The 133,252-nt window shown below is 42.1% G+C and overlaps 2 protein-coding genes across 6 annotated transcripts; one reads left to right on the top strand and one right to left on the bottom strand.

Annotated features, from left to right (window-relative positions):
* The first annotated feature begins 12,423 nt into the window (after nucleotides 1–12,423).
* Nucleotides 12,424–23,072, top strand: LOC111152072 (interferon regulatory factor 5). Of its 3 annotated transcripts, none has more exons than XM_022510365.1 (9): nucleotides 12,424–12,492; nucleotides 16,761–16,966; nucleotides 18,934–19,123; nucleotides 19,526–19,638; nucleotides 20,086–20,119; nucleotides 20,303–20,575; nucleotides 20,816–21,208; nucleotides 21,294–21,412; nucleotides 21,713–23,072. In XM_022510365.1, the coding sequence occupies exons 2-9, from the start codon at nucleotides 16,772–16,774 to the stop codon at nucleotides 21,959–21,961; spliced, it is 1,566 nt and encodes a 521-aa protein (XP_022366073.1). In that variant the 5' UTR covers nucleotides 12,424–12,492; nucleotides 16,761–16,771; the 3' UTR covers nucleotides 21,962–23,072. The 3 variants fall into 3 exon arrangements, with proteins under 3 accessions (XP_022366073.1, XP_022366075.1, XP_022366074.1); XM_022510367.1 differs by lacking the exon at nucleotides 12,424–12,492 and adding an exon at nucleotides 13,082–13,150; XM_022510366.1 differs by lacking the exon at nucleotides 12,424–12,492 and having other exon boundaries at nucleotides 16,711–16,966.
* Nucleotides 23,073–24,681: 1,609 nt separating this feature from the next.
* LOC111152071 (transportin 3) lies at nucleotides 24,682–111,899 on the bottom strand. Of its 3 annotated transcripts, XM_022510364.1 has the most exons (24): nucleotides 111,435–111,484; nucleotides 99,408–99,568; nucleotides 82,870–83,070; nucleotides 81,830–81,903; nucleotides 80,202–80,358; nucleotides 69,742–69,885; nucleotides 66,535–66,710; nucleotides 65,925–66,063; nucleotides 64,160–64,306; nucleotides 61,432–61,539; nucleotides 59,629–59,720; nucleotides 57,299–57,438; nucleotides 54,325–54,516; nucleotides 50,899–50,990; nucleotides 49,939–50,015; nucleotides 48,391–48,451; nucleotides 46,444–46,584; nucleotides 42,518–42,634; nucleotides 41,142–41,236; nucleotides 39,830–39,986; nucleotides 38,057–38,224; nucleotides 33,528–33,640; nucleotides 26,269–26,360; nucleotides 24,682–24,710 (listed from the first exon to the last, which is right to left on the bottom strand). In XM_022510364.1, exons 3-23 carry the CDS (start codon nucleotides 82,990–82,992, stop codon nucleotides 26,300–26,302), a joined length of 2,574 nt encoding a protein of 857 aa, XP_022366072.1. In that variant the 5' UTR covers nucleotides 82,993–83,070; nucleotides 99,408–99,568; nucleotides 111,435–111,484; the 3' UTR covers nucleotides 24,682–24,710; nucleotides 26,269–26,299. The 3 variants fall into 3 exon arrangements, with proteins under 3 accessions (XP_022366072.1, XP_022366069.1, XP_022366070.1); XM_022510361.1 differs by lacking the exon at nucleotides 99,408–99,568 and having other exon boundaries at nucleotides 111,435–111,899; XM_022510362.1 differs by lacking the exons at nucleotides 54,325–54,516; nucleotides 99,408–99,568 and having other exon boundaries at nucleotides 111,435–111,796.
* Between the last annotated feature and the right edge of the window lie 21,353 nt (nucleotides 111,900–133,252).

Below are 133,252 nucleotides of genomic sequence, written 5' to 3'. Positions count from 1 at the left end.
TGATGACACATATATTAGAAATCCACTAGTTAATTTAAATTCACATTTATTATCTATATTAAACATAAATTCAATTTTGTTCTCTACACATTAAAAAAAATGGATAGGATCTGATATTAGTATAGCTTCTCCAGTTTCCTTATGGTCGCTGTTTGCATGACATATCTTTTCCTATCCTTTTACTTTACATCTATTTGCACATCATTAAATCTAAAATGTGTCTCCTATAGACAGCATATTGTTGGATCTTGTTTTTTATTTTTATTTTTTTAAAGATTTTACTTATTTATTTATTTGACAGACGGAGATCACAAGCAGGCAGAGAAGCAGGCAGAGAGAGAGGAGGAAGCAGGCTCCCCGCTGAGCAGAGAGCCCAATGCAGGGCTCGATCCCAGGACCCCCGGATCATGACCCGAGCTGAAGGCAGAGGCTTTAACCCACTGAGCCACCCAGGTGCCCCTGGATCTTGTTTTTTAATTTGGTCTGGTGATCTCTGCCTTTTGATTGGATTGTTTAATCCATTCATATTATTATTATAGTTGTATTTGCCATTTTACTAGTGTTCTAATTATCTCATGTCTTTTTTGTTCCTCTATTTCTCCCAGACTGCTTTCTTTTACATTGTGAATATTTTCTTTTTTAATTTTTTTTAAAGATTTTATTTATTTATTTGACAGAGAGAGAGATCACAAGTAGGCAGAGAAGCAGGCAGAGAGAGAGAGAGGAAAGCAGGCTCCCTGCTGAGCAGAGAGTCCGATGTGGGGCTCGATCCCAGGACTCTGGGATCATGACCTGAGCCGAAGGCAGAGGCTTTAACCCACTGAGCCACCCAGGCGCCCCTACATTGTGAATATTATCTAGTATAAAATTTAAATACCTCCTTGAATGATTTTTTTAAATTGTTTTTTAAAAAGATTTTAATTATTTATTTTTAGAAAGAGAGAGAGAGAGAGAGACCAAGCAGGGGGAGGGGCAAAGAGAGAAAGGGAAAGGCAGAGGGATGAAGAGGGACAAACAGACTCCCCACTGAGCAGGGAGCCAGACATGGGGCTTGGTCCCAGGACCCTGAGATCTTGACCTGAGCTGAAGTCAGATACTTAACTGACTGAGCCACCCAGGCGCCCCTTACTATTTTTAAGTTATTTTCTTAGTGGTTGCTCTAGGCTAAGCTGTAGACAGCTTACTATACTGTCCTCCTGTTCCATCCAGGTAAGCTGGATGGTCCTGGGCAGCGTGTGTGGGCAGGAAAGTTACTAGGGAAGGATGGCCTTGGACAAGGGATGCCGCCTGCAGGAGGACTGAGGCACTGAGATGGCCACACGGTGGCCCTAGTGAGCAATATGGAGGCTGCAGCTTTGACAGAGCACTTGGTGGGGGCTGCACAGGCCTCGGGATCAACTCCGATTTTATGAGTCAGATGTTCAGGACCAGGAAACACGTGTCCTAGGGTCTGGGCGCAGCCCATTGGTAGCCCTGTGGTCAGGCTCCCCTGGCAACTGCCCTCGCTGCTCCTTCTTGCACCTTGAATACACCCCAGTCTAACCCTTGAGCTAGTCCACATTCCCTTCTATCCTCAGGAACGAACAGGCTGTGAGGGCAGGGCTCAGTGGAAATGGTAGCTATCCTCTGCCCTTTCCCTAGAGTATCCTAAAATTCAAAGCCTGAGCAGAGCCAGGCTGGAGAGCAGACCCTGGGAGGACGCCTGGAGTGGGGGATCTGACTGCAAGGAAGTGTGAGCAGCGGACAGCGCCTGAAGGCTGCTGCCTTTCTGGTTCAACCAGCAGCCTGCTAAGAGAGCAAAGAGTACCTGTCAGCACATCTGGAAATCTCTGGGAATAGACTTGGGATCAGAGAGCATGTGGAACGCAGGACAAGGTGAAAACCAGGGTCACCCTCACACCAGGGATCGGCTCACTCACTGGGGCTAGGGCTCCCCGCCCCTACTCACACATCTGTGGGGACCCAGACCTAGGGCTTTGGAGGTGAGAATTCAGCTCCTGTCTGGGGCAGGGCAAAGCTGAAGCATAATGAGGAGTGTTCTGCCCTCGAACCCCCATCCCAGGCCCCCCATCCCTCATCCCAGGTGACTCCCAGTATCAGGATTCGCTGCCTTTCCAGCTCCATTCCAAGGTAGAAGTGGGAGACATAATGTCTGAGGACCCCAGGAGAGACTTCTCAGAAGGGGTCCTGCCGTAGGCCCCCCTGCAGTTCCCCCTAACCCTCACCCCCCACCCCAGCACTGGTTCTTGGACCCCAGAGACTGAACCCTCATGAGGTCATCCCTATGAGATTTGGGGCTCCCCACCTCTCTGCCTCTGCACCCTTGGACCCACACAATAGCCTTCACCAAATGCCCACCCAAGTGAAGGAGGCGTAGGGTGTGTGTCTAGGACACAGAATGCACACATACAAGTGTGTGCCTGCCCAGCACAGGGCCAGGCCCCTCCAGAAGGGAGAGCCTCCCTCACCACATCAGTGGCCTCCAGCCCTACCTCCCAGGGTACTCAGAGAACATTCGAGGTCCCAAGGCCAAGCTCGGCTCCTCCCACCAGGAGGCTTGCACTGGGGAGCATGGTAGCTGCTGTGCAGGGGTGCATACTGCAGTAATCAGGGTGACAGGTCCTTCGGTCTCCACCCTGCGGTCCCTGCCCTCCCCTGCAGCAGCCACACCTAACTGAGCCCTGAAGCCAGCCCTGAGGGACCCAGATGGAGGAGATGAAAGTTTGGGGGTAGGGGTGGGGAGTTGAGGGGTAAGGGAGGTAGTGGGTGGGGGTTGGGGGTAGGGGCTGGGCAGCCCCATGAGTGTGTTTCCAGTGAGAGGGAAAAGCCAAGCCTCACCAGCAGGACGCTGTAGGCTCCTTCATGCCTAATGGCACCTGTGACCTTGCCATGGCCTCTGTTTCTCTAGCTCAGGGTCCTTTCTAGGCCTCGAAGTGGCTCCTTAGGAAACATTCCTTCAAGGTCTAGATGGTGAAATCTAGGTGAAATCCTGGGGGAAATGATCTACCTTGTTCTCAGTGGCCAGTAGGAATCAGCCTCTTCCCATTCTACTGTCATTCTTCCGTTCTCAAATTCGTCATTCATTCATTGACTCACCCGTTCATTCAGGAGCTCCCATCCCAGAGAGGAGCTGGGATGCCTGCCTTTCGCCAGGGGGAGAAGCCTGGGGTGACTGTGGGCGCCAGGGTGTGCCCCTGTTCCCCCATCGGATCCCTCTCTTCTGGGTTTCTCTCCGCTTGCCACCCCTCCCCTTCCAACCTCCGCTTTCCTCCCTGCTGCAAAGAGGCTCACTTTCTCAACCTGCGTACCCCCGGCACCCTTGGCCTCTGGATTCTGGGGGGATTTGGCTAATGAGAGGCATGGACAAGAGACGGGGGCAGGGATAGGGAACAGACTGCGCCCCTCACCTTGCAATGGTCACAGGTCCCGGAGGGTGTCCCTCAGAGGCTGATAATTGCTCCCCCTTGATGCTAGGCCTTGGGTGCCTGGACACTCCCGCCCTGGCTTTTGTGATCCTGTTCACGCCTCTGTGAACTTGCCTGCATTTGATGGTGCCTGTGTCCTGCCAGGACCCTGAAGTGTACACCTGTCACCTGGAGCCACTCGTGGAGTGGGGAGGGCAGGGACAGTCAGGAAGCTTGATAGAAGTCAGAAAATGACCAGCCTCCTGAGAGCTGAGAGGAGGTCCGGAGAGGGGCAGCAGGGCCCCCAAGGCGGTGGGCTGGAGGGAGGGAGAAACAGAGAGCATGGGGGCAGGGGCCGCCCTGCCTGTCTGTGAAGGATGTGTTCTTTCTCTTTGCTTTGCTTTTTGTAGTTACTTATAATTTTTTTTATAATTTTTTATTTTTTTATTAACATATAAGTATTATTAGCCCCAGGGGTACAGGTCTGTGAATTGCCAGGTTTACACACTTCACAGCACTCACCATAGCACATACCCTCCCCATAACCCACCACCCTCTCCCTACCCCCTGCCCCCTGTTACTTAGAATTTTGTTAGATTTATTTAACAAGTTTTCTAAGACCTATTTATCAGACATAGGTCTTTTGCTTGCCTAAAAAAGAAATTAAAAACTCAATAAATATGTTAAGCTATCCCGCAAACTTCTTGACATTTAGTATTTGGCTCTTATGAATCACTTTTAAAATTTTTATTTGTCATTTCCATGCAATAAAACTCACTCTTTTTAGTGTACCCCCCACTGTTCATCTTCCCACCAGTACAAGCTGCTCCTTTGTGGTCAGCCCCTCCCTGCCCCTACCCCCTGGTCTGTTCTCTGATTCTACAGTTGTTGTTGTTGTTTTTAAGATTTTATTTATTTATTTGACAGAGAGAGACACAGTGAGAAAGGAAACACAAGCAGGGGGAGTGGGAGAGGGAAAGCAGGCTTCCTAGCAGAGCAGGGAGCCCAATGAGGGGCTCAATCCCAGGACGCTGGGATCATGACCTGAGCTGAAGGCAGACACTTAACGACTGAGCCACCCAGGCACCCTGATCCTATAGTTTTAAAGATTCATTTATGTATTTGAGAGAGAGAAAGAGTAGAAGCAGGGTTGCAAAGGGAGAGAGAGAACCTCAAGCAGGCTCTATGCTGAGCGGGGAGCCTAAAGCCGGTCTCGATCTTATGACCCTGAGATTGCGACCTGAGCCGAAACCAGAAGTCTGAATGCACTCAACCAACTGCACCACCCAAGCACCCCTGATCCTACAGTTTCTCAGGGACTGTCCCTGAGGGAGAGGGTGAGGCAGCTGGAGAGTGGGCAGCCTCTCTCAGAGGCACCTTTTCTACACAGACAACAAACACCCTGAGGCCTGAGCACCAGGAAGGAGGCCCCCAGCTGCGACTCCTTCTATCTTCCCCCTCACTTCGCATCTGGCACAGCGGAGGGAAGGACTTGGGGGCAGGTGAGGGCGGTGTGGCCTAGGATGGGGGCAGCCCCAGGGAGCTCTGGGCGGCCCAGGGTAGAGGGATCTGAGTGCCTCCCCTGCTCTGCCAGCCCCCACCCACCCCGGGACTCCGAGAGGACAGGTGGTTACAGTGGAACAGCCACCTGGAACCGGCAAACCGAGGACATGCTCCATGGAGTCACTGCAGGGTACGCTTCTATGATGATCGTTTCTTCGGCTGTGCATTAGTCTCTGGGCTAGACCTCATCCTCACCCCAAACAACAGTGTTTTGTTGCTGCCAGGTTAGTACTGACCCTGTTTTATCAGCGAGGACACAGAGAGTCGGAGAGGCTGCTCCCCAGGTCACATCGCCAGGACCTGGACCCAGGTCTGTCCCACTCCAGAGTGATGAGGTGTCACTCACGGTTTAGTCTAGTGGCTGTGTGCCTTCGGGTGAACTACCCAGCCTTTCTGAATTTTAGGGTCTTCATCTATAAAACAAAGGCAACGTATACTCCTGCCTTCTAGGGCTGTCGTGAAAGTCAATAGTGACCCCGGCATTTGGCACAGAGTAGGTTACGCATTAAATATCGTTAGAGGTTGAGTTGTGTTCCCTCAAATTCATATGTTGAAGTCCTAACCCCCAGTACCTCAGAATGTTGCCTTATTTGGACATAGGATCATGGCAGATGTAATTCTTTTTTTTTTTTTTAAGACTTTATTTATTTATTTGACAGAGAGAGACAGAGAGAGAGAGGGAACACAAGCAGGGGGAGTGGGAAAGGGAGAAGCAGGTGCAGGCTTCCCACCGAGCGGGTTGCCTGATGCAGGGCTTGATCCCAGGATTCCAGGATCGTAACCTGATCCAAAGGCAGATGGTTAACCAGGTGCCCCTGGGTGACTTTAAGTTAAGTCAAAGTCATTTGTGTGGGCTCTAGTCCAATATGACCGATGTCCTCACAAAAAAGAGGAAATCTGGGCACAGAGATACAGCGCAGGGAAAGTCCCATGTGAGGACCAAGGCAGAGATCAGGGTGGTGCTTGTACAAGCCAAGGATAACAGCAAGACTACAGAGAAGTAAGCAGAGTAACTTGTTCAAGTTCACCAAGTTAGCAAGTTCCTCAGCGTGCTTCTTTGTAAAGGGGGATACTGATAGCATCCACTTCGTGTTCGCTGATCGAGGCAATTAAATACAGTAACATATGAAAAGTGCTTAGTAGTGTCTAGTAGGTGTTAAGGACTCATTAGTATTATCTGGTTGTCTTTGCTCCTCAAGTCAGCCCAGTCTGGGGCCTGCCCCCTCCCCAGCACATCCATTTCCATCATGGCCTTGAATCAGCACACCCCCTTGGCCGTGAGTTGCCTCTGGTCTGGGCCTGTGGTGACCACTCCTGGCTCTTATCCATAGCTCAGGATAGGCCGTCCTCTGCAAGGCACTGTCCTCTCTCCCTCCCCTGAAACCCGGGCCCCGATTGAACACACTTGCTCCCCAGATGGCCAGTTCCGGGGGGGACTCATGATCCCTGGGCTCACTGTCCTCTTGCCCAGTTCTGGGCACTCTGTGACCTGCTACTGCAAAGCAAAGCCTTTTTGGTGAGTTGGGGTGGGGGGTTGGCCCCCTGTGAGCCCCCCCCTGCCTGAACAGGTACCTCTTGTCTTCCTGTTCTCATGATGGGCCTCGGATCAGCTGTGAAGCCATGTCAGCCCCTCTGCAGCTTTCGAAGGGCTGCCCCCAGAAAGAGGGAGGAGGACAGGCTGAGAGAAACAGGATATACGTGGCCTGAGCTGACCCAGATCTGTGGAGACACCTGGATCCTGCAAGCCCACCAGCACCCCTATGGCTCTAGTTGGCCCAGCATGGGACTTGGGTGGCCATTGGAGTTCCCTCTGGCTCCTGGCTTGGAGGGCTGTGAACCAGTGGGGTTCTACAGCACTGGCCTGGTAAGAACCAGCCCCCAGACTCCCCTCCAGAGAGGCCTAGCAGCCAGCCTCCTCCTCTCCAGAGCAGAGTGGGCTCCCCAGGGCCCTTCAGGCACTAGAGCAATCTTGCTTTCTTGACTTTCCACCCCTGGCATCAGAAGCTACCAGAGCAGTAGAGCAGCCTGAGGGACACCCCACCTAGGGTCCCCCAGAGGCCTCACCCCCCATCCCCCGGAATTGTAGCCCAGGAGGACCTGGCTGGCAGGAACTCAGCACCAGTTCCCACAGCTCTGTTTGGCTTCCAAGAGCACGCACTCCTCCCTCCACCCTCCACCGTAAGCAGGAAATGCTCAGCCCGCAACCACAACCCCCACCCAGCCTGCCCCTGAGAAGGCCGAAGAAAAGACAGCCGCCTTCCACGCCTTCCACGGTGAAGTGTTGAGAGGCCGTGTAAGGGGAAGGTCTTGCCCCTGTGCCCCTCCCAGGACCTCCTGCTTCAGCCAGCCGCTCTAGGCCAGAGAGCCCCTCTTCTGAATTCCCAGAGCCAATCCTGCACCCTCTGTCATCTGCCCACCACCCTGAGGTCCTGATGTGAACTGAGGAGAGCCCCCTATGCTTCTGGGCTGACCCTGACCTCCTGGACAGAACTGACTCCTCCCTCGTGTCTCCTCCCAAAGGACATCAGTCCTGCCCCAGGCAGGATCCCAAGCCCTGGCTTCAAGGGCCAGGGGCTTCAGATGGATCTGGCTGGTAAGCCCACTGGAGCCTGACTGTCAGGCCTCTTGCACCCCAGCCAATGATAGGTGGGCCTCGTGCTCCTGGATGGGAACCCTGTCCCCAGTAGGGACACCTACAGACTCTGGGCATCAACCAGGTTTGTCTGGGACAAGAGAGGACACTAAGGTCCACAACTCAGTCCTGCGGGGCCGAGTGGCCTCTGTCCCCATAAGGCAGCTGTTCACAGTGCAGGAGCCTAGAAGGCTTGAGTTGCCTCCTCTTTCTTTTCCTTCTTATCCAGGTGCCTCGTGCTCTTCAGACAGGCAGGAAGAATGGGAGTCCTCATCCCCTCTCTGACAGGGCCCAGTTGTGGGGACGGAAGTGGTTTGAGTGAAACGCTGAGTTCAGCAGATTTTCTGAGCGCTTGAATCACAGCAGGCAGGGTGGGGGGGTGGTATCAGGATGTCTGGGCGAGGCATCCTGGCAGTCTAGAAGGAAGATGTGAATGGGGGAGGGGTCAGCAGAAGGACCAAGGATGAGGGCACGGAGAGGCAGGGCAGCTCCGATGGCGAGGTGGGATGGGTGGGGGTGGGGGGCTGGGGAGTGGCAGGGGACAACACTAAGGCACTGAGCTGAGCTAGGAGAGTCTCCACCACCTTTATTTGAAGAACTGATGAGAGGAGCGTCTAGGCGGCTCAGTCGGTTAAGCGTCTGATTCTTGATCTGGGCTCAGGTCATGATCTCAGGGTTGTGAGATGGAGCCCCGAGTCAGGCTGGCATGGAGCCTGCTTAAGAGTCTCTCTTGTTAGGGAGCCTGGGTGGCTCAGTGGGTTAAAGCCTCTGCCTTCGGCTTGGGTCGTGATCCCAGGGTCCTGGGATCGAGGCCCACATGGGGCTCTCTGCTCAGCGGGGAGCCTGCTTCCTCTTCTCTCTCTCTCTCTGCCTACCTACCTCTCTGCCTGCTTGTGATCCCTATCTGTCAAATAAAAAAAAAAAATAAAATCTAAAAAAAAAAGAGTCTCTTTTGTCAGCTCCCTCTGCCCCTCCCCTCTCTCGCCCTCTCTTAAAATAAATAAATAATGAGTGAGCAGTTGAGAAATCCAGACAATAGGGCTACCCTGGGATCTGAGAGTTCATTCAAGAAAGAGATGTGGAAACTGGAGTTTCTGAGCTCTTCCTGGGAGCTCCAGAGCCTACTTGCACCGTAGGACCGAGGTCCAGAGCAGCGTCCATGGAAGAGGGGCAGAAGCCAGGTTGCCAGGGGTCGGGGCGAGGGAAAGTGCTGAGCACGAAGGAAAAGGGAAGTAGCCTCTGTTCTTAGAAGGGCCAAGGGAGCAGAGAGCCAGGACCTGGGATGGAGACAGCACAGCTCCTGGGACCTCAGGCCGTGGGAGGAGGTGAAGGGAGCAGCAGATTGCGGGGGTATGTGGGGACGTGAGGTCTAGGGGTGTGCGTGTGACAGTGCTAGCCCAGTGGGGGACTTGCAGGCCATGCCCTGGAAAGCTCTGAGGGGGTGACAGTTGGTAAGAAATGGGGAGGCCTCCCCAGGATGGCCTTCCTGGGAATCACTCATAGTAAGGCTACCATGTGCATGTTTACAGGAGCCGAGAGTGGTTCAGCCTGAACAGTGACCCACAGGGACCCCTCATTTTGTGATGTAAGCACTTTCGCTCTCTCTCCACAGAATGGAAGCTCCAGGAGGGCAGGAGGCTTGTCCACTGTTTCGTGCTGGCCTGTGGAAGTTGCTCACTGGGCACTCACTGAATTCAGGCCTCGAAGCCAACCTGTGACAGAGATGTTATCCTCATTTCACAGCTGGGAAATGGGGGCTCCAAGAGAGTCTGTGGTTAGCTGCAGGTCACATAATGCCTCCGTGGCTGAACCAGGAACTGCCTCAGGCCTATTCGACTCCAGGGCCTGACTTCTAGTCAACATGTTTCCAGAAACAGGGGATACCCGGGAGACAGGTGAGCCTGGGGGAATTCTAGGGGCTGAGGCTGAGGGGGTGGGTCTCTTGGAGGGGAGGTAAAGGCAGCCATCCTTCGCATAGTCCTGCCCTGAAAGGGGCAGGTCCAGAGTTGGCGGGGGGCGGGGGGGGGGTTCTTGTCCCACTGCGCCTTGCACCTCTGTCCTCTGTCCCTACCACTCACACTAGGCTTCTTTCAGTTCCCTTTGGTAACATGGCTCCCCCCACCCACACACCCATGCTCCCTGGCCTCTACCGGAATCGGGTAGATTCCGCACCCTCAATCTGCCACCCCATTCAGGGGAAGTGGGGGCAGGGGCTGGCTCACCGTTGGGAGTGAGGGGCCTGGACACATATCTAGGGCTGTGGAGGCAAAGTCTCCCTGTTCCCATGTGGCCAGGGCCTGCTGGGGGTGTGGGGGTGGGGCTGGGGGGCCAGGAGTGATTGTGTGGTCTTGGGGTAGCCTCACTTCTCTTTTGCTTTTGCTTCACCACAGACAGCATGGGGAGGCAAGGGGACCCTTCTGTTTTGGAAGAACCTGAAGGATGAGCTCTGCCCCTGCCCCTTCCTCCCTAGGCTGTGTCTCTGGCCCAGAGTGGTTCTTGGTTGAGGTTCCCTTGGTCCCAAGGCAAGACTCCAGGGGAGCAGAGCTCCTGCATAACCCCTGTCACTGGGGCCTCATACCAATGCTGTGAGTTCAGTAACCTCTTCTCCCCTTCACAGACAGAGAATGAGACTCACAGGACCTGCCTGAGGTCACTTAGCACCAGAGATGGATGCCTGCTCAAGTGTGGTGAGCTTCCTCAACCACAGCCCCTGCACACTTCTTAACGAAGTTTAGAGTCTCTAAGAGTAGGGACCTCCCCTGAGCAAAAGGGACAGTACATAGTGGGCAGGGGGCAGCATCCTAGAATTTCATGGTCCCTCAGACTGTGTGTGGGACATCTGACAATAAAAGAAGTCTCTTGGTGGCTATTACTCCAGATATATTTTCTGGATTGACATATAATATTTTTTCTATCGAGCGTAACTGATCTCCGGTGGAAAAGGGTTCCCATTTTGTGGCCACTTTCTATTTAATGGCAGTTTCATTTTTACAGAAGAAAAATATAAAACAATCTACCTATCCACGTTTTTCCCATCCACACTTTAAATTTTCAAAAATACGAGAGAGCAAAATACTCAGCAGATACAAATAATAAAATACTTATACATAATCATATTTCCAATTTATGTTAGGGCTTGGGGTTGGGGGAGAGGGAGAGAGATGCAGAAAAGATGAAAAAAAGACACCACACAGTAAGTAATGATACAGATTTGAAGATACAGAAGATTTGAAGATTTGAAGATACAGATTTGAAGAACAACACAGGCATTCCTAGAGGGAAAAAGAGAGGAGGGAAAGGTCAAAGTTTTGATTCATTAGCTAATACTGGATTTGGGGAAAACATAGGAACCTCTGAACTTTAAGGGCAAATAATACTATCAAAAATGTATATATTTTGGGGCACCTGGGTGGCTCAGTGGGTTAAAGCCTCTGCCTTCGGCTCAGGTCATGATCCCAGGGTCCTGGGATCGAGCCCCGCATCGGGCTCCCTGCTCGGCAGGGAGTCTGCTTCCTCCTCTCTCTCTGCCTGACTCTCTGCCTACTTGTAATCTCTGTCTGTCAAATAAATAAATAAATCTTTTTTAAAAAGGTATATATTTTAGTTGCTATCTAAAATTTAATCAATTAACTGGGAAATTTTCTTCATTTAAAAATATTTTTATTAAAAATTACTATAGGGGCACCTAGGTGGGCTCAGTCAGTTAAGCATCTGCCCTCCGCTCAGGTCATGATCCCAGGGTCCTGGGATCGAGCCCCACATCCGGCTCCCTGCTCAGCGGGAAGCCCTCTTCTCCCTCTCACTGCCTACTGCTCTGCCTTCTTGTGCTCTCTGTCAAATAAATCTTTTTGAAAAATAAAAATTACTATAGAAAACAATGAAAAGACAAAAATAGTCCCTGAATAAGCTGATTCCAATAGGGATCAGACATTAAAATAAAAATTTCATAAGTGAAGCCAGTGAGGATGAGCTTGGGAGCTGAGAAACCCGACCAAGGATCCCAAGTCGAGGTAGGCTTTCCAGAAATGATGCTGAAACAAAATTCCGAGAGCAGTCGTTATCAAGCAAAGAAGGCTTTCCGGAGGAAGAACAGGACATATGAAGGTTCAGTTGGTGAGACCCATTTATGGAACCGAAAAACGTTCAGGACAGCAGGTAGACAGTCAAAGTAGGGCTAAGTGTGACCCTCAGGACAAGAGAGCAGGCACTCACCCCGAGAGGTCCCTAGGGCGACCAGAGAGGGAGAGCTGGGGCAGGCAGGTGCGAAGGTTGAGACTTAGAAATGGACAGAGTGGCTTGAGGAGCCCTGTCTGCAAGCACGTGGAGGAGGAAGTGTCCGAAACCGGAGGCCCGTGGCTTGGCCCGGGAGAGACCCCCGAAGGAGCGCGGGCGGGGCGAGGTCCCGCGATCTGTCAGTCGGCCCTGCGGCGCGCTCCTTTGCACTCTGTTGACGGTCTGTGTCTGCCCGGATCTTGAGCTCCCGAAGGGCGAAGGGCGCGGGCTGGGGAAGTTCCCGAGCCCCGCGGTGCACTTGGGCATCATGAGGAGGGGGTCTGGGGTTGGTAAATGACTGTCTCGCAGTTCCCGATTGCGGAAGGAGCCCAGTAGTCTGCCTGGCGTCTCCTTGGGGAGGCCTTGGGTGGCAGGGGAGTCCGGCCGAGCCCGATGCTCAGGGGCCCTCCGTCCCGCGTCAGCGTGGTGGGGGGCGGGGGCAGGGTGGTCCCGAGGGGCAGGGCGGGGCGCTGCGGGCGCTCCCAGGCTAGGCGGCCGCGGCCCAGGGGCGGGGGCGGTTGATGCGGAAGTGCCAGGCGGGCGCAGCTCGGGGAGAGCGCAGCTCGGCCCCGCCGCCCGGCCCGTGGTCCCGGGCGCAGCCACGCGGGCGCACGTAGACAGGTAGGTCCCGACCGCCCGCGCTCCTCTCCGCGCCCTCCCGGCATCTGCCGGCGGCGGGCGGCGGACTGGGGCAGGGCGGGAGCGCGGGAGGGGTCGGCGTCCGGCTCCGCCAGGTGGTGGAGCTCCGGAAGGGTGTTGGGGTGGGGGTGGGGGTTGCGCCTACTGCAGGGCGCGCCCCTCGGGTCTGGCGGCATCCAAGGTGCTTCCTACGTCCGGATCAGCGCGGGATGCGCCGCACCCGCAGCCTCCGTCCCGCAGGCGCCGGGAGAGCCCGGAGGCCGGGACGGCGGTGGGGTCACCAATGCAGGGGCATCAGCGCCGCTCTTCTGTCCTTCCCTCCGCAAGGATGGAGAGCGCCGGGGCGCCCCACGGCGGTCTGGCTTGGGTCTTAGAGGGGCGAGCCCCTAGTCCCCCTTTAGGCGCGCTTTGCAGCCACCCTGTCGGTTAAGAGGATGAGGCTTCAGGGACTCGTCTTCCCAGGACCTCAAGGGCAATGGCAGGAACTCGGGCAGAGTGTGTAGGAAGATGGTGTCGGGTAGGGGCGCCGTCTTTTGACTCGCGACGGACAAGAGGCTCTGACTCTCCTAGCGGAGAAGCCTGGGAAGAATTCGTGGACGAGTTTCTTTACGCCCTTCCCTCGAACGTAGGAACAAAACACGTAAGGGTCTGAAAGTAGAGGGAAAGTGAGATGGCTGGGGCCGCGACGCGGGTAGAAGGTGTTCCCCACCTCTTCCCCGCAATGCGTAGGGGTCTCTAGGCAGTCGGGGGAGGGGGCACGAAAGGGTGGAGAAGAGACTGGGGGCGCCGTGGGCTGGAAGAGGGCTCCCGAGGCAGAACCCGACCCCGAGCCCGCGCCCAGAGCGAGGATAAGTGACCGGGACCTGCCAGGACGCAGGCGGGACCGACGGAGGAGGCTAGAGGTGCAGCGGGGGCCAGAGGTAGAGTCCCCGCCCTCCCTGGAGCTATCCGGTCGGGCGCGGAGACTCCTGTAAAGTCTACGGAGGCACCGGGAATCCACTCTTTTGTACCTAAAGGCCTTGCTTTGGGGTTTCCCCCTGCACGTCGGCCTTCCCCTGCAGGAAGCCGAGAGAGGCATCTGCTGCCTCAGAGCCTCGGCTTGGCTCGGGATGTGTCAACCCACCCAGAGGGTGTGTGGTTAGGGTCATACCAGGTGCAGCGAACCCTTTGCCTTCTCCCGAGTTCAGTGTGGGGTCAGCGGGGAGACAGTGTGATTCAGACAAACTCCACAGGTGGCAAGGGCTTGAAGCTCTTCCCACGAGGGGGCTGCCCAGCTTCCTCCCAGGTCCCAGGCCCTGGTCCCCACGATGTTGCAGATTCCTCAGGTGGTTGGCTCCTGGAATTTAGGGCTCTGGGGTGAATTGTGGGGCTTCCCCACCTCAGCAGAAGTTCCTGAGCTGCTCCTCTAGACGCTTCACTTTTATACAATTCACCCATGAGGGCTTCCTCAGGTCCTCAGAAACCTCAACTCTTTTCTTCATTTTTTTTTAAAGACTTTGTTTATTTATCTGACAGAGAGAGAGCGCGAGCACACATACAAGCAGGGGGAGGGGCAGGCAGAGGGAGAGGGAGAAGCAGGCTCCCCACTGAGCAGAGAGCCCCATATGGGGCTCAATCCCAGGACTCCGGAATTAATGATCTGAGCAGCAGGCAGACCCTCAACCCAAACGCTCAGCGACTGAACCACCCAGGCGCCCCTCCTTTCCTCATTTCCATGGAAACTGATGCCGGTTTTTCTGGCTTTCCTCACTTTCCAGGGCTCAAGCCCTAGGTCTGGGGGCTGCAGAAATGTCACCCCAAGTCTCCAGACCTCTGAGAAGGCAGAACTGGCTGGGCCTGCCGTCTTTTGAAAAGTCAAGTCCTCACAGCAAGGGGAGGGGGGGTGAAACATGGGCCTTCTGAGGTGGTGCCTTATCTTCCAAGGTCCCCCGGGAGTGTAGGTGACTGTTTCTACCTGGAGGCAACACAGGGATGGGGCACAAAAGGGTCGAAATTTAGAACTCTTGGCCTTAGGATAGTCTGAGATCTAAGTCCACCTCTAGGCAGGAGGCAGCCTGTTTGGGAAATACTGAGCCTGATCCTGGTGCACCTGAGGCTGAAGACCTTTCTTTGGCCTGCCCGACACCCTCCCTTGGCCCTGGCCGGACTTGTTACGACAACCTCTTCTCCATACCCCGCTCCTTAGCTGCCCAGAGCGATTGTACCCTACTGACATGAGTAATTTCAAAATCTTTGTCTTGAACAGCCCCACAGGGCCAGGCTAGGCGGCAGAACTCACCCTGACTTCCTCCTTGCCCTGGGCAGAGGAGGAGGCCCTCTCTGGTCTCCCAGTTCCCACCACCCCAGGCACAGCTGTGGGCCTGGCCATGTGGAGGGCTGGCCGTCAGGGTAGCTTACCTTCTCCTTTGTGTCGAGAGAGCTTTCCTCTGTCCACCCTCACGGAGCCACAATTGGCAGCTACCAATGACTGTCACTCGTCTGTTCTAGGACCAAGGCCTCTGGGCAGAGGGCACAGGTGGGGTCTATAAATAGCATTGCGTGGGCGAGGCTCTAACCCAGGGCTGTGAACTGCACCAAACCTATAATGACCCTCAGCAAGGCTTGGGGATTGGGGAATGAGCTACAGGGTAAGGGATTGAGAATTTGGTCTTGGGGACCCAAATGTCAATTTTTCCATGTATCTTCCCTCCCCCAGTTCACAGTGAGTCAGATTTCCGTGTTTTCTTGTCTGGCCACTTTCATTTCCCCTGGGACTGGGTGGAGGTTGGTTCAGAAAGGGGAACTGAGCCACCAGTCTTATGAGGCCTGGGGACAGGGCTGGGGGCTCTCCCACTCTCCCTGTCCTAGCCCAGAGCTGGGCACTGCTCTGAGGAGAGGTCTGCGGATGGAGACGTCTTCGCAGCGGGAAGGTAGCACTTAGCGACTCCAGCCCCAAAAGGTACTGGGCAGGGAATTTCTGGGGAACTGAGCTCCAAGCAAGCCTGGAATGATAGGGTCCACACCTGAGAGATCGTCTTGTTCCAATCTCCCACCTAAAGTGGGCCAGGAAGTCCCCTGGGCTTGAGTACCCCCAGAAACCAGTTGCTCCCAGGCCTACCCTAGTAGTTCCATGGTTTTAGCTGTTATAAAGTTCTTTTTCGATCTGAGTCTAGTCTGCCCCAGTGGAGGCTGTCCAGATGTTGACTCAAACCCTAGTCCTTTTGTCCCATGCTGGTACCACAAATGTTACAGAGAGCTCTGGTCCCTATCCACCAATCCAGAGGCCCCATTTCCTTCAGCCATTCCTTCCATGATAGGCCCAACCCACCGTAGATCCCTGCCTGTGTCATAGCCCCAGCGGCCTTCCTCTGACCTCTGGTCTCACCCTACTCTGAGTCAGAGGAGGATCCCAGAGACAGCAGGGCTGGTGGTGGGGAGAAACAGCTGGAGGACAGAATCTTCCAGCATCTGGGGTATATCAGTTAGCTGGTATTTCTCAAGTCCCACTTAAGGCTCCTATCCTGGTGACCAGGAGGTAGACCGAGGGGGCCGATGGAATTTCTCTCAAGACGTCCAGATGTGGGGAAGCTTCAGTCCTGAGGGAAACTGAGGAGGAAAGGAAGCTCTGAGGAACGGGTGTGGGAACCCTCTCTTCATTCCCACACTATGACTTGCTCTTTGGTCAGGTTTCCTAGAAGGTGACAGAGCAAGGGAATTCTCGGGACAAAGAGAGGAAGGGCAGAAGGGAAGGGAGGGAGGCAGGGTGGGCAGGAGGAAAGCTGAGGAAAGAGGTGGAATGGGCTGCACTGGTTTGCTCCACCCGAAGCAAGGGGGCTGGCTTTCTGTCCCTGCGTGTCAGTCATTCGTCAGCTGTGGGCAGCCTAGCCCTGGAGCAGCTCCGTACCTTTGTGGCCTTCCAGCCTCACAGCAGCTGGGGAGTCGATGCCCCACCTGGTACAGCATGTCTGGGGTGGGGGGAGCACGCACAGCATCCCCTCTCTCTGTAACCCCCTTCTTCTCCCTTCCCACCCTCAAACACAAAGCACAGACACAGTGACCCTATGACAAAGAGGTTGATGGTTGGAAAAAGGAATTGGCTGGGAGCATCCGGGCAGATGGGAGACACTCCAGCCCCCAGTGCTGGGAGAAAAAGAAAAGCCATACTATCCCTGGCTTGGACCCCCATGTACTCCAGCCCCCCATCTTCCTGCTGCAGGGAGCGTCTATCTGCAAATCTTCTGATGACTAATGACCCCCTCTTTCTCCCACAGACCCCTTTGCCATGAACCAGCCTGCCTCCAGGGCCCCCCCTCCGCCCCGCCGCGTGCGACTGAAGCCCTGGCTGGTGGCCCAGGTGAACAGCTGCCAGTACCCAGGGCTGCAGTGGGTCAATGGGGAAAGGAAATTCTTCTGCATCCCGTGGCGCCACGCCACGCGGCACGGCCCCAGCCAGGACGGAGACAATACCATCTTCAAGGTAAGCTCCGGGTGGGGGTGACTGCCTGGACTTCCGGGGCACCCTTGCCCTCAAAGAGGATCCCCATACATCTCACACTGACACCTCTCCTGGCCGCCTGGCCGTAGGTGACCCCAGGCTCGGACCCGGGGATGTGTCTTTTTTTTTTTTTTTTTTTTTAAGATTTTTTCTTTTTTTGGTCAGAGAGAGAGAGAGAGCTCGAGAGAGCACAGGCAGAGTGGCGGGCAGAGGCAGAGGGAGAAGCAGGCTCCCCACCAAGCAAGGAGCCCGATGTGGGACTGGGATGTGTCTTTTTTAACCTACCCCCAGCTCTGTCTTTTTTAAGCTCTTGCCCAGAGCAACATGGGCATGGAAAGGCCCCCCCCGGGAGACCTTCCTCCTCTTCCCTTTTCTTGTCTCATTCTTACCACCCGAGAGTACGGGTGCAGCGTGCGTGTTTGGTGTTGGATCTAAATGGAAACCACAGATTGCCCCCGTGATGGGAACACAAGGAGCTAACGGCATTTGCACTTTTCTATATGTGCGTCGATAAAATTAAAACATGAAATCGTTGTTTTGCATCCTGCATTTTCCAACCAACATCAGAACCAGCTTTCCTCTGCCACGAAGGCCACGTCACTTTCAGCGACTGCTGGAGGGGTCAGCAGTTTAGTTATCCAAACCCTGCCTTTGGACCCTTCCCGTTCCTTCTAGCGTCCCAGTGTTGAAGACCTTATTACCCTGTACCCTCCTCTAAACCCTTGTCCATTGTGGATCTCATGTGATTTTCTTTGGGGGTAGTTTTTGGAATTCAACATTGCTAGGTCAAAGAGAATCCTTATTATTATTATTATTATTATTATAAGATTTCGATATGCTCTCCTTTGTCTTGGCAGGTTGATATTTAACCCTTTGAAGTTTCTTTTCAAATCTCTTATTTTTGAATAGGTACCACAATTCAAAATTTAAAAAGTGTAATATGGTTTGCAGCAAAAAAAAAAATCTCCCTCCCACCCCAAAAAAGTCTCCAGCCACCCCCTCCCTCCCCAGAGGCAATTAGTATTGTCATTTTCTAGTTCATCCTTCCTGAGAGATTTTTGTGCATACACACAAATAGGTACCTATCTTCCCCCCTGCCACCGCTTTTCACAAAATCATAGATGTAGATGTACCTTTCTGCATCTCCCGTTTCTTGAAGATTATAACATGTCAAGATATCGAAAATGTCTTCCTTTTTTTTTTTTTTCTTGCTGCCCAGTATTCCATTCTAAGGATTGGCTGTAATTTAACCAGTTCCCAGGGATGGACATTTGTTCGGGGTCCTCTGTTTTTACAAATAGTGCTGCAGTGAGAAACCTCGTAGGTGCTGAATTTTGTGTGGCTGCTTCTGTATCCCGACGATAAATTCCTAGAGGTCGAATTGCTAGGTTAAGGGGAAGAAATATTTGTAATCCTGCTATCAGCCAACTTACCCCCCAAAATAATACCAACAGCTAAGGTGTATGGAGCCCATCCAAAATGCAGGCACAGTTCTGGAAGCTCTGTGGGCCCTGGAGTCTTCACTGCCACCCTGTGAGGTGGGCACTGTGATGGGGATGTTATAGCAAAAAGAGGCAAAGTGACATGCCCCTGGCACACAGCTGGTGGTTGGCTGTTTCCAGATTCAAATCCAACCCCACTGCAGATCCCATGCTCTTATCCACCATGTGACACCATCCTCCTTAGAGACTATCTATATGTACCCTGGCAGGAGCAGTGAAGGAAATGCCTTTCAAAGCCCTTAGGTACTTCCTTTCCTTCGTCGGAGTCCTGAGGGCGGGGAAGGACTGGAGTCCTATCTCCCACCTGGCAGAGGGAGACTCAGGTCAGGCTCCATGTGTCCCTGAAGTTCTCACTGCTCAGCAGTGACTCCCATGAGCCAGGAGGGGCTGGGGCTTTGGCGAGGACCGAGGTTCTCTGTGGTTGCCTATCTTTTCTTCCTGCCTCAGGCCTGGGCCAAGGAGACAGGCAAGTACACGGAGGGGGTGGACGAGGCGGACCCGGCTAAGTGGAAGGCCAACCTGCGCTGTGCCCTTAACAAGAGCCGTGACTTCCGCCTCATCTACGACGGACCCCGGGACATGCCACCTCAGCCCTACAAGATCTACGAGGTCTGCTCTAATGGCTCTGCTCCCGCAGGTATCAGGCCTGGCCCTGTGCGGGCTCCCTAGGAGGCTGTTAAGGAAGGCCCAGGGCTCCTCCAGGATGCAGTGGCGAGGGACATGCTTCGAAGTCGTGACACCCCAGGTTCCTGGGAGTGGCCCGCGATGGACCCTGTGCTGGGGCCCTGAATGACTTGGCACAGACTGGGCTTTGTGTCTGTCTTCCTCAGCTTGTCCCTGTTCTCGGCTCTTGGTTCCAGGGCGTGTAGGTCTAGTGACCTGAGGAGCTTAGTGCCATGGGGTCAGGGAGGCCCCTAGCGATTTCTGGTGGCTGTGTGGCCTTTCACCTCACTGCTGGAGCTGTCCTACGGAGCCCTGGTGACCTTCCTTCTCCTCCCCTACTGACTCCCTTGCTTTGTGTCCTCTCCCTGCCCTGCAGAGTCACAGCCCAGTGAGGACTACACTTTTGGTGCAGGGGAGGAGGAGGAGGTGGAGGAAGAGGAAAACGCGAGCTCAGGACCTTTCTTGGCGGCATCCGCCTGTGCAGATGTGGTAGGTCTTGTTAGGGCCTTTCTGCTGTCCTGCTCTGCTTTTGGGTTAAGCGGTCCCTTTCCTCCAGGGCCCTGCTGCCCTTTTTATAGCTCTTCCTTTGGGTTTGTTCTTGGGGTTCTGAGGCTAGCCTAGACCTTCTTGGGGCTTCGTTGGTAACAGAACATGCCCACATGTTGTCTGGCACACCCTCCTGGGGCTGAATAGGCACTACTACCTGTAGAAGGTCCATGAGGACACCACGACACTGAGAGTTCACAGAGCTGCCTGGGGGTGCAGAGCTGGGACCAAAGGCAGGGTCCGTCCGGCCTTGCAGAGCTGAATACCGGGGAATTGCCTGTGTGGTTCTCATGGGTTATTTCTTTAGCATCTGATCAACTCATTAACCTGTCCTCCCTTCTCTCTTTCTCTGGCCTATTCCCTCCTCCTTTGCCTGGGTCTTCCCTTCAGCTCCAGAGGATGTTACCAAGCCTGAGCATCACAGGTGGGGCCGGGAGGGGGGTGTGGTTGGGGGCCTAGTATAAGGAGAAGCTTTAGGTCCCCTCAGTTTCTGGGAGGGGGCTGAAGGGAGGCTGCAGGCTGGGTGCCCAGGGTTGAGAGTAGGTGGGCCTGGGAGGAACGTTCTCAGAAGTGGCATTAAAATTCTGCCTGCCTCCACCCTCTGTAGAAGCCGTGCAACCTGGCCCCCCCATGGCACCCTATTCTTTACCCAAAGAGGAGGTCAAGTGGCCACCTGCTCTCCAGCCACCTGTGGTGCTGGGCCCTCCTGCACCGGACCCCAGCCTCCTGGGCCCCGCCCCTGGCAACCCTGCTGGCTTTGGGGAACTTCTCCCTGAGGTCCTGCCAAGCCTGCAGCCTGGGCCCCTTGCTGCTGGCCTGCCCCCCACGGGTGAACAACAGCTTCTGCCTGACCTGCTGATCAGCCCCCACATGCTGCCTCGTAAGGACCCTCAGGAGGGCTGGGCCGGGTAAAGTGGGCCTGGCGGGTTGGTTTGCAAGAAGGGTAGTGAAGGGTGAAGATGCTCAAGCCAGGCCCTCCCTGGGTGGTCGGGGGGAAGGAAGTGGGAGAGCCGACTAGATGGGCTGGCTGCTGCTGAGCAGAGGACAGAGCAAGTCAGGGGCTGCAGAACAAGGGGGCGTGGGGCTCACAGACTGGCCGGGCCTGCCCTCTGCCCTACAGTGACTGACCTGGAGATCAAGTTCCAGTACCGGGGGCGACCACCCCGGGCCCTCACCATCAGCAACCCACAGGGCTGCCGGCTCTTCTACAGTCAGCTGGAAGCCACCCAGGAGCAGGTAGAGCTCTTCGGCCCCGTGAGCCTGGAGCAAGTACGCTTCCCCAGCCCTGAGGACATCCCCAGCGACAAGCAGCGCTTCTACACAAACCAGCTGCTGGACGTCCTCGACCGCGGGCTCATACTCCAGCTGCAAGGCCAAGATCTGTATGCCATCCGCCTGTGCCAGTGCAAGGTGTTCTGGAGCGGGCCCTGTGCCTCGGCCCACAGCTCGCACCCCAACCCCATCCAGCGGGAGGTCAAAACCAAGCTCTTCAGCCTGGAGCATTTTCTCAATGGTGAGGGACTTGTGTCGTATTCCTCCTGGCTTTCTCTTGTGCAGGTGCATGGTTCTAGCCTCTAAGGCTCTTGATCTTGCTGCAGAGCTCATCCTGTTCCAAAAGGGCCAGACTAACACCCCACCGCCCTTCGAGATCTTCTTCTGCTTTGGGGAGGAGTGGCCTGACCGCAAACCCCGGGAGAAGAAGCTCATCACCGTACAGGTAGACCACCATCTCCTCTCTCAAGCCCCTGCTCTGCTTTGGCTTGAATACTGGGGGAATCCTGGGGCTCAGCCCTTGCCCTAGGGTGGAGGCTTAGGGCTCTCTGAGCAGTCTGGACTTGGCAGACAGAGATAATCAAAGCCTGGAGCTGCCCACACATACACAGCCTTTATTATGAAGTAGAAATTGGTGCCCCTTCTTCCTGGTGGATGAAGTCCACCTGCTCCGTGGTGGATGCCTTGGGAACAACTGGATTTGACAGTACGGCCAAGGTTCTCCCTGTCCCTCTTTGCCCCCCAGGTGGTGCCTGTAGCAGCCCGGCTGTTGCTGGAGATGTTCTCAGGGGAGCTTTCTTGGTCAGCTGATAGTATCCGGCTACAGATCTCAAACCCAGACCTCAAAGACCGCATGGTGGAGCAGTTCAAGGAGCTCCATCACATCTGGCTGTCCCAGCAGCAGCTGCAGCCGGTGGCCCAGGCCTCTCCCGTGGCAGGCCTCAGTGCTGGCCAGGGGGCCTGGCCCATGCACCCAGCTGGCATGCAGCAATGAGACTGCAGACAGGGACTGGTGCAGGCTTCCCAGGTGGCTGTGTGGGCTCATGTGAAGGTATGATGGCCCCTGTGGGCACGTGACCGGCTGCAGGGCCCTCTACCTGGGTCTCCTGGAAAGGGATTTGCACCAAGGAGAGGGAAGAGAGGTCCAAGCTCCAGGCTTTCTCTCATAGCACCTGAGGGAAGCTGGAAGCCAGTTTTGCTTTGAGGGCTATCTTCCTCTATGTGCCTCTCCTCTGCTCCCCCTGGAGGAACTGAGCTATTAGCCCCAGTGAGCAGAGAAGTTAACTCCACCAACCCTGGGGGCCTAGTTGAGAGGGAACTGTCCCATAGTGGCCCACTCTTGAGGTTACCCCAATTCCTCAGGCAAAAAGAGACAAGTACAGTGGACCACGCCCCCTCACCAGGACATGGGTCTAATCCGATGTTGGGGTCCCCTAGTTTGAGCCTCACTTCCTCACATCTTTCTCCCTCCGAGATAGACAGGCACTTGGGTATCATACCAGATCCTTAAGGCCAGCAGCTACCTCCTCCTTGAGAGTCTAAGAACACAGGCAGAAGTAGAATTTTATGTATTTTTCAATTAATAAATATGAGAAACAGATTCAGCTATTTACTTTTTCCAGTACCAGTTGCTTCCATGCTGTTCTACCAGACCTTATTTCTGATATTCGATGGCCCTGTTTCCCCTAGTACCTACCCTCCAACTCCAGGGCCACAACAGGAGGAGGGCCTGCCTTTTCAGGCTGATGAGTCAGTGGGGCTCCATAAGCACTCAGTTGGCCGGCTTTGCTTTCTAGGAGGAAGCTAGCTGAAGTAAGGGCGTGGGTCTTTAATTGTGTGCAGTCTAAAATCCTGTCCAGATCAAATTCTGAGTACAACTGATGTTATGCAGAAAGGTTTGTTTAATTGATTCCAAATACTATACAGAGCTCCGCAGTCAAGCTTATTGGCTCAAAACCCAATACTGTAGCATACTGTGTGACCCTATTTATATAAAACTAAAGAAAATGCAGACTAATCTACAGTGACAGAAAGCAGATCAGTGGCTACTAGAGGATGGTAGGAGGCATGAGGAAACTTTTGGGAGTAAAGGTATGTTCACTATCTTGATTGTGTTCATGGTTTCATGGGTGTATCCTATGTCAAAGCTTATCAACTACAGAACTGAAATCCGTGCAGCTTATTCTATGTCAATGATACTGCAATACAGGTTTCCTTTTTCGAAGACCAAATTCTGCACTCAGTGGGTTACCAATCAGTCTAGCTGGGCGGCTGTTGAGAAAGAATACATATAGCACGTTTCTGTTTAACATGCTCAGGGACCCATGGAAGCTATATGGAAGGATAAAATGTAGCATGAGGAGTTTTAGGGTGAACTAAAATAAAAGATGCAGAAAGAGCCGCTCCCCCGAAATATGAAGGGCCCGTGGCATCAAGGGCAGGGCCCGCCGTCTAAACTCCATCTGCAGCTGTCTCCCAGGTAAGGGCTGAGACTGCTCGCTCACGTTGTCTAGCCATCATTTCAGAGCTCTGAGGCAGTGAAAGGAAGGAGAAACAAACACTGATTAAATTTTAAAAATTTATTGTTTTCTTTTCTTTCCTTTTTTTTTTTGTTGTTGCTGTTGATTTGTTCTTGAGATGGCTACAACACCAGACAGAACAGTGCCCTCAAATCTAATGCCTGTGCAGGGCTGCAACTCCATTAAAACAGTACGATCTGGTTTGGGCTTCCCTCTCCCGCCTCACTCCCCCAACGAAGTCAAATAATTTCCACATTTTTTTTTTTAGTAAAATACAGTTAGCCCTGTAAACACTTTCCCCCATAATCCCACCCTCTTTTTTGTCTTCTCTCATGTCTGTGGGTGAAAAATTAACTAAAAAACACAAAAATCTTTAAAAAAAAAACCCTAAAACTTAGAATATACATTTATATCCCACTCACCCTAATTTTGGCTCTTCTCTCCAAGGCTGATGATAACCCAATGTGGATTGGAAATGGACTGAGAGACTGGATAGGGTCAGGGCTGGGAATATACATGAATTTTGGCCCTGGCAGGTCCCAGTATCACTGATGTGACCATGATATAAAACGAACAGGTTCCTCCTTGTCAGAACAACTCTAGAGGTGGGAAGAAATGCTGGGACAGTGGGAGAAATTTCTACTCATTTTTGTGAAAAGAGGAGGGGAAAGGGAAGAAGGGAGGGTGGGAGAGAAAAAGAGGAAAAAATAACAGAAAACCTTAAGAGATGATCCTGACCCTTTTCTTCCAATTGCAGTTATTTCATCTGAATTCCCATTTTCCCTAAGTAAACGGTTTCGGTTTCACAAAAATTCGTACTTTTATTTCGTGTGCACATGCATGTTAGCATGTGTGGGTACGTGTGTGTGTGTGCGTGTCACTGCTACCAAGTGAACGTTTCAGTTCTGGTTTTAGTTTAGTTTTCCTTTTTTTCCTTTTATTTCTTTAAAATTATTTTTCCTTTGAAACAAGTTCACCAGGAAACCAGCTCCCCTCCCACCACGCCGGACAGGCCGCAGCCATGTCTTTTTTAAACCGCGCTGATTTTCCCTCACACCCCCAAACAGGAACTCCTCAGGATGGCCTCGAAAGGCTGGAGTCTCTCCCTGTCTGGCGGGACGCTGTGGTGGCGGTGAAGGCCCCTCTGCCACAGTGGAGGTTTCTGATTGTGGGACACAGTCTGGTTTTTGTTTTCTTCCTGTCTTCTAATTAAAAAAGACATTCCTGATAAAAGAGAGAGGACAGTCAATAACTATGCTTCAGAAGATAGTAAACTTCAAAGTCAAGGTAGAAGTTTTCCTGTTTGCTCAGGTACCTCATTCAGGCCTCTGCTGTGAGAACTCAGCAAAAAAAAAAGTTGGAGTATTTACTTGTGAATCAAGAGCGCTACGGCTCTAATGATATTGTCTGAAGTCCTTCTCTGAGTGTGCTGTGAAACTAGGGTAATATGTTGGGGGTTAAGAGTACGCCAGCAGGTCTGGGCTGCCCACCCCAAACCAACCAGAAAATCTCTATTTTAGTCCGTTTAAATACTGGGGTTTCAGGCAAGTTTTCTGAAGGAAGACTTTGCCTATCATCTAAAGTTTAAAAATCACTGATTTAGTCTATATGAAAGGGTACTACATGAAAGCATGAAGTAGAGTAGTTAAAAGAACGGACTCTGGCACCAGAATACCTGTGTGTGAATTGTGGCCTATCAATTACTGACTGTACATCAAGCAAATCGTTTAACATCCTGAAACCTCTATTCCCCTATACAATGGAACTAATAATGGTAATAGTCCAGAGAACCACCTGAGGATTATCTTAGTTAATACAGGCAAGTACTTAGAACAGTACCTGACACAGTTAGGGCTCCATAAATGTTAGCTATGAGCGTCCATAGCTGTCCACCAATAAGCCTATGTGTACCAATGATACCTATTACCGATGCTGCAAAATTCAAGAATCCCAAATGGTATCACTATTCACTAAAGAAGAAAATTTAGAAATAATTTCTGGTGTGAGTGACGCACTGCTGAAGAGGGGCCTTCATCCACTACCACATTAAATGACAGAAACTACCAGTGAGGAGCTACACATTGAGAACTGCCTCGTGGGAGAATAAATTCCGCCTAAGACCTCTAAAGGGGGTGTGGGTGCTTAAGAAAGCTGCCTTTCTTCTCTCAGTCAAGAAACTGGCACCCACATCCTACTACCCAGTTCTTCCTGTCCTCAGCTAAGATTCCTGCTTTGCTGCAGAACCAGGAGTCAGGAAGCACATGGAGAAAAACTGGTGATCAGGAGCCTTTCCTCTACCTCCTGCCTTGGGTAGAACCTGGCATTTCAGTGTTCTGATAGTCAAAGTGTTCAGAATAATCATCTTTGCTCATTAAATCTGAAAGGTCAGTTTTAGAACGGTGTTACTGTAATCTCGGTCTGCTTTAGGTCAGCATTGTTTTCACCAAAGTAGCCAGGTTAAAAAATACTTGTTTATTAACATACACACTTACCATCCTAAAGTGTAAGTAAGGGGATACGAGGAGGAATTTTTTTTTGAGATCTCCTACAATAATAACTTCTACGGGGGTGAAGATGGTATCCAGACGCAGCTAACAATCATCTGGCTGCCTGGGCCCAAGCAAACCAGGGTCCTGCATTTCTTAATCTGAACAGCACTGTTTAACTGTTAAGTCTTTCCCAAACTAGTTATAGTACAAGTCCCACGATGGGCATTAAAACCTATGTCATCCCCAAGCGCTCCGAACAGCCAGGGAAAAAGCCGGGAACTGTGACCACTCACCTGGGTGACAGGCACAGTGCAGGAGTGTGAGCTATCGAAACAACCTGGTGAAGTCTCTCAAGGCCCAGCAAACTTGTTTACATTCCTCAGCACTAGAAAAAAAAAGGTAGGTTGGCCCCTGATGAGAAAGATACAATACGGTGAAAACAATCACAACACTGAGGTCCACTGAGAATTATCCTAGCTCTGCTTGAAGCTCTCTCCATTGTCTCGACTGTTTCTGATCTTTCTGTAACTAAAAGGCAAATATTAACTACTGCATGTGAGAATAATTATAAGCTGTATGGTCTCTAAAGAGTAGCTGTGGAGAAAAGCTGCTTGGGTTTGAATCTTGGCTCTACCACTCTTGGGCAAGTTACCAACCTGCTTTTGTTGCCGCATCTGTTTACCTACCTTACAGTGTTTGGAAGATTAAGTCAGTTCAACACTTCATTGGGAGTCCCTGACACAAACAAAAGAAAGCCAGAAGGCCCAAATAAAAAAAGCAAGCATATTCTACCTAAGGCTGATAACTTTAACTCTATGAGCTGAGCTAACTTAGGTACCCTGGTTCCTCATTCTCTTCCAAAGGGAGATTTTGTTGACCAACCCCATTTCGGCAACTAAGTTTCTATCCGTCACTGATATTCTTGTTGGAAAGGCTGCCCAGGGTTTCCTCCTGTGGGAGGTGAATGGAGAGGAGGGAGGAAAGGGTTAAGGCCTGTAGAAAGGGGGGAGGAAGCAGGACTTGGTCCTCAGGCAAGCACTGAAATGGGATTTAAATAGCCCAATATTCACCTGACCCTATTTTTTCAAAAGCCTCCTTTGTCCGAAACTGTCACCGAGAAACCAGATGATGCCCACTTCGTTCTTTTGTGTCAGTCTTCAGAGCAGGTTTTGGTAACTGAACATGAAGCTAAGCTAAAAACAGTAGAAGAGGAAGAACTTCCGAATATGCCCATTCTTCTGTGGCCCTCTCTCTGGCTCAGAAAAATTTAGGGACCAGAGTCTATTACCTAAGATTCAATGTTAGAAGAAAGAGCTTTCTCCTTCTCATAATGTTAAACACCAGGGGAGGAACTGCCAACACTGGTTCCACAGAAAAGTAGGTGAAAGGAGAGCTCTCTCCTTAGTGCCTACATCTAGATTCCCCTACCTATTACAAGGTCTGGAAAAATCATTAAGAACCTTGAATCAGACCCCAGGATTTGATTCAACAGAGTATTCCAGAAACTTTCTCTCCAGTCTCTCTCCATCCTAAAAATGTAATAAAAATGATAAAGTCTGGTTTTATTGAAATTCTGCCATTTCTGAATTTAACATGCTTCAATACAACCAATACCTTCCCTCGGTCTATTTCCAAATCAATACTATTAAGGAGGCAGTTGGGGGGGCGAGCACAGATCACTCATGCTTCCAATGTCACAAGGGAAGAAGATATATTATCCAAGAGAAGCCACCATGTGGCATGTTATCATAAGGAACTACAACAGTAAGAAACAGTTAAACGTGAGGTAACAATGAAGACTTAAGATTTTACCCATGGTTTAATCCAAAGAGAAATGATAACTCCCTTCTTCATCTCTCTTGTGACACAGGAGAAAAAGTGCCGAAATCGAATGCAGGTAGAGAGAACTGTTCGAGCCAGGGTGAAAGAGCGGCAGGCTGGCATCCTGAGTCAGCTCAGCTCTGTTCCAGTCCTGTCGGCAACTGCTCTGGTGTCCAGAGCCTCAGCCAAATGTTTAATGTGTCCTTGACTAGGCCCAAAGAAATGGATTTAAAAAAACCCCAAAACTTGGGCGCCTGGGTGGCTCAGTGGGTTAAGCCGCTGCCTTCGGCTCAGGTCATGATCTCAGGGTCCTGGGATCGGGTCCCGCATCGGGCTCTCTGCTCAGCAGGGAGCCTGCTTCCCTCTCTCTCTCTCTGCCTGCCTCTCTACTTGTGATCTCTCTCTGTCAAATAAATAAATAAAAAATCTAAAAAAAAAAAAAAAATAAAAAAAAAAATAAAAAATAAAAAAACCCAAAAACCAAACTTATAAGCTACAACTATTTTCTGTTTTCTGCCTCAGTCCTTCTGGCATTTATTTCCCATTTCATCTCACTGCATTCGCTGGGGAGCATGGGTGGCTCAGTTGGTTGGGCGTCTCTGCCTTTGGCTCAGGTCATGAATCCAGAGTCCTGGGATGGAGCCCCTCATCGGGATCCCTGCTCAGCAGGGAGTCTGTTTCTCGCTCTCTCCCCTGCTCGCACTCTATTTCTTGCAATCTCTCTCAAATAAATAAAATCTTAAAAAAAAAAAAAAAGTTCTAAAAAAAAAGAAAAATAAGATGGCCACTATTTTTCTAGATTCTATTTTCTGGCTTCTAGTCCCACAACCCTGATCCTTTTGCCATACTTCTGAATACATTTATGGTGACCATCTCGAGCCTCATAATCCTAGTGGTGTGCTGAGAAATACAGCCCTTCTCACCTCATGTTCATGGATAATGCAGAATAACCAAGCTCTAACTAACGACATGAGCAAGAAGACACCCCATCCTGGCTTCTAACTCTAGAGTCAGTGCTTCCTTTACTCAACATCTTCTGACCTTGAGATTCTCATGCCGGTGTTAAGAATCCGAGAATAAACATCAACACAGAGAAATGGGAAATGATGGTAGGATTTCTTCTAGTCATAATTAGTAGTGTTTGGAGAGCAAGAATGATGTTTCAGAATGAAAAACCTCAGCTTTCTTCAAGGTGACCAACGAAAAATGTTAGGGAATTAATTACCATCACCATTTGAAAAACAGGCTTGGACTTGCTGAAATGAAACTGAACCAGTTTGCCCTCCCTGTTAGAATGGCAAACAAAGCAGCACGTTGAGACAGGAATTACAGGACCTTACATCCAAAAGGGAGACTGAGTCATGCATGGAACAGAAGGTTCAAGAGCAAAACTCGTACTAGAGAAAGAGAATTACTACAAGGAGGTGAGCAATCTCAAAGCTTTTCTCTAGTACCTCGACATTACCTCTTCTGTTCATTTCCCAGCACCGTGTCATCACAGCCTACTATAGGAGGAGCTGCAAAACTTGTTCCGCAGTGGGAGATCAAGGAGGCCAGGCTGCCGGTGCACCTTATTTCCCAATATCACAGGGCAAAGATCACAGGTATTTTTGTTTGTAGCCTTGCGTTATTTAGGTTCCTTTCTGTGCCACTTAATTTTCCTTAAATGGGGGAATATCCATGACTTTTCAGACTTATTCTACAGTTCTACCTATCATAGACTAGTTCAGATAAGGGAATACAGGTTTGGTGGATACTTATTCTAGAATGTGTGGGTGGTTGCCTTAGAGCTGGCAGGAGACATGCTCCAGCTAGCTTTGCAAATGCATTAACAACATTCCATCAGGTTCTTTTCCAAGGAGAAAGTTAACATTCACTGATCACCTACTACATACCAAATCTTTAGATTTCCACTTGATATCTCATAATAACCCCTTATGAGTAAGAGAGGTAGTACTAACCCTATTTTACAGATGAACAGGCCAAGGTTCAGCAAGTAGCAAGATTCATGCCAGTATCCCTGACGCTAAACCTAGTTCTTTGAGGCTTCTCTCCAGGCTTCCATTTGCTTTAAGGAAATTACAACCAATATGATCCTGCCCAATACTAGATGGAAAAGAACAAAACAGAAGCAGAAAGAAGCTACTATACTCTTTTCCCTGAGACTGCTTAGAGGTGGAATACTACTACTGGGAAGATTCACCGTAAAAAAAAGTAAAATAATTTTGTAAAGTCATCCCAGTCAATATACAGCTACCTAGAGAAGGGGAAATTCCCTTCTAGCAAAATATATCATGAAAGTAGTCACATGCCATTTTTTTGGTCATGCATGTCACTTGATCTATGGCCAAAAATCAGTTACTTCTGGGACATGAAGTTAAGCCACTTTTAGTAAGCTATAAAATGACAGCACTCATAGGTTTGGAATTTTAACAAATTCTTTAGCAAAATTATTGAAGAGACTCTGGGAGATGAGAAAATAAGCCATTTTGGAAAGTAAGATTAAGAAATTAAGTCTCAGAAAAGATGATCAGTTATTGAACCACCACCTACAATTTATCCCCCCCTTTTGCCCTTTTATTTTTTTAAAGATTTTATTTATTTGAGAGAGAGGGCATGTGCGAGAGAGAAAAAGAGAAAGAGCACACACGTGCACAACCAGGGGGAGGGGCTGAGGACAAGGGACAAGCAGTCTCCCCACTGAGCATGAAGCTGAGGAGACTGAGAGATCATGACCTGAGCTGAAGTCAGATGCTTAATGGACTGAGCCACTCAGGCGTCTCTCTCCTCTTTTTAAAAACTAGGTCTGGTTTTAATTATAAATGTATACCACATGCTTAGAAAAAAATGAAAATATTATAGAAAGTTATGAAATAAAAACTGAAAGTCCCATCCTGGTCTCAGTTGTCTTCAGAAATTTACTATGCATATATATAACATATATAATAAAACAGCTTTTATTTATTTATTTATTTTTATAACAAGTGCTCTCCTTTTTTTTTTTTTTTTTAAAAGATTGTACTTATTTATTTGACAGACAGAGATCACAAGTAGGCAGAGAGAGAGGAGGAAGCAGGCTCCCTGCCGAGCAGAGAGCCCGATGTGGTGCTCGATCCCAGGACCCTGGGATCATGACCTGAGCCGAAGGCAGAGGCTTTAACCCACTGAGCCACCCAGGCGCCCCATAAAACAGCTTTTAAAAGTGCAAGCTGGTTCATTTACAACAGCATCAAAAAGAACGTAACATTTAAACTACAAAATGATGCTGAAAGAAATTAAAGACACCAAAAAAACACAAAGACCTCTCCTGTTCATGGACTGGAAGACTTAATTTTGTTAGGACATCAATACTACTCAAAGTGATCTATAGATTCAATGTAATTGCTTTCAAAAATCCTGACATTTTTTTGTGAAAATAGGAAAATATATCCTAAAATTCATATGGAATTTCAAAAGACCCCAAATACTCCAAATAACCTTAGACAAGGAACAAGCTGGGGGTCTCACATTTCCCAATTTCAAAATTATTACAAAGCCATAGTAATCAAAACAGTATGTACCATGGTACTGACATAAAGACAGACATGGAGATCAATGGAATAGAACAAAGGGCCCCAAAATAAATCCCTCACATATATGGTAAAATGATTTTTTTTAAAAAAGATTTTATTTATTTGACACAGAGAGAGAGAGGTCACAAGTAAGCAGAGAGGCAGGCAGAGCAAGAGGGGGAAGCAGGCTCCCCGCTGAGCAGAGAGCCCGATGCAGGCCTCGATCACAGGACCCCGAGATCATGATCTGAGCCGAAGGCAGAGGCCTAACCCACTGAGCCACCCAGGGGCCCAGTAAAATGATTTTTAATAAGGGTGCCAAGACCATTCAGTGGGGAAAAGAACACTACTGGGAATTCTTTTCAATCCAAAGGAACTGAAAACAAGGTCCTTTTTTTTTTAAAGGTGGGGAGGGGCAGAGAGGAGAGAATCTTAAGGAGGCTCCATGCCCAGCAGAGCCAGCCCAATGCCAGGCTTGATCTCACAACCCCGAGATCATGACCTGAGTAGAAATCAAACATTGGGACACCTGACTGAGCCACATAGGCACCTTAAATGCAGGGTCCTGAAGAGATATTTGTATACCCATGTTCACAGCAGCATTACTTACAACAGTCAAGAGGTAGAAGCAATCCAAATGTCCACCAATAGATGAATGAATAAATAAAGTATGGTACATAAAGTGGAATGTTATTCAGCCTTAAAAAGGAAAAGAAATTCTGACACACGCTACAGCACAGATGAACCTTAAGAACATTACAGAGAGTCACAAAAGGATAAACACTGTATGATTTCACTCATGAACAGAAAGTAGAGTATGACTGCTGGGGAATGGGAGAAGGGGGAGTTGCTGTCGTATGGGTATAGTTTTAGTTTTATAAGATGAAAAAAATTCTGGAAATTGCACAACAGTGTGAATATACTTAACACTACTGAAGAGTATACTTGAGAATAGTTAAAATGATAAATTCTATGTGTATTTTATCACAGTAATAAAGTTAAAAAAATTATCAGGACAAGTTGGGTTATATGATACTGTTATTTTTTCCATTTATAATATACCTTACATATATTTCTGTATCATGACACTTATATTCTTGCTCCTTCTCTTCCGGTGCCTACTCATTTAGTTATACTCTATTAATTATTTAACTGTTTTCTATTAATGAGCAATTAGAGTATTTCCAGTGTTTTTCACTATTACCAAACCTTACTCAACATTCATTCTTGGACCTGTAAGTCATTCCACTACTATATGAATATAAGCCAATGCCTAAAATTTAGGCAAAATTCTAGAGATTCTAGATATATATAAAGGTATATGAGGGCAAGGTAGCACACAGTTACAAAACACACTTTAACTTGCTACCATTAACACTTATTAGCCATAAAAATCTCATAACCTTTGAGTCAGTGATTGCATTTTAAGGAAAATAGTCAAAAGAAGGAAAAGGCTAGAGTTTTAATATTACCCATAATACTAAAAAAATAACTGAAATGTCTACTAATAGAGGCACTGTATGGAAATTAAGCAACACCTTTTTGGCTATAAAGCAGTAATTAGGAAGACTATGTAGCTACACTTAAAATGGTAACTATGTTCACAATAAAAAATATACTAATGTATACTTAACATTTTAACTAAGCTGTAAACAAGCAGCTCATGGACTCAATGCATCTCAGAGAGATATTTTGTTTGGCCTGCAAGAAATTAAACTTCACTATCTTTAGGCACGGTGAAAATTTTCCAATTCACTGCAGTTTACATCATCTATGTTTTACAACTAATGCTTCAACTATTCACATCTGCGTTCCTGACCCCTGACTTCAGAAAGATAAAGACAGATCCCGCGAAGGGTAGCGGGCTGATGAATGCATTTTTCTTTTGGAAGAAATAACGCTTCCACTTACCCATTAAGACCTTATACCAGTTAATAAATTTGCACAGTAAAACTGATGTACACCTAAACAATATGGTGGTATTTCCCCTCAGATTGGTTTCTAATGTCAATTTTTGCAATTCAATGCTAAACAGACAAACTGTGAATTAATGAAGGCACACAAGAAACATACTCCTGGGTAAATGTGGTATAAGAAACGAAGATATATTTTTTCTGCTCACTCATTTCTGTTTATATTAAAAAAAAGCAACAAAACCAGAAAAGTCCCCCATCACTCACCTAGTGACTTGTTTGTGGAAATCGGTAAGTTGTTTGTGTGTCACTGTGACTGCTCCCACGGTTGTCTCCTTTGGCAAACCTTTCAAGGAGTTCTCTAACCATCGACAGAAAGTCTGTGCAGAGAGACAGTAAGAGTTTTGAGAGGAGGCAGGACTTACTCAACTGGACCCTACAAGTAATAACAAAACCTGCAGGCTTTTCTTAGCACCATCAATTCTTCCAGACTTGGAAGTGAGTAAAGGAATTAACAAAAGCACTTCTATCTTTAGGCCTTCCAACCCTCTGGGGTTTGGAACAGTCTACAAAGGTAAACCTAGACTTCCCATCAAAGGTGTGGCGGGCATCATTTCAGCAAGCCCTTCTCTACCTTAGAAGTGAAGTCTCTTCTGGATGAGACTATTGCTCTGTTTCTGTCATTAAACTTCTGTAATACTTCAAAAATTAAACAGCTGCCAGAAAACTCTAGAGTGTACAGATCACAGGCAACCTACAGCAAAGGTTCAGTACCACAGAGTAAGAACAAAAATTATAGTTAAGTAAACTTGTCAAAGAACATATATATAGTATGAATCAAGAGTCAAAGGATTTTAAGGTCAACTCTCAGTAGAATATTCATATCCAGACAGCTCCTTTGTGATGCCTGCCTGTTCTCTGGGTCAGAAAATTTTGTTGCTCACTCTGGTTAGCTATTTAATAAAATACTATTGGGGCGCCTGGGTGGCTCAGTGGGTTCAGCTGCTGCCTTCGGCTGGGGTCATGATCTCACGGTCCTGGGATCAAGCCCCACATTGGGCTCTCTGCTCACTGTTTCTCTCTCTTATGCTCCCTCTGTGCTCTCCCACTCTCTCTCAAAAAAATAAATTTTAAAAATCTTAAAAATAAATAAATAAAAGAATACTATTGGGGCGCCTGGATGGCTCAGTGGGTTGAGCATCCCAGTCTTGGTTTCAGTTCAGTTCATGATCTGATGGGTTGAGGGATCCAATGCTCAACAGGGTGTCTGCTTGGGATTCTCTTTTTCTCCCTGTGCCCCTCCCCCGACTTGCATACTCTCTATCTCAAATAAATCCTTTTTAAAAATGTTGTAAAAGAATATTATTTATATCTAAGCATAGTCTCTTTATGCCTTTTAAATGCACAAAAACTGTCTACCCACCCTTCCCCCTTCCTCTTCAAACTAAAAATCAAATCTAGAGACTTCCTCTGGGTTACTTTCAGTTGAACCCTTCTTCTTTGAGCTAGCTCTAATTTTCCATGCCTTTCTTAAGTAGGGTGTACACTTTGGTTGTAGTTTTCAGCAATAAAATAACCTTTACAACTAAATTGTTTTACATTATATATCCCATTATGTTAATTTATGGTAACAAACCAGAGCAAAAGTAAATATTACATTATAAATGCTTAGGAAGTACTGCATAATTCTCCAAATGTTGCCCCCCAAGGAAGACAACACTCTACTAAGACAAACACGGAGGGGCAAGAGATTCAGGAAGAACCCTTACTTGATACAAGTTTTGGCATCCAAAATAGCCTGTGAGTTAACTACAATGTAGTCCCAAACAAGAACATTAAGAAATGAAACTAAAAAGCAAAATTAATCAGTTAGCACACAAAGGAATCTCAGAAATCTGGTTGAAAACATGAATAAATTTGCCACAGATGGGTATCCAACAAAGAAGTAAGGGTTTATTTATTTATTTTTTTAAAAGATTTTATTTATTTGACAGACAGAGATCACAAGTAGGCAGAGAGGCAGGCAGAGAGAGGAGGAAGCAGGCTCCCCGCTGAGCAGAGAGTCTGATGCAGGGCTTGATCCCAGGTCCCTGGGATCATGACCCATGAACCAAAGGCAGAGGCTTTAACCCACTGAGCCACCCAGGCGCCCCAGAAGTAAGGGTTTAAATAGTATATTTGAGTCATGTGACAAAGCTGATATGCCATCTTCTATTGAAAAAATCCCTGTGTTCACTTTTGAAAATGGCATGATTAAGAAAGTGCTCAAGAATGCAAATTTTCTTTCAGCCTTCTATCCCTAGAATTTCAATCAGTTTACAGGGTATGGACAACCCATATTTATGTAAAAGTTCCTCTACAAAAATTCAGTTGTAAGCTGATGTTCATAGAAAACAATCACTTTAAAACTGCTTGGCACCCATTCTGTGGATATCTATCTATATAGTAAACACTTAAAAGCCCATGGCTACCTGGTTTCTGTTCCTGCCTCAACTTGCTGTTCTAATTTTCTTCCTCTGTTAGCACTTAATCTTATGTTTACAAATTAAGAATATTTTTATTTTTTTAAAGTTTTTTTCTTTTAATCCACTTATCTGAGAAAGACAGAGAGGGAGAGAACAAGCAGGGAGGAAGGTCAGAGGGAGAAAGAGAAGCAGACACCCCCTGCTGAGCAGGAAGCTCCACATGGGGCTCGATCTCAGTACCCAGAGGATCATGACCTGAGCCAAAGGTAGCTGCTTAACCGACTAAGTCCCCCAGGTGCACCAAGAATGTTTTATAAAGTTAAATTTACATAATAAGTTTTCTGCCACCTGGGAACCAAGTATGCTTGTAAAAAAGTAACAGTATAGAAATTTTATTTCTCAGGTCAAGGACTTTTTCTTTTTCTTTTTTTTTTTTTAAGATTATTTATTTATTTATTTGACAGACAGAGATCACAAGTAGGCAAAGAGGCGGGCAAATAGAGAGATGGGGAAGCAGGCTCCCCGCCGAGCAGAGAGCCCGACGTGGGGCTTGATCCTAGGACCCTGGGATCATGACCTGAGCAGAAGGCAGAGGCCTTAACCCAGCAGTGCCACCCAGGAACGCCAGGTCAAGGACTTTTGTAATCAAACTTGTTGGCGCTCAGGGGTTCACTGAGTACTTTCTTTAAAAAACACAAAAATACAGCCATATTAGATTGAAACAAGAACATGCTGAACAACTAGGGAACTGCAGGTACTATTCATTCCTGAAGCATTGAGCTTATGTGGAAGAACTGCAGAGCTACCTGACGAAACCAAAGTCACAAAGGAGCCTCACAAGTTTGATACAGAAGAAATAGGGGTGCCTGGTGGCACAGTCAGTTAAACGTCCAACTCTTGGTTGGGCTCAGGTCGTGAGACTGAGCCATGTCGGGCTCTGCACTCGGCTTGGAGTCTGAGATTCTCCCTCTTCCTCTGCCCTTCCTATTCGTGCCCCCTCTCTCTCAAATAAATAAATCTTAAAAACAACAACAACAACAACAACAATTAAAAGTTCATGCGGCTGTTCTGGAAGATAAACCTAAAGAAAATGTAGAAATTTATCAAGCATCTGCCCTGCACGTGACCACCTTTCATTTCAGCCAAAGACCAAGTAAAAGCATATGCTCACTAAAACAATATAAACTAATCACTGAATTTTGGAGATAACACACAAATCCAAGGAAGAACTTTTGGCTCAGTACATCAGAGTCTAACACTAGAAGTGTACTCTGCTTTGTGAAACTACTGAAGTTGAGGCTAACAACTGTCATCAATGATACAAAGCAAGAGACAACATTAAGATATATGTGGACTTAAATTTACAATAAACTTGTGCATCTGGATTTTTCCGTGGTTCTGGAAGATAGCTTACTTTAACTAGAACCAACTGTGCACTTTTCTAAACTGCTTTTGTATTAATATTAAAAACTATAAATCCTATTTAAAAATAATGTATAAGCTATATATACTTTACCACTATGCTCAAAACTTCCACACAGTACACATAACCTCATTTATAATCATGGCCCAGTACTGAAATTACTTGGACATTACTGGATAGCCTAAAAAAACCTTCCATGCTCAGGTGATAAATGACCTGGATCAAGAACTGAAACAAGATACAAATTAATCCAAAGGAGAAATCCAAGTGTATATTGTGAGCTGATTTTCTGCTTCTTTATCCCCAAATGCTCTGGTGAGACTTATTACCAAGGAAAACCATACAATGTTATCTAAGGAGCTTGGAGTGAATTCCCTTCTTGAATAACCTGTACCACTATGTAACTGATATAGGGGCATCTCTTACAAATGAACAACAAATTACTCACTGGCCAGCCACACAGCTGAATTCCATGCTTAGTATTCGGTAATATAAACCCTATGACAGTGACACCAACATGCTTTTAGAAACCTAATAATGCGGGGCTCCTGGGTGGCTCAGTGGGTTAAGCCTCTGCCTTGGGCTCAGGTCATGATCTCAGGGTCCTGGGATCGAGCCCTGCTTCGGGCTCTCTGCTCAGCAGGGAGTCTGCTTCTTCCTCTCTCTCTCTGCCTGCCTCTCTGCCTACTTGTGATCTGTCAAGTAAATAAATAAAATCTTAAAAAAAAAAAAACTAATAATGCATTACTGGCCTTCTATAGGTCCCTTCATCTAATAATTAAACTTAGCAATATGCTTAGATTAGGTACCATGGAGATACAACAGAGCTGGTTTCAAAGTTATAGTCTGCCTCCAGGAACCAAAGTTTAAGGACTGTGAGAATGGGTTCTTCATGAAAACAATCTTACCGGTCTGTCAACCTGCATGATCTCCCAGAGGACTTCAGCCACATCTGGTAGGGTATAGGGAGGGAGACAAAAGCAGCATGTGTGGAGCAACTGGCTTACAAGTTGCTGTCCAAGCTGGTTCATCACCTGTCCAATAAGTTCTTTCCGTAATTCAAAGTCTTCTTCATGCTGTAAGGAAACAAGAGCAAAAGATGAATTCTAGGGGCGCCTGGGTGGCTCAATGGGTTAAAGCCTCTGCCTTCAGCTTGGGTCATGATCTCGGGGTCCTGGGATCGAGCCCCACATTGGGCTCTCTGCTCAGCAGGGAGTCTGCTTCCCTCTCTCTCTCTGCCTACTTGTGATCTCTCTCTCTGGGTCAAATAAATAAAATCTTAAAAAAAAAAAAAAAAAAGATGAATTCTAATTTCAACTCTCCACTCTAATAATTCCTCCTTCCTGGAAAAAGAAGTATATATAATACATAACAGCAAGATTTACAGACTCCACTAAAATGTTCTGTCCTTAGGAAGAAAATATTAAGAGTTTAGTATCAAGGAAATGGGCATGGATTTCAGCTGAGATTAACCTTAACCTTTAGAATAGAGAGCAGAAGAGAAACAATGACTAAAGGTTACAGGTAGCAGTTTTAATTATTTTTCATAGAAAAATGTGTTCCTATTTCCTTTTTTTCAACCAAGTGAATAAACAAGAACTTCTATCAGATACTTAATCTTTTCTATCAAAAAAAAAACACAACAAAACACACAAAAAAAACCTCTTATTTTCTTCTTGGCACAGAATTACACATTGGCACTTCTTGAGTATATACTAGAATATACATATATTTCTAATATCTTGGAAAAAAATAACTTTTTATAAACTGCTTTTCACATCTAGTTTTCTTCTTTCTCCTTTATGACCAAACTTCTTAAATAATTAGCCCATTAACACAGTTGCTTTTTTCTTCATCATTCTCTATTAACCTTAAATAAACTCTATTCCACATTTAGCCAAATCTACCTTTGAAAATTTTGTGGGGCTCCTGGGTGGTTCAGTGGGTTAAGCCTCTGCCTTCCGCTCAGGTCATGATCTCAGGGTCCTGGATGGAGCCCTGCATCGGGCTCTCTGATTAGCAGGGAGCCTGCTTACCCCCTCCCACTGCCTGCCTCTCTGCCTACTTGTGATCTCTGTCAAATAAATAAATAAAATCTTAAAAAAAAAAAAAGAAAGGAAGAAAGAAAGAAAACTTTGTGAGCCATTTTACTACTCCAGCCAACTAGGTCTCTTAATTGTCTAACGTACTTAGTACTATCCTTTCTCTGAGTATGATTTATGCCCCAGTTAAGACTGTCCTCCCCTCTCTAATCCATCCAAATTCTACCTATATCCCATGGGCCCAGTGAAGTCCATCTTCTTCCAGAAATTAATCCCAACCCACTTCTGACCAAGGAGCTTTCTCTGATCTCATAGCAATCATGACTTTTATCACTCAGCTGGCAATCAAATACTGCCTTCTTATCGTTACTTAAATCTTTTTATCTCTGTTTATCTGTTTATCTCTTCTACTAAATCCTGGATGATAGGGGAGCAGAAATACTTTTAGACTGTTTCATATAGCTTTTAGCACTTAGTAGAGGCTGTCTGAAATCTAATAGTTAATGTTTTGGTTAGTGAATGGTATGTACCTACCAATACAGATCAATTAAGGAGAATCTGGTTTTCCCCTAAGAAGTGAGGAAGAGATATAAAAAGGTGATAAGGTACAAAGCAGAAAGGTACGGTGTTTATACTTACATCATTGGCTACCCCTGTATGGATAAGGTCTCGCAGGAACCTCATGACACTGCAATTGGCATCCCGGTGGTCCAGGGTAGTAGAGGCAATGGCCCACTGCAAGATAGGGATGACCACTTGGCTCCTCAGCAAGGTGACAGGGCTACGCTGAATAAACCTGGTGTTTTGGAAAGACAGGCTAGGTATAAATGAAAGGATTAGGCTCCAAAGCAGCCAGAGTAACAGGCAAAACAAAGGATGGAGACAAAAAGATCAGTGGTTGCTAGAGGTTAGAAGGTGAGGGACGGCTGAACAGGTGGAATACATTGATTTTTAGGTTATTAAAACTATTCCGTATGATATTATAATGGTAGATACATGCATTATACATCTGTCCAAATCCACAGAAGGTACACCACCAAGAGTGAATCCTAATGTAAACTATGGACTTTGGATGATAATGACATGTTAATACAGGTTCATCAATTCCAACAAACAGAATACTCTGGTGAGGGATGTAAATAGTGAGGGAGGCCGTGGGGTTGTAGGGGGTAGAGCAGGGGTATATAGGAACTCTCTAAACTTTCCACTCAATATCCTACAAGGTTACCAACGCTTTAACATACATGGAGACTCTCCACAAAAAAGACACATTTTCCAAATTTACTTCATAATGCTTATCTAGCAAAGAGCATCTCAGGGATGTTTTTCAAGTAACACACGCTGGGTAAACAGGAACTGGAGTCCACCCAAGGTTCTCTCGTATCAACAACAATAACAACAACAACAACAACAAAGGTGTTTCTTTTTTTTCTTTTTTTTTTTTTGGTAAAAGGAAATTTAAGTAAAAACTGGGGTGGAAAGCTAGGGGTAGAACAGGAAGTGCAGAACAAGATAACTTCTAAGGCACCTTAAAATCCTAAGAATTTTTTACTCTGAGATGTGATTATTATCTAAAGGATGCCAAGTTTCCTAAATGAAAAAGCTGAAGTGAAACATGTCATCAGAGCAGCACAGAAACATAAAACTACAGGGGATTCTACAGATTTTCTAATCAAATGTTTTTACCAAGCCGGTTTTAACGGTCTTGCGCATGTTCCCTCCTTCGTGACAGAAACCCAGCCCAGCTGCTTTACCCTGCTCCCATCCAACTCCTCTTCCTCACTTACAGGGATATTCCGTTCACGATTTAACTATGGGCTATGAGAATCATTAACCTACCTATACTCCACTAACCTCATTTTATAGAGAAACAGTCAAGCGTTACAAGACAAGATGAAGCAGTGATGGGGAAAAGCAATAGAAGAAAGGGTTGCTCTTCAGAAGGACTGACCTGGTGGCCAGCCTGAACAGGTCATCCACAGTATCGGGGTGATTCTGAAGCCCATTTTGCTGTTCCAGCAGCTGAAAGGTAGGGATGCACAGTGCCTAAAACAGAACGGTGATTTTAAATAAGTACTATATACTAAATCCAACAGCATTCAGACTTGCTAAATATCACAACATATACAAAAGGTACAAAACAGGGGAAGTACAGATGGGAAAAGAAAAAAACTATGATGAGAATCAGATCAAGAAAAGGAAGAGAGAAATCTTTCTCAACTGATAACAGTTTTCATATACGAAGTCTGCAGTTCAGAAAGGGTTGAGGGTATAAATTTTAGTTGAGGAAACTGGACAGATGTTATCTCAAAGTTTCAGAAGTTTCTGCAAGGGCCTTGGTGGCTCAGTTAAGCGTCCAACTCTTGATTTTGGCTCACGTCATGATCTCAGGGTCATGAGAGTGAGCCCTTTGTCAGGCTCCATGCTAGGTGTGGCGCTGAATTCAGATTCTCTCTCTTCGTCTTCCCATGCTCACTACCCCCCTAACCCCACCTTGGTTCTCTATCTCTGTCTCTCTCTCTCTTTCTCACAAAAGTTGTAGAAGTTTCTGAAAGTAAAGACTGCTTGTGTACTAGATATGGTCAAGTCCACTAAAGGAGTAGATGAAGGATTTTTTTTTTGAGATTTTAAAATAATAGTATGTTGATTTTATTTTATTTCTGAGAGCGTGAGAAGGGGCAAAGGGAAGAGAATCTTAATCAGACTCCATGCCCAGTGTGGGGCCTGATGTGGGACTCGATCTCACAACCCTGAGACCCTGAGTCCAAATGAAGAGTCGGACACTTAACTGAGTGAGCCACTCAGGTGCCCCATGAAATGTCAGTTTTAAAGGGTAAGACATCTTGTGAAAAGGAGCATGATAAACTCCCTAATATATTTTCTTCCTTATGACTAGGAGGGGAAAAAAGCAGTATATCAAGAGCCTTTTCCAATGCCTGCTATTTACCCTAAGACCAACCCTGCTAATAAGTGAGCTAGTACACTGGTTATTCCAGGCAAGAAACTAAAAAAGAATTATCCTTGAGTTTAGAGATCCTTTGTTTTACATCCATTTGTTCCCTTCTCCACCTCTCAAAAAACCATCATCTCTAGAGAGCATAAATTTGGCAGTAATAGCTGTAATGATCTTTACAGTCATATGGTCGATCTCTCTTGCATACTCCCAGGCATGTCTGTCCAGGGAACAACTGGCAAGTTTCTACCTCCCTGTTATTAGTAAATCAACATGCCTGGAGGACAAACATAGAGAAGAGAATTCAAGACATAGTGAATAACAAACTGCTTAGGCCTTTAGTCCCTCCAAGAAGCTCCCCAGGGAAAACAAACCTGGAGCATGTCTAGGAGTCCCTGCCGACAGCCCTCTTCCATGCCATATTCATCCACAAGGATACTGCCAAGGTACAGGAAACAGGAATGCTGATGTACGTGGTACACATTCACCATCTGCCAAGGAGAAACCAGTTGTTCAATTCTTTACCCCCCCCAAAAGTTATCAACTTAGGAAACTGTCTAGAGGAAGAAATTCAGACAGACTGATTTCTTCTCTTTAAGACAATATAGTAAAGCTTGTTGGCAACATTTTTTTGAAACACAGGGCTCAATTCTTCAGTAATTTTCAAGTACTCTCTTTAGATTCCTTTCAAGCCTTTGATCTTTTTACCTTCCCAAAATAATGCTGTAAGAGCTACATAATACTTCAAGCTGGAAGCCATGAGTTTGCTATCATCCAAGCTATTTGCAGATTCCTAGCATAAATCCCAATACCTAAAGGTTGTTCTTATTTGCATTCAAGATTAACTCTTAAAAAAAAAAAAAAAAGCACATAAAGCTACAGCAGGGCTAAAAATACCAAATACCCTTATCCTGAAAGAGGCCGTGAAAGCACTGTTTGAATTCTGAGAAGCTTCTAAACTCCTCTAGTTAAACGTTTTTAGTAAAAAAACAGTGTCTCTTATCAAGATACCCAGATCTACTCATGGAATAAAAATGTTAATACACATATTTGAATTAAATGATTTGTTTAGGATTTTTTCCCTATTCTCCTCCAAAATGTGTACATTCATCTACTTAAAAATGCCATCAAAACACACTTATGTTTTTTTAATGCAGGGCTTGAACTCATGACCCTGAGAGTAAGACCTGAACTGAAATCAAGAGTTGGATGCTTAACTGAGTGTACTGGTTTTATTATATAAATTCAACTTAATGAGTGTGGGTGGGGGCTGAAAGACAAAGTGACTGACTCTTATTACTAACACCTACCATGGAATGGGCATGTGATGAGAGCTATGAATCTATTTGGTGTTGTACACTCAAAACTATATGCTCTAATTAATGCATGATTTAAGTCAGGAGCTGGTAAACATTTTCTTAAAGGGCCAGATAGTAAAAATTTTAGGCTTTCCTGGTCATATGATTTAGCTATTCAACTTTGCCACCATAGCACAAATGACCAATACAAAATATATACATGAATAAGCATGGCAAACTTTTAGTAAAACTACATTTACAAAACCAGGTAATAGGCCCATTGGTTCTAATTTGCTGACTTCTGATTTGTGGATTTTAATAAATACTTATCATTTTTTCACATTTACTGAATTTAGAACACATTTCCTATACAAGGTACTCAATTGGGTTGGTCACTACTTAATTAGCAGGATTAAAAAAAAATCAAAGTCATGAGTGTATCCTCTAATAGCAAAGGGACATTAAATCAAATTATGTTTGACCTAGAATGTATTACACTGAAGGGGACACATAACCAAAGGTGTAAACATATGCAGTACAAACATATGGTGTCCTCAGGGTACAGAAAAGGTAAATTTTATTCAAATCTATAATATAAAGGATACAGGGCTGTGCATACGCCAACTGATACTGCATTAGCATGACTCTACTTGGGGGTGCGTGCTTCCCTAAGAATGAGGCACCCAGGACAGAGAGGCAGGGCAGGGTCACACCTCTGGGGGCAGTCATCACCAACTTTGCTCTCCATCCTCAGGAGCGGAATTGTAAATAAATGCTGGCCTCTGCCCGCTGCTGTCTGTCCTCACCCTGGCTGTTCTGGTCTCTCTGACCACTCTGCACAGAGTGAGCCCACGTTCTGCTTCACACACAGCTGCTGCTCTCCCCTGCTCGCCCCACTGGCCTGGCTACCCTGCCTCCCACAAGCCACCAAGGAACCAATGCCTCCAAGACTAGCCTCTGTTTGATCCTTCTCAGAGGCAGAGTTGCCAGGAAGGAGCTAAACCTGGCAAGAATAAAGGTGTCATAAAAAGATGCGCCTGATCCATAAAGAGATTCTGATCCAAACCCTATATACTATATAAATGGACACTGTTCCTAATGAAAGGGGTGACTTATTTTCATCATCGTTTTTAATTTTATTTTTTTTAAATATATTTTTAAAGATTTTTATTTAATTATTTGATATATATATAGAGAGAGCAGGAGCAGGGGTAGGAGCAGAGGGAGAAGCTGGCTCCCGGCTGAGCAGGGAGGCCAGTATGGGGCTCATCCCAGGACCCCAAGATCATGACCCAAGCTGAAGGCAGACGTGTAATAGACTGAAACACCCAGGTGCCCCTTTAATTTATTTCCTTATGGGTTTATGATTTTGAATTTTTCTTGTTTGAAAGACAGAATTTTGATTATATCAAGCTGAGTTCAGCCTGTAAAAAGGATGTTAAGATGAAGAGAAATATATTATACAAATTCCATTTTAAAAAAAGTGTGTGGGGTGCCTGGGTGGCTCAGTGGGTTAAAGCCTCTGCCTTCAGCTCAGGTCATGATACCAGGGTCCTGGGATGGAGCCCCGCATCAGGCTCTCTGCTCGGCAGGGGGCGTGCCTCCCTTCCTCTCTGCCTACTTGTGATCTCTGTCAAATGAATGAATGAATGAATGAATGAATAAATAAATAAAATCTTAAAAAAAAAAGGCGTGGAAAGGGGGTTAACGCTTGGGTGGCTTAGTCGGTTAAGCATATGCCTTCGGCTCAGGTCATGATTCCAGGGTCCTGGGATCGAGTCCCACATTGGGCTCCTCGATCAGCAGAGTCTGATCTGTCTGCCATTCCCCACTCTCTCTCTCACAATTCAAAAAAACAAAAACAAAAACAAAAATCTGTCTGGCTCAGTCAGTGGGCCATATAACTCTCAATCTCAGGTTCGTGAGCTTGAACCCCACACTGGGTGTAGAAGTTACTTTAAAAAAAAAGAAAAAAAAAAGAATGAGGTACCTAGGGTGCAGAATTTAAGAGGGCACTCACCGTCAGGGTCAGATCCTTGGAGGGTTTGCCTCCTTAGAATCTGTACCATGGATTCACTGTTCTGGTAGACAAAGGTCATTTCAGGCTTCTGGGTGTGGCCCAGCCTGGAGCTGTGCATTTCCCTCAGTGCATGGAAGCAAAATTTAAAAAGGCACTTATGCCAAGTCCTACAAATGCCAAGACTTACATTTTGCCTTGCCTCAATCTAGTTCTGGCTTTGCTGTAAGGTTAACATCAAATTGCTTAGTGATCCAAGTCACTAGTTATAGGCATCTCATACAGAATAGTTCTTGATGTGAGTATGTTCTTAGAGAACCTCATACATTGAGTCACACCATCATAATTATGTATCAATCTTGGTGATTATAAAAGAATCAAATCAAGCATTTCTTGTCAAATAACAGACTTACGTTACCAACTGTGACTGATACAGAAAAAAATTCCCTTGGGCCAAGCAACAGCAAAATTTGATATGACATGTTATAAAAGAAAATTATAAAAATGCTCAGCATTGGTATATGAGAGCTGGGCATTAAAGTCATTCTCTTAATTTTACAGTGAAATGTGTTACTATTTAGACGATCACAAAACAGATTATAGGCAGTTTCCTTCAGAGACAACATACCACAGGCACTATTTATCTCTTTCAAATATTTTGGAGTTTGTATTTAATAAATACAAAAGTGTTTCATTTCATCAGCAAAGTTTTGTTCTAAAGAATCCTATTTCAGGGATGCCTGGGTGGTTTAGTAAGTTAAATGTCTGCCTTCAGCTCAGGTCATGATCTGAGTCCTGGGATCCAGCCGTGAGTTGGGCGCCCTGCTCAGTGGGGAGTCTGCTTCTCCCTCTTCCTCTCCCCGCTGGTCAGGATCCCCCCATTCCTCTCTCTTCCAAATAAATAAAATCTTAAAAAAAAAAATAAATAAAGACTCTTACTTCAAATTCTGTACACTTCACATTTTCCCTCAAAGGAAGAACTTACCTGCGTAACTAGTGGCTGCAGCAGGGCTGCAGATCCTTTGCCTACACAGCGAACAGCAAAGCGGAGGCATCTGCAACAACGCTCCACAATCCGATTATCAGCCCGGTGTTTATTTAGAGTCTCAGATAAAACTGGCCATATCTGAATCAAAAGTCAAAGAGCACAAGAAAAAAAACAATGAACTAAGAGCTGAAAAAAATGCTCCCAAGTTGGTAACACCTGATTTGGTTTTCAAATAATTTGGAAAAAGCTTTCTTTAGAGAAAAACATGTAGCGTGAACCTGGTGTGCATGAATGCACGCGTGCGTGTGTACGTGAGTGTGTAGAGTTTCAATACGCTATCCAATTCTAAAACACAACCACTTCTTAGGAAAAGTACAGTGACAGGGCGCCTGGGTGGCTCATTGGGTTAAAGCCTCTGCCTTCGGCTCAGGTCATGATCTCAGGTCCTGGAATCGAGCCCCGTTATCAGGCTCTCTGCTTGGCAGAGAGCCTGCTTCCTCCTCTCTCTCTGCCTGCTTCTCTGCCTACTTGTGATCTGTCGGTCAAATAAATAAATAAAATCTTTAAAAAAAAAAAAAAAGTGCAGTAACTCTTTAGAACTGGAAGAAGAGCATGTCTAACTTCACTAAAAGATAAACTCTGGAATTCCTGATTTAGGATGAAAATAATTAGTATGATTTATAGAGGAATAGATATTTAAAGACAGTTCTGAGCTGGAATACTCTGAACAAAAGGGCATAGCTAATGAAATGGCATTATTTGATACTGTCGAACACTTAAGGTACTTGGTGTTTTCCCCCCTGAAGTCTGAAAAGCACTTCTCAAAACATGCCTTTTGATCCTCATATTACCCTCAGTGAAAAAAGGAGAAGCGTGTTTCCAATGGGAAAACAAAAGCCATGAGGGATAAACAGCTTTGTCAAAAAAAATTTTGCTTGCAATGTCCACAACAGCCAAACTATGGAAAGAACATAGTTGTCCATCAATAGATAAATGGATAAAGACGTGGTGTGTATGGGGCGCCTGAGTGGCTCAGTGGGTTAAAGCCTCTGCCTTTGGCTCAGGTCATGATCCCAGAGTCCTGGGATCGAGCCCCACATCGGACTCTCTGCTCAGCAGGGAGCCTGCTTCCTCCTCTCTCTCTCTCTCTCTCTGCCTGCCTCTCTGCCTACTTGTGATCTCTGTCAAATAAATAAATAAAATCTTAAAAAAAAAAAAAAAGATGTGGTGTGTATATATACAATGGAATACTATGCAGCCATCAAAAGAAATGAAATCTTGCCATTTCCAATGACGTGGATAGAACTAGAGGGTATTATGCGGAGCGACATAAGTCAATCAGAGAAAGACAATTATCGTATGATCTCCCTGATATGAGGAATTTGAGAGGCAAAGTGGGGAGTTTGAGGGGTAGGGAAGGAAAAACTGAAACAAGATGGGATCGGGAGGGAGACAAACCATAAAAGACTCTTAATCTCACAAAACAAAGTAAGGGTTGCCTGGAGAGGGTGGTTGGGTTATATGGACACTGGGGAAGGTATATGCTTGGTGAGTGCTGTGAAGTGTGTAAGCCTGACGATTCACAGACCTGTACCCCTGGGGCAAAGAATACATTACATGTTAATAAAAAAAAAAGATATACATAAAAAAAAATTTGCTAGTATTAATCAGGCCTCCTAGCAACTCCAGGATTCACATAGTTAATCACTCTCTACTTCTCTGGACTCTGAGTGCATTTCCCCACAGGGTGTTTTCTTATCAAATCTGAGGTAAAAAATATTTATTTGAATGGTTCTATTCTAGTCACTGAAATTTCAACTATATCAAGAAACTGAATCTTCCTATGAACCTAGAAGACAATACCTTCACACTTTAGTTACCCACAGCCTTGTAAGGAAAAAAGGAAGGGAAGCCTTGTTCCACAGGCGTCCATTAAGCACTTACTTCCTGTATGACTTTTTGGCACGGATGAGTTTGTCCATTTTCCACAATGGGATTGGTGTGTCTGGGAAAGGCAACAACCAAAAATAGTAAAAGAGCAATTTAAATGAAGAGCCATAGCCCCGAATCCTGCTACCTTACATAGTAACATTGTCACCACATAAAGAGTACCAAAATAATAAAGTTATTTACAACTTAACACTTTTCCTTCTAGTCCAGTCAAACAAACACAAGCACATAATTTAAAACATCCCCCTCAGGGGCGCCTGGGTGGCTCAGTGGGTTAAGCCTCTGCTTTGGGCTCAGGTCATGATCTCAGGGTTCTAGGATGCAGTGGCTCAGCAGGGGGCCTGCTTCCTCCATCCTCCTCTGCCTGCCTCTCTGCCTACTTATGATCTCTTTGTCAAATAAATAAATAAAATCTTTAAAACAAAAAAAATCCCCCTCACCCTTTTTTTGCCACCTTTAAGCCACTTCTACCAGAGCATGAGAACTCAATCTAACTCTGGCTTACATAGGCTGTGGAGCACTCTAATTATTTTTTTCATTCCCCTCTTTTTAAAAACCAGAATATGTAAACTCTTCCAAATTAATAAAAATATTAATTAAAAACCAGGTTATCTAAATCCACTATAATAAACTAAGTACTGCTCTACTCTCAACATTAAAAAGGCAAAAGTTTCAGGAATTCTACTCTACCCAAGATGTTTCTCATGGTTCTAGTCTGAATCCAATGATATATAATATGGGCCCACTCACAATGTATCAAATCCAATTAGTTGCCTTGTTCTAGAATCCACTAATTTGAAAGAAAGCAGGAAAAAAAAAATCCTGTATGATTACCAACCTTTTTAAAGGAAATAATTCTTTAATTTCAATAAGCTCAACAGCAATTTAATAAAAATCTCATTTTCTTTTATACAACTACTCTGATAATCCAGTTCCATCTATGGGTCTGACAAATTATAAATTATATAACTCAGTAAGGATTCACTCTTTCAACATTGTCACACAAATGCTTTTTTAATCATTAGGCTCTTCTTGATTTCAAAGAAGGATTAATTTCACTTGATCAATAAAAAGTCTTCATTATTTTTTTGCACCCTTATAAGACACAGCAATAGTTCTGAAAGTGTGAGCCTTGGAATAGCAAGCAGCAGCAATAGCAACACCTGGGAACTTACTAGGAATTCTTGGGTCCTACCCAAAATCCAAGTGAATCAAACACTGTGGGTCTAGGACCCAGCAATCTGTTTTGATAAGCCCTCTGGGTAGCTGTGGTGCATGTTAAATTTAGTCTGATAATCACCAATCTAGAGACCAAAAAACTTAATTACATTTTAGAGGATCTTCTGACAAAGGTTCTACCAAGAACATATTCTTAGAATTTGTCTTTGCTCCAAAATTTCAAGTAATGGGCTTATCAGTCTCCTAACAGAAGAGATTATAGGAGGTACCTGGAAGTTTCGTGAAAAACACTTGCTTTCTTTAATACATAATGGTCTTATTTGAGCTGTTAACCCAAGGCAGGCAAGCAGTCTCCCTTCTTACCTAAATATTACTGCAAGGCGATCTAAGAACACAGTGGGATCTGAGGATATACCATTGCTGGGCTCCTGAGACAACAGCTGATGAGACAGAGAGGTATCAACACTGTGTTGTTACACATACATCCCTATAGCAAACACTGCAGATATACACCCTTAAACATCCACCTCCCTCCCAATCTCTGCTTACTTCCTTATAAGAGATTCCCAATAGTTACTCAAATGGTGCAAACTTTTAAATTCATATTGTCAAATTACTTTCCTTCATCTTACTGCATCATGGCTAAAACTACATAATACAACACTTTTACTACATGATCACTGTGGAGTGGAAAACAGTATTATTTAATGTTTTCCCATTTACTTTCATAATGACCAAGACATTATATACATTATATATTACAGTACAGACAACAGGTAACATTATTATATAATCTGTATCTTTATTTCACTTTCTATTAGGACACTTTTTTCCTTTCTTTTTTTATTACACTTTAAAATGACTAAGGCTTTACAATGTATTTTAAGAGATACAGCAAGTTGCTTCTTATTCTTTCCTAAAATTTCTTAAATGCTCCTACCAGCATATGATTAGAGATAAACTTTAGAATCATTATGTTGAATTCTCCTATTACTGCACTATAAATGTAACTTGAGAAGAGCTGACATCTTTATAATATTCTTGAAGGAAATATGGTAGGTTATGGTTTTGATTCCTAACTTGAATGTTATTTTCCCCATTATATCTTCTAAACTGTATTACTGATAGTGAAAATCTACTGATTTTAGAATACTTATTCCTTGTATGCAGCTCCTTTGATAGACTGATTAATTTTAATAACTTTTTAGTTCATTCTCTTGGCTTTTGTAGGTAGATAAAGGATCACTTGTATATTCTGTCTTTTCCTTTCTAACATGTAAACATCATAAGTATGTACTAAACCCCTTTTCTAATTGGACTCACCTTTTTCAATGCCATAACCTGAACAGAACATAGTTCACTAAGGCATTCAGTAATCTTATCCAAAGGTAACCTGGCTAGGACAAGTGCTGTCCCTGTAAGACAAAGAAAAATACAAGTAAAATAAATGCTAAACTGAGGTAATTCATTGGTCTCCATCATTTGACTAACAGAAAAGGTTGGCTGGTTTCATTCTTTTAAAAAGCTCAACACTGCTTTTTTAGTTAAAGTATTTTGTTATTTAGGCTGGTTTCTCTTTATTTGGCTTAGACAACAAAGTGACCTTCACACTAACATTTATAACTGAAGTTAATATTAAATTCTCTCTCCTCAGCATCTATGGGTTTCAAGATGTTTAAATACAACTCCCTTTTAATTCTTCAAATACTTAAGAAAAAGAAATCTCCTTTACAAAGCCAACACCAAAGCTATTTTTATATAGCATAGCATAATCGTTCTCAAACTTCCCAGAGGTTTAAGAAGAGCCTTTACTTTTAATAAGTACCATAGGCAATTCTTACCATCAAAGAGGTTTGAGAAATTGACAATTATTATTATTTTTTTTTTTTTGTAAGAATGGGCTGAAATTGGGGCGCCTGGGTGGCTCAGTGGGTTAAGCCTCTGCCTTCGGCTCAGGTCATGATCCCAGGGTCCTGGGATGGAGCCCCGCATTGGGCTCTCTGCTCAGCAGGGGGCCTGAGTTCCCCGCCCCCGCCGCCTGCTGCTTCTCTGCCTACTTGTAATCTCTCTCTCTCTCTGTCAAATAAATAAATAAAACCTGTTTTTTTAAAAAGGTAGACCAAAAAAAAAAAAAAAAAAAAAAGAATGGGCTGAAATTAGAGATCGGATTCTAGTTATACCATAACAGAATCTATCAGCCAGGTAAGGTATTATCTCTGGGCCTCAGTTTCTTTATCTGTAAAATGAATGCTTTGAACAGAAGAAAAAGTTAAGTTTGCCTTTCATTTTTTAAATAGTTGCAAAAGCCTCCACCACCTCTTTGTTTTTATCCATGACTGGTTTTTCTCATCTTCCATATTTCATTCAACAGAATGGTAATCAATCCGTAAGTCTTCAAATATGAATTTAAAAACTAAATGATTTCTCCTGGTAGTCTATAAGCCATGGGTGAGTTAGACTTATTTAAAACTATAGGGGAGGGGGCACCTGGGTGGCTCAGTCATTAAGTGTCTGCCTTCAGCTCAGGTCATGATCCCAGGGTCCTGGGATCGAGCGCCGTGTTGGGCTCCCTGCTCAGCGGGAAGCCTGCTTCTCCCTCTCCCACTACCCCTGCTTGTGTTCCCTCTCTCGCTGTGTCTCTCTCTGTCAATTAATAAATAAAATATTAAAAAAAAAAAAACTATAGGGGAGAATCTAACTTAAATATGCTTTTTCTTTTTAATTTATTTCTACAGAAAAGAATGTTACTGAAACTCTTTTTTTTTTTTTTAAGTTGTATATATGGGGTGCCTGGGTAGCTCAGTCAGTTAAGAGGCTGATCCTTGATTTTGGCTCAGGTCATGCTCTCAGGGCTATGGGATGGAGCTCCAGGTCAGGCTCCCCACTCAGTTAGCAGTCTTTCCTGCTAGAGAATTCTTTCCCTCTCCCTGTTCACGTGCACTCTCGCTCTCTCAAAATACATTTTTTTTAAAGATTTTATTTATTTATTCGACACATATAGAGAGAGGTGTGAAAGAGAGAGCACAAGCAGGGGACAGAGGAAAGGGGTGAAGCAGGTTCCCTGCTGAATAGGGAGCCCACTGTGGGGCTCAATCCCAGGACCCTGGGATCATGACCCGAGCCAAAGGCAGATGCTTAACCAACTAAGCCACTCAGGCGCCCCATAGTTATATCCTAAAAAAATTTTTTTTAAATAAAAAGTTTTCTTTATTGAGAAGGTATCACTGATAAATGAGATGCCATCTAACTACAGGTTAGATGTCACTTCAGTATCAAGGTTAAATTTCACTAGAAAATTACAAGATAGCAGAAGTAACCACTAGCAGTAGCTCAATAGTAGGAATATTTGACTCTGAATCAATGTCTTATTATCTACGCCTATGAATGGAAACAATAAAAACCCATGCTACAGAAAGAAAATCTGTCTTGGAAAATGCAAATACACTAGCTGGAAAGGAACTTCATCATAGATATAGGAAAGAACAGTTAGTTCCCACACAAGGTCATCCAAATCTAGCCAAGACTAACTTGTTTGCTACTCACAGAGGCTTAAATGATGCCACAAAGGTTCTATTACCCAGTGTTTTATTTGATATATCCTCAATCCCCTCTCACTGCCAGCTGTAAAGATTTCACTACCTCACAGGGCACCTCAATCTACTTTCAGAGTTTAGTAAGAAAGTGTTTTCTTTCTAAAAGCCAGTACATGGAGCGCCTGGGTGGCTCAGTGGGTTAAGCCTCTGCCTTCGGCTCAGGTCATGATCTCAGGGTCCTGGGATCGAGTCCTGCATTGGGCTCTCTGCTTGGCAGGGAGCCTGCTTCCTTCTCTCTCTCTCTCTGCCTGCCTCTATGCCTACTTGTGATCTCACTCTGTCAAATAAATAAATAAAATCTTAAAAAAAAAAATCATTTAAAAAAATAAATAAATAAAAGCCAGTACATGTCAACAACTGACTACTACTCATAAATCTATTCCTTCTTTTATAGGATAATCTTTCAAATATTTAAAAATAGCCATCATGCTTAAAGTCTCTTCTTTTTCCTAGCCCTAATATCTCTAGTTCTTCTTTGAACTTCATCACCACTCTAGCTACTTGCCTCTGAATAGGCAATCACTGAGCGTAAAGCTGATTCATAATGGTTAAAGAATACTAAGACACCAAGTTTCTACGGACAGGACTGATCCACATAAACTACCTTTAAATTTCCACCTACTGCTTTGGTATGGCAATACTATTTGGGCTCCTTTTTTTTTTTTTTTTTAAAGATTTTATTTATTTATTTGACAGACAGAGTTCACAAGTAGGCAGAGAGGCAGGCAGAGAGAGATAGAGGGAAGCAGGCTCCCTGCTGAGCAGAGAGCCCGATGCGGGACTCGATCCCAGGAACCTGAGATCATGACCTGAGCCGAAGGCAGCGGCTTAACCCACTGAGCCACCCAGGCACCCTGGGCTCCTTTTTTTATTCTTCCCCCAACTCTAAAAGAACTGTATCTAGTTCAAATGTGTCATCACCACCCCAAAATTTAAGTCTGTGCTATACACACTGTAAGCAGGTTGAAGTAGTTATACAGCCTTAAAGTATTCTAAGAAAAGAGTACATGTATATATCAACACCCTCCCCTGAGTGGAACGGTCAACTTTCTCCATCACTAAGTATACTGCAACTGAAAAACTGGGATATGATTAGTATAAGATAACCCCCCAGAAGGGCTTAGAGATGTTCTTGGTTAATATCTGAAGTAAATACCTTTTAGCAAGCCCACAGCAGCTTCTGGAGACAACATGAAGGAATCAAGGGAACGGGCAATCTCCAGGAGTCCATTAAAGTGCTGAGCCATGTGGTCTCGGCAGACAGAGCAAATGTTATGAATGGCTTTGGCTGCAGCAGAAGCCAGAGGCTTTTCACACAGGCCCTTCATCAAATAGCCCAACACAGGGTCTAAGGAGAGATACCACACAGTAGAGATTACAGGTCTAAAACTCAAGGAAAACTTGTAGCTCCTTATAACAGAGGTTTATATTCCTGCCCCCACCCCGCCTTTAAGCAAAAGAACCATTTAAAAAAATGAAATGTGTTCAAACCCCAATATATAAAACATAAAAAAGGAGCTGATCTCACTGACATAGTGTCAGGGAGCCCTGGGTCCTATCTATTCACCTTCTATTTCTTTCCTCATGGCTAGGCCTTCACACAGCATAGTTTGAAAACCACGGGTGGATAAGGCCATCCATGTATTAAGAATAAGGTAATATAAGAAAGAATATAAAGCTCAGAGAGCTACCATTATTTATACTCAGAGATGAGTCACTATGTGAAAAAGAGCCTATGTTAACCAGGACGACAGTTATCTAAGTGGACACTTTTATACTTGCTTCTTTATAGTTAGAAAAGGCCTTAAAAACATGCAGATTGAGCTTTTAGTACTTCTGGAAAAACTATGCTTTACTTTTGTAACAAAAATAAGTGTTCCAAAGAAACTGATCATAAAGGTGAATTTCTATAAAGCACATTCTTATCTTTTACCTTACTTTATAAAAATCAGAATAATTTTCTATGGAAAAATCACATATGATTAAGGAACACTTTGAAAGTACATCAGAATAATCTCATACCAAACCAGTAAAGAAGGAATCAAAGAACAATGTCGTAAAGCACATTAAAACGTTATCTCCATTTCCCATCTAATGACCAATATAATGCCCCAATCAGCATGAACCCCTGGTCCTCTCCACAAAAGCAGCCTAAAAGTTTTAAGCTTAGGAATCAGAAGAACTAAGTATAGAGTATAGGGAACTATAATGCTGTAAGCTTCTGTGATTCTCAAATGGAATATCCATTGTTTTAACTATTCTAAAGTAAGTACAAACATGGAGCAATTTGTCTTACTGCTGATGCATGTATTTAAATGAGATACTGCATGGTGGTACTGAGTGATAAGGCTTAACAAACAAACCCACTTTAGTTTCTTGTAGAAGAATCATTCAGAAAAGAAAGTCAAATGTTGAGACAGATTACAGAAGTGAAGAATCTAAGCATTAGAAAACAGGTATTCTGAAAAAATTTTTCAATGGTATGTTGAACTTGAAAGTGTCTCAGCTATAATGTGAACATATCTATCATACGCTCTATACACAGAAATAAGAAAAAAGAAACATCACCTTTTAAGCAACAGTTTTAAAACAATAAAAAAGATCATATGTAGGGGCGCCTGGGTGGCTCAGTGGGTTAAAGCCTCTGCCTTCGGCTCAGGTCATGATCCCGGAGTCCTGGGATCGAGCCCCATATCGGGCTCTCTGCTCAGCAGGGAGCCTGCTTCCTCCTCTCTCTCTCTCTCTCTGTCTGCCTGCCTCTCTGCCTAATTGTGATCTCTGTCAAATAAATAAATAAAATCTTTAAAAAAAAAAAAGATCATATGTAAAATAAAATCAAGCTGAAAGTGGGTAATAGATGTATAATCCAGTAATTTCACTATTGGGTATTTACTCAAAAGAATACGAAAACACAAATTTAGAAAAATATACACACCCCTATGTTTAATGCAGCATTATTTACAATAGCCAAATTACAGAAGCAACCCAAGTGTCCACTGAAAGACACACGAATAAAGAAGAGGTATAAACACATGTTCACATACATGTGCGTGTGCGTGCACACACACACAGATATCACTCAGTCATAAAAAAGAATGAAATTTTGCCATCTGCAACAACACAGATGGATCTAGAGAGTATAATGCTAAGTGAAGTAAGTCAGAGAAAGAGAAATACCATATGATTTCCAAAACAAAGGGAAAAAAAACCAGATTCTTAACTATAGATAACAAACTGATGGTTATCAGAGGTGGGGTGGATGGAGGGGATGGGTGAAATAGGTGAAGGGGATTAAGAGTACACTTATCTTGATGAGCACCAAGTAATGCACAGAACTGTTTAATCACTATATTATACACCTGAAACTAATACAGCACTTATGTTAACTATACTGGAATTAAAAAAAAAAAAAAAAAGATGGTAACATAAGCATAGAAATACATCAAACAATATGATAGACACAAGTTGGGGGGGATTCTTAAAATTCTTAGAATGTATCAGTCCTAAGTATCAGGGAGGCTTAATATATACTACCTTAGATAAATTATTTACTCTCTTTGGATTTATCTGCAAAATGAGAGAGATAAAAGAAATGATATCTTCCCTTACTTTTGATTCTAAAGTTACTTTGTATAATCTTTAGTTATTTTTTTCAAGCCAATAAGGGCATCCAGAGCTGATATAATTCAACATTCTTTTCATTTTAATTTGTACTTATTTTGTCTCAAATGATAATTCTTGGTTTTAAAAAAGAGTATTTAACGCTGAAAAAAAACCTTTCCTTTGCTTTAGCCTATTAATAGCATCTAAGTTAGAACTACAGGGAGTCTAATTAGTTCAAGCATGTGCCAAGACTAAGAGAAAAATTCATCCCGAAGCAGACTACTAGAAGCAAACTGTTTCCCTATCTAGAGATCTAATCTTTAAAGATCCCTCTTCCAAGAGATGACCAGTTTACAAATGTGTCAACTAAGCAACAGCTCATAATACAGTATTTACTCTCACTGTCTAGAAACATTCTACCTACCAATAAAAATAAAGAACAAAAGAACAAGAGTGAAAGTAAGAAAGGAAGAACAAAATCAGAAAAATCACTCTCAGTAGCTGCAGAAGAGTGAGTTCACACATACCAAGGAACTGAGGATTTCGATCAACCACTTCGCTCATCTCTCCAACCAATTCAATGCTGGTGTATCGCACTGCTGTATGTACAGTCTCTGGAAGGCGGACGACTCCTTCTAGGACCTCCACCAGTGTTGGATTGTTCTCCCTAAGTACAAAAGGTAAGTACTCACAGTTACTGATTTCAGAGGTTAGATTCTGGCCTAATAACAGGCTGTAAAAAGACAAATCATTGCTAAAGGGCTTTTTTCTAAACACATAACCATTTGGATGAAAGTGCTTAACATTTGGTATGAAAGTTTTTTAAATCCTCAAAAAAAGGCAAAAAGATAGAAACAGTAGATACTGTTTCACGAGAAGCATGCTGCTCCTTAATCTTCTAAATGCCAATAAAGTATCTAAAGACACATCCTGCGATCAGATTATGTTCTTCAAATTGGAAAGGCAGGCATTTACTGTGGATGCATGTCTTCTTTTAAAGAATCCATTTTAGTTATTCTTCTAGCTGCAGTACCTAGAACAGTGCCTGGCACACAGTGGGCACTCAATAAATATTGCTGCGTGGCTAAATGAATGAGTGAATAATTCTCACAGACCACTTGCTATTAGTTCTTCTCCAAAATATTTCTTATAGCTGGATACTGGAAATTTTTAGCACAGGTAAGTACGGGTGGGCCAGCTCCCTAACTAAAGGAACAAGAATACAAGCCGCAAGAACAGGTAAAGGTGACCTGACTTGGAACATGAGGGAAAATTAAAGTTAACCAAATACTCTCCATGGCTCCAAGAATTTCTTTTTCCCCTTTCCTTGTCTTTTTTCCACTCCCCAAGAATACTGGCTGAAATTCTTTATGCCCCCATAGTGGTAGGCTATAATACAGAAACAAAAGAGGTTTAAAATCTAAATAATGTCCTGGATTAGAGCAAAAGCACTCCATGCTGATGAACTAAGTCTAAGTCCATACACTAAAAAAAATTACAATCATGCAGTTGGCTTCAAATGTGGATTTAAAAAAAAAACCACAATGTAAAATCTTCTCTCATTTATGTTATGTTTCCTGAGAGCACTAAGCTAATTTTTGAGACTCTCTACCCATCCTTTTTTACACCAACACATATCAGAATAGAAGTGATTTTAATAATCCTCAGACTATCACTGAAGGTTCCAAAAGATACCAAAATGAATGTAAGAGCAAACAATATGGTATGTAATTCAGGACCAATACATCTTTTTTTTTTTAAGATTTTTTTTTTTTTTAAAGATTTATTTATATGAGAGAGAGAGAATGAGAGAGCAAGAGAGAAGGAGAAGGGGAGGATTAGAGGGAGAAGCAGACTCCCCAATGAGCAGGGAGCCCGATGCAGACTCGGTCCCCGGACTCCAGGATGATGACCTGGGCCAAAGGCAGTTGCTTAACCAACTAAGCCACCCAGGCATCCCACCCGGGGCCAGTACATCTTAATAGAGAAAAGCAAACCTACTCTATTCTCCTTGAATATTTACTGGATTAGAAACAATGTAAGATTTCACTGACTCAAGTCTAAAAGGCAGCTAAGTAAGAAGCACTATACTTTTCATAAATACATGCCTTAACCATCTCTCTAACCAAGGCTTGGAATAGAGCTCAGTTGCAGGTATCTGATCACAATACAAGAAAACTTGATAGATACTATCATCAATTTATAAACTCACAGCACGAAGTAAATTCTGTTTTTAGGAATTCATATTAAAATCATAAATAAAATTTCTATGCTACTCAATTAGAAATCAAATTCTAGTAAAAAAAAAAAAAGAAATCAAATTCTAGTAACTTAAAGATTTCCAATGGCAATAACAAAAATAGTAATTGCTCCTTAGATTTTGCTACTCTTTTAAGGTGAAATGGTACCTATCTTGCCTTTCTAAAACTCACAAATGATTCTCTAAGGCAGACAAAACGGAGAACAATATGATGAAATATTTGTGAGGATCACTTACCCAAGGTCCAAAAGCAGATGAGAGCTAATCAGTGACTATTCAACTGCTTTTAAGCAAGCACCAACAATTTAACAGCCTAACAATTTTTTTATTATATCAACTTTCACAAGGGAGCCTCAGCTGGAAAAATAAATCAGCATTATCTTCCTAACATCAAGAACAAAATAATTTTAACTCTAGGATATGTGGTTATGAGTATCAGCAATGCATGCTACTCTGGAATAAACTCTAGAAGTCAGACGACTAGGCAGCATTATAGAAGTTCTAAGTGTTTCCAAACATACAGCACAGGAGAAAAATGGTATAATTTTCCTTCCTTTGATATTCAGAGTTCCCGCAAAAGACTTATTAGACACTCACGGATCAACACTCTTTGCTATAGCAGCCATGATAAAGAGAACCGCTTCTGTCACCTCCCAGGGTGGGTTGCCTTCTTTCAGAGTAGAATATAACTAGAGAAGAAGAGGTGGATTATGGATCCATTAAAAGGAAAACAGAATAGAATTCCAAAACAAACAAAACAAAAAATCCTTTTAGTTAAAATAAATCCAGCCCCTCGTTACTAAATCGAAGTATCTCTCAGAGCCAGGGGAGAAAATTAACTCCTTTTTCACATCTTCACTAACTACAACTAACTGCTATTTTAATATCTGAAATAAAACCAGTTAGATTCCCCAGGAATGTATCAAAATTATCATCTGCCCCAACAAAATGAGTATTATGGAAAAGCAAACATATTACATGAGTGTCTTTTTGTGATCCCTACAATAACTGATAAATACATAAATACACTTAAAATTGAAATACAATGTAAATTTCTTATATATGTATTGATTTTAACATTTCTACTGTTTTAAAGACTTATCTGCATCAACACTAGTAGTACAGATTAAATTCTTAAAAAGCAGCTATTTAGAATACCATATCCAAGCAAGGGGAGGAAAAAAAGGAGACCAAGCAGAATATTCAAAGATGCTCTAGTCCAGAAATTTCCCAGCATATATCCATCTGATTGGGTGTTAGTCTAAGTAAGATTTCTGTAGTCAAATAACAAACACTGCTAAGTAAGATAAAATTAAGTAATTCTCTTGTTGTAGGACTTTACCGAGCCTTTAATACATTGTTTAAGTCATTTCCCAATGTTAATTGAGGATTCTCCCCCCACAAAGAATATCTCATATGACTGGTGTTCCACAGAATACATCTTGAACAACACTGACAATTTAAGTAAATTTGTAAACTGAGATTTGAAGAACAAGTAACTTGCTCAAAGCCAAACAGCGAATGACAAAGAGCTGAAATGTGAACACAGGTCATCTGCCTGTGATCTGGTGAGCTCACTGAATCTGCTTTCTAAGAATCTCCAACCCTTGGTAATTAGATCAATAAACACACTTTGTTTAATATGAAGAAAAACAGATATAATTTAATTAAGACTTTCCAAATCAGATTATACCCCCAAATATACAAAATGGCTGGGTTACCAAAAAAATAAAATAAAATAAAGGTTAGTTCGGTATTGCTGATGAAAGTATCAAAACTACTATATTTCTGAGCTTAAGAGTGTGATCTAGGAATATGAAAACTGCCTGAAATTATGCTAACGTTAAGTGATGTGGAATGGTGATGATTGCAACCTTATGAGGTAAAATATTACTCACTGTCAGGAAAATCACAGGACTATGAATCTTCTACTCTAGTATAGTCACCTCTGGGATGAAACTGCACAGGAATCTAACCATAAATGTGGACAAAGGAAATGCCAAATAACTAAGAGAGTTGCCAGGATTCGGTACATAATTAATAAAGCAGAAAAACTTGCCTATTTTTCCTGGCTAGGTCCAAGTTCCCTATAAATACCTTGGGGTCTTAAGGTTTATCTATGATTTTCCACTCCGACTGGACAAGCAGAACAGCTTTCAACAGCAAGAATCATAGGAGTAAACCATAACTGAACCATCCACGGACTGCAATTGGCTTGCTTATTAAGATAATAAATAAACCAAGCTACTATATGCCAGGCAGTGTGCTAGGCACCTGCATATCTACTGTCCCATTGAGCCATTAAAATTTAAGAAAAAGGTGGAATATTTATAGGAGACACCGAAGTGAACAAAACTCAAGTGATCAGTAAAACTGGTAAGAATCTCCAAATGGACTTACCTGAGCAAAACACTCCATAGACCCAATCAAGAAAATCAAGTCTTTCACCAGATCTGATACCCTCATCCGAAACTCTCCAAAGTCATCAGTCTCCTCAGGAACCCCCTCCTGAAATTTCAAGTCAAATAACATTTCTTTTAAACTTATCATAAGGCTTTAACAGACCTCTATAAAAACAAGAATAAAGAAAAAGCCATTAAACAGTTCAGTCCCAATGAACAAGAGATAAGTTGCTTAAATCAAAGGTTATTTTAATATACAGGGTCTCTTAAACTTTTAGGTATGTCAAGTCAATACAACCTAACCTCTACCTTTACTATGAGAAACTGTTCTTCCTTTTCCCCCATATTTCCAAGCCACACATTGCTCTGTTGTTGAAAAATTTGAGTGGTCAGAGTGGGAAGTAACCTGGAAGAGGTGATAACTTAAGAGTTTCTAAGTTTATCTTATTTTTAGTACTGAATATACCCCTGAAGCTTCATGGGTCAATATTTACCAGAATCAGTAATTATCACAACAGCTAGATTCAGAATAGAATTTTAGACTTTTAAAAAGAATATTATATAGGTAGACAGATATATAAAAAAAACATAAGTATAGTACAACTTAGGTATAGGTATACAGACAGTCAATATAAAATTTTCACCTTTGCCAAACATTTGAAAATTTTCATTAAAAAATATAGAGATCGGGGTGCCTGGGTGGCTCAGTGGGTTAAGCCTCTGCCTCGGGCTCAGGTCATGATCTCAGGGTCCTGGTATCAAGCCCTGCATCAGGCTCTCTGCTCAGCAGGGAGCCTGCTTCCCCTTCTCTCTCTCTGTCTGCCTCTCTGCCTACTTGTAATCTCTGTCAAATAAATAAATAAAATCTTTAAAAAAAAAAATAGAGATCATTTACATTTCATGCTTTCAATTGGGAGATGGTTAAGGGCATGTATAAAAAGCTTTATCCATGACTATTTGGAAAACAGCCCTAATACTACTGAGAACTGCTGATCTAGTCCAAACTCCTTGCTTTAAGATGAAGAAATTAAAGTCAGAGAATGAGAAGGAAATGATGGCTATCCTGAGATAGGGAATTATAAAGTACCCCACAAGGACACCTGGGTGGTTCAGTCATCAAGTATCTACCTCTGGCTCAGGTCAGGATCCTAGGGTCCTGGGATCGAGCCCTGCACTGGGCTCCCCACTCAGTGGGAAGCCTGCTTCTCCCTCTCCCATTCCTCCTGTTTGTGTTCCCTCTCTCACTCTCCTTCTGTCAAATAAATAAAATCTTTAAAAAATAAAAAAATATAGCACCTCACATATTACAAAGCACTCATATATCCACAAGTATAAGGAACTGCCACAAGGGAATCGGCAAAAGAAGAATGGGATCAAGCCAAGTACAGCCAACTGAAACCAGAGGCCCTGCTTTTATTTACCTATCAGGCTTCCGTGTAAGATGTAGATGAAGACAGAATTCCTCAGTTAAATAACAAAAAAATAAAGGATGAAAACCCCTACACTAGACCGTCACTAAGATTCTTTGAAGATGCAAAATGCAAAATACCATGAATCAACAATGTTAACGTTAAACTGAAGAGAACAGAAACAGTTATAGTTTTCACATCAGATCTAATAGTGAGCAATGAGAAAAAACTCTCTTCAAGTCCTGAGTAAGAAGAGAAGAATTAGAACAACTAACCAACCAATCAAAAGGATGCTGTAAGATTTAAGAGACTAAGCAAAGAACGAAGGTTAAAGGGTTTTCTAATCGACTATTTTATGGTATTTCTAGTATGTATTCTTCTAAGCAAGTAGATTATTTCTCTATATTCTTTTTTTTAAGTTGTTTCTTTTTTTTTTAAAGATTTTATTTATTGGGGCGCCTGGGTGGCTCAGTGGGTTAAGCCGCTGCCTTCGGCTCAGGTCATGATCCTCAGGGTCCTGGGATCGAGTCCTGCATCGGGCTCTCTGCTCAGCAGGGAAGCTGCTTCCCTCTCTCTCTCTCTCTCTCTCTGCCTGCCTCTCTGTCTACTTGTGATCTCCCTCTGTCAAATAAATAAATAAAATCTTTAAAAAAGAAAAAAAAAGGGCGCCTGGGTGGCTCAGGGTTAAGCCGCTGCCTTCGGCTCGGGTCGTGATCTCAGGGTCCTGGGATCGGGTCCCGCATCGGGCTCTTTGCTCGGCAGGGAGCCTGCTTCCCTCTCTCCCTCTCCGCCTGCCTCTTTGTCTACTTGTGATCTCTCTCTGTCCAATAAATAAATAAAATCTTTAAAAAAAAAAAAAAAAGATTTTATTTATTTATTTGACACAGAGAGAGAGAAAATATTTGCTAAATTTTTTTCATTTAGCAAATAGCATTGCTATTTCAAGTCATTATTTTGCATAGTGGTCCATCAAGCTGCAACATCCTAATTTATGTAACTCTTCTTATATTGTTGTACGTGAGTTTACCCTTTTTTTACTTTACAGATAATGCTTTATACCTAAAAGAGCTATTTTTTTCTCTTCAGCAGAATTATTTAAGGTGAATTTCCAGGAAAAGAACTTACTTCTTTCTATATAAGCCTTATACTCACTCTTCATTACAATGTAAGGTGTTGATTTCTTTAGTGTACACTACAGAGTGACACAAAACCTGCAAATTCCATTAGCTTTATTTTCTTACCTTTTTAGTTCATTTTTAAATTAGGACTGAAAAGAGTAGGAAATTAAGATCTGAAGAAGTGGAGAAGGGAACTTACATGGTCTGGTTCTAGCTGGCAGTGCCGAGCCAAGGCGTGAAGCAGCCTCTGAATGTAAGCTTTGAAGATTCCATGAATAACTTCATCATTAGTTTTGTACAAATGCTCCCCGAGTCGGTACCAAAAGTTAAAGGAAATTTCTACTACCTGTCAAATTGAAAAAGAGAAAAGGAAAAGAAAGTTAATTTTTGATTCAAAAAAGGAATGGCATATGAAGACAGTTTTATTAGTAGAACCATACAGGAAAGAAGATATAATCTAAAATAATACGAGTAGAACCAGTTAAGAAGCCACCTGTTCTCTAGCAGATTTATTACTATCCTACCCAACTATCTTCCAATGATAGGCCCCAAACTCCATTTATGATAACTGGGAGTACAGTCCCTCTTTAGCTGATAACTTCTCCAGCAACAGAAAGGATTCTGAATTTAGAGAAACAGATACAGAAATGGGAAGTCTCTTTTAAATATTTTTTTCTCAAATCAAAAATCATTTCATGTTTGAGATTAAAACACCTCTTGACAGGGGCACCTGGGTGGCTGAATCAGTTAAAGGGCTGCCTTAGGCTCAGGTCCTAATCCCAGGGTCCTAAGATAGAGCCCCACACGAGGCTCCCTGCTGAGTGTCCGCTTCTTCCTCTGCCCCCCAGCCCCATGCTTGTGTTCGAGCTCTGAGATAAATAAAATCTTTCTTTAAAAAAGAAGAAAAAGAAAAAATACCTCACCTCTTGACAGACAAACCATCCGCAAATCCCTGAACATACCAACCTTGTGTCATTTTTACTCACCTACTTTCCTGAGTGGGAATGAAAAGGAACAAAAAGTCTGGGACTTTATCCACAGCTTATCTTACTTATTGCACTATTTAAAGGAGTGATAATCATTACACAGTGTACACTGGGAGTGCTACTCCCAGAAATGTTTTGTGTTTCATCCAAATCTAGATACCCTCATGAGATCAAGTCAAACAAATAAACATTATTTGAATGTTTATTATTTGAATAAGAGAAAAAGAGATACAGGGCTGTGCTCCTCCCTTAATAAGAGAGGCCTATCATCCTTTTCCCATCAAAGATCCAAAACAGACCTATTTAAAATAATACCCAATTTGGGAGTTCTTTCTCACTTCTTATACTATTAAGAGGAGGTAAAACTTCTTGAATACACAAGAGTTTAAAAAAATCTAGCTTTTTTTTTTTTTTTAAATCTAACTTTTTAAAGAGGTAGGGTGTTGTAGAGATTTTGGAAAAGAGTAGACTTTTAAATCCTTTCAATCCCTTTCTCATTCTCACTCACAATTTGGAGAAAAAATTCTGGGTATTAGGACTGGTACAGTTAAGATTTTATGTGGTTTTGTTTTGTTTTTAGCTACAACTACAAAGTTCTAAAAAGAATAACTGGACCTAGAGAGGGGGCTCAGTTAAAAAGCTTTCTTCCTAATGGGTTCCCTGAGGTGCCTATAGCAGTCAGCCCGGCTAACTGGGTGAGAAAATAGAGAATAGAAATTTTTTTTAGAATTAGAATATTTCTAATTTTTTTAGAATTAGAATATTTAGAAAATAGTAAAGATTCTATAGAATAGAAAAACCCAAACATAATTTAGAAAGAAAAAACTAATACAGAGGAAACCATCACATCACACTAATTAAATATAAGACTATAGTCTCCCACAAATAAAAAGCTATGACACAAGGTGTCAATGGAATATAGGTAATACGCAGCATACAACTTAGAGAAAAATGGGTTTAGCATAATATAAACACTACCTCATATTGAGGATGTCCTGCACAAATAAGCAGCAGTTCCAGAGTTCGTAGGTCGCCAAGACCTTGGCCTGGAGTACAAACAATTTTTTCAAGAAAAGTTTCACATAGTTCAGTGAAAATACGGCAGTAATTCAGAACTCTGCAGATGAAAGAGTAATGAGAGCACCGAGTCAGAAATCTGTATATGTACATACTCACAGACATACTTAAATAAGTAAAAGGATCCTCAGCCTAAGGGACATGTAGTGATTATTAGCTACGCTGTATCAGAATCTCCGTAACAGCCACCTTTCCTTATAATATGTTTTTATACATATAAGCAAATGACTCATAAGTCAGTTCAAATTCTCAATTACTAAAACATATGAATAAAATCCTTATCAAATTACACTTGAGACTCCAAAGTTCATCCCTAATTCTTAGAGCCTTTTCCTTTGTGAGTGGAAAAAATTACTACTTTCTATGATTTCAACCTCTCCTGCATCCATTTTCCACTCCAGTTTTAGTCAAGAACAGAGCATCTTTAGGATGTGGTGTCTGTATTTACCCAGAATCATTAAAAAATCATGAAGGATGGAATCCAGGGCTACTGCCTTAAATAATCACTCACTTGTCTAAATCTTCACGTGCCACAGCCATGTGATACGCAGTCTCCAAAGTTAGGACTCCTTGAAAAAGCTGCATGGCTAATGGCAAGTTAGTCTCCACATTCTCAATGGCATAGAGAGCTGAGCACACACAATCTGAAGCAGCTTCGTGTAGGTTGGACGAGGTCTTATCCTGTTGCTGGGAAATGGCAGGAATAGGGAAATAAGATGTATGATCATTAAGCTGTAAACCAAGTACTAGCAAAACAACTATAGCCGGTTTCTGAACATGTACTTTAAATGCATAAAGCCTAAAAGGTCATGGCCTTCAACCAGATAATATTCATCAGTCTTCCCTATTTCCCTATATGCCAAACAAATCAGCCTTTTTGTACCCCATTCAGTCACATGACTTCTAAAATTCCATGGTTTTTTTTTCCCCCCACGAGCCCCTCCAAATGTAATGCAATGTGTTCCCTACCCTGTTTTAGTCTGTGAAAATCTTTCCCATCCTTTTTTGATATTCAAGTACTATTTAAAATGAAAGGGTCTGGGTTGTCTGGGTGGCTCAGTTGGTTAGGCGCCCAACTCTTGGTTTCACGTCATGATCTCATGGCTTGTGGGACTGAGCCCCACGTTTGCTTCCACACTCAGCACCAAGTCTCCCTGGGATTCTTTCCCACCTCCTCCCCCTCTGATCCTCCCCTCACTGGCACACATTCTCTTTCCCTAGAATAAATAAATAAATATTTTTTTAAAAAATAAAAAATAAAATAAAATGAAAGGGTCCAACAAGTCTCAAATACTCACACCTACCTAACACATCATCATAATATTTCAGAATACCAAGGTTCAAAAGAGATTCTTAAAGCTTCTGGGAATGAGAGACGGTAACTTTGAAAGGAGCAAATCAGTTATTTAGATTCTCATTAGCAATGATGCCTGCCAGTATATGAGAGAGAAAGACCTTGGAAATCTTGAAAGAAAATTGAACCTAGAACTCTATACCTAGTTAAACCACCAGTTAAAAATAAAAGCAAAATATAAATATTTCTCAGGAATACAAAAACTCAAAGTTTATTTCCCACATATCTTCCTGAGGAAGGTATCTGAGGACATTCAAAAAACAGTTAATCCAATCCAGAAGCATAGTAAAGAGGTTTCAGAACGACAGCTGGAAAGTAGATCTCAAGAACAATTGGGACAAAATGGAGTAGAGTTCAAACATTGAGACCTTCAGGGTTTCTATTTAGAAGAGTACAGTTGAGAGAATGGATAAATTTAGTGAAGGCATATTAGTCTTTTATGAATAATAAAAAACAAGGACATTTAGAATTGTTAGGAAGGAGCTATACAAGCAGGGTTGGGGAACACAAGGATAAATGCAAATTATTCATTAGATTATTCTTAGGTTTACAGGTGGATTCAAAAATACTTATTATTATCACTCTGTTTTAAAAAGTTAAGTAAATGGGGGTGCCTGGGTGGCTTAGTGGGTTAAAGCCTCTGTCTTCGGCTCAGGTCACGATCACACGGTCCTGGGATCGAGACCCGCATCGGGTTCTCTGCTCAGCAGGGAGCCTGCTTCCCTTTCTGTCTCTCTGCCTGCCTCTCTGCCTACTTGTGATCTCTGTCTGTCAAATAAATAAATAAAAATCTTAAAAAAAAAAAAAAAGTTAAGTAAATGTCCATATTTATTCTTTTGTATATATATCCAGCATTACATTTGTAAAAGCTTTAAAAAAAAAAAAGAACTATGGGAGAAAAGGCTATATATCTGTAACAGAGATGTGGTCCAAATATAAAGCAAACTAAAATATGGCATGATTTTGAACCACTGAATGCATGTAAGAATGAGAATATATTTGACTCTGACTCTAAAACCACACTTCTGTTAAGTGGCAGAGGAGTCCTGACACTGGATCAGTGGAGAAGATAATATAATCCTGTTGCACTAGTTCGCTTGTTCCTTATCCTTATCTTAATTTCCAGAAGTAACCACTGCATTGAGTTTGACATGTATTCCAAGCTGCCCTCCCTTCATATGTAATCAATCATATTCATAAATTTTTAAAAAGATTTATTTAGAGAGAGAGTGCACATGCACGAGGAGGAGGGGCAGAGGGAGAAGGAGAGGGAGAGGGAAAGAGAGAATCTCAAGCAGATACCCCATGGAGCACAGAGCCCAAAGCAGGGGTCAGTCTCATGACCCTGAGATCACGACCTAAGCTGAAACCAAGAGCTGGCTGTTCAGCTGACTGCACCATCCAGATGCCCCTCATATTCATAAATTTTTAAACAAAAGTGGGATATTAATTTATTTATACTGACTACTCTTCCAAAGACATGAGACAAAGACAGTGAATAGCAAAACAATTACCAGAGTCTAACTTTTCTGTCTTAGCTCCTGATGCAAGAAAGCAACATAAATACACTAACAACAATGAAACACCAAAATGCCTCCTAGAAGAATGTGCTTTCCTTTTCTTTAATTCACAGCGATATCAATCCATTATCCATTATCATGCTACCATCTTCTAAATAACAGTGCACCAGCATATAACCAGTACACACAGAGCTTCTATACTAATACGACTTCATGGAAGGAGACTATCCATGAAAACGAGACAATGTCACTCTCATCTCCAAAGACCTGATCAATATGTACTTGAGACATTGCTGTTTCTTGTTCTAAAAACTAGTCTTATTCTATGCACTCAGTCCTATCTACCAAGACAAAAGAATGTATTACTAGATACTATTATTTTAAAGCTTATGGAAAACATGCCCAAGTATATAAAAAGATACTACTTTTTATCCCATTTATCTCAAAAGCCTCAAATCCAACCTGTACATACCATGATGCTTAAGTAAACTATCACAACTACAAAGACAATATTCTGATCTGTAATTGTCTCAAAGACTCAAATGACCATTATTCTATTTTTAAAACAAGAAAAAAACCCAATGGTTTTTTACTTGTTTAATATGTAAATCATTTATCTACATGTAAAACTGCTTTCTTATTAAACTTAATTATATTCTATTCTGAGTATTAATACTCATACCTTCATTTGATACTTGGTAATAAGGAAGAGACACTGCCACTTTCTTACTATACAACTTTCAATCACTATATAGAAATCTGAAAACACTACTATGTCCCAGAAGGTTAGTTACTACTGTGACTACGTGGTAAAAATACTTTCATAAACAAAGCCATTACTTACCAAAACCTCGAAAAGGAGTGCTAGTAACTTATTGTTAGCCATGAAGTTACTGTCCAAAACTCCTAGGTTAAACCAACTTCCTAAACAGCGAAAGACCTTCATAAGCATTTTCTCATCTGTTCCTGCTTTTTCTACACAGGTCATCTGAAAAGAAGGAAAAAAAAAAGTTAAAATAATGCCAAACTTTATATTTAAGCCATTATTACAATCACCTCTCAGGTATAATAATGAGAAGGAAAATAATACTAACAGTTAAGTGCTTTCTTTTTTTTTTTTTTTTTTTTAAAGATTTTATTTATTCATTCGTCAGAGAGAGAGTAGAAGCATGGACAGCTGCAGGAAAAACAGGCAGAGCAGGCAGAGGGAGAAGCAGGTTCCCTGCTGAGCAAGGAGCCCGATGGGAGACTCAATCCCAGGACCCTGGGATCATGACCTGAGCTGAAGGCAGACCCTCAACGGACTGAGCCACCCAGGCATCCCAAAAGTGCTTTGAAAGTACCAGATGGTGCTCTCAATACTCTTAATTCATTAAACCCCACTAAAACTACAGTCAGGTACTATCTCCACTTACTCAACTGGGAAGTGGAGTACACAGAGACTGCAGACTTGCCCAAAGATAGTTCTGTTTCAGAAGTAAGGGTTTCTTAGATCCCTCTTCTGCATTAATGTAATCTCACCAAAGAAGTACCTTAAAGTAATATTCATCTACACAGTTGATTTTATAGAAAAACAAGATAGTCCTACTACTGTAAGTCCCCATATGAAAAGCTGATGTTTCAGCTTCTGCGCTTGAATACTCCAGCAAATATACCATTCCACAGAAAGTGACACTACTATAAATATGGTAGGTTGATAAAAGAGATAAAATGAAAAGTCAGATGAAAACTCAGTTTCTCTTTGCGAATTATGTGATGTATATTTTTTCCAAAGTAAAGTGTAATCCAACTTTTTTGGATTTAAAAAAATGTCTAAAAATAATTTCTACAAGCAATGGGTCAGAAACATCATAATTGCCGTGGGGTTTGGGAGGCCTGTGGTGGAGGCATGGGATTATAGAATCCCACAGTGATCTAAATGTTGACTCTTATACTTCTAGGTAGCCATGCTCCTCCTATATTTACTGTATCAGGCAATTATGATTACGTTCTTCTCAATTAGTTTGAATTGTACTGAACTGAATTGAAATGAAAGAAGAGGGAAGCCTGGGTGGCTCAGTTGGTTGAGCGGCTGCCTTCGGCTCGGGTCATGATCCCGGCATCCTGGGATCAAGTCCCGCGTCAGGCTCCTTGCTCAGCGGGGAGCCTGCTTCTCCCTCTGCCTCTGCCTGCCTCTCTGTCTGCCTGTGCTCACTCTCTCTGACAAATAAATAAATAAAATCTTAAAAAAAAAAAAAAAAAGAAAGAAAGAAATGAAAGAAGAAAAACAAGAATGCTTCAAGTACATTCATGGCAACCACACACATTCTTGAGTCTTTGAAGCTCTGGATGTGAAATTACACAACTGTTTTGGCCTTTATACTTCCTGAATGACATTTCAGTTTACTAAGATATGACGTTTACAAATGGAAGGACCAGACCATACATTCTAACTTCTGACTCAAACTTAGGAACAGAATTTTGGAAAAAGCCTACATCTAAATCTAATTGCTTTGAAGAGAAAAAAAATTCTGCTAATTAAATCAAACACATACCATAAAGCTTCAGAACTAAGAGAACGTTACCTTGAGTTCCTCTTTAAAAACTGTATTGTTAAGAACTCTGTCTCTTAAAACAAGGCCTCAAAGCTGAAACATAAATGCCAGAAGAGTTCCCAGTAAAAATACAGCAGAGGTAAATAAGAATAGATCTTGGATTAACAAAATGAAGAATAAATGAAGGGAGAAAAATATATTAGAGGACAGGCTCAAAAGTTCAACACAATGTTTAGGAATGGCTCCATTCTAATAGACCACAAAAGTATAATACTGACAAAATGGGATGGAATAGAATGAATAAGAGGAATGTGGGGGAAACAGCCAGCCTCTTTTCCATGGCAATTCTGGACTATTTCATTTTCTGGGTTCTGTAACATGACAAGCTATATGACAGAATTACAGACCTTATTAAGTACCACTGGGACAAATTTTTCAGATTTCATTACAACAAATCAAGCTATTGCCTGTTGTCAATTATGAGGAAGTGTTAAGTCAAGCATATGCCTTGGAAGTCCAAGTGGCTGCTGCACTTGACCACTGTGCCAGTAATGATGCCTATGAGGATTGCGGTATTGACCGGATTCTTTTGGCTTCACTTCAGTCCTTACAAAAAGAAAATAACAAGCTCAGGTCCCTTAACTCAAGTCAGAGTCTGAGAACCAAAGCTTCCACAACCGCTCTAAATGAGGTTCTTATTTTGAGTAGCTCCAGGGCTGATATTCATATGCATAATTTGTGTGGCTTGCTAAATTATAAACAGCTGCATTCACAATCTCAACAAATTTTCTCATGCGAAACTTAAGAAATTGTAAAACATGGAATTCTGAAACTTGAAAAAGAGACATCTGGTGTCTGGACCCTAATGGAACAGATAATCTTGAACTCCCAAATTACTGAACTCTTACCAGTAGATGTAGTGTGCCTTCCAGTGTCCGAGAAGAATAAGCTTCTTCAGTTTGAAAGCCCTGTAATAACCTCCTCTGAGACAAGTGCCTTCACAGGGGATGGGATGCCCAATCTCTTCAAGACTTACCACAACCATTTCCTGTGCCACCACACCTATGGCCAAATCTTAGCATCTTCCAGGGGGGACAAGTATATAAAAGAGGAAATAACTTATCAAGAAAACTGTAACTTTGCTAACATGTATTTGAAGAAACCTGGGGAACATACATGGGAATGATTTTAAGGGTATCGGACCATGGGAGACTGAAATATACCACTAACTTGAGTCAATCTCATTGACATGAATGTACTTCCTAGAGATTCTGGATTTAATGAGTACATGGCACCTCTGGGAAGTACCCAGGAAAATGAAGAGTACAGAAATCTAGGACCTGGGAGCAAATCTGCACCTTCTTTTGATTATTCTTTTGAGAAACACCTTCTGGCTTGCTACTAAACCTTGGTAGAAACTGAACATCTATTCACAGGACATCAGGTGATCACAAGGCCTGAGCTTCTCATCATGAACTGAGTACTGTCTGAACTACCTAAATATGGGCATGCATAACAGCAACCTATCATCAAACACAAACGGAATACAAGAAACTGAGTTCAAAAAGGTATAAGAAAGCTGCATGCGCAGGTAGGTCAGATTCCTTTGACAAAAACTCTTCTTGCATTGATTCATTTCCCTCAATCCGTGCCTACTGCCTCCTATCTCCTGGATGTTTCTTATAACCTAGATAACTAAAGAAGAAAACTCAAGCCCAAATTACAGAATGATGTACACAACATGCTGGTACCACCTGAAGGTGGACAGCTGCAGAATTACAGACCCATAAGGGCAGTGAAGGACAGTGAGAGACAGTGGTTGTAGTGAAAGGACAGTGGTTGAAGGAAAATCCTAAAGGGCAGAACTTCAAGCAATATAATTGGTTGTCCACCATGTATGGAGTGAGAGGTGACCCAAAACATGGATCTATACTTATTTATGGACAATTTTCAATGATTTGGACGACCAGATATTTGGAAGAAGCATGATTAAAAGTTTGGTGACAAGGAATTCTGAGGCAGAAGTATGTATGAATGGTATATAAATAGGCACAGGCTGTGGAGAAATTTCTGTCCTGTGCGAATACCCACCAAAAGATATCCACTATAGAGGAATCTTTCAACGACAGATGGACAAAATGAGAAACTCTATAACTGCAGCCTCTTTCCCCAGCCACCTTGCTCAAGGGGCTCATAAACAAAATGGCCATAGTAGCTGGGATAGAGGTTACACAAGGATTAACAAGGACTTCCACTAAGTAAGTTAAAAACTAATGATGAGTGTCAAATCTACCAGCAACAGAGACCAATACTAAGTCCCTAAAATGGCACCATCTACCAAAGGACCAGGCTGATTGATTACATTGAACTTCTATCACAAAGGAAGCAGAGATTTGTCTGGAAGAACAAGACTCACAGGAAGAAAGAGACTTATATGCTGGATATGGATTTGCCTTCTCTGCTTGCAGTGCTTCTATCAGCACAGTATTAATCACAGGCTCACAGAATGTCATATCCAATCATAATGGCATCCTATGTAATCCAGGAACTCATATCAGAATAAGGGAAATACAGTAATGAGCAACTCTGACCTCTGTTGGAGATTTTGGTCCCCAAGGAAGGAAAGCTTCTACCAGGAAATACAAACATGATGCAAGTGAACTGGAAGATAAGTCAACTACCTGGAAAATATGGGCTTTTTATGCCACTGAACCAATAGGAAAAAAAGGGAGGAGGGTGTTAATCTGTAAGATGGGAGTTACTGATCCCAGTAACCAAGGAAAAACTGAGTTCCGGGGCGCCTGGGTGGCTCATTTGATTAAGCTCATTTGATTAAGCTTTGGTTCAGGTCATGATTCCAGGGTCCTGGGATGGAGCCCCACGTTAGGCTTCCTGCTGTTTCTCCCTCTCCCGCTTCCCCTGCTTGTTGTGTTCCCTGTCTCTCTCTGTGTCAAATAAATAAATAAAATCTAAAAGAAAAAAGAAAAACTGAGTTCCTCCTACACAATCGAAGCAAAGAGTTCTCAGTGTGGAACCCACAGAATTTTCTAGAGAGCTTCTTAGTACTTCCATGCTTAACAATAAATGTTAATGGAAAACTACAGAAGCAACAACCCAAAAAGGCGGGATTATTGAGGGCTCATACTCTTTGGGAATGAAAGTTAGGGTCACTTCAAAGAGTAAAGAACACCAACCAGCTAAGGTTCTGACCAACGCAGGTGTCTTAGTCCATTCAGGCTGCTATAACAGAGTACAATAGGATGGGTGGCTTACAAACAACAGAAATTTATTTTTTACAGATTTAGAGGCTGGGGAAGTTCAAGATCAATGTACCCCCTAGATCCAGTGTCTGGTGAGGACTGGCTTCTTGTTTGATAATCAAGAACCTTTCATCTATGTTTACACATGACATAAGAAGGAAGGGAGCTTTCTGGGGTTGGGGTCTCTTTTATAAGGACACTAATCCCATTCATGAGGGTCCCATATTCATGACCTAATCACCTTCCAAAAGCCTCTTCTAACACTACAACGTCAGGCACTAGGTTTCAACATATAAATATATAAATTGGGGCTGGGCACACACACAAATATTCAGTCTACAGCAACATATAAATTTTGGTGGGGGGAAAGGGGAGACACACAGATATTTAGTCTATAGCATCAGGGGAAAGATGAAATGAGTTGTGCAAGAAAGCCATACATATGAATTATAGAACTCCTGTGATAAATACATACATGAGGGCTGTAGTAGCTTTGCATATTTCTTCTTTGCTTGTTATGCCATTGCATATGAGTTTGTTTTTTTTTTTTTTTAAGATTTTTATTTATTTGAGAGAGAGCATGAGAGAGAGAGAAAGAGTGGGAGTGCACACAAGCAGGGGAGAGGAAGAAGCAGACTCCCTACTGAGCAAGAAGCCCAATGCAGGCTTCAATCCCAGGACCATGAGATCATGAACTGAGCCAAGGCAGATGCTTAACCAACTGATCCACCCAGGGGCCCCTGCACACGAGTTTAAATGTATGTGAAAGAGTTAACCAAACAGAAAGCTAAGCTAGTCGAACAGGAAGACTAAGGCTGGCTATAGATATATTGTGTCCCAGCACCAAATTCACCCTTTTAGACTACTCTGTAAAAATGGCCCTTTAAATATTTTTTCCTATGCCAAGCAGCACTGACTTTTTGTCAGAAGGCCACAGGAGAGAAACAAGAGGAAAGGAGTTCTGCTTCCCAGTGTTAGCGTGCTCACTTGGTAGCCTTCTATAGAACGTGCAGCTCCTCTAGCCCCAGACTCTTATTTCCTCTGGTGCCTGACTCCTGCAGGGCACTGGCCACCAGCTTCCCTGGCATTTCCCCCACTCTCTCCAATGGATTTATAGCAAAGTGCTTCTGGCTCCTAAAGAATTATTTCTCCAGCACCGGATTCAGTGTGCTCAGTTTCTCCAGTGTCTGCAGTACATAGTGGCCAGTGGCTTCCTCTGGTACTGCCACACCAAGGTGATTTTGTGGCAAAGAGACACCTTCCCTAAATAGCTTTCTGGGCTTCTTAGAAGACAGATTTCCAGCAAGTTCAAAAAGACTAATTTTCAGCAGCACAGAGTGCCAAAACGACTTCTCCACAATACTGTGCCTTCTCTAAATAGGGTCCGGATCTCAGCCCTGGGAGGGGGTAACCTCCTCCTCCCTTGGGAACCCTATCTCAGCCTTGGGGTTAATGTCTGCTCCTTCTATCTGTTTTATGCCTATATTCTTTAGAGCTCTCTTTACTTCTTACTAGACAATCCCTCATCACTGTAACCTCCTGCTAGAATTAATCACTCTATATTAAACACTCCTACATGCTACTATGTGGTTTCTCACTTCTGACTAGATCCAGACTGATACTAAAAGAAACCAAGGATTATAGATCTGGGGCAAGGAGGTAACAAAGTGAGTATTAGTCATTTTTTTGTTAGGAAGGAGAGAAATGCTCTAGTGGCCAAAGTTATAATATTTTAAGCATCAAAAGAATGATTTTACTTGAGACCCTAAATCAATGAAAATCCATGAGTCCTAACACTCCATAAAGAGAGGTCAGAAAAAAACAGAGACACTTGAGGCAGATTTAAATCAAAACCTTATTTTGCAAACAGGAAATTAAAAAAGAATTTAAGATTTATAGTGCCTTTCTAGTAGAAGAATGCCAGACTACTCCCAAGAATGCTGACTAATACATACACAGAAAAAAATGACAAAATTATTAAAATATTATTTTGCAAACCATAATGAAATTATTAAGACAATGATTACCAACTAGAATTTAAAATCCTTAGGCAGGGGCACCTGGGTGGCTCAGTGGGTTAAAGCCTCTGCCTTGGGCTCAGGTCATGATCCCAGGGTCCTGGGATCGAGCCCCACACTGGGCTCTAGCCCCACACTGGGCTCTCTACTCAGTGGGTAGCCTGCTTCCCTTCCTCTCTCTGCCTTCCTCTCTGCCTACTTGTGATCTCTGTCAAATAAATAAATAAAATCTTTTTAAAAAAATAAAAATAAAATCCTTAGGCAAAAGTTGATATGGAATTGAACATTTTTATTCTACAAACTACCATCATACAAATTGCATTGTAAGAAGGAAAACAAACTTTATAAATGGAAGAATCAGACTGTCATCATCCTAATCTAGTTAACCCTAACATCACTAATGGAAGGTCACCCAAAAGTATTTTCTCTTCTGACAGGATGCCACGTGAGGTATCTATGATGTATTCCAGTAAAAAATGTTTAACCTTTTGGGGCATCTGAGTGGCTCAGTTGATTAAGTGTCCGACTCCTGATTTTGGCTCAGGTCATAATTTCAGGGTTCTAAGATCAAGCCTAATGTCAGATTCTGCGCTGGGCATGGAGCCTGCTTTAAGAGTCTCTCCCTCTCCGCACCACCCCCTTAAAAATTAATAAATAAAATTTTTTAAATTCTTTAACCTTTTAAAATCAATCATTAAGACTTTCTCAACCAGGATTCTAGAAAGAATAAAGTCTTATAGAAAATGATTTGGGGGTGCCTGGATGGCTGAGTGGGTTAAGCCTCTGCCTTCGGCTCAGGTCATGATCCCAGCGTCCTGGGATCAAGTCCCGCAGTGGGCTCTCAGCTCGGTGGGGAGCCTGCTTCCTCCTCTCTCTCTCTCTCTACCTGCCTCTCTGCCTACTTGTGATGTCTGTCAAATAAGTAAATTAAATTTAAAAAAAAAGGATTTGGGTGACTGTTTTCTCCATCATCTTAAGGATAGTATACTCATACCATTATTAACGCATAGGAGAGTATCTGTTCATACCATGGATGCCTTAGGGCATTAAGGCTTAATTCTCTAGAGGAATTCCTACTGAGAAGAGCTGTTTTAGATACAACTTCCAATTAAAGGAAATACAGAGAACAGAAAAACAAATTAAATGAAACAAAGACAAGGCAACCAGAAAATCCAAAGGCAAGACAGTCTATAAAATAACTGGTCCAATCTCAACTCAAATCAGTGTTGTTTTGAAAAGAGGTGGAAGAGGAGCTGTGATTAGGAATCATAATAAACTGATACAAGGCATGGTGCTAGAATGAATACTGATTTCGAAAAATGCTGTTAAGGATATTTTAGGATGGGGCACCTGGGTGGCTCAGTGGGTTAAGCCTCTGCCTTCGGCTCAGGTCATGATCTCAGGGTCCTGGGATCGAGCCCCATATCGGGTTCTCTGCTCAGTGGGGAGCCTGCTTTCCTCCCTCTCTCTCTGCCTGCCTCTCTGCCTACTTGTGATCTCTGTCTGTCAAATAAATAAATAAAAATCTTAAAAAACAAGAAAAAAGGATATTTTAGGATGAACTTGGGAAATGTGAAGATGATCTGGGTACTTATTAGAGGATATAAAAATTTACTGAAATGAAAGGATGAAGCTGGATGACTGAAAAAGAAACTTCAGGAGGATAGGTAAAATATAATCTCATTTGTATTTAAAAAAATTGTCGGGGCGCCTGGGTGGCTCAGTGGGTTGGGCCTCTGCCCTTGGCTCAGGTCATGATCTCAGGGTCCTGGGATCGAGCCATGCATCGGGCTCTCTGCTCAGCAAGGAGCCTGCTTCCCCCTCTCTCTCTGCCTGCTGCCTTGCCTACTTGTGATCTCTCTCTCTCTCTCTGCCAAGTAAATAAATAAAATCTTTAAAAAAAAAAAAATAAAAATAAAAAATAAAAATAAAAAATTTGTCATATGTTCATAGAGGATATGTACTAAAAGGTTAATAGTGTGATCTCCAAATGGTTTGAATATACTCTGCATTTTCTAATTCTCAATAATACTATTTCTTTAAAATAAATGGTAAGTTGAAAAATGCATTTACAAGAATAATTTTCCAGTGAATTTCTAACACCAATCTGAACACAGTTTTAAGTAAAAAATGTCTTTTCAAATAAAAAGTTCTATGATGTTGCAAAAGTACTGAAGCAAATCCCTGAGAAATAATCTATAACCACATTACTGAAAAAACTGACCTGGGCTATAAAGACCTAAAATGAGATGTGGGCTAGATAATTTAATACAATCAAGTTCAAGAAGTAGCAAATATTTTCTTTAAAGGGCCAAAGAGTAAACACTTTAAATTTTATAGACTATATGTGGTCTCTGTGAAAATTATTCAACTCTGCCACTTCAGCTCAAAATTACAGACATACACAATATATAACTGTATGAACATGACTATGTTCCAGTAAAACTCTATTTACAGAAATACGTGACTAGTTCATAGACTATAAATTTACCCATCACTGGTCTATAGCATTAAAATGTCTACCTAGTCAAAAAGGACCTAATCACATTTAACTCTTTCTATTTTTATTTTTAATTTAATTTTTAAGTTTTTATTTATTTATTTGACAGACAGAGATCACAAGTAGGCAGAGAAGCAGGCAGAGAGAGAGGAGGAAGCAGGCTCCCTGCTGAGAAGAGAGCCTGATTCGGGACTCGATCCCAGGACCCTGGGATCATGACCTGAGCTGAAGGCAGAGGCTTTAACCCACTGAGCCACCCAGGCGCCCCACATTTAACTCTTTTTTAAAAAAATGGCGTAGTATTATCTCATTTATAATTGTGGTATTGCTCAAGGGTCAACTAAAGACCTGAACCACCCATCAAAATCTCAACTGATCCTTAAGAGAGGATACTTTCCTTAAGTAAATTTACACATTAGTATGGTCCTTTGTCAAGAGCCAACAGTTTGTTGCATGAAGTAGTAGAAAAGCAAGGAAGTGTAATCAGAAAGCCTGAGTTTAAATTCTGAATTAGCAGTTGTATATGTCTAAAGCCTATATATCTAATTCATAAAATGGAAATGACATCATCCTCACAGTGTTACTTACAAGCTCAAAAAGTACAGTTTCTGGGGCGCCTGGGTGGCTCAGTTGGTTGGGCCGCTGCCTTTGGCTCAGGTCATGATCCCAAGGTCGTGGGATCAAGTCCCGCATCAGGCTCCTTGCTCGTTGGGAAGCCTGCTTCTCTCTCTGCCTCTGCCTGCCTCTCTGCCTGCTTGTACACTCTCTCTCTCTCTCTCTCATAAATAAATAAATAAAATCTTAAAAAAAAAAAAAGTACAGTTTCTGAATCTGAAAAGTATTTAATTGTAGTGTTCTACAAATGTCACAGTATTATCATTGCCAATTTTTGCAAAGAAATCTGTATTTCACAATAATGCAACTGAATTAGAAAATAACCACCATGGCTTTTTGCCCCTACAGAGCAACTTAGTAATTTCATACTTACTCACCAATAGAGATACCACTGTACTAGAGTAGAAGGCCAAATCTTCTATAATTTCTGTGCGCCGGTTAGCCCCAATTCGTAAGGAACGACTATGTACTTCTTCAGGTAACACTGTAAGGATCTCCAGTAGAAAAGGCAGAGAAGTTACATCATTGCTGTATCTGGAAAAGGAAAGGGAGAGATCAAAGTTATTTAGAATCAGAAAATACACAATCACATAAGGTAACAACAAGCTTCAGAATAACCTATAACAACAAAAGCAGCATTCTCACTACAAAAACAAAACTTTTTGGAAAGGTATCTGGAAATCAAAATTTCCACTTGCATCATCTGTGACCCAGCAACTCCACTTACAGAAATTTCTCTCTCAGAAAAATCTCACATACACATGCAAAGTATACAAAAATAAGAACTGCAATACTTTTTTATAGTATCAAAAATACTGGAAAATAAAAGGTCTTCCATAATTAGGATACAAAAGGTTACAAACAGTTATACAATGGAACATACATAGCCATTATAGTGAAAGAAGCATCTATGCCCTAACATGAGAAGATGTCCACAATGTACTAAGCACAAAAAGTGTATGAAATATGTTACATATGAGTGAACAAATACATAGGTATATTAAAATATATATGCACTGATTTATTTTAAAATGCTTAAAGTCTGGAGGACTACAGAGTTGACCATTAATAGTGGTTACCTAATGAAATACAGAAATAGGAAGAGAAAAAGGCTTTTACTTTGAAAGCTTCCACACTATTAGAATTTTTTCAAGGAACATGTGTTAATTTTCTTAATGAAAATTTTCTAAAAAAAACATGAAACTATCCATATAAAGGCTTTAATAACACATTATAGTTGGAGGTAAAAAGGACATCCACTTTGTTAAAAAATAACATCCTAACCAAATGCCAAAATGCAAGCAAATATCAAGATTATCTGGCCAAGACCATGAGGAAATGCTTTTATTCAAAGTAGCAGGCTCTGTGTATCTAAAAATCATATTGTCCCTTTGACAGATATGAAACAAACCCCAATTAGTAAGAACTTTTACTCATAATGACTTCTAATTTAATATAATCTTACACATTCTGACAATGTTTTGTTTTTTATTTTTTGCTTTTAAAGATTTTATTTATTTATTTGACAGACAGAGATCACAAGTAGGCAGAGAGGCAGGCAGAGAGAGAGGAGGAAGCAGGCTCCCTGCGGAGCAGAGAGCCCGACATGGGGCTCGATCCCAAGACCCCAGGATCATGACCCGAGCTGAAGGCAGAGGCTTTAACCCACTGAGCCACCCAGGTGCCCCATTCTGATAATGTTTTTATAGAACTGCTGACATGTCAGTTAGTGGGAGTGATCCACAAGACAATGAAAGACTTTGCTGCAGTTAATTCAAAAAACGTGTGTATAAATTATGAGAGTCTTTTATGTTCCACACAACACGCTTCTGTAATATTTAAATTTTCAATTATTTTCTTTTTATCTAACAAAAGTTAATAATAAATAATTCTTCATTAAGAGTTTGGGGGAAAATTCCAAATATCTAGCTAATGCTAACAAATTTCTCTTTGTAGGTTAACAGCAATTCCAAATGCTAGAATATAATTAATACAAGTTACTTACTTTTCCACCAATGTTTGTACACACCCCTTCCAGGAAGGCATCTGTAGGGCAAGGTCTGCTATTGCTAAAGCCAGCTGAATAAGAAGAGAGATTAAATAAATGAATAGAACGCATGAATAGGGTCACCATCAATATTAACTGGAAAGCAAAGAAACTGAACTTTACCCAAACAATATGACAACAAAGACTGACAACCACCCTACCTCTCCTCACCTCCACAATTACATATAGAATGTAAACTCTTCTAGGCTAGCTACAAATTGTTAGTATTTAAAAGTTAACCTCTAAAAATGAAAAACAAAACCAAAAACAACAAAAAGAAATCAGAAAGAACAGACTATAGATCTTCCTCAGAATATATCAATACTTACTTTTATTTGGCAATACCACAGAACTTCATGGACAGATAAATTACACTTTGCCAAAAGGCCAAAGCTACGGACAAAGTCAGCCCTTTGATTCACTCCTCAAGTAATGGAATGCCATTTCCCTTCTCTTTCCATTTCTCATCTTGAAGCCTTATGCAAAAGCCTCCTTCCTCTTCAAGGGCACTTCTATGCCAGGCAGAGAACACACATTGAGTATGTATCATGGAAGCCTCCAGTTTTCCTTTTTAATGTATTTACCAGTCTAAAGGGGGAAGGGCCAGATGCTGCACTATTTCATTCATGAGACTTTAACTAGCCAACTGGTCCAGAAATGATTTTTTTAAAGGCAAGAAGGCAGACATCTGACCCAGAACAGTACAGTATACAGTGTTTTTACCACCTGCAATTTTAATGGGGGGGGGCCCCACATATGCCTGCCTGTGAAAATCTATACTCACCTCCCCCACTTCTGGTATTTAAATTGGTTTGAAATCAAATAAACTCTAATATTAACACAGAAGATTTTCACTTTCTATCCACTTAAGAATATAGCAGTAAGTCCATAATAAAGTTGTTAACAATACTTCATATAACCTAGCAATGTCAATCAAAATTAATTTGACAAATCCAAATGGCCTTATAAACTTTCCTGATGAGAAGCACAGGATTTACCTGCGTTACAATGACAGGTGACAAGTCTTTCAAGTTCTGGATATGGGTTAGTAATGAGTCCCGCAAAGAGGCATGAGAGTCTGTGGGGAGCTCATAAAATGAGGTTTGAATCTTCATTTTCATGGTCTGTGCAGCAAAGTAGCATGATTCCACATCCTGTCGGATCTGTAACAACTGGTCTGAAATCTCCCATGCATGAACCTAAAAGAAAACCAGACAAAATGTCTTAAAGACTATTGTACTAAGTAATTTTAATGTTACACCTCAACATATATAAAGACATATGTAGACCAAAGTTAAAAACCTGACAAGCTAAATTACCCACTAATTTAGCCAATACCTCAAACTATATATTTAAAGGCCCAATTCAACGAAAGTATTACTAAATCCTTCTGACTCATTCTAGGAAGACCTGCAAGTTATCAATCAGATCAACAGATCTAATCTTGCTGATTAGAATCATTAACTGTATAGCGTGGAGAATATGAAGAAAAAAGTCCCAAAAGTTCCTACTAAAACTAAAACGTCACTGTGTAACTTCCAACCCCATCTATAGGTTGGATATTCTTTTCCACTTAAAATAAGTAAGATTTTGTTCACTTTGAGAATTGAATCTGAGAAACATTTTAATGTATCTATAAATAGGTCTCAGTAGGCCTACATTTCAATCTTCAGTTCCTTTTAGCAGAAAAACCATCTCACCCCAAATGAATATTTCATATACTTCTATCATTTTCTAATGTATTTGTCTGGCAAAGTGCTTTATATACATAATACTAAAATCATTTTCACAGGAGAAAATAAATGTATCTCTGGAAATAATAATGGAATGAACGCATAGGATTTGGTCTCTTAACAGCTAGTCACAGTTACAAAAAAGTTCTATTTTGAAAGATAAGTTTGGGAACAAAGTTGTGCAGTACACAGTAGGCAACAAATTAAAACTGATTAATTTTAATCCAATTCTACCAAACTGCCTCTTCTTGGGACAGGCTAAAATAGGTTGGCAATAATGAAATGAAAAAAAAATTTTCAATCTCAATTCAGGAGCAGAGGCAATAGTAGGAGATCACAAAGAGTTACCCAGTTAATTTCTTATGAAGCTAGAGCACTTCACGAGTAATACAAAATGATTCAGGATCTTTCCACAGATAAACAGGAGTCAATAAAGAGAAACAGGTAGAATAAATGGCCTGTACAAGTTCCCAAAATAAACTGAAAACAAAGACCCTGAAGGTTATTAGAGGTTTATTAACGTAAAACTTAGCTTTCAATCAGATAAGATGGTGGAAAATAACCTAAAACATTATATCACACAAAAAATCCTCCAGCCACATTAGTTTTTAGCTACTTAGTAACTCAAGCACACCTGTAGTTTAATATGCCATCAAAATGTATTTTGTGCAAATTGGTATTTTATGATCTAGTTTTTTTGTTTTTGTTTTTAAGTAAGCTTTATACCCAATGTGGGGTTGAACTCATGACCCTGAGATCAAAAGTCACATGTTCTACCAACTGAGCCAGCCAGGCGCCCCTCTAACTGCTATTTAAAAAAATATAATAGCAAAAAGATTCTATGAAACCTTGGAATCTCCATAAATGCCCTCATAAAAACACAGCAGTCAAAGAGCAAAACTAAAGCACTATGGGCATTTACAACAAAACCAGGTATTATCTAGTTATGTCTAAGAACCTCAAAATATAAGTGATTGGGAAAAAAACAGTGACATCTGTAAGACCTGTGTAGTTTTAGCTTCAGTAAAAGCAGAAGCAGAGGAAAACAACAGGGTATCTAATGGATGTAAGGGCAGAGGAACACCTAAAGAGCCAAAAAGTATTCAATGGGAAGAACACAGAGACAATTTCAGGACTGAAAACAGAAAAGGTGTTGTCAGATCTGAAAGCAGGTGAGTAAAAGAGGTGAGTGGAAGAGGCCTACATAAAATCTAAGGAGATGGTATAGTCTAGCTTCTATAAATTCTTTTTTTTTTTTTTAAGATTTTTTTTTTTAAATTTATTTATTTGACAGAGAGATCACAAGCAGGCAGAGAGGCAGGCAGAGAGAGAGGAGGAAGCAGGCTCCCTGCTGAGCAGAGAGCCCGATGCGGGGCTCGATCCCAGGACTCTGAGATCATGACCTGAGCCGAAGGCAGCGGCTTAACCCACTGAGCCACCCAGGTGCCCCATAGCTTCTATAAATTCTTGAAGTGGAAGGACAGGACTCCAAACTGAGGATAAAATGCTGTCAAGAGAATCAATATTATACAGGATAAGTAAAACAGAGACAAAGGAAGAAAAGAAGAAGGTAACAAAACCAGGAAATCTTAGAAATCAAACCACATTTGTAAATACTATCAGACAACAGAAAAGGAAGTTCTTTGAGATGAATATACTACTCTTAGCCATGCCTCCTAAAGTTCAAAAAAGACTAATTTCACACAAAAATAAGCAAATGAGGCCAAATGCTATATACAGATATAGGAGGAAAAAGGAAATAATGAACCGAATAATATCTCTACAATGCAAGGAGGCCAGAAAACACATTTTTTAAAAAGTAGTCTACCAGAAAAATATAGAGATACTAGACATCCAACTAAATAAACTGGACATGATAACATTAAACAATGGCAGTATCTAAAACAACAACAAAAAACAGTCTAAAGCCCAAAGGAATAGAAGCCAACCTGAAAGAGCTCAATGGACGAAGATAAAAAACCTGGTGTAAGAAAATGGACTATACGATAGTACTGGATTACAAACTCAAAAATAAAGCAAATGCCCACAAGTCCATACTGATGTGAACAATGATCAAATAACTAACTGCGAAGTTATTTGTAAGATGTAAGACATCATTTTTACAGAAGAATGCTTAGTTAATAAAGGTAAGAAGAAAAGAGAAAAATAGACAATTACTATTTCAACACCACAGTAATAACTGCTACAGGCGATATTCATGGATGGAGATAAAGTGAGTGGGTGAACTTTAAAAAGAAACAGGATATATCAAAGTGTCTCCCTCAAATATTTATTGGTCTTAATACATGTCCACAAATTCTTGGACAGTTACTATTTAAGAACTCCGATTTTTCTTTGGAGAGACAATGTAAAGAAACCTAAGACTACATGGAAAGCAAGAGGGGTCCAAATAAGTCCAGCCTTCCAGCCATGTCTATCAGTGTCAAGCATGTAAATGAAGCCATCTTAGAATCTCCAGACCAGCCCACCCACCAAGCTTCATGGAGCAGAACTATCAGCCACAGAGGCCCGCTCGAATCTATGACCTACAAAATTGTGAGATACAATGAAATGATTTTTGTTTTGTCTTTTTTTTAATTTTTTTAAAATTAGGTTCCACGCCCAATGTGGGGCTTGAGCTCACAACCCTGAGATCAAGAGTTGCGTGCTCTACTGACTGAGCCAGTTGGGTGCTCCTGAAACAATTTTTAAGTCACTAAGTTCTAAGGTAATTTGTTTCACAATGGATCATGAGAACAACCAACCAAATATTATGTGCATCCTGACAAAAGAACAATGACAGGATCAAACTTGTGTCTCATCAAACCTCTGGATGTAGCCGGCAATTTACAGGATATACAGAGCTCTGAGACTAGAGCTGCATCGTAACTACACATATGGCAAAATCCACAATGAAGAGTAACTCAACAGGTCAAATGGCCCAGATTCCTCAACAGTTAAAAAATCTAGAGAGAGAGAAAAAAGAGAGAGAGAGAGAGAGAACTTACAGGTTAGAAGACACTCAAAAGGCGTATTTTTCAAAACAACAAGACTAAAAACTACAAAGGAACACAAAGAAAGGATTACTATGAAAGGACAGCCGTTACTTTCAGGGAGAGGGAAGCAGTATGACAAACAGAGCAACGAAGACTTCTGGAATGCCGAGAAAAGTTCTATTTCTTGATGTTATAAATTATACATTTGCACCATCCCATTTTCTGAATCAGTGTTTAAGAAACAAAATAGAACAAAACAAACAAAAACTCCAATATTGCTGCTTGTTAAAACTGAACTGTAGGATGTCTTTCTCCCAAGTGAAATCTGTCAACCTACCAGATCAGGACTCTGGTAAAAAAGTTCATTGACTGCACCGTGTCAAGTTGTGCTTTAATCTGAATGGCAGAAACTAGTAAAAATCTTTATTACTGATTTAAATGTTTCCACCTCCTTAAAAGTAGAGATGTAGAGGTGTGCCTGGGTGGCTCAGTCGGTTATGAGTCTGCCTTCAGGGACACTTGGGTGGCTCAGTCAGTTGGGTGTCTGCCTTCCCCTCCGGGCATGATCCCAGAATCCTGGGATTGAATCCCGCATCGGCTCCTTGCTCAGCAGGGTGCCTGCTTCTCCCTTTGCTTGTGTACATGCGTGCGTGCTTGCTCGCTCGCTCTCTCTCTCTCTCTCTCTGACAAATAAATAAATAAATAAATAGATAGATAGTCTGCCTTCAGCTCAGGTCATGATACCAGAGCCTGGGATTGAGCCCCACATTGGGCTCCCTTCAGCTTCTCCCTCACCCTCTCCCTCTGTGTGCACCTCCTCCACTCTCTCAAATAAATAAATAAATAAATAAATAAATCTTTAAAAAAATAATAAAAATAAAATAGAGGTCTCAAAAAGGAGGGTAGAACCAAAAGTCAAAACAAAACAAAAAGCCCATTTCCCTCTGAACTGTTAAATGTAGGGGTAGGGGGGAAACCTGGGTGGCTCACTCAGTTAAGGAGTTTGCCTTTGGCTTGGGTCGTGACCCCAGAGTCCTGAGACTGAGTCCCACATCAGGATCCTTGCTCAGCAGGGACCCTGCTTCTACCTCTGCCTGCCACTCCCCCTGACCTGCACTTGTGCTGGGTCTCTCTCTGACAAATAAATGAATGAATAAATAAATAAATAAAATCTTTAAAAAATAAAACAAAAAAAGTAGGGGTAGGGATGCAAGCAGTTATTTTTCAAGCATCTTTTTTACTTTAGATTTCTAAGATTTTATTTATTCATTTGACAGAGAGAGAGAGAGACAGTGAGAGAGCGAACACAAGCAAGGTAGTGGGAGGGGAAGCAGGGTTCCCACTGAGCAGGGAGCCCAATGCAGGGCTCGATCCCAGGCCCCCAGGATCACGACTTGAGCCAAAGGCAGCCACTTAACTGACTGAGCCGCCCAGGCGCCCCTACTTTTTAAGAAGTAATCTCTACACCCAGTATGGAGCTTGAACTCACAAGCCTGAGATCAAGAGTCACATGCTTTTCCAACTGAGCCAACCAGGTGCCCCAAAAGTAACATAGTCTTCAAACAACCAATAAGACAAGAAGGGAAACTGAAAATATCTTAACATAAATGAAAATGGAAACATAATATACCAAAGTTTATGAGATCCAGCAAAAACAGCACTTAGAGCGAAATTCATAGCCATACACATTTATGTTATTAAAAAAAGAAGAATCTTGGGACACCTGGGTAGCTCAGTCAGTTAAGCCACTGCCTTCAGCTCAGATCATGATCCCAGGATACTGGGATCGAGTCCTACACTGGGCTCCTTGCTCAGCGGGGAGCCTCCTTCTCTCTCTGCCTCTGCCTGCCACTCGGCCTGCTTGTGTGCATGTGCGCTCACTCTCTCTCTCTGACAAATAAATAAATAAAATCTTAAAAAAAAAAATCTCAGATCAACAACCAAACTTTACACCTTAAGGAAAAAGGAAAAGAACAAACTAAACCCAAAGCTAGCACAAGGACAAAAATAGTAAAATTAGAGCAAAGATAAATAAAATTGAGAACAGAAAAGCGAAGATTTGATTCTTTGAAAAGATAAAAAAGAAACTGTCACACCTTTAGCTATCTTAACTAAGAAAAAAGTGGGGACTTACTATCAATTTTACAGAAATAAAAAAAAGATTATAAGAAATACTATGAATTACAGTATACCAACCAACCGGATACTCTAGATGAAATGGACCAAGACTGAATTGAGAAGAAAGAGAAAAACTAAATAGACTATACTGCTATAACTAGTAAAAATATTTAATCAAAACCTCCCAGTAAAGAAATGCCCAGGACCAGATGGCTTTACCAGTGTTTTCTACCAAACAATTAAAGACCAATTTTTCTCAAACTCTTCCAAAAAACTGAATGCTTCCTAATTTATTCTATGAAACCAGTACTACTCTAATACCAAAGCTGAAGATATTACAAGAAAACTAGATATCAATTTAAATATTGATGGAAAATACCCTCAACAACATGCTAGCAAATCAAACTCAACAGTACATTAAAGGATTATACACCAGGACCAACTGAGATTTATTCATGGAATGCAAGGGTGGTTCAACATAATTTAAAAATGTAATATACCACACGTTAAAAGAACGAAGGGGGAAAAGAGACAAACAATCTCAACTGATGCAGAAAAAGTATGTGACAAAATGTAACACTCTTTCATGACAAAGACACTCAACAAACTAGGAAAAGAAGAATACTATCTCAACATAAAAAAGACAATACATGGAAAACCCACAATGAACATCCTACTCAATGGTCACTGACAGCTTTTCAAAACTCTAAGACCAAGAATAAGACAAGGATGACCACTTTTGCCACTTGAATTCAACACAGCACTGGAAGTTCTTATTGGAAGTTTCAGCCAAAGCAATTAAGCAAGAAAAAGAAATAAAAGGCATTCAAATCAGACAGGAAGGGATAAAATGACAGTTACTTACATGTGGCATGATCTTATACGTAGAAAACCCTAAAAATTCCCCAAAAACCTGTTAGAACTATTAGATGAATTCAGGAAAGTTGCAAAATACAAAATCAACACCTCAAAATCAGTTTCTACACATTAACAATGAACAATTTGAAAAGGCAATTAAGAAAACAATTGCATTTACAACAGCATCAAAAAAAGAACAGAATACTCAGGAATAAAGGAGGCAAAAAAACCTGTACATTGAAAACTACACAACAGGGGTGCTTCGGTGGCTCAGTCGTTAAGTGTCTGCCTTCAGCTGGGGTCCTGATCCCAGGGTTCTGGGGTCAAGCCCCACATCAGGCTCCCTGCTTTGGCAGGAAGCCTGCTTCTCCCTCTCCCACTACCCCTGCTGTGTTCCCTCTCTCGCTGTGTCTCTGTCAAATAAACAAATAAAATCTTTAAAAAAAAAAAAAAAAGAAGAAGAAGAAAGGAAAGAAAACAACACAACAACATGGGGCACCTGCATGGCTCAGATAGTTAAGCATCCACCTTTGGCTCAGGTTGTAATCCCAGGGTCCTGGAATCTAGCACCGTGTCAGGCTCCCTACTCAGTGGGGACCCTGCCTCGCCCTCTCCTCCCCACCTGTGCTCTCTTTCACTAACGCACGTGCTCTCTCTCTCAAACAAATAAATAGTATCTTTTTTTTAAACTATAAAACATGCTGAAAGAAATTAAAGATGACATCTATAAATGGGAAGATATCCTGTGTTAAAGGACTGGAAGACTAACTATTGTCAGTACTATGCAAAGTGATCTACAGACTCAATGCAAGCTCTATCAAAATCCCAATTACGTTTCTTGCAGAAATAAAAAAATCCATCAATGAAATCCATATGGAGGGGGGTGCCTGGGTGGTTCAGTCAGTTGAGTGTCCGACTCTTGATTTCATTTTGGAGTAAGTTCCATGTCAGGCTCCCCACTTAGCAGGGAGTCTGCTTGAAATTCTCTCTCTCCCTCTGTCTCTACCCCCACAGTCTCTCTCTCAAAAAAAAAAAAAAAAAAAAAAAAGGAAAGAAAAAAAAGAAAATTCATATGGAGGGGCATCTGGGTGGCAAAGTCAGTTAAGCATCCGACTCTCGACCTCAGCTCAGGTCTTAATCTCAGGGTCATGAGTTCAAGCCCTGTGTTTCGCTACTCAAAATAAAATGAAACCATATAAAATGAACATAACTGAGCATACTTTATAATGAACATATTCTATAATAAAACAAAACAAAACAAAGAAAAAGGACAAAAAAGAAAATCCATATGGAATCCCAAGGCCCCCAAATAGCCAAAACAGTCTTCAAAAAGAACAAAGTTGAAGGTCTTCCATTTCCCCATTTCAAAATTTATTACAAAACCAGAATAATCAAAACAGTACAGTACTGCCACAAAGACAGATATATAGACCAATGTAACAGTAAGAGAGACTAGACATACACCCTCACAAATATAGTCAAATGATACTCAACGAGGGTGCCAAAACTACACAATGGGAATAGGAGAATCTCTTCAAACAGTGTTGGGAAAACTAGATACTTCTATACAAAAGAAAGGTGGACCTATGTACAGAATTTACTCAAAATACATGAAGACCTAAATATAAGACTTGAAAACTGTAACTTTCGAAAGAAAACATGGGCCGGGGGTGGGGGGGTGACAGCACAACACTGAACTTGATGGTGAATTCATGGATGTGACACTAAAAGCACAGAAAACAAAGGCAAAAATAGACAAAAAAGACTACATCAAACTTTGAAACTTTTACACAGCAAAAGAAATAATCAACAGAGTGGAAAAGCAACCTATGGAATGGGACAAACTATCTGCAAAGCATATTTCTGATAAGGGGTTAACATCTGGAATATATAAAGAACTCCTACAAGTCAATTCAAAAAACCAAATAACCCAATTTTAAAATGGACAAAGGATTTTAAAAGATATTTCTCTAAAGAGGACATAAAAATGGCCAACATGCTTATGAAAAGATGGCCAACATCACTAGTTATCAGGGAAATGTAAAATCAGAGCACAATTAGCTAACGCAGTATGGAAGTTCTTCAAAAAAACTAGAAACAGAATTACCATACAATCCAGCATTCCACTTCTGGGTATATATCCAAAAGAATTAAAAACAGAATCTTAAAAAGGTTACACACCAATATACACTGCAGCTTTACTCACAAAAATAGCCAAAAGTTAAAAACAACTCAAATGTCACCTGACAGATGAATGGATAAACAAAATGTGTGTGTGTGTGTGTGTGTGTGTGTGTGTGTGTATAAAACAATGGAATATTACTCAGTCCTAAAAAAGAAATGTTACATACTATAAAATGAATAAACCTTGAAGACATTATGTTTTGTTTTGGTTTTTTGAGGACATTGTTAAATGAAGTAAGTCAGTCAGTCACAAGAAGGCAAATGTTACATTATTCCACTTACATGAAGTACCTAAAGTGGTCAAACTCAGGGCTGGGATGAGGGTTAAGTTGGATGTTTTTCAGTAGGTACAGAATTTCAGCTATGTAGAATGGGGGGGTTGTTTTTGTTTGTTTGTTTGTTTTTTTAAAGGTTTTATTTATTTATTTATTTGACAGACAGAGATCACAAGTAGGCAGAGAGGCAGGCAGAGAGAGAGGAGGAAGCAGGCTCCCCGCCGAACAGAGAGCCCGATGCGGGGCTCGATCCCAGGACCCCGGGACCATGACCCGAGCCAAAGGCAGAGGCCTTAACCCACTGAGCCACCCAGGCAGCCCCGGGGGGGTTGTTTTCAAGGGATCTATTACTCAACAATGTACACATGGTTAACAATATTATACTGTTCTCCTAGAAACTGTTGAGAAGATAAATTCATGTTATGTGTTTTTTGCCACAATAAAAAAGTGTGGAAAAAAAAAGTGTGGTACTAGCATAGAGAGAAACACAAGACCAATAGAATAGAAAAGAGAATCCAGAAATCCAGAAATAAATCCTTGCATATATGGTCAAATGATTTTCAACAAAGACAATAGGACCCTTATTTTACATCCTATACAAAAATTAACCCCAAAAGGATCACAAACTAAATTTAAGATCTAAAATTATAAAACTCTTAGAAGAAAACATGAGGGAAAAGTTTCATGAATATCAGATTTGGAAGTGATTCTTTGATCAAAAGCACAAGCAACAAAGGTAAAAACAGATAAACTGGGCTATGTCAAAATTCAAAACTTCTACTAATCATCGATAAGTGTGAAAAGGCCACCCACAGAATGTGAAAAATATCTGCAAATGATAAATGTGTTAAAGAGATTCATACCAGAATATTTATAAGAACTAAACAACAAAAAAACATCAAACAACCCAACTAAAAATCAGGCAAAGGCCAGAATAGACATTTCTCCAAAAAGATATACAAATGGCCAATAAACATATGAAAAGATGCTCAACATCATTAATCATTAGGGAAATGTGAATCAAAAAACCACAATGAGACAGCACTTCACTCTCTTTAGGATAGCTACTATCAAGATCAGAAAGTATGTTGGTGAGGATGCAGAGAAACTGGAAAACTGCACTGCTGACGAGAATTGAAAATCGTACAGTCACTATGGAAAATCGCATGGCAGTTGCTCAAAAAATTAAAAATGAAATTACCGTGTGATCCAACAATTCTGCTTCTGAGTATATGCCCAAAACAATGGAAAGTAGGGACTCAGATATTTATACACCAATGTTCATAGCAGCATATTTCAAAAGAGCCAAAAGTTGAAAACTCAAATGCTAACTGAAAGATGAATAAACAAAATGTGGTACACACATACAATGATTTTTTTTTTTTTTTTAAAGATTTTATTTATTTATTTGACAGAGAGAAATCACAAGCAGGCAGAGAGGCAGGCAGAGAGAGAGGAGGAAGCAGGCCCTGCTGAGCAGAGAGCCTGATGCGGGGCTCGATCCCAGGACCCTGAGATCATGACCTGAGCCGAAGGCAGCGGCTTAACCCACTGAGCCACCCAGGCGCCCCCATACAATGATTTTTTAAGAGATTTTTATTTATTTATTTGATAGACAGAGATCACAAGTAGGCAGAGAGGCAGACAGAGAAAGAGGAGGAAGCAGGTTCCCTGCTGAGCAGAGAGCCCACCGTGGGGCTCGATCCCAGGACCCTAAGACCATGACCTGAGCTGAAGGCAGAGGCTTTAACCCACTGAGCCACCCAGGCGCCCCACATACAATGATTATTATTCAGCCTTAAGAAGGAAGTACCATTACAGGCTGTAACATGGATGAACCTTGAGACGTTGTGCTAAATGAAATATACCAGATACAAAAGGTCAAATACTGTATGATTCCACTAATATGAAGTACCAAGAGTAGTCAAATTCATAGACACGAAGTCAGAATTTTGATTACCAGACAGTGAAAAGAGAGGATAATGGGGAGAGTTACTGTTTGATGGGTACGGAGTTTCACTTGAAGAAGATGAAAAGGTCTGGAGATGGACTGTGGTTATGGTGGCACATTAATGTGAATATATTTAATGTCACTAAATGTACACTTTAAAATAGTTAAAATGGGTGCCCCTGGGTGGTGCAGTTGATTGAGCAACTGATTCTGGGTTTCGGCTCAGGTCATTTAAAGGTCCGGGGATCAAGCCCCACATCAGGCTCTGAGCTCAGCGAGCAGTCTGCTTAAAGTTTCTCTCCCCCCTCATACCCCTTCCCATGCACACCTGCACATGCTCTCTCCCTCTCAAATAAATATTTAAAAATAAACAAATAATATAGTTAAAATGGTAAATTTTGTGTTATGTATATTTTATCACCAAACAAAAGAAAGAAACACAGTTTAGAATCTGCTCAATCTCTGCTTGGATTAAACAGATTTGGTCCAATTCTAAAGACCTGCCAGAAGCAAAAGATATGATGTCAGTAGGAAAACATCATTTATTATCCCTTCAACATTTCATAAACAATATATTCATTATCAAACAAAAGCAAGATAAAATAACAACAAAGGGAAAAGAGACAACAGAAAATAATGTACTTACATAATGGAATAAGGGCTAAAACAACTATGATGTCTTAACTCAAGTGACAAAACTTAACATAACCAATAAGGGAACAAATTTTTATACTACTCCTGACGTGTTTCACTGAAAAAGAATTATCAACCAAGTAGTATTCTTCCAAAAAATGTTTTCTGAATGAAATCATGAGAAAATGATGAGATAAACTCAAATAGTGGGACATATTAAAACAGACAAAATGGGCCCAGATTTGTTTTTTAATGTCACTATTATAAAAGAAAAACAAAAATACCCTGAAGAATTAAATTAAAAGACCAACTATAAGCAATGTATTTTCCTTAAATGGATCCTGGATTAGGAAAAATTTAACAAGTAAAAGCTATTGGGAAATCTGAATATAGGCTGTGTATTAGAGAATACCATTATGCCAAAGTTAAACTTCTAGAAAGCAGCAATGGTTTTGGTTTAGAAAAATGTCCTTGTTCTGAAAAGAGATATGTCAATGTTCAGGGGTACAGCATTATAACGTCTTCACTTCACTTCCAAGGTTAAAAAAATACACTCAGAGAAGGACAGAAAGAGAAAGAGAAGCAAATGGAACACTGTCAAAATGAGGAGAAGGGTTATCAGTATTCACCCTACAGTTTTTTCAAGTTATGAACCTTTCAAAATACATAGTTGGGAAAAAATTAAGTAGGTGATTAATTTATTTGAGGAATTAGAAAACAAACTGGAAAACGTCCATTAAGAAACGTAATCTACAGGAGCCTGGGTGGCTAAGTGGTTTAACCCTCTGCCTTTGGCTCTGGGTCATGATCTCAGGGTCCCTGGATCTAGCCATGCATCAGGCTCTCTGCTCAGTGGGGAGCCTGCTTCCCCCTCCCCCTCTCTGCCTGCCTCTGCCTACTTGTGATCTCTCGCTCTGTCAAATAAATAAAATCTTTAAAAAAAAAAAAAAAAGAAAGAAAAGAAATGTAATCTATAAAAAGAATCAAACTGAAATTCTAAAACTGGAAAATTAGTAACCAAAATTAAGAACCAAATGGAAGGGCTAAAACTACAAATTAGACAACTGAAGAATAGATTACTATGTTAGAAAGAGATCAAAAGGAAGTAACAAGACCAAGGCACAAAATCAAAAAAGGATAAGTGAAAGAATGGAAAGAATCAGAGTGACATGTGGGAAACAGTGAAAAACTTTAACATACATATAATTGAAATCAAAGATGGAAAAGGAAAAATGGGGCAGAAGCACTACAGATAATGGCTGAGAAATAGCCAAAGTGGTAAAAAAGACACCAACCCATAGACTTAAGAAGCTCTGTAAACCCTAAGGACTGAAAAACCAGACCTAGGCACATCAAAACAACACTGTTAAGAAGCCAAAGAGGAGGGATGCTTGGGTGGTGCAGTTGGTTTTATGTCCAACTCTTGGTTTTGGCTCAGGTCACGACCCTCAGTCATGAGCCCTGCATTGGGCTCAGCCCTCAGGGCGGAATCTGGTTAAGACTCTCTCTGCACCCTCACCACTGTGCACACACACTTGTGCATGCTCTCTCAAATAAATTAATAAATCTTAAAAAAAAAAAAAAAAAAAGCCGAAGAGGAAAATCTAAAGGACCAAGAATAGAGAAAAAAGATATATAACCTTTAAAAGAACAACAATTAGACTGATAGCTGATTGTCAACATTAACAATGGGAACCAGTATCTTCAAAGTACTGAAAGAAAATAACTACCAGTTATTTTATACCAACAAAAAACTCTTCCAAAACACAACAAAATTAAGACATTTCCGACCATCAAGAAAGGGGTGCCTGGCTGACTCAGCTGGTAGACCATCTGATTCTTGATCCTGGGGTCATGAGTTCAAGTCACACATTGGGTCTAGTGCTTGTTTGCTTATTTGCTTGTTTGCTTGCTTTGCTTACTTACTAGCTAACTAAAATAAATAAATAGATGAAAATTTTTTAAAGAGAGTAAGACAGCTTATGACCAACATACCCAAAAAGAAGAAAATACTAAAGGATGTTCTTCATGGAACAGGAAAGTAATTCTGGATGGAAACATGTTAATAGGAAGAAATGAAGAGTCATGGAAAGATTAAGTACATGAGTAAATCTTTATGGATACTGACTATATAAAGTAATATCATCTTGTGGCATTTAAAACATGTGAACAAAAATACCTGAGAGGAGGTACACCTGGGTGGCTCCGTCAATTAAGCATCTGCCTTTGGCTCAGGTCATGATCCCAGGGTTCTGGAATCGAGTCCCACATCAGGATCCTTGCTCAGTGGGGAACCTGCTTCTCCCTCTGCCCGCTGCTTCCCCTGCTTGTGTATATGTTCCTGTGCTCTCCCTCTCTGACAATAAATAAATAAAATCTTAAAAACCTGAGAGGAATTCTATATCTAAGATGTAGCAAGTCAGAAAACACAGCTTTTGAGTTAGTAATAAACAAAAGCAAATAAACTACAAAATAAGTTCTTTTTCTTTAAGATTTTATTTATTCATTTGACAGAGAGAGAGACAGTGAGAGAGGGAACACAAGCAGGGGGAGTGGGAGAGGGAGAAGCAGGCTTCCCACCAAGCAGGGAGCCTGATATGGGACTCGATCCCAGGACCCTGGGATCATGACCTGAGCAGAAGTCAGACGCTTAAAGACTGAGCCACTCAGGCTCCCACAAAATAACTTCTTAAAACGCATTAGAAAACTCAGGTCCCAGGGCAACCAAGCAGGCTGAAATCTAAAAACAGACCACCAAGGAGACAGGAGGCATGCACTGGCTCATCTGTAACATGACAAATGAAGACAAAACACAGGGTTCCACATAACCAAGTAATAAAAATTCTGCTAAAATTATCAACGAATTGATAAAGGCTGCCTATGGATAGCATGAAAATATAAAACCTCTGGGACTCAGAGACACAAGGGGAGTTCACAACCACCTACAGGCTCTTCTCCACAGACCTCCCCCAAACATTCAGAACAAAGACTGGAGATAGGGCAAAAGACCAGAGAAAACCTCCTTTGGTTGGATGCTCCTGGACAGAAACCCTCAAACGTATAGAAAGCACAAAAAGATCCTCTCCCTGACTGAACAAAATCCTCAACCTGTGTGGGGGTATTAAATCCCGTCACCCTCACAGCACAGGTTAAGACCTATGGCTGTTACAGAACAATGCTAAGTCTCCTAACGCTGAGGGAAGGGCAAATGAAAGTATCCTGCACGAGACCTGTCAGATGTGAGGTAAAGCAAGAATCCCATAGAATCCCAAGTGATCCCATGATCACTGAGAATGCAAACCCCACCACTGAGAACAGCAGCACTGGAAGTAAGACTATGGTAGACCAGGTAACAGAGAACATTCTTGTCCCCCACCCCACACACACAAATAACCACTAAACACATACTTAAACTACTGAAACACAGAGATAACAAGAAAATACTGGAGGCAGGAATCTTTTTACTTGGGCTCCCTAACAGCTCAACCGTAGAACTTTGTACTATAATTACTTGGGCCTTTGTTCAATTTTTCCAATAGACTGTGAGCTGTTCAAAGGTAAAGACCTGTAACTATCTCTACATCTCACAAAATCCTTTGGCCATAAGAGGTAAAGTATGTATTAAATTATAATATGAAGCAAAATGACAATATATTATAATCTCCTAAGTCTCTAACACCCCTTTGCTTTCCCAATCATAAAAAGCCCATCCTTCTACTACACAGCTAAATACTTACGGATTGGGAATCAGCTCTAAGAACAGAATCCAAAACATTTAGCAAGAGAAAGGGCAACAGAGAATAAGCAAATCAGTTCTTTACAGATTAAAAAAAACAAAGGCCCTGAGAGGATGAGACATTTTTCATTCAGAATCCTCATTTGTAGAACTTTGCATGCCTTGCACAGATGGGAGCCTTGGTTTTGTTTTATTTCAAATATAGATTTTGTTTTAGCAATGAGAAGAAGCTCAATAATTTCCTAGCTAAAATCCGAAGATTTAGACTTTTCAGAAAAATTTCAGTGAAGAGAACCTTAAAATTTCCCTAAAACGGGAATCTTCTGGAATGAGCTGACTTTAAAATATTACCAGTATTTCTGAAATAGGAAAAAAGAGAACAGCACTTAACTCCAAGCAACTAAATCACATATAAAACTTGTATCTTTTAATGCTCATTATGTAATTATCCAGGGGTTGGTTTTGTTTTTTTTTTTTTCCACTAAACTAAAATACAGATGGCAGCTATATAAATTTCACAGGACCCTTCTATGAGAAACTGGTCTTCAGAAAATTCCCAAATTGCTCTTTGTGCGAAAGTATCAGGGAGAACCAAAGTAAAGAGCCATCCTCTCATTTTAACCATCCTTATTTATCCTGATGCTGCCTCACTCAACGGTCAAATGTGCCTCTCTTTTCAAATACTTATCTTTCAGAGTAAGAATAAAATATAAGAGTGATCTCTAAAGAAACCTAGCAAACTTAAATATCACAGCTACTAAGCAGACTGTCAATGAAAAATTACTTGGGATGATACTGCCAGTACTATATATTAAGGGGTCATAACGTATCACTTTACTTTAAATTCTAAGAGGGTTTAAGAATTGTTGACATCCAAAAAGAAGTAATCTTATTTTGGTCACTGAATCATAAAGAAAATGCAACCAAATCCTGATACCCTAGACACTACAGTACATTGCTCATTGTACTTCCCCTCTGCTGAGCTGCAGACAGAAGGAAGATAAGGAAGGAAGGAAAACGGATTCTTGACAAGGAGAGAATAAAGCACTTACACTTCATAGGACTTTCTAGCCACAGATGCCAGGTGCTACCCACTGAAATCCAGGCTTGGACTAAGCTCCACATTTCTGAAAGGACCATCTCAACCGAAGCCTGGGGCTCAGAGTCAGCAGGAGGAAGCTGCAGCTCCCACCAGCAGCACATTTCAAAGAGGCTGCAACAAGAGAACATTTTCCATTTAAGCATCTAATTCCAATCTCCCATTTCACAAAGCAGTAGCAGAACAAGCCTTTATATCAGTCTTTTCAAAAGATATTTCCATGACTATGTGATGAATATGAAACAGGCTATGGCCCAGCAGTCCTTTCACTAACATGATCTAAGTCTTTCATTACACTTCACAGCAGATCCTAAAAGTACTTGCCCTTTCCTTTTCTTTAATGGTGCTCTGTTGCTCGAAGACTCCCTTCTACACCAACAGTTCTAAAACTGCTGAATCAACCTAAATCACTGAGCAGGCGGGCTGTCAACAATGCAAGCACATACCCAGACAGGAGCCTGAGGATTCATTAGCTGCTAAGAATTGGAAACGGATTAAGGCTGCTAGTTAATCCTACAAAAAAACTCCTCAAATTAAGCAGAATTACTTAAAATACTTCACTGAGGACAGAAGAGCTCTGGCAAATAGAAAATGAAGTTCTAGAAATATAAACATTCCAGTGAAATTTGAAAAGTAACACAAAAGTGTCAGGTTGCTGTACTTTCTTAAGCATTTCAATTAGTGAATAATGTATTTACTACATAAAGACTTTTAAAGATTTACAGTACATTGGGGGAAGAGACTAAGAGTAAAAAGACAAAACCCCCCAAAAAACTATCAGTCCAAGAACACAAAGCTTTAGACATATACCCTATAACAATGTGGTAAAGAGGTAGAAAACCAGAATTTCCCAAATCAAGAAAAAAAATCATTCCCTTGAGACAGATTTAAAAAAAAAAAAAAAGAGTAAGTCTAATTTACCTGAAAACAGAGAAAGTAACTTTTTAAGTTGGCCAACTATCTTGAGTCTTTGTATCTAATGTTTTATGAGGATTTTACAAATACAGGACAAACTGCTAGGTCTGTCACAAGTTACTTTCTGATGGTTTTCTTAGCAGGGAAAGAAAATGATTTGAAGGAGTATTAAGAAAAACTATGGCGCCTAAAAGATAACCATTACTACCTAAAAACTGTATTTTTCAAAATAACGTGTTTTGTAAGATGGCCTGAAACGCAGAAACCAAATGAAATGAACTTAGCTAAAATCTTCACCAAAGCAGTGATAAGTAAACAACTCCCATCTTTAAAACCAGAGTGTAAATGAAATACAGTCACATAAAGCCACTAGCCAGCTCCCATACCCACAGAATACCCTTGTGTGCATTAAATAACTTTTCTAGAAGCAAAAAGGCTTATGTATAGAGACAAATTCAGTCAATTTAAACATTTTCACAGCTATCTCCATAATAATTGAATAAATAATTAATAGGGAGATACTGTTTCCCTTATGGGAGGGAAGAGATTCCTAGCTAAAAATACTTCTTTAAAAAATCATAAGCTATTTAGAGTCCACAAGAAACTTCCAAACACTCTTCAAGTCAACTTTCGGAAGACTGTAGCACTCATATGCACTGTTCTATCTTGATTTCAATGAAGGGAATCAGTAAGACCAAATGACAGCACTGAATCCTGTGGCCTCCTCAGTTTCTGACGAGATCCCCCATGTTTCTGGGACAAGCATTTTCGAATAATTCTGAGCCCTAATGAACACTGTCAAATGAAATCTGGCTCAAATTTGTGACTGTCAGTCACGCATAATATGGTACTGAGAAATCTTGCCAAAATATTTTCATGACAAGTGTAAGAAAATCCCTATCCAGGATTTAAAATCCTCAATAACCTAAGTACGTGAACATTAACCTCAAGAATGGCCCTGAAAAGAGATAAATCTGGGTCCATAAAATCAACTTTGTGAGTGACGAAAGCATGCATTCCTCAGTAATCATTTTACTTGCCTGCTTGCCGTGGGCCTTACTAATTATACGAGGCAGTCCTATTTTAAAAGTAGGAAATGCCGGGCCGCCTGGGTGGCTCAGTGGGTTGAAGCCTCTGCCTTCGGCTCAGGTCATGATCTCAGGGTCCTGGGATCAAGCCCCGCATCGCATCGGGCTCTCTGCTCAGCGGGGAGCCTGCTTCCCTTCCTCTCTCTCTACCTGCCTCTCTGCCTACTTGTGATCTCTGTCAAATAAATAAAATCTTAAAAAAAAAAAAAAAAAAAAAGTAGGAAATGCCAAGCTTAAAACCATGTGAAACAAAGCTGAGGTAAGTACTTCCTAAAAGCCAAAAATATAGAAAACGTATTTCATCACTGGTCTCTATTCCTGCCCATGTGAGCCAAGTTTTATAACAACTCGTATAAACCAGAAGAATGAGGACATTATCAGACATGTTAAGCATATGTTAACACTACGCTAAAGATTCAAGTTTTTCAATCTTACGAATGTGAAATGTCTAGCTTAAAGTATTCTTTACAAAAAAAAAGCACTGAAGTTAGAAAACTCTGAATCCTTACATAAAAAACATGTATATTTTCAGGTCTAATTCCAAATACATTCTTCTATTCTAGGGCTATTTAAATATTATAATACTATGGCTGAAACAAAATACAAGAAAACAATGAATACAGAGGAAAAACTGAAAAGAACTGTGGTATTGGCTTGAGAAAAAAAATAAGTAAATACATAATGTAAACTCCATTAACAGAAAATTTCTTACCAGAAGAAAAAAAAATAAAGTTTCATAATATTGTCATTTTGGAAACTCGACCAAAAAGGAAAATTAAGTCAGTATTTTTAAAGAGTTCTGCATGCCAAACACTACAAAATTTTCTCCTTTAGCAACACTATGAACTTCCAATAAAGAGAAATAAAGCTTCTATTTGAGACTTCACCTGTGCAGCAGTAAAACACTCTCGGGCAGTTATTTCAGTACCAGGGTGCACGCTAGAAAAATACAGGAGAGGTAATCTGAGCAATCTCGACTTCCTATGAATTAAATTTGTTTTTAAGTTCAACAGAGCTTAGAATTCTGTTAACATCTGGAAAACAGTATGGCAGTTCCTCAAAACAAACAAAGGAGAAAACAAGCAGAATTACTGTATGACCAGCAATTCCCTTTCTGGATACAAAACTGAAAAGAACTGAAAGCAGGACTCCAAAAGGCCTTTGTACACCCATGCTCGTAACAGCATTATTTGCAATAGCCAAAAGGTAGCAGCAACCCAAGTGTTCATTGACAGATGAGTGCATAAACAAAATGTGGTACATACATTATTATTCAGCCTTAAAAGAGGATGAAATTCTGACAAATGATATACCATGGATGAACCCTGAGGACATTATGCTACATAAATAATCCAGTCACAAAAGTTCAAATACTGTATGATTCCATATATATGAGGTACCTAGAGTAATGAAACTCAGAGAGATAGAAAGCAGGTTGCTAGGGGCTGGAACACGGGAAGGGGAAAATGGGGAGTTAACTGTATTTAATAAGTAGAGTTTTATTTTTACAAGATGAAAAAGTGTGGAGATGGATGGTGGTGATGTATGTACAACATGAATGTACTTAAACCCATTAATCTGTACACTTTAAAGTGGTTACATGGTGAATTTTATGTTATGTAGATTTTAATGCAAATTTTAAAAAGGAATGATCATGAATGAACCTTAAAGACATGAATGAACCTAAGTGAAATAAACAAGACACAAAAGTACAAACAGCCTAAGACTGTACTTGTGTAAGGTACCTGGGGTAGTCAAATTCATAGAGACAAAAAGTAGACCAGTGCTGCCAAGGGCTGGAGAGAAGAGGAAATGGACAGTTATTATTTAATAGGTACAGAGTTTTAGTGTGGGAAGATGAAAAAGTTCTAGAGACCAGTGTGGTGATGGCCGCACAACAACATGAATGTATAATGCCACTGCACTGTATACCTAAAAATGGTTATTTATGTCATGAATGTTTTACCACAGTTAAAAAAATATATATGCAATCTATTTTCCATCTTCCTTACAGACATCAGTGCAATCAACATGAAAAAAAAAAAATGAAGAACTATCTGGAAAGCTTTGGAAGAAAACTGTGTTATAATTAGAAAATGCAGCACTACCCTGATAATTTTATATCCTGAATCGCACTACCAACTCTGGTCCAAAGCCTGGGGAGACAAGAAATAAACTAATCCAAAAATGGATGAATGCCACCGGCTAACAGACTACCATGCCAACATAAATACCATCACAAATTCTCACTCACAGTCTCCAATACACCAAAGATATGAAATATCTGTATTTGCACTAAGACTTGGAATGTGGCAAATAAGGAACTGATTTTAACTTTTATTTAATTTTAATTCATTTAAGTAACCACAATAGCCATCTGGCTAAGGGCTACCATAGTAGATGACCCAGCCAGATTATTAAACTCTGGAATAAAGGTCTCTGGTTTTTATCATTTATGTGTTTCCAGTTTTCAGCAATGCAAGGCATATAGTATTCTTATTCACTGAATTAAATGACCCACAGATTCTGTAGATAAGGAGCGCCTGGGTGGCTCAGTGGGTTAAAGCCTCTGCCTTCAGCTCAGGTCATGATCCCAGGGTCCTGGGATCGAGCCCCGCATTGGGCTCTCTGCTCAGCGGGGAGCCTGCTTCCCCTTCTCTCTCTGCCTGTCTCTCTGCCTACCTGTGATCTCTGTCAAATAAATAAATAAAATCTTAAAAAAAAAAAAAAGGAATCTGTAGATGAACATTTTGTCTTTTCTAGAAGGCTTTCCTTTCAAAAGCATGCCATGTTTTAAGAGTCACTTAACTGGAGGATGAAAGCGTAAGCACAAAAAAGCCCAGATTTTCAGGTAAGTCAAGTCAATAACTGCAATTGCTAAAAGAAAAACCAAAGACCCTAGGTTTTTTGAACTAGGCTAAAGAATCAAATTCCAGAGAGGAAAATTATTAAGAAAGAAATGTGAAGCTGACATTCCATGACCCATGACTTTCCTGACAGGATATTTAGAAGAAAATTCCCAAGGATATGTGACAAACCAAACATGACAATGTCAACTTAGTCCATCAGAGCATTTCATTTGATTGATGCTTATTATGATTTCATCATTCCTTTTCAGTTTCCAGGCTGAACATAAAATTTTTGAGGTAGGGGCACCAGGGTGGCTCAGTGGGTTGGACCTAGGCCTTCAGCTCAGGTCATGATCTCAGGGTCCTGGGATAGAGTCCAGCATTGGGTTCTCTGCTCAGCGGGGAGCCTGCATCCCCCTCCCTCTCTGCCTGCCTCTCTGCCTACTTGTGATCTCTCTCTCTCTGTCAAATAAACAAATACACAAATCTTCAAAAAAAAATTTTTGAGCTAACCTCTGACCAACAGATTATAACAGTCTCCTTATAATCTAAATTACAAAATAGAACAAATGCACAGCATAATTCATTAGCTGTACAAAGAGATGGTCTTACCTTCTATTGCTTGCTTTCTACATGGTCTCCTCACTTGGGTTACCAGAGTGGACAAAGTGTTCAGAACGGTTCCCTGTTAGATAGGCTTTCTTTAAGATCTGTCTCAAAATAACTTGCTTTATTTTAAAATACTCTGGATATTAGTGATACCTGCCTATCTCACACATCGAAACAATGGCTTTAGGCTGTTTCCAAGAATTTTGTCAGAAAAAAAAAAATTTAGAGTAATGAATATAGATTCTTTGGCAAATGGTTATTTTATATAAATACCAGAAAAAGAGAAAAGATGCTAACTTATATAGCATGGACTAAACCACATCTAAATTATATCCTTAAACCAAATCTATTGTCACTAGGTCATTAGAATGCTACTAAATGACTTTAAGATTAGTGAAGTGAGAGTTAGAGGGAAGTGATACGTCTTTCCAAAATGTGTATTCTTCAAAACGGTTTTCCAACAAAACAGGCAAATCATTCCTTAACAACAAACTTAAAATTAAAACACTATGCCTGTTACTACCCTAGAGCAGACTTTTAATCTGTATTTAGTGACTACTTCGAGAAAGCTTTATTGAGTCAAAAAGTTCCTCCCCCTTTCTGTATCCAAGTCTGTTAAAGAATATTTATTCATTTGAGAAAGAGCAAGAGAGAGCATAAGTGGGAGGGAGAGGGAGGAACAGACTCCCTGCTGGGTTCGATCCCAGGACCCTAAGATCATGACCTGAGCTGAAGGCAGATGCTTAACGGACTGAGCCACCCAGGTACCCCTCACAAAGGTTGTTTTTTGTTTTTGTTTTTGTTTTGGGGGAAAAAAAAAAGGATGGAAACACTGAACACAACCTCATAGGAGGCTGAATAATATTGTTTATTTTCAATTACTCATGGGAATGGTAGAGAGAGGCAGTAAAAATAAATGAAATCCATAAAGACACATTTGAGATACCAACTAATCCTTTCGGAGATACCTACAAGCAGCTATTCTTTAACACACATTTTTTTTTTAAAGATTTTATTTATTTCTGAGAGAGCAAGCACAAGCAGGGGAAGGAGCGAGGGAGAGGCACAAGGCCGACTTCACACTGAGCATGTGGGGCCCTGAGATCATGACCTGAGAAGAAACCAAGAGTCAAATGTTTAACCTACCATCCAGGTGCCCAACAACACACTTTTTTTTATTTTTTAAGATTTTATTTATTTATTTGACAGAGAGACAGATATCACAAGTAGCAGAGAGGCAGGCAGAGACAGAGGGGGAAGCAGGCTCCCCTCTGAGCAGAGAGCCCGATGTGGGGGCTCATCCCAGGACCCTGAGATCATGACCTGAGCAGAAGGCAGAGGCTTAACCTACTGAGCCACCCAGGGGCCCCTCAACACACATTTTTAAGAACCTTTGTGTCAGGCATCTTGATCATGCTTTCTTAATAACCATTAAACTATTCCCTCAACTGTATCATATAAACAAAATGATTCTACAATCTAGTAGGGGGAACAAAACAGATTTTCAAAAAGGTAAAAAAAAATTACAAATGCAATTATATAAAATGCTCTAGGTGTTCAGTGGAGGCAGAAATGATCTTTATTTGAAGAGAATCAGTTAAGGCTTCAAGGAGAAAGAATTCAGGCTGGGCTTTGAAAAGATGGATTAGTTTCTTCATTAGAAGACAAGATTGGTAAAGAATAAAACTACAGAGGTACGAAAGAATTAAATAACAAAATTGGACGGAGGAAGCATTCTCTACCACCTCCCTTCTCCTCCCCACTATAACCATTTGCTTACTATGGGAAATACTACAATTGTATGAATCCTGATAGGAAGGACCCAGTCGGGGCGCCTGGGTGGCTCAGTGGGATAAAGCCTCTGCCTTCGGCTCAGGTCATGATCCCAGGGTCCTGGGATCGAGCCCCGCATCGGGCTCTCTGCTCAGCAGGGAGCCTGCTTCCCTTCCTCTCTCTCTGCCTGCCTCTCTGTCCACTTGCGATCTCTCTGTCAAATAAATAAATAAAATCTTAAAAAAAAAAAAAAAAAAAAGGAAGGACCCAGTCAAAAGGGAGTCTGAAGATGCAAGTGATAGAATAACCAAGAGATCAAGGTTCCTAAGAATTCAGAAAATGAGATGCAGAGCACCTAGACCTGACAGGAGAAGGGAGAAGCAGTTGGCTATACCTATGCTGAAGTTTTACCAAACCAGAGGTGAAGGGTTGATGGTATAGTATATATAAGAAAATTACTAAATAACAGACCTTGTAATCCAAATCAGATAGAAGTAAAGACAAGACCTAATGAAGAAACAACAGGAGCCAGTCAACTGAATAAGGTTTTCATGAAATTCAAGAATTAATTCAGGGATTTGTTTAACATGCTTGAACTGACTGAACACCTTTGTTTGCCCACAAATCTCTTCCAAAAAATCCACTAAGATCAGAGTAAAGAGATTTTTAAAAATGCGGGGGAGAAGGGACACCTGGGTGGCTCAGTTGGTTGAGCGGCTGCCTTGGGCTCAGGTCATGATTCCGGGATCCTGGGATCGAGTCCGGAATCAGGCTCCTTGCTCAGCGGGGAGCCTGCTTCTCTCTCTGCCTCTGCCTGCCACTCTGCCTGCTTGTGCTCACGCACACGTGCGCACGCTCTCTCTCTCTCTCTCTCTGACAAATGAATAAATAAAATCTAAAAAAAAAAAAATGGGGGCGGTGCCACAAGGACAGAAAGAATGGAAACATGACTGATATTAACAAAACTGTGAAAACCAGAATGCTAATGGAAGAGTTAACCATCTTAGTAGGTCTGAAAAAGTTGAAATTTTTCAGAGGAAGGACAGGATGAGAAAGGGGAAGCCAAGAGGGCAAAATGATTCATGTAGCAAATTCCAGTTATGCTCAGGAATTAAAAGTACCAGGTACATCTGAAGGCAGATGCATAGGTGGAACAAAAAACAAAGGAGTGGGTTCAAAATCTGTATGAGCAGTTAGACTGAGATTTTCCTCCATGACTGAGTGGCCAGGCTACCATCCTCCCACCATCACCGAAGATTCAAGATTTACTTTGGAAAGATTGACGCAGAGGGACTCTGGACTCTTAGCCAACAGACTCACCTAAGGACAAGAATATCATATTGAAAATGGATTAAATTAAAGCCTACATATTTAGTGGTGAGATCCATACCCTGATTCATTCTCCCACCTGCCACTGGCAGCCCCAGTTATATCCAGAGAATAGCTCTCAGGACAAAAGTGATTCAAGAAAAAAAGACCAACAGAAATACAAGGGAGGAGGAGTAAAAGTTCCCTTCTCAATTAGCCATCAAATGAGGGAGCAATCCAAGAAAAGATCATGAGTTCAGGATTCAATGCATCTGACACAAGAAAGAGAAAATAATTCCCCAGGAGCGTTAAACAGAAATCCCAGGACAACAATTATGCAACAGACCTGGAGAATAACAAGGTCAGACTGGAGCAGGAAGATAGAGACCTATAGGGAGAGGTTTCCTTCTACCAAAAAAGGAAGCAGATTACCAATGTGAACACAGTAAGAGGATATTTACATACTCAGAGAGTTTTGAACAAATTATTATAGATATATAGAAGATGAAGCATATGTGAAAGAAAAAGGTAATGACAACCACCAGGAAAAGAAAACTTGCGCAAAAAAAGAAAAATTATCATGTTATATATGCTATGTGGTTCACAATGCATGTTGTGTGTATTTAATCAAAACTGATAGACAGAACTATGTTAGAGAGATGCAACAGGCCTTTTTCTTGTAAAGTTACCATTTTATAACTTTTAAAAGTTTTAAAAGTTTATTTTAAAATATTTTAAGTTTTAGGGGCGCCTGGGTGGCTCAGCTGTTAAGCATCTGCCTTTGGCTCGGGTTGTGATCCCAGGGTCCTAGTACTAAGCCCCATGTCAGGCTCCCTGCTCCTCGGGAAAGCCTGCTTCTCCCTCTCCCACTATCCATTTGTGTTCCCTCTCTCGCGGTCTCTCTGTAAAATAAATAAATCTTTTAAAAAATAAAGTAAAATAAAATATTTTAAGTTTTAAAATATAACTACTTTTGGGGGGGATTTGTTTGTTTGTTTTTAATTGAGGGAGCATGTGAGTGAGGGGTCAGGGTGCAAGGAGAGAGAATCTTTTTTTTTTTTTTTTTAAGATTTTATTTACTTATTTGACAGACAGAGATCACAAGTTGACAGAGAGGCAGGCAGAGAGAGAGAAGCAGGCTCCCCGCTGAGCAGAGAGCCCGATGCGGGACTCAAACCCAGGACCCTGAGATCATGACCTGAGCCGAAGGCAGCGGCTTAACCCACTGAGCCACCCAGGCGCCCCTAGGAGAGAGACTCTCAAGCAGGTTCCCTGCCCAGTGCAGAGCCCCACGCAGGGGCTGGATCTCACAACCCTGAGATCATGACCTGAGCCAAAATCAAGAGTGGGAAGCTTAACTGACTGGGCCACCCAAGTGCCCCATAACTTTTTAATTTTGAAATTAAAATTATAGATTTCAAAAAATTTCAAAAATTATAGATCTCAAAAAATGCCTACAGGTTACTTGAATTCTTAAGCCAACAAACTGGAAGAGTGGGTTGTGATCAGAGCAGACACCTGAGTTAGTGATGTAGGTGGCTGGTGACTTTTTTTTAAGTAGGTTCCACACCCAGCATGGAGCCCAATGTGGAGCCCAACTTGAGTTTTAAACTCAAGACCCTGAGATAAAGACCTGAGCTTAACCAAGTTAGCCAGCCAGGTACCCCCCCCCCCTTTATTTTAAGTAAGCTCTACACCAACATGGGTCTTGAGCTCACGACTGCAAGAACAAGGGCTGCATACTCTACCAACTGAACCAGCCAGGCACCCCCCAGGCTGGTGACTTTCCAAAAATGACAAGATTCAGGGTACCACTGTGTGACCATGTGGCTGAGTTAGTGACTTGAGGGGTTGGTGACTTTTTACTAATGAAAAGATCCAAGATGTGACACTGTAACCCTGAGGCTGAGAAAAGGAAGTAAAGGAATTAAGGGGCTGAAATGTCAGCTGAGTTGTGAACCTGGATGCTGAAGCTGCCTAAAAATGATGTGGGAATGCACTAGATGTTTTCCAGGTCCACTTTTCCACTCTTCCCTACTGCTTTTCGCCCCAGTATGTTGACCTATGTGGACTATATCAACAGGTTCTGGGGTCCCCAAGCTTTTGGTTGGGTTTGCTCAAAGAAGAATCCCAGAAGTGTAGGGGTATAAGGTCAATATATTTATTCCTCCAGCCCCCTCCTTGAAAAATCATCTCCTGAGGACTGTGTCCCTTCAAATGAAAACTGCCACTCCTCTCAAGGCAGCCAACTCTGCTCAGCAGGGAGCCTGCTTCCCCTCCCCTCTCTCTGCCTACTTGTGATCTGTCAAATAAATAAAAATTTAAATTTTAATTTTAAAAAAAGCTTGGGAATATAAAATGCAAAAACAAGAAAGGTAAAGTCAGAAAGATCACCAAGTATACACACACACAGAAATAAAGCACAGAAAAACTAGGTATGAAATTTAGAGGAAAAGTGGGGCACCTGGGTGGCTCAGTGGGTTAAGCCTCTGCCTTCGGCCGGGGTTGTGATTTCAGGGTCTTGGGATGGAGCCCCACATCTGGCTCCCCCTATTCTGCCAGGAGCCTGCTTCCCCCTCTCTCTCTGCCTGCCTACTTGTGACCCGTCAAATAAATAAATAAAATCTTTTTTAAAAAATTAGAGAAAAGTAAGGCACGTGAATCAAAGAATGCAGAGATACAATAGGTTTACCAGGGTGAAATTAAACCCCTAAGCCCCTCACCGGATGTTCACACAGACATATGGAATAATCAACGCAGGATCTTACAAAGAATCTAAAAGGGGGGAAAAAACAAGGTTAGAGAACAAACGTGCTGCAAGATGTGAACTGCAAGGATTTTCTGAAACCAGAACTGGTATTTTTTTCTTTACATCACGTTGTACTCCAAAACACGGAGGAAATTCACGTGTAAAAGAATCTAGAAACCTGAGAAGTTTCGAGAATAACAGACCCAAACTATCACTGTTACTTAGTGAAAAATCAGTAAGGCACAATGAAGTGCAAGGCTAGGACTAGGATGGAATTGCCAGACCCCAACACTGGGACACCAAGAGGAGACGGATAAAGCATCCGTTAAGTGGAAGATGGAGAAAGATCGGGACTGGATTTGACTGAAAGAAGACTACACGGGAAAGCAGGGCCTAAGAAGCAAGCAGCAAGCGTAAAACTTAAAGAGAACCAGATCGTTGCCACAAGCGAGTACGGGACCTACAAATCAGGTTGTACGGGGTGGGGAAAGGGCCAGTTCGCGACCGTCCAGCTGCGACTCGCTTCCGAAAAGCGGCGTAAATGTAGCCTCGCAGCCCCACCCCGCGGCGGCAGCTCCTCCCTAAGGAGCATCTCACGAGGCCAACCGCCGGCTTCAAGCTCCAGCTCGAGCCTAGGTCCCACCCCGCCCTTGCCCCGCGGCGCAGAACGGCCTCGCAGGGCCCCTCACCGAACGCTGCAGCTCCCCAAGCCAAAACGAGGCGCGCTCCTTTCCGCTGGGATCTGGGTCGTGGTAAAGCGCCTGCACTGCCTGGTATACGAGCTGCAAAGTCGGCTTTGCCCCTTCCATGGTGGTGGCAGTGGTAGCGGCAGCGACGGCTTTGGCTGTTCTCCCGAGGCTTCTCCGGTTGCTCCGCCTTCAAGCTTCCTCACTGTGTCGGCCACGGCCGCTCCCTGACTGGCGCCATCTCCTCTTTGGCCGTTACCAGGGCAGAGGGGTTCCCGTGCAAGTTGCCCCCTCGGAAACAGAGGTTAGATTATATTCGGGTTCCTCGCTTTTTTTCCTATCCTCCCACTAGACTCCAAACTTCTGAGTTCAGACGCCAATACTCGCCTCCTCACCACTGAATTGCCCTCAGAAGTCTGTCCCCGCGCCACACAAACCACGCAGTATACCCAAGGCGCGTTAACCCGGACCGGAAACTGCAGCACCAATACCTTTGGCACACTTCCGCCGGGTGCAGCTCAAACGCCCTCCTTCCCGGCACGCCTCCTCCTGTCTCCCCGCCCCCTCCCGGAAGTGTCCCTGTAGGGCCAAAAGCCGGGAAGAGGCAGTCGGTTGTGGTTCTCTCGGTGACTTGCTTACGACTGGAGCGGTATAACCCACGTGTGTTCCATACCTGAGCCGCTCTTCCGTCCTTGGCAGTGGGTCCGCGGTCTGTCCAGGGATCTTTTCTGACGCCCTTTGACAAAGCGGCTCAACTAAACCATCCGTGCAGTGTCCACAGTACTGGAAATGCAAAGATGACTGAAGACAGGGTGTCTGCGGACTCTGGTGGATGAGACAGACACGTAATCAAGCAATGTGCAAAACTGAAAATATGTGCTACACTGAGATGAATCCAAAACGCCTACAATCCCTGCTCAGCCCCTTGTCTACTAAGTTCTTAACCCAAAAAAGTAGTTTATTCTATTGCTCAGGACACTCTGAACTCCATAGTATTTACATACATCTTTAGGGTCATTGAATTGAATTTTTGTGTATGTCTTTCCGAATCAAAAATCAATGCTCTAACAGTTCTCAGTTCACAAAAGAAAATAGGAATCCTGGAATCTGCATGCTGAAGAAATTTTGGACAAAAGTATGTTACTGGATTTCGGAACATTGCTGCTAGTCCTTTGCAATAATAAATGCACTATTTGATGAATGCTTAAAATGTGTAAAGCACTGTAGTTAAAAGATCTGATATAATCCTTTTGACAGCTGCACCAACTAAATCCCCATTTTATTTCTTTATTTTTGAAGATTTTGTTTATTTATTTGACAGAGGGACAGGGAGAGAGAACACAAGCAGGGGAAGCAGGAGAGGGAGAAGCAAGCTCCCCGCTGAGCAGGGAGCCAAACGTGGGGCTGAATCCCAGGACCCTGGGATCATGACTGAGCCCAAGGCAGACACTTAACCAATTGAGCCACCCAGGTGCCTCTAAATCTCCATTTTATATAATAAGAAGTAGGTAATGTACTTTGCCCAAGGTTATACAGTTCTTAAAGTCAGGATTTGACTGCAAATCAGTTTCACTACCACAAAGCCTATTAAATAATACAATTCCTATCAGCCTGTGTATTCATTTCTGAATTGTTATTGTCAACATATCTGAACTGCTAACATCATAATGGAAACAGTGTTACTGCACAGAATTGATATGATTTCAGACAAAAGAAAAGAAATTTGATACTCTGGCAACCTAATTCATCCATTCATTCAGAAAAAAATTAGATCATTTTGGTCTCGGTCCTCATGGAGTTTATAGTCTAATTGCAATTCAATTCAATTCAAAACAATTTAAAAGTTCTGTGAATATTCACAAGCTAAAGAATGATGTTGAGGGGCGCCTGGGTGGCTCAGTGGGTTAAAGCCTCTGCCTTAGGCTCAGGTCGTGATCCCAGGGTCCTGGGATCGAGCCCCATGTCGGGCTCTCTGCCCAGCAGGGAGCCTGCTTCCCTTCCTCTCTCTCTGCCTGCCTCTCTGCTTACCTGTGATCTCTGTCTGTCAAATAAATAAATAAATAATTTTAAAAAAAATTAAAAAAAAAAAAAGAATGATGTTGAACCTACCTTGCACATAAATGAAAAAATAAATCCCAGAATCTAAATGTAAGAGCTAAAACTATAAGACCCTTGGAAGAAAATAGGACTGTATCTTCATGATCTTGGATTAGGCAATAGTTTCTTAATATGACACCAAAAGTGCAACAACAAAAAGAAAAATAGATAAATTGTACTTCATCAAAACTAAAAACTTTTGTGTGTCAAAGGGCACAATTAAGAAAGTGAAATAAGGGGCCTCTGGGTGGCTCAGTGGGTTAAAGCCTCTGCCTTGGGCTCAGGTCATGAGCCCAGGGTCCTGGGATCAAGCCCCACATCGGGCTCTCTGCTCAGCAGGGAGCCTGCTTACCCCCTCTCTGCCTACTTGTGCTCTCTCTCTGTCAAATAAATGTATAAAATCTTAAAAAAAAAAAAAAGTGAAACGACAATCCACAAAATGCAAGAAAATTTCTGCAAATCATGTAACTAAAGGATTACCATCCAGAATGTATAAGGAACTCTTACAATTCAACAACGAAAAGACAATTCAATTTTTTAAATAGGCAAAGGATTTGAATAGATATTTCTCCAAGGAAGGTATACAAAACCATAATAAGATCCCGCTTCATAGTCCCTAAAATGGCCAAAAAAAAGAAAAAAAAAAAGACATTAGTGTTGGTAAGAATGTGGAAAGACCAAAACCCTCACACACTGCTAGTAGGATTATAAATCGGTAACACTGCTTTGAAAAACAGTCTGGCAATTCTTCAAAAGGTTAAATTTACCATATGACCCAGCAGTTCCACTCCTAGGTGTATACATACATACACTTGTACGTGAATGTTCACAGCATTATTTATAATAGCCAAAAAGTGAAATCAACCCTAAGCCCACCAACTGATAAATGAACAAACAAAATGTGATATATCCATATGACAGAATATTAAATATTAAGGGAATGAAGTACCCATCTGCAAGCCAAGGAGAAAGGCCTCAGGAAAATTTGGTCTCATCAATACGCTGCCCCAGGACTTCCAGCCTTCCAACTATGAGAAAATAAGTCTATGTTATTTTAATTTAAAAAATAAAGGAATGAAAATAAACAAAATCTTTAAAAATAAATAAATAAAGGAATGAAATACTGATACAAGCTACAATGTGGATGAACCTTGAAAACATACTAAGTGAGGGGTGCCTGGGTGGCTCAGTGGGTTAAGCCTCTGCCTGAGGCTCAAGTCATCATCTCAGGATCCTCGGATCAAGCCCCACATAGGACTCCCTGCTCAGCAGGGGAGCCTGCTTCCCTCTCTCTCTCTGACTGCTCTCTGCCTACTTATGATTTCTCCCTCTGTCAAATAAATAAAAATAAAATTTTAAAAGAAAATACTAAGTGAAAGCAGCCAGACCCTCCCCCCCAAAAAGACCACATATGATATGATTTCATTAATTTGAAATACTAGAGTAGGCAAATCTCTAGAAACAGAAAATATATTAGTGGTTGCCAGGGGGCAGGGACATGAGGAGAGACAGAATATTCTGGAGTTAGTGGTGATGGTTGCACAACTTTGTGAATATAAAAACCATTTTTTAAAAAAGATTTTATTTATTTATTTGACAGAGAGAGGGATAGTGAGAGAGGGAATACAAGCAGGGGGAGTGGGAGAGGGAGAAGTTCCTGCTGAGCAGGGAGCCTGATGCAGGGCTTGATGTGGGGCTCAATCCCAGAACCCTGGGATCATGACCTAAACATAAGGCAGATGCTTAACGACTGAGCCACCCAGGCACCCCTAAAAACCATTTTATACATCTTTAGGATGAATGTTATGGTATGTGAATCATATGTCAATAAAACCATTATTTTTAAAAGTTTTGTGATTAGAATTCGTAAAATACCACGTAGATATTTGGCCAATATTTGCCAAAACAAACAAACAACCCCACCCATAGTGTTCTACTCCTCTTCATGTCTTCATACCATTGTCTAATATACAGTGGGTATATAGTAAATGTTCTAAATAACTTGTTTCCTTGCTCTTTAGTCGGAAAAATCAATCTAGTTGGAACACTAAGTGGCTGGGTGAGGGGGCAAAAACAGAAGTAAGAAACTTGTAGGGGCACCTGGGTGGCTCAGTCAATTAAGCATCTGCCTTCAGCTCAGGTCATGATCCTGCGGTCCTAGGATCAAGCCCCCACAGTGGGCTCTGCACTCAGTGGGGAGTCTGCTTCTTCATCTCCCTCTACCACTCCCCCTGCTTGTGCTTTCTCTCTCTCTGTCAAATAAATAAAATGTCAAATAAATAAGATGGTTTAAAAAAAAAACTTGTAGTAATCCTGGTGAGATGTGGTGGCCTAGAGTGACACAGCAGTGCTGAGGGAGGGAGACATGGATATTTAAGGTGAATAGGAAGAACTTTGATATGGTGATTGAGCTTTCAGTTGTGAGGACAAGAAAGAGAAACCAGGCTTCTGAGTACGGAACTCAGAAGAAAAAACAGCTTTTGTAGTAGTGGGGAGGGGTGCAAGGGTGGAGATGATGAGTTTCATCTTAGCTACGTTGAGCACTGAGGCATTTATGAATGAGACAGTAGCATGTGTGAGACTAAAGGCAGGGACTGGGCTGAAGATACAGATTTGAGAGTCATTTTTATATATAGGTGGTGGATGAACACAAGGAAATGGTTGAAATGAGCCAGGGAGAAGAGGAACTAAGGCAGAGCCTTACAGATAATCCTTAAAGGATTGGCAAGGAAGTAGAGGTTACAAAGGAGTAGCCAGAGAGGAAAGTGGAGAACCAGGAGAATGTACAGCAAAGGGGTCATCTCTGAAGCAGCATCAAATGCTTCAAAGAGGTCAAATACTGTTCGAATAATACATCTGAAATAAAAGTTTAAATATTTGAAATACCTGGGGCACCTGGCTGGCTCAGTTGGTAGAGCATGTGACTCTTGATTTCAGGGTTGTTAAGTTTGAGCCTCATGTTGGGTATAGAGATTACTTAAAATCTTAAAAAGAGAGAGAGAGAGAGAGAGAAATATAAAAAATACAGAAAGCTCTACAACTTCTGTCCTAAGGCACAATGGCCACCCTAGGAACACTGAACTCTGATGCAAAGTTCCATGGGCCTGACCCCACTTCCAACAAAAAGGTCCTCTTCTTCCTCCAAGCAAAGAAATGTGTTTTTCTGAAGGGAAGAAGGAAAGAGAGGGTGTTTCTTTTACTCACTCGTGGTGAGCTTACCCAAAGGTGGAATATCATAGGTCAATAAACATGTTCCTCTCTACTCCCAGCCAGTTGCTGCCATGGGGACATCCATGAAAGCTTAGATCTGCCATGGGATGGTACTTGTGACATATGGTGAACTTCAGTGACACCAAGCATAGATCATGGCCTATCCGGTTCTTCTTAGTTCTCTTCTCTCATCCCCTGACCCCTACTCCAAACTCCAAGGTGAGGTGAGCCACTGAACTCTGGGGATAAGCTGTAAACGAAGCCTGGCAGAGGCCAGTGGTTTCCCTCAGTACCTATTCTTTTCTTGTTTGGGTTGTTCAACCTTTCCTAGGGTTCCCTGAATACTTTTTTTTTTTTTCCTCGCTGATTCAAACTGAGTTTCTGTCACCTGTCATCAAAAGAGTTTTGATTAAACACTCTGCTTACTTCATTCAGGCTGCTATAACGCAACACCACAGCCTGGGTAGCTTACATGACATAAATTTATTTTCTTGCAGTTCTGGAAGCTTTCTGGAAGTTCAAGGTCAGGGTGCCACCATGGTCAGGTTCTGGTGAGAGCTCTCTCTCTGGCTTGCAGATGACCAGATTCTCACCACGTACTCCATACAGAGGGAAAGACCTTGTGATGTCCTCCTTCCTATTTTTTTTTTAAAGATTCTATTTATTTATTTGGCAGGGGGAGATAGCACAAGCAGGCAGAGAGGCAGGCAGAGGGAGAGAGAGAAGAAGTATGCTCTACACTGAGCAGAGAGCCCAATGTGGGGCTGATCCCAGGATTCAGGGGATCACAACGGGATCCAAAAAAAGCCGCTTTACTGACTGAGCCACCCGGGCTCCCCTCTCTTCCTCTTCTTTTAAGGTCAAAGTCTTATTGGAATAGGGCACCACCCTTATGACCTCATTTAATCTTAATTACCTCCTAAAAATCCTATCTGCAGGTGCAGTCACAGCAGAGTGAGGGCTACAAATGAATTTGGCGAGAAGGCGATTCAATCCACAACATCTGCCTCTGCTTGGACCTGGAGAGCCAGGAGAACGCCCTCCTATTCATCCAAAAGAACCAGATAACATCAGACTTCTTTTGCTCACAGATGATAGTAAAAACTCTAGCTGTGCTGACGCTCCAGGACAGAGATATGCTATGCTTAGCTAGAAAACAAAGGCCTCAGATTGGATTTCATAGCTTCCTGCTAGGAACAGGCCACCACAATTTTCTCAGGTAAAGAACACTTGTAGGGTAAAAAGGGGCATGCATAGGAATGTTTATCCCCGTGTGGTTTGCCCTCGTGAAAAATGAAAATATCCTAAATTCCCATTGATAAGGAACTGACCATTAGGGTATATGCATACCTTAGATCCCAAGGCAGCCACTGAAAATCGAGTCAGAACTATTGTTAATTTTATTACATATCGATGAGGGACAGGAGCAGAAAAATGTTCACCTTTAGCCCAAAAGGCTGTCCTATAGCCTGCAAAGTTCTGATAAGGATAAAACGTGTGTTGGTTGCTACATTCTAAAAAAACGACACGACTGCCTGTGCATCTCACCAATAGTTAATATGAGGCTGAATGAAAAGCACCAGAGAAATCTTGCAAAAGTAGTTTTATGAGTAGGAACTCAAAGACATTTATGATCAAATATTCCTTGCACGTCCCCTCCTCCTTGAGCACTACATATATAACCACCGGCTTCACACAGCAAAAGTGCAGCTCTTTCTGCCCACGGGTCCCATCTCCATGCGATAGTAAAAGCACCTTCTTGAACCGAAAACGTCTCAAGAATTCTTTCTCGGTTCACTTCCGGTCCCGCATCACATATGATAGTGGTATTTTGGTTAAACAGAAAAAATGTCCTTATATATTTAGAAATACAGACTAAATTATTTAAAGGTGATATGGTACCCAAAAAAAAGCATATATCTGGTCTTTGTCCCCAGTTTCTGTTATGGTACTTAAAAAAGTCTTGGAATTTCCTAAGTGATAAGACCGTCTTTGTTATTATAATGAAGGGACTTATGGTGGCCCTTGGGGATGTGGGTTGGTCACCACAGAGACCAATTCAAGCTTTGTAACTTTGGGCCCAACTGACCTCCTAAAAGGAAAAAGGAGCTAGAAACTGAGTTCAATGGTATGACCACTGACTTAATCAATCATGCCTAGTAATGAAACCCTGATCAAAACTCTGGACACTGAGGGGTTCCTGGGTGGATACCCCAAGCATCTGACTCTTGATTTCACCTCAGGGTCCTGAGATCAAGCCCTGGCTTGGGCTCTATGCTGGGTGTGAAACCTGCTTTAGATTCTCTCTTTCGCCCTCTGCCCCTCCCCGACCCCCCTCAATGAAAGATAAAAAACAAACAAAAAAACAAAAAAAACTCTGGATATTGACTCTCAGGGGGAACTTTGACAACATTTGATGTGCCTGGCTCCATGGAGAGCGGGGCATGGCAGCTCAGTCTTCCTCTCATGCTTCACCCCATGAGGAATATAATAGAACTTGAATCATGAATATTGCACTTTACTGAGTTCCGTGAGTTGTTCTAGCAAATTACTAAACCTGTGGGGATTATGGGAACCCCTAAATTTGTAGCCAGTTGGTCAGGGGTGCAGGCGGCCTGGACTGCAGCAAGGCTGAAATCTGAAGGAAAGGTCGTCTTGTGGGAGACTGAGCTTCAGCCCCTGGAGTCTGATGGTAACTTCCCGTGGTTAATGTCAGAATTGAATTCTGCATCCCGCCCCCCCCCCCACCGCCACACACACACAGATGAAGGAAATACGGCAACACATGTTAACAATTGTGGGTCGCCTGGGTGGCTCAGTCAGTGAAGCGTCTGCCTTTGGCTCAGGTCATGATCCCACCGGGATCCTGGGATCCAGCCCCATGTCGGGCTTCCTGCCCAGTGGGAAACTTGCTTCTCCCTCTCCCTTGGCTCCCCCGACTTGTGTGTGCTCTCTCGCTCGCTCACTAGCTCTACCTTAAAAAAATAAATGAAATCTTTTTTTAAAATGTTAACAATTGTTAAATGGGGACTGGTAAAAGTGTCACTCTATCCTTCTCTCTACTTTCTATATGTTTGAAATTTTCCAAATTAAAAAAAGGAAGTCAAAACTGGGGGAAAAAAATCAAAGATGTCAGAAAATCTTACTAGAGCCTCTGCCTTCAGCTCGGGTCATGATCCCAGGGTCCTGGCATCGAGCCCTGCATCGGGCTCCCTGCTCATCGGGGAGCCTGCTTCTTCCTCTCTCTCTCTGCCTGCCTCTCTGCCTACCTGTGTTCTCTGTCTGTCAAATAAATAAATAAATAAAATCTTAAAAAAAAAAAAAAAAATCTTACTAGAAACAGAAGCAGGAATGCCCGGGTGGTTCAGTTGATTAAGTGTCTGCCTTTGGCTCAGGTCATGATTCCTGGGTGCTGGGATCGAATTCCGAAATGGGCTTCTTGCTCAGCAGAGAGCCTGCCTGCTTGTGCTCTCTTTCTCTCTGACAAATAAATAAATAAAACATATTTTTTTAAAGTTAAAAAATAAAACAGAAGCAGGTTGTGCTCAGCATGTGAAAATACCCATTGATATAAAATTATATCTCTATTTGTGTACAGGCAAGAAGACGGGTCTGTGAGGATATTCACCAAAATGTTAACAATGTTTTTTTTCTAGTGATGGGATTTTGAGTGGTTTATACTTTCTTATCACCGCTTGATATATTCCATATTTCTTCATTTTTTTGGCTACTCCTTCCATTAACATGTAGGCTCTGTGCAAATAGGGGCTCTGGTTTTTTTTGTTGTTTTTTTTAAAGATTTTATTTATTTATTTGACAGACAGAGATCACAAGTAGGCAGAGAGGCAGGCAGAGAGGGAGGGGGAAGCAGGTTCCCCAATGAGCAGAGAGCCTGATGCAGGGCTCGATCCCAGGACCCTGGGATCATGACCTGAGCCGAAGGCAGAGGCTTAACCCACTGAGCCACCCAGGCGCCCCAGGGACTCTGTTTTGATCACTGTCATACCCTCTGTGCTTTAAATGCTGGCAAATGGCACACTCACAACAATTATTTGTTGAATGCATTAATAATGATTATATAAATTGAATTTTCTTTATATGATTATTTACATTTTTAACCAACATATTTTATCAAAACAACACAGCTGGGGTGCCTGGCTGGCTCAGTTGGTAGAGACCCTTCATCTCAGGGTCATGAGTTCAAGCCCCAAGTCAGGCAGGGAGCCTACTTAAAAAAATAAAATAAAATAAAGTAAAATAAAATAAATAAAAATACGGGGGCACATGGGTGGCTCAGTCAGCTCAGTGTCCGACTCCTGATTTCGGCTCAGGTCATGATCTCAGGGTCCTGAGACAAAGCCTCACATGGGGCTCCACTCCCTGCTGGGAGTCTGCTTGAGATTCTCTCCCTCTCCCTCTGCCCCTCCCTACCCCTCTAAAATAAATAAATATTTTTAAAAATAATAAGAAATGTAAAAATTTTTAAAATTAAAAAAACAACACAGCTGCCTTTCCCCCTTCCCGCCAAACGATGACACTATATAAACTCAAAGAAGTCATAACCATCAGGGACCAGTGTAGATTAAATCTTGGTGGCTATTTGCCAAGAAAAAGCTGCACATCATGAGCCTCTCTTGGCCCTTCTCCTGACTACTCAACCCTTAGGACACATGTTCTAGACCAAACGCCTTCAGCTTCACAACCTGAGATAGCCATAAACCCAACATTGGACAAATCTCTTTTCCCTCAATTAAACCCACATTAAGGGCTTGCGTGCTGAGGACAGCATCTGACTTTGGCTGGCTCTCCACTCAGAGTGCCTTCAGCCCTGGCTGGCTTTTCACCCGATTTCACTTGCCAAGCAAATTCAAGCTGGTGGAAGAGGCTGGGAGAGGTGGTTGTGAACAGACATCATGAATTTCTTTTCTTTTCTTTTTTTTTTTTTTTGAGATCATGAATTTCTATGGAAAGATGAGAGCACACATAAAGTGTTCACAGTCTGAAGGAACCTTGTTTAAAGATGTTCTGAAGAGAGGTTCTGATATAATGGGGTGGGAAAGCATTGAGCAGGTTTGAATTTTTCTTAACATTAACAAAATGAGATTTGTTTTATTTAATTTATTATGGCTGTTGTTGTTATTTTGTGCCTGGTATCCTGCAGTTCAGATACCAAAAAAGAGAGATTTGTTTTAGCAAAGCACATCCACTACTGCTCAGAGAACCCAGGGGCAATGGAGAAAAAACATACACAGTTCCGGAAGGTTCCACCAAACTCCCCCAGCATCCGCTCTTCTTTCTCTTACAAAGTCTTCCTTCCTCTGTTGAGCTCTTCTCTTTGGAACCCAGCTTGGGGTAAGGGGAGTAGCTTCCTCGCGACAAGATTAATTTTTAGAAGACATATTATATCCACATTTATTGACACTTAGCCCAGTTTTCCTTCAGGTTTTAGCAATGCATTGGGACTGAAGTGATCCAAATTGTTGCCCAACCAGGCTGAAAGGAAAATGCGCTTCCCTCACAAATGCAGAAGGCCCCCCAGTTGGCTATAGGAAAAGAAAAAGAACTTTCTCTTGTGTGGCGTGGTGGAAAAAGGCTTGTCCTAAAATCAGACCCAGTGCCAATACCAGCACCACTTTTTTCTAGCCAGGTGACTCTCACCAAGTTAACTGCTGTCCTAAGTTGGACTCTCCTGCCAAAAGGGGTCCTGAGAGTTACCCATCAAGCTCAAGCAGGACCCAGGAAGATCAGGTGAAAGTGCTTTAGAAAGGCTTAGTGTAAACAACTGTTAAAGTTATTAAATACCGTTTTACAAATATGTGAAGTCACGCAGTCTCTTCTGGTTTTATGGAGAAACTTAGAAACCACAGGTTTTTACCCCAAACCAACAGGCTTTGCAAATACTGGAGGAACCGTGTGTTTAATGAGCCACCCAGGCAATAAGTAAGCCAGAGGCTTGGTTACCTCACCAGCTCAGCCCCTGTAACCACTGTCACACGGGTCATGCTGCCTGTCTCCCCCTGCCCCCACTTCCCTGGGCTCTTGCTTCCTGAAGAACTTAGGTGTTTATTTTTTGTTTAAAGATCTTATTTATTTGACAGAGACAGAGAGAGATCAGAAGTAGGCAGAGAGGCAGGCACAGAGAGAGGAAGCAGGCTCCCTGCTGAGCAGAGAGCCTGATGCGGGGCTCAACCCCAGGACCCTGGGATCATGACCTGAACCAAAGGCAGAGGCTTTAACCCACTGAGCCACCCAGGTGCCCCTCCAGATGCACTTTAATTTTGGCCTGGGGTACCTCCTTAGACCAGTGAAGTCAGAAACCCTGGGGTTAGGTCTGAAGGTCTAATTGAGGCACTTTGAGGTTCCCAGGTGATTTTAATATGCAACTCCGTTAGTAGTCACGCCTTCATTTTGCTACAGAAGTTTCTCAGCAGGGGAGCTACTGACATTTGGGGAAGGACAATTCTTTGTGTAGTTCTGACCCAACTATTGTAGAATGTAGCATACTCATCACAGTGACAACCGAACCTGCATCAAATACCCCCATTTGCTAGTCTCGCCTTCTTTTTTGCACGTCCCCCCAAAAGCGAAAGCCCTTCCCTTCCTGCCCCAGGCCTCAGGTGACCAATTGTTGTAGCTGGCTCAGGACCTAGGGGTTTCCCGGGACATGAGACTTTCAGTGCTGAAACTAGAAAAGTCCCAGCTAAACCATGATGCTTAGTCACCCTAGATTTTCTTCTGTCACCACCCATAAAGGTCATTGCTTTTTCTTCCATCTCAACCCCACCTCCCTCCATTCAAAGATTGTTGACACAAACCAGGCCACCTGAGTATCTCCCCCAGAATCTTCAACTGGCACTGGATGCTGGTCTCCATTTGGCTAGTGCTTAATAATAATAATAATGGTAATAATAATAATTTGGGAATTCTTGGTGGCCATTTTCTACCTTGACAACGACTGTGGGCTGCGGGGAGGATGGGCAGTGCCAAGAGTCTTGCTGTAGCGACAGAGCAAACACACGCCCAGAAAGAGCAGAGGGGAGTAGAATCTTCCTGGCTTTCCCCACAGTGCTCGAGTGACAATCAACCTCGAGACTGCACCAGCACGCATCACCAGAGAGTTCCTGAGGACACAGACTGCTGGGTCCCACAGCCAGAGTTTTGATTCAGTAGGTCTGGGTGTGGCCCGAAGATCTGCTTATCTAAGGAGTTCCCAGGGGATATTGATGCTGCGAGTTAGGGACTCCTTGGAGGGGGACCCCTGCTCTGGGCCAGGGTCCTCTAAGAGTCCTTTGAGGGCCCAGCGGGCATGGCCTAGAGTTACAGGAGTCTGATCTTTCCAATAACTTTTTTCCCTAAATAGCTTTATGGAGATATAATTCACATACTACACAATTCACCCCCTTAAAGTGTACCAGTCAATGATTTTTCAGTAGATTCATAGATATGTACAACCATCACCAATTTTAGACCATTTCATCACCTCAAAAGAAATCCCAGGCCCTTTAGCAGCCACTCCTCTTGCCCCTGGGCTTCTCTCCCTGCCCCAGCTGTAAGCAACCGCTCATCTAAAGATTTTTTTTTCTTTGACAGAGAGATCACAAGTAGGCAGAGAGGCAGGCAGAGAGAGAGGAGATGCAGGCTTCCTGCCAAGCAGAGAGCCCGATGCCATCCCAGGGCCCCGGGATCATGACCTGAGCGGAAGGCAGAGGCTTTAACCCACTGAGCCACCCAGGTGCCCCAACCACTAAGCTACTTTCTCTATATAGTTGTCCCTTGAACAGCATGGGGTGAGGGGCACTGACTCCGTGCACTATTAAAAATCTGCATTTAGGGACGCCTGGGTGGCTCAGTTGGTTAAGCAGCTGCCTTCAGCTCGGGTCATGATCCTGGGGTCCTGGGATGGAGTCCTACATCGGGCTCCTTGCTCGGCAGGGAGCCTGCTTCTCTCTCTGCCTCTGCCTGCCACTCTGCCTACTTGTGCTCTCTCTCTGATGAAAATCTGCATTTAACTTTGATTCCCAGACTACTAAATTGGGTAGGTGGCTCCGGGAATGCAGGAGGAACAATAGAAATGACCGGCTGGGTCCCGCCCTCTTCCAGCCTCCTTCCCACCCCTTTCCTTAACCCTTGACTCTCCTGCGAAAAGGATGTATGCCCAGGTCACGTCTCCATAGGTAACCCAATACCTATACAGGAAACAGAAGTATCAGGACTCCCCACCCCAGACCCTCCGATCACCAAATACCCTGCCATATATGGATGTGAGCCCAAGCCCTACCTTGGCCCGATAAAAGACCCCGCCAACTCCCTCCCCAGCGTGACTTCCCCCACTCCCCTTTCCAGAGTTGAGGAACCTAGCCGGAGGGTGCCCACCTCCTCCCTGCTCCAGAGAGTGCCTTTAATAAATCTTGCCTTGCGCCCACCTTGCCTGGTGTTATGTTTACCTCGCCAGCGAAACTTTACACTAATAATCTACTTGATTGGAAGCCTTACCAATAACATAAACAGTCGATTAACACATATTTTGTATGTTATATATATTATACATACTCTCTTTTTAAAAATATTTTATTTATTTATTTGAGAGTGAGAGAAAGAGAGAGCGAGCAGGGGGAGTGGGAAGAGAAGCAGACTCTCCGCTGAGCAGGGAGCCGGATGCATGGCTCGATCCTAGGGCTCTGGGATTATGATCTGAGCCAAAGGCAGATGCTTAATTGACTGAGCCACCCAGGCGCCAGTATACCCTCTCTTTTTATGATAAATAAACCAGAGAAAAGAAAACGTTGATAAAAACATAAGGAAGAGAAAATACATTTGCTGTACTGTAATGTACTTATTGAAAAAAAATCCATGTATAAGTGGACCTAAACAGTGCAAACCTGTGTTGTTCAAGGGTCTACTGTATATAGATCTCCCTGTTTTGGACATTCCATATGAACGGAATTACACATATTTTTGTGACTGGAGCCTTTCAGTTAGTATGTTTTCCAGATTCATCCACACTGTAGCATGATTGATCAGTTCTTCATTTCCTTTTTTTAAAGATTTATTTCAGAGAGAGAGAGAGAGTAAAGCATGAGCAGGGGAACGGGCAGAGGAAGAAGCAGACTCCCCGCTGAGCAGAAAGCCCCATCCGGCTCCATCCCAGGACCTGAGCCTAAGGCAGCCTCTGAACTGACAGAGCCACCCCAGTGCCCCTATCTTTTTATTATTGAGTTGTAACCATTCTTTGTATATTCTGGATGCAACTCCCTTAGCAAATACATGATTTGCAAATATTTTCTCCTATGAGCTATCTTTTCACTTTCTTGATGGTGTCTGCTCAATGTTTGTGTTCTCTCAAAATGCATATAATGAAACCCTGAAGCCCAATGTGATGGTAGTAGGATGTGGGACCCTTGTGAGATGCTTAGGTCGTGAGAGTGGAACCCACATGAGTGGGGTTATGCTCTTATCAAAGAGACCACAGAGCTCCCTAGTGTTTTGTGGCACAGGAGGACACAATGAGAAGTCTGTGACCCAGAAGAGGGCCCTCACCTGACCATGCTGGTATCCTGATTGCAGACTTCCTGCCTCCAGAACTATGAGAAATAAAATTCTGTTGTCTGTAAGCTGCCCAGTCTGTAGTATTTTGTTAGAGCAGCTCAGACAGACTGAGATGGTGTCTTCTGAAGCACAAATATTTTTAGTTTTGATGAAGTTCAATTTATCTATCTGTTTTGTTGCTCATGCTTTTGGTGTCACATCTAGGAATCCTTTGACAAATCCAAGGTCATGGAGATTTACCCTTACATTTTCTTCTAAGAGTTTTTTTTTTTAATATTTTGTTTATTTATTTGACAGAGATCACAAGTAGGCAGAGAGGCAGGCAGAGAGAGAGAGGGGGAAGCAGGCTCCCTGCTGAGCAGAGAGCCTGATGGGGGACTCGATCCCAGGACCCTGAGATCATGACCCAAGCCAAAGGCAGAGACTTAAACCACAGACCCACCCAGGTGCCCCCTTCTAAGAGTTTTATAGTTTTATATTTTACAACCATTTTGAGAAAGTTTTAATTTTTAATTTTTTTATTTTTTTAAAGATTTTATTTATTTATTTGTCAGAAAGAGAGCACAAGCGGAGGAAGAAGCAGGCAGAGGGAGAAACAGGCTCCCAGCTAAGCAGAGAGCCCGACGTGGGTCTCGATCCCAGGACTCTGGGATCACGACCTGCGCCGAAAGCAAATGCTCAACCTACTGAGCCACCCAGGTGCCCTTGAGTAAGTTTTTATATATGGGGTGAGAACTTCATTCCTTTGTTTGTAGATAACTAGTTTTCCCAGCACCATTTGTTGAAAAGATTAGTCTTTCCCCATTAGGTACCTGGTCTTGCACCCTTGTTGAAAATCAGTGGGCCATAGGTGGGTGGGTTTATTTCTGGACTCTCAAGTCTATTCTATGAGTCTGTATCTCTATTCTTATGCCAACGCCACAATGTGTTGATTGCCATTGCTTTATTTTAAGTTTGAAACCGAGAAGTGTGATCTTTCTGCTACTTCTCTTTTCAAGAGAGTTTTGGCTATTCTGTGTCCCTTACTGCTCACTATAAATTTTAGAATCAGCTTACCAACTTCTACAAAGAAATCAGCTGGGACTTTGGTAGAAACTACACTGAATCAGTAGATCACTTTGGGAATATTCCCATCTTAAAACTTCATGTATATAATATCTTCTACACCACAATAGAATTATATTCATTTTATCATTAAGATAATGATTTTTTTTTTCAAGCTAAGCCTTTACTGTACGATCCAGCAATTTTTTTCTGGGTATACATCCAAAAGAACTGAAAGCAGGAAACTGAAAAGTTATTTGTACGCCTCTGTTCATAGAAGCATTATTCATAATAGCCAAGAGGTGAAAGCAGTCCAAATGTCCATTAACAGATGAATGGATGGGGCGCCTGGGTGGTTCAGTAAGACTTGTGATCTCTCTCTCTCGCTCTCTCTCTGTCAAACAAAAAAAAAATAAGTAAATAAATCTTTAAAAAAAAGAGAGATAGATGAATGGATAAACAAAATATGACATATATATACATATATATGTATGTATATATATATATATATATGAATGAATGAATGGAATGGAATACTATTCTGCCTTAAAGAGGAATGAAATTCTGACATATACTACAACATGGATGAAACTCGAAGACATTAAGCTAAGTGAATTAATCCAGTTGCAAAAGATGAATATTATATGATCCACTTATATGTCTAGGGTATTCAAATTCATAAAAGGAAAAAGAATGGTGGTTGCTTGGAGCTGGGCAGAATGGGAGGCTGTTCTTTTTTTTTTTTAAGACTTTATATAGTTATTTGACAGAGACAGACACAGCAAGAGAGGGAACACAAGCTGGGGGAGTGGGGGAGGAGAAGCAGACTCCCCACCAAGCAAGGAGCCCGATGTGGGCTCCATCCCAGGACCCTGGATCAGGACCCAAGCTGAAGATAGACACTTAACGACTGAGTCACCCAAGTGCCCTGGGAAGCTATTGTTCAATGGACACAGGGTTTCAACTCTGCAAGATGAAAAGATTCTGGAAAGTGGTTGCACAATAGTGTGAACATCCTTAATAGAACTGTTCAGTACACTTAATGGTTAAGATGGTAAATATTATGTAATGCCTCTTTTTACAACAATGAAAAGATAATCTAAAAAATTTTTTAAAAATTGAAAGAAGGCCTTATGATTTGATCAAAGGAAGCAATTAATGATTAGATTCAGCTAAAACTAAATACACTTCTTTGGTTTAATTTATGGAAATGTTTATATAGTCAACTTGTAATTATCCTGTAGGGACTTCTCTGCCCCAAGAATCATCCTAGTCCCCAAGCCAATAATAAACAGAAACGGAGTCAGAGGAATAAACTACCAGACTCTCAGTGTGTTTCTCCCATGCCAGGTGGGCCTTTCTGGGTCACCTCCTATTGTGCCTCGGAATTTCAGATGCATTCGAATAAACATACTTTAAGGATTAGGCTTTATTAGGAAAGGGGAATTCTTACAAGGCTGTGTCAACAAGCAAAGAGAAAGCAGGAGTCCCCCATCCTTCTAGTACCCCACAGAGAAATATTCTGGGGTCAGGGTCCTCTGCTGGGTCCACAGAATAAGTCTATCTCCTGCTGAAGAGACGTTGCCCCTCTGTTCTATCTTGTTCTCACAGCGCTGATGAGTCACAAAGGAGTGAGCTGACAAATGTCTGACCCAACAAATGGCTGGATATACCAGCCTTTGGAGACTCGGTACACCGTTCCTTTCCCTGCATTTCATATAACAAATGCTGAAAGGCTCAGCCCCATAATCTTGCCCCTCATACCTTTATATCTCTCCTTAATAACAGGTTCACCATGCCCTCAATGTCTAGATCTGCCACGCGCAGAAGTACAGGACAAAGGAAAGTCAATCAGAATTTTTAACAAAAGAAGGGCCAGCAGCAACAGATCCTCCCGCAGAGAAGAAACCATGATGAAGCTATTTCCCAAACAGCCTGAAATTCTTTCTCCCCCAGAAACAGCAGCCCACCCAATTTTTGGCAAATCTCCACCCTCATCTCAAATATAAGCAAGTGCAAACACTTATCTAGGCTTACTACGTGCCGGGAACTGATCCAAACCTCTTACATATATTAACTCATTTAATCATCACACCAACCCTATGACATGAACACTGTTTTTATGCCCATTTTGTTTGTTTATTAAATTTTTTGAAAAATGTGAGTATAGTTGATGCCCAATGTTCCATCAGTTTCAGGTGTACAGCATGGTGATTTGACAAGTTCATGCATTATGCTAGGCTCACCACAAATGTAGCCACCATCTGTCACCATACAATGCTATTACAATTTCACTGACTATATTCCTTATGCTTTGCCTTTATGCCCAGTTTTATAGGTGAGGAAAGTAAGGCAGATACAGGTATATGAACTCGTTTATTGTCTCAGAGTCTGTGCTTTTTTTTTTTTTTTTAAAGATTTTATTTATTTATTTGAGAGAGAGAGTGAGAGAGAGCATAAAAGGGGAGAAGGTGAGAGGGAGAAGCAGACTCCCCGCGGAGCTGGGAGCCCGATGCAGAACTCGATCCAAAGACTCTGGGATCATGACCTGAGCTGAAGCCAGTTGATTAACCAACTGAGTCACCCAGGCGCCCTCAGAGTCTGTGCTTTTAATCGCCAAACTAAACCAGAGTTAAGACATGGGGCTAAGTTCTGCCGGAGTCTTAAGCATGCATCATCCTGGGATCTGGGCAGCCTTTAGGGAGAGAAGCACCAATGAATGTGGTGGGAAATGGGGCATATCCTGGACTAGAGCATTGTGGGATGGGAGAACTTGGAGAACATTGACAAGTGTAGAAGAGCAAAACAGATTTTTAGGGAGGACAGCTGGGAGGGAGCTTTCAGGTGCAAAAACACTGACATGACAAAGGTGAAACAGCGGAGTACTTAAAGTTCTTTGGACTCTTCTGAACCAGCTTTCTTGAGGCATAACTGACATATGATACACTGCACATGTTTGAAGTGTGGAACTTGACAATTTTTAATGTATGCATACACCTGTGAAACCATACTATAGTCAAGATAATGAAAATAAGCATCATCAACAACAGTTTCCTTGTGCCCTTTAATAAATCCTACCTCTCCGCACCTCCCTCCAAACTCTCCCTCTGGTAGTCCAGGATCTGCTTCCTGCAACTTTATATTATTTTACATTTTCTAGAATTTTATATAAATCGATTGTACTGCATTGACTTTTTTTGGGTGGGGGTCTGGTTCCTTTCACTTTGTATAATTACTTGAAATTCATCATGTTGTTGTGTACCAATGGTATATTCCTCTGATAGGGGACTTGTATCTGCAATAGGTAAAGAATTCTTATAACTCACTCATAAAAGACAATTAATCCCATTTAAATAAGTGTGCAAAGAGGGGCACCTGAATGACTCAGTCGCTAAGCGTCTTAGGCTCAGGTCATGATCCTAGGGTACCGGGATCGAGACCCACTTCGGGCTACCTGCTCCATGGGAAGCCTGCTTCTCCCTCTCCCACTTCCCCTGCTTGTATTTCCTCTCTCACTGTCATTCTCTCTCTCTCTCTCTCTCTGTCAAATAAATAAATAAAATCTTAAAAAAAAAAAGTGAGCAAAGGATCTGAGCAGACATTTCTCCAAAGAAGATATACCAATGCACATGGAAAGATACTCCATAACATTAGTCATTAGGGAAATGCAAATCAAAACCATAAGGGTGGTTTTGATTAATCCACCCATTAGGATGGCTATAATGAAAAAATCAGGGGTGCCTGGGTGGCTCAGTGCATTAAGTATCAGACTCTTGATCTCAGATCAGGTCTCAGTCTCACAGTGGAGAGTTCAAACCCCAAGTTGGGCTCCACACTAGGCAAGGAACCTACTTTTAAAAAGAAAAAGAAAAAGTCAGATAATAACAAGTGATAGAGAGGATAGAGAAATTAACAATCAACTACTGATAGGAATGTAAAATGGTGCAACCACTTTGGAAAACAGCCTTTGGGATTCCTCAAAAAGTCATGCCATTTGACCCAACAATTTCATTCCTAGGTATATGCTCAAGAGAAATGAAAACAAATGGGCTCACAACTTACATGTGAATGTTTATAACAGCAGTATTCACCATAGCCAATAGGTGGAAACAACCCAGATGCCTTCCATCTGATGACTGGTTAAACAAAATGTGGTATGATCCATATGGCTGAATAATATTCAGCCATAAAAAGAAATGAAGTACTGATACAGGGTACAGAGAGGGTGAATTTTAACAACGTTATGCTAAGTGAAAGAAGCCAGACACACACACAAAAAACACATACTGCGTGATTCCATTTTAACATGAGATCTTCAGAATTGGCAAATGTATAGAGACAGGAAGTAGATTAGCGGTTGCCTCAGGCTGGGGGTGAGAGCTGGGGAAATTGAAGGCAATTGCTAAAGAGAACAGGGCCTCTTTGTGGAGTGATGTAAATGTTTTCAAGTTGACTGTGGTAATGGTATACAACACGGAATATATCAAAAACCATTGACTCCCACACTTTACATGGGTGAATTTTATTGTATGTGCAATATAGCTCACTAAGGCTGTCATAAAAAATAATTTATTTCTTTTTATTGACGAATAGTACTCCATTGTGTGAATATACTTCACTTTGTTTATCCATTTAGCTGTTGATGGACATTTGGTTTGTTTACCATTTTTTGGCTATTAACCATAAAGTTGCCATGAACACTCCTATACAGAGAAAAAATAAAGGGGGGGGGCTGCATGGGTGGGGGGAAAAAAACAAACAAACCCCACATTCCTATACAAGTCTTTGTATGGGAAATGCTTTCTCTTCCCCTAGGTAAATGCACAGACATGGAATGGTTGAATCGTATGGTAGGTGTATGTAACTTTTTAAGAAACTACCAAACAGTTTTCTACAGTGGTTATACTCTTATTTTACCACCAACAGTTTGAGTTCTCATTCTTCCATATCCTTGTCAACTCTTGGTATGATGGGTCTTTTTTTTTTTTTTTAAAGATTTTTATGTATTTATTTCAGAGAGAAGAGTGAGAGTGAGTGGGGAGGAGCAGACAGAGAGAATCCCATGCAAGTTCCACACCCAGTGCAGAGCCCAATACAGGGGCTCAAACTCAGGACCCTGAGATCACAAGTTGAGCTGAAGAGTCAAACACTCAACAGACTGAGCCACCCAGGCTTATGACCTCTCTTTTCAGTCAGACATCCTAATAGGTATATAACAATAGCTCATTGTGATTTTAATTTGCATTTCCTTAATGACTAAGGATATTGTGGCATCTTCTCATGTGCTTATTTGTCATTCATATATTTTCTTATTTTTTTAAAGATTTTTTTTTCTTTTTTAATTTTAAGTAATCTCTAATCCAACATGGGGCTTGACCTCACAACCCAGAGAAGAGTCACATGCTCTACCTACTGAGCCAGCCACACACCCCTCATCTATATATTCTCTTTGGTAAAATGTCTGTTCATCTCTTTTGTCGATTTCAAAAAAAAATGGAATCATCTGTTTCACTATTGAGTTTTCAAAGTTTTTCATGTACTCTGGGCACAAGTTCTCTATCAGATATGTGTTTTGCAAATATTTTTTCCCAGTCTGTGATTTGTCTTTTCATTCTTCTCACAGTGTCCTTTCAAGAACAGAAGGGTTTCTCTGGTGTGGGTTTTTTTTTTGTTGTTTGTTTGTTTGTTTGTTTTTTTAGTTTATTTTTAGAACAGAAGTTTTAATTTTGATGAAGTCCAATTTTTTTGGACTTTAAAGACCAAATTTTTCTTTTATAGATTGTGCCATATCTACAAAATCTTCATTTAACCAGAGGTCACAAAGATTTTCTCCTATGTTTTCTTCCTGTAGTTTTATAGCTTGAGGTTTTAGATTTCAATCTATGATCTAGTTTGACTTAATTTTTGTGTATGGTATGAAGTAT

This window comes from Enhydra lutris, unplaced genomic scaffold (genome assembly GCF_002288905.1).
Source record: "Enhydra lutris kenyoni isolate GAN:26980312 unplaced genomic scaffold, ASM228890v2 scaffoldscaffold27, whole genome shotgun sequence".
NCBI lineage: Eukaryota > Metazoa > Chordata > Mammalia > Carnivora > Mustelidae > Enhydra > Enhydra lutris.
The sequence above is the reverse complement of the archived record's forward strand: the minus strand, read 5'-3'. Positions and strand labels throughout refer to the sequence as shown.

Coding starts and splice junctions, on each gene's coding strand:
- LOC111152072 (XM_022510365.1), top strand. CDS start 16,772: ATGAACCAGCCTGCCTCCAGGGCCCCCCCTCCGCCCCGCCGCGTGCGA. Junction 20,120..20,302: donor ACCAAGCCTGAGCATCACAG/GTGGGGCCGGGA, acceptor CACCCTCTGTAG/AAGCCGTGCAACCTGGCCCC. Junction 20,576..20,815: donor CAGCCCCCACATGCTGCCTC/GTAAGGACCCTC, acceptor TCTGCCCTACAG/TGACTGACCTGGAGATCAAG.
- LOC111152071 (XM_022510361.1), bottom strand. CDS start 111,554: ATGGAAGGGGCAAAGCCGACTTTGCAGCTCGTATACCAGGCAGTGCAG. Junction 66,711..69,741: donor CACTCCTTTTCGAGGTTTTG/GTAAGTAATGGC, acceptor GCCATTTCCCAG/CAACAGGATAAGACCTCGTC. Junction 66,064..66,534: donor GCACGTGAAGATTTAGACAA/GTGAGTGATTAT, acceptor TTTCATCTGCAG/AGTTCTGAATTACTGCCGTA.